This window comes from Macaca fascicularis, chromosome 1, assembly GCF_037993035.2.
Source record: "Macaca fascicularis isolate 582-1 chromosome 1, T2T-MFA8v1.1".
In the NCBI taxonomy this organism is placed as follows: Eukaryota; Metazoa; Chordata; class Mammalia; order Primates; family Cercopithecidae; genus Macaca; species Macaca fascicularis.
In genome coordinates, this window is record NC_088375.1 from 20,949,983 (window position 1) to 21,094,161 (window position 144,179).

At 38.0% G+C, this 144,179-nt stretch overlaps 1 protein-coding gene and 1 pseudogene across 1 annotated transcript; one reads left to right on the forward strand and one right to left on the reverse strand.

The window, feature by feature from the left end:
- Window positions 1-36,744: 36,744 nt before the first annotated feature.
- Window positions 36,745-92,521, reverse strand: RGS5 (regulator of G protein signaling 5). Its single transcript, XM_045391935.3, has 5 exons — window positions 92,397-92,521; window positions 57,242-57,352; window positions 50,884-50,945; window positions 43,375-43,541; window positions 36,745-38,359 (listed from the first exon to the last, which is right to left on the reverse strand). The coding sequence occupies exons 1-5, from the start codon at window positions 92,438-92,440 to the stop codon at window positions 38,198-38,200; spliced, it is 546 nt and encodes a 181-aa protein (XP_045247870.2). The 5' UTR covers window positions 92,441-92,521; the 3' UTR covers window positions 36,745-38,197.
- Window positions 92,522-127,048: 34,527 nt separating this feature from the next.
- LOC102127924 (CCA tRNA nucleotidyltransferase 1, mitochondrial pseudogene) lies at window positions 127,049-129,168 on the forward strand (annotated as a pseudogene).
- Window positions 129,169-144,179: the final 15,011 nt, after the last annotated feature.

The window sequence follows — 144,179 nt, forward strand, 5'->3', positions numbered from 1 at the left end:
AGAGCCAGAACATTGTTGATAATAATAAAGCTCATATTTATATAAATCTTTTTTCTGGAAGGTTAGTGGATCAGATCATATTATCCAATCATTTTTTTGAAAAAGAGGAAACAGATTCAGAAATTACACTATTAGTCTGACTTGTATAGTATAATTCTATACTGGAACAGTGAATTTAAGCATTTGGGAAGTGTTACTTTGCACCTAACATTTTCACTTACTTTTAATTGTTAGTTTTGTAGTTACACTCTCTTTATTTTAAAACTACATTATTCTTAACAACACATTTTATCAATTTATGGATATTAGGCAGGGCTTAAGCGGGCAAGGAGAGTCCTGGTAATAATCAGGTTTGTGGTCTATATTTAAGAGAAAAGATGGTATAAGAGTGAAAAAAAGGTAGATATGGTCAGATCACTCAAATTTTTGAAAACGTAAATGATTCAAAAAAGATGAGAAGTTCTAAAACATGAGTGCCAACAAGGTGAAAGTTCAGTAGTGTAAGACACATGACAAAGTTTTCTAGGAAATAATAACTAAGTTCTAAAAGAGTGCATACAGTGGCATTTATTTTAGGGAATTCAACATAATTTTAGCAAGCTTAACCCCTGCCTAACACCTAGAAATCAGTAAGATACTATTACAAAACAGTGGCTATATTTTCTATCTCCACATCTGGCTTGCTGCCATTCATAGCCTAGTGTGAATGTTTTCATAGCTTCAACCTCTACAAAATGCTAAACAGAGAAGATTAAATTTTTCTCTCCAAAATAGTTATAATCCCCACTAATGTAATTAATGGATTATGAAATTTTTGTAGAGAACCAACCTGCCATTTGAGCCAAGAATTACAAAAGCAGAGAAGAAATTAGCGGAGAAGTGTCATTCAGCCAGAAGCAACAGAGTTAGTAATTTCTCACTTGGCCTTGATAGCAATCCCACTGCGGAGAAAAAAAATGCTACCCTCAAGTTAAGAAAGAACTTGTGATTAAAGTCAGCAGAATCTTTAAATAATAAGATGAACTGAGATTAATTTAAGCCCTTATTATGTAGCTAGAAAGGTAATAAGCACTTTGGCAAGTATGTATCTTGTTTAATTATTGCTGTTTTAATGATGTTATTATTATCTCCACCTTACAAAAATTAAAATTGAGGCTCAGAAAGACTAAATAACTTGACTGAGGTCCCAGGCAAGAGGGCAAGCATGGACACAGTCAGATTTATGACCTATGCTTGAACAGAGAAGATAATATGGAATCCAAAAGAAAAGTTGGTATGATTTGCTGTCCCAGACATTTTTTAAATAGAAAAATGACTCAAAAGAGAGGGGATACGGACAGGCGCAGTAGCTCATGTCTGTAATCCCAGCACTTTAGGAGGCCAAGGTGAGCGGATCAACTGAGGTCCAGAGTTTGAGACCAGCCTGGCCAACATAGTGAAACCCCCTCTCTACTAAAAATACAAAACTTAGCCGGGCATGGTGACAGGTGCCTGTAATCCCAGCTACTCAGGAGGCTGAGGCAGGAGAATCATTTGAACCCGGGAGGAAGGTTGCAGTGAGCAGAGATTGTGCAATTGCACTCCAGCCTGGGTGACAAGAGCCTAACTCCATCTCAATAACAACAACAACAACAACAACAAACAGAGAAGGGAAGCAAATGAAAGCTATCAGTATAGAAGTTGAATAATATAAGCACGTTACAGGGTTCTCCAGGAAAGAATAGCTGAATGCTAAAAAGTCCCATGGTAAATTTAACATGAATTAGGAGATGAACCTCCACTTCATAGGTTCAAAGAAGACCGGTCAATAATCTGAGTTAGTTCTTTTTCTTAAAAAAGGTCAACTTTTATTTAGACTTGGGGATCAACGTGCAGGTTTGGTACGTGGGTATGCTGTGTGACCCCCGTTCCTCTCTCCCCCAACTAGTAGTCCTCAATGTCCATTGTTCTCAACTTTATGCCCACGTATACTCAATGTTTAGCTCCCACTTACAAGTGAGAACATGCGATATTTGGTTTTCTGTTTCTGTGTTAATTTGCTTAGGGTAATGGCCTCCACCTGTATGTTGCTACAAAGAACATAATTTTATACTTTTTATGGTTGTGTAGTAGTCTGTGGTGTATGTGTACCACATTTTCTTCATCCAATTCACCACAGACAGGCACCTAGGTTGATTCCATCTGAGTCAGGTCAATTCGAAAAAGGTGACTCATAATGATAGAATTCACCTGAGACTTACACTCTTCATAAATAGCATGCCAACTAATGTATGAAAATGCTCATTGGAACAAGGTATTTATGTTCACTGGATTGGAGCATTATCCTCCCATAGACAAGGAAAAAAAATCAAAATATCATGAAACTCAGCAGCTCAAATCATCTCCACTAATCTCTTTAGTTATCTCCATCTCCATCTCCACTTTTTTATGTGTGCTAATGGGCTTACAGTTTACAGTCAGTTCTGCCTCATGATTCATTCTTTCGCTGGTTACCTACTTAGAATTCCTGTAGCTCTTTCTTTCTCCCTGATCAAGCTATCCAGAATAGGAAACAATCTCTTGTTCTTAGATTCCCCTCTACCATCATACACACACAGAACAAGGCTAAAGGGCAAAGATTCGCGTATAAGACTTTACAGAAGGTATTGGGAGGCTGACAGGGTTTTCAATATAAGAAAACATAAAACTTGTAATTCTAAGTTAGGTAACCATGTTCTTAAAAGTACTTTGGCCACTCTACCAAGATGCCCAATAATATTTTCTCCTCTACTCACCTCTCTTCCCTGATTTCCCCAGTATCCAGATTTTAGTTCTTTGTTTCGTTGATGCTATTTTTTATGAATTTTAAATTATACACAAGTGACACATTGTATTAGTTTGTGTTTATGCTGCTGACAAAGACATACCCGAGACTAGGAAGAAAAATAGGTTTAATTGGACTTACAGTTCCACACGGCCGGGGAGGCCTCAGAATCATAGTGGGAGGTGAAAGGCACTTGTTACATGGCAGCAGCAAGAGAAAATGAGGAAGAAGGAAAAGTGGAGACTCCTGATAAACCCATCAGATCTCGTGAGACTTATTCACTATTATGAGAATAGCACAGGGAAGAACAGCTCCCATGATTCGATTACCTCCCCCTTGGTCCCTCCCACAACATGTGGGAATTCTGGGAGATACAATTTAAGTTGAGATTTGGGTGGGGACAGAGCCAAACCGTATAATTCCACCCCTTACCCTCCAAATCTCATGTCCTCACATTTTAAAACCAATCATGCCTTCCCAACAGTCACCCAAAATCTTAATTCATTTCAGCATTAACCCAAAAGCCCACAGTCCAAAGTCTCAGCTGAGACAAGGCCAGTCCCTTCCACCTATGAGCTTGTAATATCAAAAGCAAGCTAGCTACTTCCTAGATACAATAGGGATACAGGTATTGGGTAACTACAGCCATTCCAAATGGGAGAAATTGGCCAAAACAAAGGGGTTACAGGGCCCATGCAAGTCCAAAATCTAGCAGGACAATCAAATTTTAAAGCTACAAAATGATTTTCTTTGACTCCAGGTCTCACATCCAGGTCACACTTATGCAAGAGGTGGATGCCCATGGTCTTGGACAGCACTGCCGCTGTGTCTTTGCAGGATACAGCCTCCCTCCTGACTGCTTTCATGGGCTGGTGTTGAGTGTCTGTAGCTTTTTCAGGTGCATAGTGCAAGCTGTTGGTGGATCTCTCATTCTAGGGTCTGGAGGACGGTGGCCCTCTTCTCACGGCTCCACTAGGCAGTGCCCCAGTAGGGACTCTGTATGGGGGTTCTGACTCCACATTTCCCTTCTGCACTGGACTAACAGAGGTTCTCCATGAGGGCCCCGCCCCTGCAGCAAACTTCTGCCTAGGTATCCAGGTGTTTCCATACATCTTCTGAAATCTAGGCGGAGGTTCCCAAACCTCAATTCTTGACTTCTGTGTGCCTGCAGGCTCAACAACACATGGAAGATGCCAAGGTTTGGGGCTTCCACCCTCTGAGACCACAGCTCAAACTCTATGTTGGCCCCTTTCAGCCACGGCTGGAGCAGCTGGGATACAGGACACCAAGTCCCTAGGCTGCACACAGCATGGGCACCCTGGACCTGGTCCACAAAACCACTTTTTCCTCCTGGGCCTCCAGGTCTGTGATGGGAGGGGCTGCCATGAAGGTCACTGATATGGCCTAGAGACATTTTCCCCCATGGTCTTGGGGATTAACATTAGGCTCCTTGCTGCTTATGCAAATTTCTGCAGCCAGCTTGAATTTCTTATCAAAAAATGGGTTTTTCTTTTCTACTGCATCATCAGGCTCCAAATTTTCTGAACTTTCATGCTGTTTCCGTTTCAAAAATGGAAGCTTTTAACAGCATCCAAGTCACCTTTTGAATGCTTTGCTCCTTAGAAATTTCTTCTGCCAGAAGAATCATCTTCCTCAAGTTCAAAGTTCCACAAATCTCTAGGGCAGGGGCAAAATGCCACCAGTCTTATCTAAAACATAACATGAGTCATCTTTGCTCCATTTTCCAAAACTTCCTCATCTCCATCTGAGACCACCTCAGCCTGGACCTTATTGTCCATATTGCTATTAGGCTTTTGGTCAAAGTCATTCAACAAGTCTCTAGGAAGTTTCAAACTTTTCCACATTTTCCTGTCTTCTTCTGAACCCTCCAAACTGTTCCAACCTTTGCCTGTTCTAAAATTACTTCCACATTTTTGAGTATCTTTTCAGCAATGCCCCACTCTCCTATTACCAATTTACTGTATTAGTCCATTTTCATGATATGGACAAAGGCATACATGAGACTGGGTAGAAAAAGTTCACATGGCTGGGGAGACCTCAGAATCATGGCAGGAGGCAAAAGGCACTTCTTACATAGCAGCAGCAAGAGAAAATGAGAAAGAAGCAAAAGTGGAAACCCTTGATAAACCCATCAGATCTTGTGAGACTTACAATCATGAGAATAGCACAGGAAAGACCGGCCCCCATGATTAAATTACCTCCCCCCTGGTCCCTCCCGCAACACGTGGGAATTCTGGGAGATACGGTTCAAGGTGAGATTTGAATAGGGAAACAGACAAACCATATCACACATTAATACATCCACCTTCAAAAACAGCACAGAACATTGACAATAAAGATACTTCCCAACCTCAGCCGGGAGTGGTGGCTCAAGCCTGTAATCCCAGCACTTTGGGAGGCCGAGACGGGCGGATCACGAGGTCAGGAGATCGAGATCATCCTGGCTAACACGGTGAAACCCCGTCTCTACTAAAAAATACAAAAAAACTAGCCGGGTGAGGTGGCGGGTGCCTGTAGTCCCAACTACTCGGGAGGCTGAAGCAGGAGAATGGCCTAAACCCGGGAGACGGAGCTTGCAGTGAGCTGAGATCCGGCCACTGCACTCCACCCTGGGCGACAGCGCGAGACTCTGTCTCGAAAAAAAAAAAAAAAAAAAAAAAAAAAGATACTTCCCAACCTCAAATAATTTGCTCTTTATTTCTGGAGCAGAGAACTTTATTTCTTTGGTTTTCTTGTTGTTGTTGTTGTTGTTTTTGAGAACCAATACTTATAAGATCTCACCTACCAATTCAACCTCATCAACTTATTTTCCAAACAATAATAGTTTCTTCCTGAAGAGATACTCTATTTCCAGCTCTAGGAATAGTTTTTAAAGCTTGTGATAATCAGATTTCATAGTAAGCATGGAATCAAAACATGAGAAGGTTATTTATATTTTCAAGCGTTTATGGGGTTTTGTCTCTGATACACACAAATAGACAATGACATGACAGAGCTCTTCTCACTTGGCCATTGATTATGGGTGCTGCTTATATCTGCCTGGATCATTCTTCTTATTCTAATCTTCCGCTGCATGAATTTTATGCTTTCAAATGAGTTCAAGTCTTCATGTTCAAGGGAATTCTATTTCAGAGTACTAAAAACACCAGAACGATAGCCAATAATTTTGGAAAATTTGATGGAATGAAAATGGTACTCAAATGGAATATTCTTAAAGAAACTAATGAAGAAAAAAGAGGTTTTAGCTGTACTAGAGACTAATCAGTTCAATACAACTTCTAAAAAATTTTAAGAAGTTGATTATGCAGATGGCTTGGTAAGACATTTTAGTGAAAGAAGTAGTTATTACTGGAAAAAAGCATTGATTCATAGGAAACAAGTATTGCAAATGGGTCTCATTCTTCTTTTTTGAGTAGATTTACTGGCATATCAGAGAATGTCAAAGCAATATATTTAGATTCCAGCAGAATTTTAATATATATTTTAAAATACTATTGGATACCAGATTGAAAAATATGGAAAAAGCCAACAGTTTAGTTAAGGGAATGTGTAGTTAATCAAATGGGAAATATACATGCATATGTGTGTGTGTATGCATGCACATGTGTGTATATAATATTGTGTAAAGAAAAATAAACAGAGTAAGAAAATAGAAAGTGGCAATGTAATATTTTAGGTAGGTGTTAGTAGAAGATCAGAGAAAGGGACATTTGAACGAAAGCTTTAATTGACCTAAGAATGTGAGCCTTGTGTATATCTGGCAGAAAAAATCCAAATACTTTATTATTTTATTTTATTTTATTTTATTTATTTATTTTTTTTTTAGATGTAGTGTTGCTCTGTCACCCAGACTGGAATGCAGTAGACCAGTCTTGGCTCACTACAACCTCTGCCTTTTGGGTTCAAGTGATTCTCTCACCTCAGCCTCCTGAGTAGCTGGGATTACAGGCACCCACCACCACTCCTTGCTAATTTGTTTGTATTTTTATTAGAGACAGGGGTTCACCATGTTGGCCAGGCTGGGCTTGAACTCCTGACCTCAAGTGATCCGCCTGCCTCCCAAAGTGATGGAACTACAGGTGTGCACCACTAAACCCAGCCCCCCAAATCCAAACATTTTAAATAAAATAATAGCAAGCACAACGTCCTAGAGAAAAGAATGTGTTGAATGTTTGAAGAACGTTGAGGTGGATAATAAAAAATGACTAGGGCAAGAGTGGTAGAGAAGGCGTTTGGAAGATGAGCATTAGATCATATAAGATCATGGTAAACATTTTAGATTTTATCCTGAGTCTTATGGGAAACCATCATATGGTTCTTAACTGATTTAGGTTTTTAAAAAAATCACGTTGGCTGCAGTGTGAAGAATCGAATATAGTGAATTAAGAAAGCGAAGGCAAGAATGGAAGCAAAGAGACAGTTAAGAGGCTATTTCAGGAGCCCAGAAGAACATATTGATAGCTTGGACACAAGACGATAACTGTGGAGGTGGTGAAAAGTGGTCACATCCTGTATATATTTTTGAAGGTGACACAATAAAATTTGTAGAAGGAATGGGCAATTGGTTTAAAGAAAAGAGGAGTAAAGGATGAGTTTAAGGTTTGGTTTAACAAATGGATGACTAGTGGTATCATTCATTGAAACAGGAAACTTTGGAGAAGGGACAGAGGAGGGTGAGTTTGAGAACAAAATGTCTGACTCTAATTTTGGCTATATTTATTTTAAGATGCCAATTTTCTCTGTGATGAAGATAACATCTCAAATCAGAAGAAAAAAGTTGATTATTAAATAAGTGGTTCGAGGACAAATGGATAGCCATATGGCAAAAAATAAAGTCTGTCTTGGACTTTACACTGGAATAAGTTCCAAATGAATCAGTTTTAATGGTAAATGAAACTATAAGATTGTGAGGAAAAAAAAAATTGGAAAATTAGATAATCTTAATTTAGACAAAGTCTTCCTATGACGCAATGTTATTTTTAAACCCTCAACACTGTCAAAATCTCTGCTTTAGCAAATGCAAGATGCATTCTGCTTGGTTTCATAGCCTCCATACCAGGCATGTGCAGCTTAGGAATCTATCACTGACATAGGAGGAACTGAATTCAGAATTTTGGCTAATTTCTCTACCATTTCTTCCCTCTCAATGATATTGGCTCCTCAGTCCTGGCTGCTCCCAATGTTTGTCCCTCAGCCCACTGATACCACTGCAAACTGTAGGGTTCTACTACTCTCTTTTCAGAATTTACACTCCATGCCAAGAGTCAACAAATTCTCTGGGGGAAAAAAGCAATAGATAAATGTAGGACTTATCTCAGTACATTTTTCTTCACTCTAGGATCTTATCATTCAATTACTGACTGTTTTGGGTGCATTTTGATGACCTCATATGGCTATTTTTTATTTCTTCCACATATTATAGTTGTTCTCATTAGGAGGGTTTGCATGACACAAGTTACTCCTCTGTCATGGACGACTGTTCCTTCTCTTAGTAATTAATTGATCACACAAACAATACATCAGTAAGAATTTAGATGACTTAAAAGGTACAATTTATACATTTGAGCATTTATAAGCTTAACATGAAAACCAACAACTGGAGAATGTACATTCTTTTGAAGTTATCTTGAAAAATCTTCAAAAATTTACCATGTGCTGAGATATAAAATGAACCCCAACAAATTTCAATGAATTATTTTCATAAATAATACCTATAATTAAACAATATAGGTAGGTTATGAATCAAAACCAAGAATGACTGGAAAAATACATTTGAAGATTTAGAAACATACTTGTAAATAATTAAAGGCAAAATTATAATAGAAAACAAAATTTTCTTAGAATTAAATAATTATGAAAACACTATGTATCAAAACTTGTATAACAGAGTTAAAGCAGTACTTAGATTTATTATATAGCATGCAGTAAACATCAAGACAGTCTAAAAAATAATGAGCTAAACATCCAACTTCAGACATTAAAATAAGGAGAGCCAGATAGACCACAAAAATAAAGAAGGGAGTCATAAAGACATAAGCAGAAACTAACCAAATAAAGAAAAATTACATAAAAAAGATTTGTAAAGCCAAAATTTTTTTAAAAAGAAGCCAATAAAATAAACCAAACTTTCAGATAATTATCAGAAGAATTCAGAATCAAATAATATTTAGAAAAAGTTGTGTGCATGTGTGTGTGATAACTATGGATCCTAGAGATTAAAAACAATGAAGGATATTTTAAATTAGCATGTAATATGTAAAAACATATACAAATAAGTTTTTAAAAAAATGTTAAACACAAAAGAGACTAACTTGTGAAAAATTAAGAACCCAAGGAATCCAATAACCACTAACAAAACTGAATCAGTCTCAAATGGCTTTTACTGATAAATTCTACCAAATATTCAAGGAACAGGTAACCTCCATTACATATAATTTCTTCTGGAAAACAGAAAAAGAAAGAATTTTTCTCAACATATTTAACAAGGTTATCATAATTTTGATACCAGTATCAAAATTAAAGGCAGATCTCACTCACGCAAATGGAAACAAAAATTTAAAAATACATATTTACACAATACACTTCACAAGAAAATAGAGGAATACATTATGACTTAAATTTATTCTAGAAATTTGAAGTGATTTAACACTAAAATCAGCATGTTTTAACCACATTACGCAATGAAAGGGGGGAAGTATATAAGTGTCTGTTACGCATAGAAACATATTTGATTAAGAATTCTCTTCCATTAAAAGGAACAAGATCATGTCCTTTGCAGGGACATGGATGGAGCTGGAAGCTATTATCCTCAGCAAACTAAACACCAGGGAGAGAAACAGCAGGGAGAGAAAACCAAACACCACAAGTTCTCACTTAAAAGTGGGAGCTGAACAATGAGAACACATGGACATAGGGAGGGGAACAACACACACTGGGGCCTGTTGGAGGGTGGGGTTGAGGGAGGGAGAGCATTAGGGAAAACAGTTAATGCCATGTTGGGCTTAATGCCTAGCTGATGGGTTGATAGGGGCAACAAAGCACCGTGGCACACGTTTACCTATGTAACAAACCTGCACACCCTGCATATGTACCCTGGAACTTAAAATAAAAATAAAAATTAAAAATAAACCAGTATCTTAATCACATTAAAAAAGAATAATTCTCTTCGTTTATAGTGAAATCTGGCAAATTAAAAACTGAAAAGCATTTTCTTTATCTGATAAGTGACATTTACGTAAAAACTACAGTGAATGTTATATCTAAATATGAACTGTTAAAAACTATTGTCTTAAATCAGAAAAGGGCACTTCTTAAATTCAACATTGTACTAAAAATCCTAGCCATCACAATAAAATTAGAAAAATAAGATATTTTCTAATTTTGGAATTGGAAAGAACAAAATCTACAATTTTTTTAGTTGATATAATTATCTGTACAGAGAAACTCAAAAGAACATACAAATTGTTAAACTAATAAAAATATATCAATACCAAAACTCAATGGATTTTCTGTATGCTATACACAAATAGTTAAAATGCAACAAAATATTAGTTTTCTAGAATTACCGTAGCAAATTATCACAAACTGTGTGGCTTAACACAATAGAAATTTATTTTCTCACAGTTCTGGAGGCTAGATGTCTGAAACCAGGGTGTTGGCAGAGCCATGCTTCTTCTTAAACTTTAGGAAAGGATCTCTCTTGATTTTTTTGGCTTCTGGTAGCCCTAGGCATTTCTTGTCTTGTGGCAGCTTAACTCTAATTTCTGTGCTTCACATAGCTGTTTTCTCTTTGTATGTCTCTCTCCCCTCCTTATAAGGACACCATTTACATCGGATTAGGTTGTACTCTAATTGAGTGTAACTTCATTTTAACGTGATTGTATGTGCAGATAATCTATTTCCTAGTAAGATCACATTCACTGATACTGAGGTTTAAGACTTTAACATATGTTTTGGAGGGGTGCATTTCAACCCATAACAAATGCACATGGACTTTATGAAGACAATTGTAATGATCTGTTGAAATATAATAAGGAAGATATTCCAAAGTGGAGAGATATGTCATATTCATGGATAAAAACTTGCATTATCAAAATAATGGAATTCAATCTCAAGTCAGTGATTCAATACAATTTCAATAAATCAATGGTTTTGTTTGGTGTTTTCTTAGTGAAACTTGATAAACTGTTCCCAAAGTCTGTATGAAAAAGTGAAACAAAAAATAATCTATGCATTTCTTAGGAGAAAACTGAGGCTCAGAACTTGCTCTGCTAGTATCGATTTTAATTATCTTATTTCCTCAAATCTAAGGTGGCATAAATTGTGAGATATATTACTATTTATGTACCATTAAGAAAGAAAAACACTATCACTATGAGATGAAGCATGATAGACTTGATGATAGGCTGCATAATGCATGAATGAGTCACACTAGCCTTTCAATGCTTTGGAATTTCTTTTATCTATTTGAGATTAGACCATTTCTCCTGTCTTTTGATTAATTACTTTGTGATAGAAAAATTGTTGCATGTATCTTAATAAATAAAAATAAAATAGTGTCATCTACTTATGATTATCTTAATTTATTAGGTTCTATTAAGCATTTGATATTGTCTTTAAAAATATAAAACTATGGTTATTTCTCCAACAAGAATTTTTTTTTGCAACTTTATGCCCAACTGCTATGTTTGGGAGATGTTATGAATACAAAATGAATCCTCCTTTCAATGAGAAATCATAGCGCAAATTTTTTAAAGAAATTCAAGTAGAAATTGCAGACATCACATATATAAGTCATAATGCATATAACTTAATGTGACTACAGTATGATCATGTATAATTAAATTTGCAGTTGCTTAGGAAAAAAAAAATCTACATTATGACTGCCCTCTGGCCAAGTGATATTCCATCATCAGATGGGCTAAATGTAAACTAAACATGCATCTTATAATTTATTAAATGTAGTATAAAACTCAAACAATTAAGATAATATGGTACTAGCACAGGAGAGAAATATAGACAAAAGGAGTACTGAAACAGACCTACTCACATACCAAAAGTATGATAAATAACAGATTAGGTAATTAATCTCAGTGGAAAAAAAGACTAATCAATAAATTGTGCTGGGGTAATCAAGTGTCAAAATGAGGATGGGAACGGAAACCAGTCATAACATTTACAAAATCCATTCTTGACATACCTCAAATATTTAAATGTGAAAGCAATACTTAAACATAATTAAGAGAAAACAATAGAAAATATGAATTTTAGATAGGAAAGATATTAAAAACAAAAAGTACAGGGCTATTAAGGAATAGATGGGCATATTAAACAATATCTTTTTTAAAAAAATTCTATTTATCAAAAGGCAAACTCTAGGCCAGGCACGATAGCTCATGCCTGTAATCCCAGCCCTTTGAAGGCTGAGGCAGGCAGGTTGCTTGAGCTCAGGAGTTTGAGACCCACCTGGGCATAATGGCAAAACCCTATCTCTTCAAAAAATACAAAAATTAGCTGAGTGTGGTGGCATGTACCTATGGTCCCAGCTACTGGAGAGGCTGAGGTAGGATTGCTTGAGCTTGGGATGTTGCAGTGAGCCATGATTGCACCAATACACACCAGCATGGGTGACAGAGTGTGACACTGTCTCAAAAAGAAATAAAAAGGCAAGGGTTGAAAAACTACCTTTCAAGTACTCTGCTCAGTACCTGAGTGACAGGATCAATTGTATCCCAAACCTCAGCATCACACAATATGCCCAGGTAACTGAACCTAAAATGAAAGATGAAAAAAAATTAAAATGATATTTCAAAACGATAAAAAAGAAAATTTATTCTCTCCCCTTAGGACACTGAAATAATCTTTTCTATTATATTCTAAAAGTTGCATTGCTTTGCCAATTACTGTATGTTTTTGAATGCCAGAAATGATATCCATCTATGGATGGATTAAATGATAACAGACAAATATTCCCATTTATTTGTCTTCAACATAAGGCATTTGGTATTTATGAAAAAGACCTACTGTTTTGTTTAGTGTTTGAAAACAATTTTTTTTTCTTTTTCTTTTTTTTTTAGATGGAGTCTTGCTCTGTCACCCAGGCTGGAGTGCAATGGCATTATCTCAGCTCACTGCAACCTCCGCCTCCCAGGTTCAACCGATTCTTCTGCCTCAGCCTCTCAAGTAGATGGGACTACAGGTGTGTGCCACAACGCCCGGCTAATTTTTGTATTTTCTTTTTAGTAGAGACAAGGTTTCACCATATTGGTCAGGCTGGTCTCAAACTCCTGACCTCGTGATCCGCCCACCTCAGCCTCCCAAAGTGCTGGGATTACAGGCGTGAGCCACCACGCCTGGCCTTTCTCTGTATATTTTAACTGCTTAGAAACAAAACATTTGAATCTCTTAAAAAATAAACATTATATTGTATCCCATAAATTGTTTGTCAATTAAAATTAAAATTGAAAAAAGTTTATGATAATAAACACTACTTCATGTTTATTTTATGATGAAGTTTTAAAAAATAAAAAAGCAGTTCTATAATTATAAGAAAGCGACAAAAAAGAAAGGCACAAAAGACATGACTAGGCATCCCACAGGAGAAACAAGAATAGTGTATAGATAAATGAAAGCGTATTTTTAAAATGCTCAAACTCAATAATAATCAGGGAATGTAAATTTAAACCATAATAAAATAGCATTTTTTACCCTAAAGGCTGGCAAGAATTAATAACTCACCTACATGCCCAACCAGGCTGTAGGCAGCTCACCCACACACTGTCTCCCACTCTATCCACGGTCTTCACATGCCTCAGGCAAAATATATATAATTCCATTTATGTAAATTTCAACAACAGACAAAATTAAACAATATTTTGTTTAAGGATACATGAACATAAAATAAGGATATATGAACATAACTTAAAAAGAAAACCAAAGTGTAATTAACAAAATCTAGGATAACAGTTGGAGAGGGTAATACATCATTTAAGATTAGCATATAGGGAACTATGCAGAGATACATTATTTGTGTATTATTCTTTAAATGGTGCCTATAGTTTGTATTTTCTATTCCTAAATATGTTTCTAAAAGCCACAAGCAAATTCAAAGACAAAAGATGAATGAAAGAAAAGTTTGGATCATATTACAATGGATGAATTTTCCTCATCTATAAAGAGTTTATATGAATCAATAAGAAAATTACCAACAATCTAATGGAATGAATATGAAAAGTTCACAGAAACGAATATACTGTACATGCATTAATTAAACATAGGAAAAGATGTCCAACTTCACTCAAAATAAGAAAAGTGCTAATTACAATTTCTGAAAGATATAATATTTTTACTTATCAGATTGATAAGATAAAACAGTTTAATACAACATTATAGGCAATGTTAGCAAGGGTGTGGGAAAACAAGATATTTCATACATTGCTAATGGGAATATAAATTTTTGAAATCCATATGAAGGACAATTTGTCAGAAATCGATCACAATTAGAGTTGCTTCTCTCCTTTGACTTAGAAATTCCACTTTTGGAATCTATCCTAGAGATACACCTGCATAGGTGAGAAATAGCATGTGTATAAAGTTATTCATTGTGGTATTGTTTGTAATAGCAAAAGATGGAGACAATCTAAGTGCTAATCAGTAAACAATTGATTAAGCAAATTAAGATACAGCTATATAATAAAATATGCAGTAAAAAAGAGATAGATGAGAAGGATCTATGTTTACATGCTGTAATGTCCAAGATGATATATAGTTATGGACAAAAATGTACAAACTAGCAAGCTATCATTTGTATAATGAGGAGGGGAAGATGTATGTATTTGCTTATACATGAATAATCTATCTCTGAAAGACTGAAAGGCTGGTGGATAGAAAGAAGACAAAATTTTTCAACTTAAAGCAATGTAAATCTAGTTATTTGTTCAACAAATGCATGATACAAGGTAAAATGTTCAGGTCCATAGATACTTACATTTTTAAAGTATTTTAAAGCTTGAGATCCTTATTCTATTACATAAGTGAAGGTTGGAGATAACATATTTTGGTGTTATCTATGTATGGATTATATTTAAAGCTGTATGACTGTATGTAATTCAGTAAGGAAGAGGAGGAAGAAGTCCAAAAACTGAGCCCTCGAGTGCTTCTTCATTTGAAAGTCAGAAAGATCAAAGTAAGGACACTAAGAAGTGGACAGTAGAAAACAAAGAAGGTAATACAGCCTAAATCAAGTTAACAAAGTGATTGACTGTCAGATGCTGCTGACTTTGAATAAGGCAGTATCTATGGGTTCACTGTTAGATTTGGCAATGTGGGAGTTAGGGGGTGATGCTGACAAGAATGATTTTAGTGGAATTATTAAGATGAAAGCTTGACCAGAACAGTTTCAAGAGAGAATAAAAATAAGTTTGTGGAGACTGAAAACCCTTTCAATATAGTAGATCATACCTAAAGGAGGATAATTGTTTTACTTTTTCGAGTTGCTGTTTTGAAAAAAGGGAGATATGGCATCATGTTTGAATGCTGGTGGAAATGATCCAGACAGAAGGTAAAAATTGATAGTGCAGGAGAACTGGGGTACAATTTGTAGAAGCAAAGTGACATTTGACTGCCCCCCACCCCAGCCTAATGTTTTTCTTAGGACAAACTAGGCAAAATTAAAAGAAATAGGATTCAAAATTGGGGAACTATCAATACTTCTACACTTAGCCCTATAATTCCCATCTGGAGAATTAGGCCATGGATACCACTTATTCCTATTTTCTGTGGATGACCAGAGCACAAAAACGTGCTGCAAAAAAAAAAAAAAAAGAAGTTTAAAGCTGGATGGAAAATGATCTAAAAATAAAATTGTATATTGTATGGAGACCAGTTGAGCCTGGAGGAATGAGAACTAGGGAGAAAATGAAAAAGTAACCTTCAAATAGATGTCATGTGAAAGAATGAGTGCATCGACTTTCTAAACATGTTTTTAAAAGGAAAAGTAGGATAAAAAAATCACAGTAGGTATATTTTGGTTAGTTATGTTTAAAAAGAGTATCCATGTGTTTTGTACATGTATGAATGTTTAACAATTAAAGCTTTCAGCATTTACAGAATTATAAATATGTTATAACTAGATATGTGAAAACAAAGTTTAAATATTTTTCCCATTTGTATTTGGTCATTTGTTCTCTTACTGCTGTTTTTCAGTGTTCTTTATGTATTCTGGATGCACTCCTCTATCAGATATATAATTTGAAAATATTTTCTCCCAGTGAATTGTCATTTTATTCTCTTATGTTCTTTTTTATGATCTTGTTCATTCCTAATTATCCCTTTCCAATTTCGGTTTTCTCTCTGTTTTTCTTGTTCAGTTTCATTAGCCTTTATGAATAACAAACTTTTAACATTCTTGATTCATTTGATTTTACTTTTAAATTCTACCTAGTTATTTTTTATTCTAATTTTCACCTTACTTACTCCAACTACTATCTTTAAGTTTATATTTTTTTTCTATTGCTTTCTTTTTCAGATATCTGCTTATACCATTGTTATATTTAGATACTATTTCGCTCTAGTATAAGCATCTTAAGCTGTAAATTATTCTTTAAACGTAGACTTGGCTGCATCTCACAAATTTTATGTCATAGTTTTGTAATTATTCAGCTAAAATATTCTCCAATTTTCTCTAGTTTTATTTGACTCATGGATTATTTAGAGGTATATTGCTCAGTTTCCTAAAATCTGAGAATTTTTTAGTTATCATTACTTAATTCTGATAACTGCATGATTTTAATATCTTGAAAAGTTTTGAGGCTTGATGCATCTGCCAGTTTATGGTCATTTGTGCTAAATAATCCATGTCCACTTGGAAAAAAATACACTTCATTTTAGTGGCATATGGTTTATATAGGATAACTAAGTCGAGTTTATTCAATACATATTTATGGCAAATAAGCATATGTAAAGATGTGGAAACTGCAAATAAAGACAACAACGAGGTACTATTACATACTTATCAGAATGGCTTACATTAAAAAGCAAGAAACCAAAATTACAATATCAAATGCTCTTAAGGATGTGGAGAACAGGAACTCATATTTACTGCTGGTGAGAAATACAAAATGGCACAGTAATTTTGGAAAACAGTTTGTTTCTTATAAAGTTAAACATACACTTACATATGACCCAAGAATCCATTAACTGTGTATTTACCCAAGTGAATTGAGAACTTATAATCATACAAAAATCTATATATGAGTATTATAGCAATTTTTTTCATAATAGTCAAAATTGGAACCAACTAAGATGATTTTTAATAGGTAAATAGATAAAGAATCTGTGTAGCAATGCATACAGTGAGATACTATAAACTATACAAATAAATGAACTATAGATTCATGTAACATGGATAAATTGTAAATTCATTTGCAGAGGGAAAGGAGCAAGATCCAAAAGACTACATATTGGATGATTCTATGTGCTTGATATTCAGGAAAAGGCAAAATTATACAGATGGAAAACAGATCAATGGTTGTCAGATGTTGGAAGAGGGTGGACAGAGTTTATTGCAAAGAAGCCCCATAAGAGAAATGTTCGGGTGATAGAACTGTTCTGTATAGTACTGTGATGATAGACACACAAGTCTATGCATTTGTCAAAGGTTATGGAATAATGCAACTCAAAAAATGAACTTTATTGTATGCAAGTTTAAGAAAACTTCAACCAGAAGTTTTTAAATAATAATAACGGAGGCTTCCTATTTACACCATTCTGGAATAGCAGGTATCAGATTTACCTCCCTGTCTTAAGCAAGTATAAAACTGGAGAAAATGTATAAAGCAACTAGTTGCAGACATTGGACACAGACAGTGGTTCTATGATCATGGAGAGAATGGAAACGTACAAACTGAGCTCTTCTTTCACCCCAGCTTTCTGCTGAAGAACATTTTCTTTTTTTTTTCTTTTTCTTTTTTTTTTTTTTTTTGAGGCGGACTCTCCCTCTGTCGCCCAGGCTGGAGGGCAGTGGCGCCATCTCGGCTCACTGCAAGCTCCGCTTCCCGGGTTCACACCATTCTCCTGCCTCAGCATCACGAGTAGCTGGGACTACAGGCGCCGGCCACCGTGCCCGGCTAATTTTTTGTATTTTTAGTAGAGACGGGGTTTCACCGAGGTCTCGATCTCCTGACCTCGTGATCCGCCCGCCTCGGCCTCCCAAAGTGCTGGAATTACAGGCGTGAGCCACCGCGCCCGGCCCTGAAGAACATTTTCTAAACTACAGTTGAGGAAACTGAAATCAAAATAGAATGCAATGGTTTTTCCAAGTAGAAGAAAAAAACTGAGTTCGAAACTTCTACAGAGGCTGTAAATTACAGATTGTAGTACTCAAGAGTAAGAATTGCCAAAAAAAGAGTTCCAGAAATCTGAAAATTAGTCTCATTGAGTCTCCAGTCAAATTTAAAACTGAGCATGCACAAGGGGATACTACACAAGACTGAGAGGAAAACCACTGGCGGGGCTGTGAGCCAAACAGATATTGTGGAGTTCACACAGTTCTAGGGTTATTAGAGTTTTGAACACTTAAACAATCCTGGTATAACATGTGGGATATATAGCTGAAACTGCAGAAGGGCCACAATGCTGAGAACAGCTCAGAAGTAAGGGGTATTATTTGCCTGATCCTAACAAAGCCTAAAGCAAGCCTCCACACACACAAAAATGCCAATCTGCCAACAAATTATCTGCTTACCAGTAAAATCTCAACACTGTCTAAAAGAAGACAACATCAATCAGACTCTCAAAAATGGGGCACTCGTAATGCCAGGCAAATACGACAGGAAAATAGCTATAAATTAATGACAAAAAGAAAGAAAAGACAATTGATGCACAAAGCTAAGATTGACTACTGGCTTCTTATAAGAAGTAATTCAAATTACAAGACAATCCAAAACAACAACAAACAAGAAGTAAAACAAAACAAAAAAAGCATTTTCTAATGTATAATTCTCTTTCCAAAGAAAATATACACCAAAAAAGAAGACAAAATGAGACGTTTTAAGACCAAAGTGGCAGACGTATTACTAGCAAATATACACTACAAGAAATGCTAATGGCAGTTATTTAGGCAACTCATACCTAAATAAAGGAATAAAGAATGCTGAAAGTGATAAATATGTGGGCAACTATAAAAGTGAAAGCAGGAAAAAATATAAAATGTAAACTTTATTGAACAGCAGAGAAATCAATGAAACCAAAAGCTGGTTCTTAAGATGTTTTCTTAAGCAATAAACATCTCACTAGACAAATCAAGAAAAAGAGAAAGAAAACACAAATTATTAATCAGAAATAAAAGAGGAAATATCTTATATAGCATATAATACCTATGTCAGCAAAATCAATAGCTTAGATGAAGGAGGAAAAGCCCTTAAAAATGGAAACTTAATAAAACTGGCATAAGATGAAATAGAAAACTCAAATAGCCCATATCTGTCAAGAAATCTTCAGGCCCAGGTGACTTCAATATTATGTTCTATCAAACATTTAGAGAAGAAATAATACTAATTTTGTAAAAATGTTTTCAGAAAATAAAAAAAAAAGGTCTATCAGCAAGATGGAAGAATAGGAGGCTCCCTGCTCAAATTCCCCCACAGCAATAATTTAGCAGGCCATGAACAAAGTGCCACTGTTGGAACATTGAGATCAGGTTAGAAAGTTGCAAAACCCTTGTGGACCCCAAGACCAAGGACAGTAATTCTGAGAAAGCAGATCTACTCCCAGGTAACAGATTGTGATCCCAGGTACAGACCCAGAAATACCCCTGTCCCTCTATGGACTCAGCTATAGTTCTGTTTGGTTTTGCTCCTGTCACCAGTAGCATCTGACTAGGTACTCAGGGGAAGTCATGCCCACCTATACTATGTATAGCAGGCCTGCCAACCTCAGTCTTAGTGACAGATCCTGAAGCAGCCTGTGACCAGGCTCTGGCCCCTCTCAGTTGCAGTTTTGGGGCATTTTTGCCTTCCCAGGAACTTGACAGAAGGCACACCCATTTGTACCCCCAGAGTCCGACCTGTAGACCTTTGTTCCAGCTGTGGACTCTGAGGCAGCCCTGCGACTTGGTTCGAGTTCCTTTTAGCCACAATCCTACTTTCCAAGAACCTGCACAGTGACCTGCAAGGAGGCACCAAGGATAGATAACAAAGAAAGGGTAGTATTTTCAATAAATGATGTCAGAAAAACTGGATATCCATAGGTAATAGAATAAAATTGGCCTTTACCTTATACCATAAACAAAACTTTACTTGCAATGAATTAAAGATTTAAATATAAGAACTTAAATTGTAAAACTCCTAAAAGAAAACTAAGAAAAAAGCTCCAGGACTTTGGTCTTGACAATGACTTATTGGACGTGACACCAAAAGCACAGGCAACAAAAGCAAAAATAAACAAATGAGACCACATCAAACTAAAAAGTTCCTGCACAGCAAAGGACTCAGTCAACAAAATTAAAAGGCAAAATTAAAATGGAAAAATATATGTTATTATTTTACAGATAATGCACTAGATAAAAGGAATCAATCTTAATTTGGAAGGGTATTGTCAGAATATCTCCATTAATCAGTGACCCTTCAGTTGAGCCTTTAAAGAATGGCTCATCTGGGAGAGGATGGAGAAAGTTCATGCAGGTAAGGAGAATGCATTGCATGAAGAATGAGGAGAGTAAGAGTGATTGTGTGCAGTGCAGCACCTGTTTAACTCATTCAAGTAGGAGGTAAATGGTAGTGACAATGTGGTATGGATATACAATCAAATTCGTCTACTGTGCTGCACTATACAGGGAGTGCCATTTGGGGCCCCCTCCTTGAGGATTCCACAATCATGAGCTCTAGCATGTCACTTATCACATTATGTTGGAACTGTTTATACATATATCTTTCCAAATAAATTCCAAACTCCTTGGAAATCAGGGATTGGATTTACTTCATATTTGTATTCCTAACTTGCATAGGACTTGGCACATGGTTGGCATTCAATAAAGGCATGTATATTAAACAACTGTGATATAATTCTATACTTGAGTTCAGAACAAAGTCTTAAGGTGCTGAAAAGCAGGAAGTTACTGGCTTTGCTGAGTGTTAGCAAAGGTTTCCTAAGCAGTAATATCCACAATGATCAGATCAAAATCTTTTTGTTTATCCTACTAGACTGCAACTTTCTAAAATAAAACATTTTAGGCATAATGTGACTTATTACATTGATGCCTCAGGATCTAGAAAATTCAGCTGCTTGTCTCTTGAAGCTTAGGAATGCATGTTTCTACAGCTGCTGACTTGTTAACATTATTAGGGTCGTATGAACTTGGTCTCTCTGGGTTGAGTTACAGCTGGGCTGGAAGAAATATATTTTCAAAACTCAAAATTAGAACACATAGTCTGACATGTGTATTTCTGGAAAAAAACAGAGTAAGATATTTAAAATGGCAACTGTCTTGGAAAATCTCTGTAACCTCCAGTTGCTATTAGCATAGCCTGTTACTTGCTTGTGCCTAAGAATGTGTGAATCCCTTCGATTCCTATAGGATATAGTCTGCGGTTGATAAGAGTGAAATTGGAGCTGGATAGGATTCAGTGGAATGTGAATAAATGAGGAAGATCAACAAAAAGTGGATAGGAAGGGAAAAAAGAACAGGTACTCTGCTCATAAAAATTACATGTTTCTGAAATAAGTAAAGGAGAAAATATAGGGCTTCTTCAGTGTAAAATAACCTGTTTGAAGATCAAAAAAAGGAGTAATAAAATTAAGAGAGGAAAGAATGGAAAACAATAAACTCAGTGTTGATAGCTCCCATGTATCCAGTTTGGCTGTTTTCTAGCTGCATGAACATGGAATTATCACTGACTCTCTCTGAGGTTTAGTTCCTGATATAGGTCTTGATGTTTGTCTCCTCCAACTCTCATGTTGAAATTTAATCATTGATATTGGGGATAAGACCTGGTGGGAGGTGTTTGGGTCAGGGGAAAGACATCTCATGAATGGCATGTTGCCCTCCTTAGGGTAATGAGTGAGTTCTCATTCTATTAGTTCATGTGAGAGCAGGTTGTTTAAAGAGCCTGGCATCTCCTCCCTTCTCTCTCTCTTTCTCCTGATTTTGCCGTGTTATGTGTCTGCTCCTGCTTCATCTTCTGCCATGATTGAAAGCTTCCTGAGGCTCTCATCAGAAACTGAGCAGATGTTGGTGCCATGCTGTGTAGCCTGCAGAACTGTGAGCCAATTAAACCTCTTTCCCTTATAAATTACCCAATCTCAGGTATTTACAGTAGTGCAAAAAGCAGACTAATACAGAAAATTGGTACTGAGAAGTGGGGCATTGCTATAAAGATACCTAAAAATGTGGAAGCAGCTGTGGAACTGGGTAACAGGCAGAAATTGGAAGAGTTTGGAGGGCTCAGAAGAAGACGGAAAAACCAAGGAAAGTTTGGGATTTCTTAGAGACTTTTTCAATGATTGTGACCAAAATGCTGATAGAAGTATGGACAGTGAAGTACGGACAGGCTGAGGAGGTCTCAGATAGCAATGAAGAAGTTATTGGTAACCAGAGCAAAGGTCTCCCTTGTTATGCCCTAGCAAAGAACTTAACTGAATTCTGTCCACATCTTAGGGATTTGTGGAAGTTCAAACTTAAGAGTGATGACCTAGGATATCTGGCAAAAGAAATTTATAAGTAGTAAATCATTCAAGAAGTGACCTGGCTGCTTCTAACAGCCTACAATCATATATGGGAGTGAGGAAGTAACTTAAAGTTAAGATTTATATTTAAAGTGAAGCCGACCATAAAACTTTGGAAAATTTGAAGCCTGATCACATGGAAGAGAAAGAAAAAGCATTTTCAGGAGGAAAATAAAAGTTGGTTTCAAAGCACCCACTTGCTAGAAAGATTAGCATGACTAAAAGAGAGCCGTTTCTAATATCCAAGACAATGGAAAAAAGGCCTTGAAGCCAATTTAGAAGTCTACAGGAAATGCCCTCCCATCACAGGCCTAGAAGCCTTGGAGAAAAGAATGGTTTTGCCAGCCAGGCATAGGGGGCCACTTCACTGCTCAGCTACAGGATGCTGTTCCCTCATCCTGGCTGCTCCAGCTCCCACTGTGGGTCAAAGGGGCACTGATACAGCTTGGGCTGCAGCTTTACAGATTGAAAGCCACCATAAGCCTTGGCATCTTTCGCATGGTGTTATATCTGCTGGTTTGCAGAATGCCAAGAGTGAAGGAGGCTTAGCAGCTTCCATCTAAATTTCAGAGTCTGTATCAGAAACCCTGCCACAGAAGCAGAGTCCCCATGGAGAGACTCTACTAGGACAGCACTAAGAGGACCTGTGGGGTAGTCCCTAAATAGAGTTCCCACAAGAACACTCCCTATTTGAGCTGTGGGAAGTGGGCAACAACGCTTCAGAATGATAGAGCCATCAGCATCTTGCATCTGGAATCTACAAAAGCCTTAGACATTCAATTACAACCTGAGAGAGCAGCTATGGGGCCTGCACCCTGCAAAACTAAAGGGGCAGAGCTACCCAAGTGTTTGGGTGCCCACTTCTTGCACCAATGTGCCCTGGATGTGGACATAGAGTCAAAGGAAATGATTTTGGAGCTTAAAGATTTAATGACTACCCTGCAGAGTTCCAGACTTGTATGGGGCCTACTACACCTTCTTTTGGTGAATTTCTCTCTTTTGGAAGAGAATGTATATTCAATGCCTGTACCACCATTGTATCTTGGAAGTAAATAACTTGGATTTTATTTTGCAGGTTCATATGTGGAAGGAGCTTGAGCTTGCCTTGAGTTTCAGATGAGACTTTGGACTTGATGTTGGCCTGAATTAAGACTTTAGGGGACTGTTGGGAAGATATTACTATATTTTGCAATGGGAGGCAGATGTGAGATTTGGAGGGCCAAGGGCAGGATGATATGGTTTGGATGTCTGTCTTCTCCAAACCTCATGATGAAATGTAATCCGTAGTGTGGAAGGTGAGGTGTGGTGAGTGGTGTTTGGGTCAGGGAATACTTCATGAATGGTGTGCTGCCCTCCTCATGGTAATGAATGAGTTCTTGTTCCATTAGTTCACACGATAGCTGGTTGTTTAAAGAGCGTAGCACTTCCTCCCTTCTCCTCTTCTTGCTCCTGATCTTGCCATGTTATGTGCCTGCTCATACTTCAACTTCAGCCATGGTTGGAAGCTTCCTGAGGCTCTCACCAGAAACTGAGCAGATGTTGGTGCCATGCTTGTACAGCCTGCAGAACCATGAGCCAATTAAAGCTCTTTTCTTTATAAATTACTCAGTCTCAGGTATTAATTTACAGTAATGCAAAAATGGACTAATACAGTTTCTCATAAGAAAAATGGAGTAAAAATTCTAGTCTCATAAAATCACATGTGCAAGATATCTGGCATAGTATCCAACAAGAATATAAGCAAATTAAATTTGAAGTAAGAAGGAATTTCTACCATAGAAATTAAAAATAAGTAGTAGAAAGGACTCAAGTAGTAAAAAGAGGAAGTTCAGAAAAAGATGGGAAAGATTAAGCCCAAGAATAAATGATATAAACATATCAAAAACATAGAATTGTGGATCATCAGAGACAGAGTAGCTACAAAGACTCTGAAGGAAGAGAAACTGGACTTTGGAAGCCAATGTAATAAAAAATGTAGAAATGATTTGGAAATGTAAAGGAAACATCCAGATGTATGAAGTCATTAAATACTAAAGCGAGACAACCATGAACAAAATGAGCCAATATTAGGCTTCCATAAGTGGACATTAAAGCATAACCTCAAATGTTAGTAAAAAGTTCCAGACTTTGGGGAAACAAGAGTGACAGATGGTCCAGCTGGCTGTAATCTGAGATCAAACACCTTTTTTAAACAAAGAAAGCTAGGCAAAGGCTTTGTATGCAAGCCTGAATGGCAGACTAAAGGACAGTCCTTCACTTATGTGCTACTATATCTTTCTCTTTTTTCTTGACCACTTAGATAAACTTTGAACCTGTTAGTGTTAATCTCTAATGAGAAGGATTTATTATTGTTATTACTATTATTATTGTTTTTAGAGCTGGGGTTTTGCTCTGTCACCCACACTGGAATGAGGTGGTACAATAATAGCTTACTGCAGCCTTGAACATCTGGGCTCAAGTAGTCCTCCTGCCTCAGCCTCTTGAACAGCTAGGACTACAGGCACACACCACCACACCCAGTTAATTTTTATTTTTTATAGAGATAGGGTCTTGCTATGTTTCCCAGGCTGGTTTCAAACTCCTGGCCTCAAGCATCCCTCCCACCTCAGCCTCCCAGAATGCTGGGATTACAGGAATGAGAAACTGTGCCCAGCGAGAATAACTCTAAAAGATTATATATATGTATATGTGTGTGTGTGTGTATATATATCATATATAAAATATATATTATCTAATATATGCATATTAGAGAAATGCAAATCAAAACCACAATGAGATACTGTATGTATAGTATGCATACACACACATTTATACCACAGATCTCCAATACAGAGCACACAGATGTCATCCAAGATTTTTTGTGTCTCTATTCCCAGCCCTGAAAAGATGCTATAATGCTGAGTTTGTTAGCAGCATGCTACAGAACCTGGTATAAGGAAGGAACTCCAGAGCTGGAGGTGGAGACCCATGCTCTAGGCTCAGCTCTGCCAGTACTATCCATGTGACTTTGCCAAGTCCCTTAAATTTTCTGAGCTCCAGACTTCTTACATGTGAGATGAACACTTGAATCCTACCTACTTTAACCACATCACAGTGTTGTGATGACGATCAAGTGAAATACCATAGGGAAAAGTTACACAAATAGTAGTTATTATTAGGTCATCGAGTAGACTGTGGCACTGAGGAGGCCAAAGCATCTGCAGTAGATGTCCGGTAGACCAGCTAACTGTCCATAATTATGTGTCAACTGGCTAAGTTATGTTCTAGGCTTTCAGAGCACAAGAACACCAGGAATAAGGCATGGTTCTATGTCTTTTTCTAGCTCACACGTAGGAAATGGCGGAGGGAAGGGGGTGGTGGCATGGAAATAAGGACATATTACTGCTATCTCTCCTGGTGATACCTGCTGCTTACTTTCTCTGATCATGTCCTAATGATTTACACCAGGAAGATAAAAAAGGAAGCAAATTGGCCTGGACGAGGATCTGAGAAAATAGCCTTATTCTATAGGTTATAAAACCTTTTTATCTGTTGTATCTCATTTATTCCTCATCACCTCACTGTGTTATAGAAATCTAGGTAGTTTCATTTTTGCAAGAAAAAAAAGAGGTTCGGGAGTTAAGTTACTTGTGCTGCCCAAGATCACATAGAGAAAGAATCTACCCTACAACTAAAATTTTGTGACTCTGAGCCACATAATACTAATCCAACTAGAGGGAGATGATGGTGGTAATTAGAAAAGCCATTCTTTCATCCTTAAAGCCTCATATTACCTATACGCCATTTAAAAAAAATTTTTTTTTAGTTTTATTTTAAGATCTGGGGTACATGTGCAGGTTGTGCAGGTTTGTTACATAGGTAAACGTGTCCCATGATGGTTTGCTGAACCTATTAACCCATCACCTAGGTATCAAGCCCAGCATGCATTCGTTATTTTTCCTAATGAACTCCCTTCCCCCAACCCCAACCCCTGACAGGCCCCCAGTGTGTTGTTCCCCTCCCTGTGTCCATGTGTTCTCATTGTTCAGCTCCCATTTATAAGTGAGAACACCCAGAGTTTGGTTTTCTGTTCCTGCCTTGGTTTGCTGAGGATAATGGCTTCCAGCTCTATCCATGTCCCCGCAAAGGATATGATCTCATTCCTTTTTAAGGCTGCATATTCCACGGTGTATATGTACCTCATTTTCTTTATCCAGTCTATTATTAGTGGGCATTTGGGTTGATTCTATGTCTTTGCTATTGTGAATAGCACTGCAATGAACATATATGTGCAAGCATCTTTGTAATAGAATGATTTATATTCCTTTGGGTGCATACCTAGTAATGGGATTGCTAGGTCAAAAGGTATTTCTGGTTCTAGATCTTTAAGGAATCACCACACCATCTTCCACAATGGTTGAACTAATTTACATTCCCACCAACAGCATAAAAGCATTCCTATTTCTCCATAACGTCACCAGCATCTGTTGTTTCTTGACTTTTTAATAATCATCATTCTGACTAGCATGAGATGGTATTTCATTGTGGTTTTGATTTGTATTTATCTAATGATCAGTGATGTTGAGCTTTTTTTCATGTGTTTGTTGGCTGCACAAATGTCTTCTTTTGAGAAGTATCTGTTCATGTCATTTGCCTACTTTTTAATGGGGTTGATTGTTTTTCTTCTTGTCAATATGTTTAAGTTCCTTATAGAATCTGGATATTAGAACTTTGTCAGATGGATAGATTGCAAAATTCTTCTCCCACTCTGTAGGTTGCCTGTTTGCTCTGATGAGAGTTTGTTTTGCTGTGCAGAAACTCTTTAGTTTAATTAGACCCCATTTGTCAATTTTTGCTTTTGTTACAATTGCTTTTGGTGATTTTGTTATTGCAATCTTTGTCCATGCCTATGTCTTGAATTATATTGCCTAGATTTTCTTCTAAGGTTTTTATAGTTTGGGGTTTTACATTTAAGTGTTTAATTCATCTTGAGTTAATTTTTGTATAAGGCATAAGGAAGGGGTCCACTTTCAATTTTCTGCGTATGGTTACCCAGTTCTCCCAGCACCATTTATTAAATAGGGAATCCTTTCCCCAATGCTTGTTCTTGTCAGGTTTGAAGATCAGATGATTGTAAATCTGTGGTCTTATTTCTGAGTTCTCTATTCTGTTCCATTGGTCTGTGTGTCTGTTTTTGTACCAGTACCATGCTGTTTTGGTTACTGTAGCCTTGTAGTATAATTTGAAGTTGCATAGCATATACACCATTTTCTGATGTCTGTACCTACAGTTCAAAGAGTCACTGATTTAGTTTTTACTAAAATATGCCATCTATATCTTTGAAATCTCTTTTAAGTCTGTTGCCTATCTTGAGGAAGTAGGTTCTGAGTAAATTCATTCATTTGGATTTCAATTGCCTTTATCTTCACAAGCAAACACTTCACAAGCCTACAGGCTGCTAATTAATAAAACACAAGGCCCTTCACACAAGCTAAAAATACATGTTATTTTGTTTCCTCTACCTATATTTAGTCATTCTAGAAAGATTGGACTGAGAAAATGTGGCAAAATGAGAGACACAATTCCTAAATATCATTAAACCTTTTTAGAGAAATAAAGTGCAGTTTCAAAGGAGTAAGATGATCCCCCTATAACTGCTCACCCCCTTAAGTGAAACAGAATGATATTAAAATGGAAAGTCACAATAGCTACCTGCTATAAAGTAATAATAAATAGCTCATTTATTTTCTCTATTTTTTTAATGGTTAGCAAATTGGCTGGGGATGTGCAGGGATAAAGAATCCAATAGGTATCTAATCTACTTATCCAGAAAAGGAGCAAAGCCACAGAGTCAAGGAAATTTGATACACAGCTACTTTGAAGGAGACAGAGTAGGTAACTATCTGCCTGGAGTGGTTTGGGGTTATCAATGGTCCCAACAGCTTCCTGTGTGTCTTGGTACCAGCCTTCCCTCCTCTCTGACTTGGTATTCATCACATTGGATAACATTGGGATGTGGGAGGGATGTTGTTTCCTGAGGGCAGTTAAAAGACATAGTAATTTTAATTTCTTTTCTTGGCTTATCTTCCTAGGAACTTAGGAGGAGATGGGTTACTGAAAGTTTACACGTCCAGATTTTTTTTTTCAGAAGTTAAAATACTAGACATTGACTCTTTCAATACACACTTCAAAGAGAATTCTCTAACCATCTCAAACATTTATCTTATCTAATTCATAGAGACATATCTTTAGTGAAAGTATGCCAAACTAGAGGAATATCACCCATTTTGGCTAGTTGGGGTCTGATGGTGTGAAGGAAGTCTTCCTGGGGAAAATGACATCTGTGTGCTAAGTCTTAAAAAATATGTAGGTGTTGGCTAGGTGAAATAGAGGGAATATAGTGAATAGTACTGGCCTGTGTATAGCCTACAGCGTGAGAAAGCTTGGTGCATGTGGAGAGCTGCAAGAAGTTGCTGACAACTGGCTGGTTTAGAGAACTTTATCTCTCAGGCTGAGGATTCAAGACACCATTCTCCACAGCAATGGTAATCAAAATTTTAGAATTATAACAACATTTTAAGACTAAGAGTGGTTTTTGAGGGCATCCATATATGATTGGCTATAATATCATTATCTGTTCACTTAAAATATTCAAAATGCAAGCTGACAGAAATTCAGAAGTTTCTAAAGTGAATTTGTATTTTACTATCAACAATTGAACCTGAGTGAGTTTAAAATAATATATGGGCTGGGCATGGTGGCTCACGCCTGTAATCCCAGCACTTTGGGAGGCCAAGGTGAGAGGATCACCTGAGATCAGGAGTTCAAGACCAGCTTAGCCAACATGATGAAACCCATCTCTACTAAAAATACAAAAATTAGTCAGATGTGGTGGTGCATGCCCATAGTTCCAGCTACTTGGGAGACTGAGGCAGGAGAATCACTTGAACCCGGGAGGCAGAGGTTGCTGTGAGCCAAGATTGCACCACTGTACTACACCCTGGGTGACACAGTGAGACTCTGTCTTAATAATAATAACAACAATAATAATAACATATAGATACGTGAGGTGTTATTCAATCAATGGATAGTGAAGAGTACCCACAGGGATTTATAGACTAGACAAGTCTTTCTCTGTCCTCGGTGTCTGAAGACTACAGGAGGCTGTAAAGCATGGAAAACTATTGAAAGGTTTGAAACAGAAGAATAATATAATCAGATAAATGCTCTAACTTATTTCCTCCCTTGTCACAAAAAGCAGTTAAAGATTATATATAAAATTAGATTTTATATATATAATTATATATTATATATAAAATTATATATATAAGATTATATATAAAATTAGATATATAAAATTAATGTTACCTTTTTATAAGGATTTTCATTTAAGGGAGAATTCTTAAGTGATGGACAATGCTTAACAAAATGGAATAAATTGCAGATGACAGTTTGCAATGGGTAGTTGGGAAATTTAGTATGAGAACTCTGTCAGTTCGTCGAATCTCAGTAAAGAATAAAGCAAATACATGATCGTTGCTAGAGTAATATTTAGGATAAAAGACTTATGTGTGCATAAATCTTTATTTATTACCTGGTGGTGTCAGAGAATGGGGATGTATATAATGTATATGAATTACCAATTTTCATAAAGTAACACTACGATAGACAGACCTCTCTCTTCCTCAATCAAACCAGTCTTCTCAATCAGAACACGCTTTGTTTCTGGGCTGTCTTCAGAAAGATTTTAAGAAGCAAGCAATATGTGTCATCCTGTTGGAATTATTTACATTAAAGAATGAATGGCTGTTAACTTCCTAATAGAACATTTTACACTTAAAGGAGTAGTTTGCTAACCCAAAAGGATAGTTAGTTGGGAAAATTATTACAGAGATACAGGAGAGGAGTCTATTTTGAGAAGCAGAGTGTTTTGGGGTCAACTCTATCCTATCATTTCTCTAGTGTCTTATAGTTCTTTGATATCAACTTTAAGAATGTCCATTATTATGGTTATAGATATGTAAATGTGACATAAAATGAATTTTATTCCAAAGAAAAAAAACCACCCACAGAAGGAATCAGATCATATTGTAAATATTATGGCATTATACAGATGTGTAACTCTGGACAAACGTTTCACTTCTATGGGCCTCAATTTCCTCATATATAAAATGGAGATTGGACTGGGTACGGTGCCATTGTAGGAGGGCAGAGTGGTTTTTCATGTGTGATGACCATTTCCTGACTGATCACTATTAGTAATTTGGCTAATATGACTGTTCAGGCGAGTAGGTTCCTCCTTTGTTCCCTGGACTCTAAGTGTCTGTGCCTGCCAAGCTGCTGGCATCTAAGCTGAAAAGAATCTGCACAGAGAGGAGGAGTGAACTTTCATCCTGGGCAAATGAGAGCATTTGTAATGTCTATTCCAACTCTGACATTTTCTGTATCTGGACTGGACTTTTTCTTTTCTTTTCTTTCCTTTTTTTTTTTTTTTTTGAGATGGAGTCTCGCTCGCTCTGTTGCCCAGGCTGGAGTGCAGTGGTGCGAAGTCAGCTCACTGCAACCTCCGACTCCCTGGTTCAAGCAATTCTCCTGCCTCAGCCTCCCAAGTAGCTGGGATTACAGGCACGCACCACCACTCCCAGCTAATTTCTGTATTGTTAGTAGAGATGGGATTTCACTATGTTGGCCAGGATGGTCTCAATCTCCTGACCTCATGATCTGCCCGCCTCGGCCTCCCAAAGTGCTGGGATTACAGGCGTGATCCACTGCACCCAGCCTAGACTTTTTCTTTATCACCTTCCTTGCTCATTGTTAGTTGAATTGCTTGAGAAACTCGAATAGTATAGAAGTTAAGGCTTTTGTTTAGTGAAATTAAAATAGTCAAAATAAATGTTCAGTTAAAAGAAATAAGGGAACATTAATCTTCATTCATACTTCTTCATGAAAGCGTCTAGGCTCCAATTTTTGTTTAAGTGTCTCTTCTGTTTTCCAAGAATTCTGCTTGGAAGCAAAGAGGCTTAGGGCATTTAGCAGCAAAATCTGAGGCAGGCATCTATTTCTCACTTGTCACAGACAGTTCCATCTAGGGGCAGTCACAAGGCATCACTTTTTCAAAGCATAACTGACCTTCAAAACTGCCTATGGGCATACCCACCCCTGTACCCCTGTCATCAACAGCATTTTTCTATGGTGAAAGTGACTTGAAAATGTGACCTCATTAACAGAGACCAGGCTAACCTGGCCATGAAGACTGGCTGCCAAAGATCGAACAAAAAGGTTTGCTTTTAAATAAAATTTTCATGGATATCTTTTATTGCTTTAACAAGTTAAACTGTTAAAAGAGGGCAAGATTTGACCAAAAAGTGGAAAGGCATGGAAAGTGTTCTAGGAACTTGCTAGATGAGACTAATTCAACAGCAGAATGCAGTGGAGGCATTGGGAAGCCATCTGAAAAGGTAATGAACTTGGTAAGTGGTTTATGGGCAAAATAATTTTCAAGGTACTACTGATTTAGAAAATGTAAAACTGGTACAATATGCTTTAGAAATCTGATAACTTGGAGAGCTTGGCCTACCTGACTTTGACAGATGGTAGAATGGTTTCCTGCTTGGAGAGTGGTTAATTTAGCCTCTTTTGCTCAAGTTAGAGCCAATAACCCTAATGTCGTGAGGGATTATAAGGGGTTACTTTTGTTTATCAGACCAAACGGGCATCTGAGAGACAGTCAAACTGATCTCTAATCTCTGTTCTGTTCTGCTACTGATTTGCAGAGTGACCTCGAGAATGTCACTTCTCTGTAGGGGAAACAAAGAGGTGTTGATGATCTTTGCTCTAATAATAGTTATTGGTGAAAACTCTTGGAAACTCATTCAAGATAATTAAAATAAAGAGAGAGTAGCTGGTATTGAAATGATTCAGGGGCATTATATCTATATTAAATACAGCTAGGCCTCATGGGACCTGGGAATAAAAATTAAGAAACTTACCAGAGACCAAGACAGACACTCTCTTTAATCTCTCTTTGTCTGTCTGTCTGTCTCTCTCTCTTTCCATGGTTTCTCCTTGTAAATCTTCTTCTAATGCTTCTTTCTGAATATAAACTTTCCCCTTTTACCCAGTCCCAATCCCACTAGTTGTATGATCCCCTTTTACCCAGTCTCAGTCCCACATTATCTTAACTACCTGAGCACCAAATCTATGGTCATAGAATTAAGCTGCTTACAGTGGCATCTGGATTTCAAATCTTTCAGATCTTTCACCAGGGGAGGAAGAGAAAGGAACTACTATACTCACTGAATATTGCAGGATCCAAGTGATATAATATGTTCAGCCAGTTTCTAACAGTGATGGCAGCTGAGTCAATAAATTATTGTCACCTAAATCCAAGGGAAAGTAGTCAACAGAGTTTATGAAAATGGGGCACTTTGTATTTCCCTGAGTTTTGCATGTCAGGCTGTATTACAGTTATCCTTTATTAGTAAGCATCTTCCTAATTCATCAAGAGCTCACCTGGTGTAAGAAGCATGGTGAAAGCACAAGTCTATCTTAAGGAATAATGTTTCATATAGAAAATACTTGGGAGTCAAGAAGGACTCACATGAGGCTGTTATATAGATATATATTTAATATAATATGTGTGATTGTGGTTACAGATACATATTTGGTGCTTTATTTATCCAGAAGCATGAGTCACATAGTACATAAAGTATTGAATACAAAATTCTAAAGATAAACACAATTGTTCTTGAATTTAAAATGTATGGGATAAATGCTTACAAATGGATTTATAAACCTTTCACTTCTACTTCATTCTCCTGGCTGTGTCTTCTGAAGATGAGTTGCTAGGTGCAACATTAAGAAGATAGCTCCTTCAAATCCTGACACTATATGACACAGAAAGAACTTTTGGCAAATATTTATTCAGCTTACTTGTCTCCAGTGGCAAATTTCTCAGCATTTCTCTTTGTTTTGTCTATGCCTTAGCCTGTACGTTTTTCTAGAAAGGAAGTTAAATGCTTTTAATGTATTAATTATTACATAATTGAAGTTAGACCCAAATATGTTAAATATTTCCTCTTGCAAAGGGAGAAGAGGAATGGAGAAACAGGGGTAAGGTGGGGAGGAAAAAATACCTCAGGTGGGAGAACAAGTAACTTGCAAGAGGCTTATTAAACTGTATGTAAATGTTGAAGAGGCTGATTTGTAGTTTCTCTACTAGAAAAATAATAAGATCTATTATTAAACCGTGAGTTGAGAATAATATTCCAAATGTTTGTTGTTGTCGTTGTTGTTGTTGCCTATTACTCTCTGCTGTAAGTTTCCATTCAAAGCCAAGAGTGTTTTCTCAATTGGAAGAGTTGATCTTTTTAGATTCGGGATGGGTAAGTGATGCTGGGAAAGCCTTTCTTTAAATATTAATTGCTCTTGTTTGCCTTAGAATCTATTTGGTGAAAAGTGTGTTTAACATAACAGTAGCTGCTAAATTGTTAACTAAAGAGCCTTGTGCAAAGCAAGTGTTCAATACATCCTTGTCTGATAGAATGAAGAGACTATAAACCAGAGAGGTTTAATAGCAATTGAGCCAGGATAAACCAAGATGCACCAAACTTCATGTCCAAAACCTACATAGAGTTGCCTAGTCCTTGCATTTGGATGCTTGGATGTTGGAAATTGCATTTTCCATTCTCTGCTTTCTGGCACATGCAGCCAAATATGGACAGGAGACCCTCAATATTTATTCACTTTTCTGGTCAAGGCTTTCTAGGATGTTAAAATCAAATTTTACATCTAGCTGCACTGCAAGTCAGGAAGTACTTTCCTGCAAATATGGAAGATGACAAAAGCCAGTTTCAACCAAGATGAGCTGCTCTTAAATATTTCCTAGCAAAGGGATTAATTTCATAGGTCTGGGCACTTACTTTTTAACCACTTCCCTTCTCCCTTTCCTTTTCTTTTCATGACCATTCCCTCCTAAACTTGCTAAATTCCCAGGAAAAAGGAGAAATGACCCGCTAGGGGGAACAGTTTCAATAATGAAATCATTTCTCTGAAATATAACTGGCTTTTTCAATGATTCTCAAATTTGTTATTGGATAGGCAGTTTGGTAAACCTAGAAGGGAATGCTTATTAGTTTATCTATTTATTTGTTAATGGCCCAGTTTTTATTGAAATGTTTGCATGTCTGTTACTCTTTAGAAAATAATTAACAGCTCCATCCTATTCAAATGGCTTGTGTACAGAGCACACATCAACCAAATAAAATCCATGGCTTTGTAAAGGATAAAAATAAAAATAATTTCTTTCACCAAGTTCTCCTTGGCACTGAATTCTACTTAAAGCATAATTCATACAGTAGGGAATTGGAGTACATGGGGTATGGAGAGTAGGGCACAAAATGTTTCCATACATTTGACTTTATTGATTTGAAAGCAAAGTCACTGAAATGCCTCAGTTAGTTCTGCATTTTAAAAGGTGTATACCTGGAAGAAACAAAAAAAAAAAATGTGTACGTGTGTGCGTGTGTGTGTGTGTGTGTGTGTGTGTGTGTGGCGGGGAAGATGGAAGGTTATTCACATGCTTGAAGGCTATTCACACTGCTTTAACAAATAAACATGGAACATACCTCCTAATTAACTGTAGAGTTAATAGTCTGTCTCTTTGTCCTGATGTAATTTAGATCTTAATCTAACCCCAACTCTAAACTATATCAAACCCAGGCAGAAAAACTGAAGTTACAGGCAATCACCTGGGCTAATCTTAGTTTTTTTCTCAACAGTGAGAACCATATTCTCCTATTTCCATTGACCACAATTTGGTTCCACCACCTTTCTACATCCTCAATGCACTCCCAACTGTAGTTACATTTTCACAGGGGAGGAAAACTCCAGCACAACAGTGTTCTTGCATCAAGCTTCATGCTTTCCCAGACATTTATTTACTCAAGGGAACGTGGAGAGGAAGAGGAGGAGGGAATGGAGTGATAAGTAGATGTTACACATGTTTTTCCTGGAAAGATCACCCCACTTTTTCTAATTTCCCAGAATTTAAAAAATGTATTTTATCTCTATTACCATGGAAATTACTAGTAACGGGATTTTTTTTTTCTCTTTTCTAAGTTTCCAAAAACTTTCAAAAGTGTTCAAAGAAATTTTCTAGAACAATTTTAATATGTTGGATTTCTCATTTGGGGCTGGAATGTTTGTATGCTTTTTAATTTTATTACTTCATATATTAGAAGAGTTTCTAATATGTGTATGAATACAATTTTAAATGTAAGATTATATAGATGTAGATACAGATAGATAGATATATGTAGATATATAGATATAATGTCACAATATCACTATAAGGCATTCCTTCTTCCATTCTTTCTATATCTCCACAGAACTGCTCTCATGGTGCCCTTTCCTGCCCTCTACCTCCCACATTCAGCTTATTAAAAGGTAAAAGCCCTTCTTATTTTCCACTGAAAAGTCTACCCACTTTCCTAGGGTGTCCAGTCAATTTGTGAGTACAGTCCATTGGAGTCTTCATAACATCAGCCCTCTAGGTGAGATCTGTAATAGCTAGTTAATTATCTGGGAATTTTCAAACATTTGGATATTTCAAATAATGTGAATAAAATACTTGAATTTTAAATAATTGTTTCTTCAAATGTTTTCACATTAATGAAAAAATAATGCACCAAGATTTTGGATTTCTAGCTGTATGAGAGAGTAAAGGGTTGGCACTTTATTAACTTGGGGGCAATGTAGACAGATGTTGAAGCTGGTACTGGAAGTGCACTCTGGAAATTTTTGTCTGAGTTTCTCATCAATCCTACAGAATTGCATGCAATGAGAACGTCATGACTGCAGTGTTGATCTGGCCTAGCTCTGGACTGCTTGATGAAGGAGTGTCTCTAAAGTGAGCAATACTGGCAAATATGAATGAATTCATACCACTAGCAATTGTTGGCAGAACACCCAGCCACTCTACCCATTTTCAGAATGTGAAATGGCAAGTATTCAGCAGGGCAAATTATCCTTGAAGTCACAAAAATAGGGAAAATCCAACAAGCACAGTCAGTGTTTACCTGAAGAATACAGTCTCATAGTTGCTTCACTTTCAACATTCTTAGGAAATAACCAAATAAATGAGCTACAAATATGGGAAACTAAGAGTGTGTGAATGAAAAAGAGCAACAGAAGGAGGAAATACAAGACTAGACAATGTAGTCTTCTACTTAACATTTCAGAATTTTATTAATCCTTTAAAAATCACCCTCTTTCTTTTGAGTTAATATCCTCATCTCGACTACCATCATACATGGTTTAGTTTGATTCTGTTACTAAATTCTGTGAATCATTATTTAAGCAAATCTACTAAATATTAGAAAAAATTCTAGCAAGACTTATAATCATGAAATACAGAATTAAAAGTTTAAACCTACCAAAACTCCTATGGCCTATCATTTAGCTGTGAATGAGGCATGTCAGGAGTATAAATCTGCACTTTTGACTGTAAGTAAAATTTACTAATGCAGGAAGCAAAACAGTGAGGGAATACTGGGGTTGCTAAAAGGTTACTTTTTTTTTTTTTTTTTTTTTGCAAAATGCAGTGTACCTTAAAAGTGTCTCACTTAGAAGGCCTCTACCTGTAGTCACATTTATTTTTCTAAAGACAATTTTGTGTTTTGAAGATAAATGTCATTAGTTTATGATAATAGCATGATAGGACAATTAGCCATTTTAGACTTGACCATATTTTCTCTTGTTAGTGTATAGCCGTCTTGATATTTAGGTGGGAGACTGCTCCAATGGAGCAACAGTTTCATTTTATATGATTGGATTTAGAAATTCATGAATTTTAAACACATAAGAATTTTAAATAATTTGAAAATGGAAACATTTGACCTATAGTCTAGGAGCATAAATGCATTTATAAAATACTTCATTGTTCACCTTAGGTCATTGATTTAAAACAGAATTTGGTAACTATGGGCAGGCGGAGGGGGCCAGTGAGGAAGGTATAAAAGAGAAATCTATATGAATTGTGCTCAGATTGATTTTGTATAAACACAGTATATTCATGGTTGTATCTCTTATTAATAATACCCAGCTAACATGAAGGTGGTGCCAGGGAAGGATCAATATTTTAAATAACGTATTTGCTTAAAATACCATACAGTGGCTGCTTCATAAAAATCTTATAATCTTTTATTAACCAAGTTCAGAAATAATTAGAGGGGTGATCTCCCTGGATCAGAACTGAAACAAGTGAGATCAATTAAGCTCCTTTGAAATAGGTCTGTCCACACTTATATTCTGTTTTAGACCAATTTAGGTGGAAATCTATTACCTAAACCCACATTCACTGATATCATATTCTTGTCTTATATTTCTTTGCCTTAGGCAGGATTTGTCTGTGATTCTGACTGGGTCTGACTACAAACTGAAGATATCTTAATTAATAACAGGGCAGGAAGAATTGAGTAGGGAAACAAGGCCTTTGGACGGTAGATAAGTATCCAAATCTATGTGGGCAAAAAGAGTAAGCAACGTCCCCTGGGATTTTTCCATGTGGGTATCATTGAGCAAAGCTGCTGTGGGAAGATATGTAGATTAATGGGAAATGCAGGGTTATTATGGAGGAAATAACTCACAGGATGATTTCATAGCCTGGCTAGATTACTACTTGATTAACTCCTGATAAAACTCAGAGCGCACAAAGCGAGGCAGAGAATCCTTTTCCATCAGGGCATGGATTCTTTTCTGGGCCATGTCAAAGCTGCTCAGGGAAGGTTCCACCAGGTTCTTCATTGTGATGTCCTTAGTGAAGTGGTCAATATTCACCTGTGGGCCAGGAAACAGGGTCACTACATAAGCCTAGGTTATAGAATTTGACGAGGCATGAAGAAGGAGGTAGAATTTCTTGTCAATAAAACATAAGAGGGGAGGAAAGTCATTAAAAAGTGAGACATGTCACTTCTCACTTCATAGGCAATGGGTTAAGACAGCTGATGTTCCAACAGATGCATCCAACCGGTGTTAGACACCCACCAGGTGTCAGACCTCCCATAGAAGCTAACACACACATTACTTATTTAATCCTTGACAACAATCCTGAGAATGATTCTTCTCTTTTATAGAAAAAAATACGTGTATGCAGAAGGTTAAGAGGCTTCCCCAAGATCACAGAACTGATATGTGTATTTGAATCTAGAGAATCAGAATTTGAATCCAGGTATCCTGGTGCCTTTTTTTTTTTTTTCTTTTCTTTTCTTTTTTTTTCAGATAGAGTCTAGCTCTGTCACTCAGGCTGGAGTGCAGTGGTGCCATCTTGGCTAACTGCAACCCCTGCCTTCCGGGTTCAACTGATTTTCCTGCCAGAGCCTCCCGAGTAGCTGGGATTACAGGCATGTGCCACCACACTGGGTTAATTTTTGTATTTTTGGTAGAGACGGGGTTTGCCATGTTGGCCAGGCTGGTCTCGAACTTCTGACCTCAGGTGATCTGCCTGCCTCGGCCTCCCAGAGTGCTGGGATTACAGGTGTGAGCCACCGCATCCGGCCCTGGTGCCTAATTTTAAAATTCTAACACAATATTGGGTTTCACATCTAATGGAGGAATTGAACAGAGAGAAGTAAATTCTCACTGGGGATCCAGGACCTTTTTCATGGCTCCAGAAGAACAAGAAAACTTGTTCTTTCCAAAAACAAACCAGGAAACAGTCATTCTGACAGAATAATAATGAAAACAGCTAAGAGCAATTAACATTTATTGAGTGCTCGGTCTGTGCCAGGCACTTTGCAAGGATGAACTCATTTAATCTTATAACTCTATGAGGTATAATAGATGCTGTCATCTACGTTTTACAGTTGAGGAAACAGATGCACAGAAATGTTACATGATTTACTCAAGGTTCATCAATGGTAGAGAGAAGATTCAGAAACCCAGTGATGTGGCTCTAGTAGACTCCAGCACTGGGATGCGCTGTGGCTTACATGTCCTGAGTGCAGGGCCTGTACATTGCAACCATACTAGGGTCTATGTGAATGGTTCCCCTGGAGTTGTGCAAGGTACAGCCTGTTTGAACTTGGCTAACTATGAGTTTAAAGGAATCTTTATACTCCAAGTTGTAAGATTTAATGATTCTTAAGGATTTTGAGTGTAAAAGAGACAGAAATAGAATCCAAATCAGCCTATGGTTGTGAATTGAAATGTTGATAAAGGTTTTGGGTCTCTCCTGGGCTGTTAGAGGTTCTTGGTACTGAATAGAGTTCTTTGGGCTCAGAGAATTATGAAGCAGCTATTAGTTAGAGTTGGAGACAAAATACATGATTCCCTGAGGAGCCAGGTCAGAACAGACAGCAGGAATGAACTGTGCTTCGAAGTCCAGGATGAAGGGCGTTGAGCTACAGTAAGATTTTCCAGAGGTGAAAGGGGTCAGTGTACTTTATGTAGGCCTGGTGGAAGACCAGACTGTCAGAATTGGGATCAGCGTCAGAGCCAATGAAGTCCAATGTCTGCCTTTAAATGTGAAGAGCTCAAAGAGCTCAGATTACATGCCCACAAACAGCTAGTGCGAATTAGAGGTGAGACTGTAACATAGATTTCTCTGTTCTCAGTCTATTTTCTTCCCACCACACTGAAAGCAATGCTTCTTCCTTCTCTTATATTAAATATATATCTGCATTGAGCTGAGTAAACAGGCTTATTCCAAATGATTGAGGTTCTAAAAATTATAAAAGTAGCTCCTAATCTTATTTTTTAAAGGAGTGATGCATTTTAAAACCTCTAGGACATAGTATCCACCGGCAAATAGCAGCTATTTCTCTTATTATTTTTATGTGCTTAAGCCTTCTTTAATGAGTCATTCTGATACATATTTATCTATTTAGTTATCCAGAAAAAATATTATTTCATTAATTTGAAATATAGTCAAATGATAATTTGCAATGTATAAATTATCTACTTATTGACCTCCACATGGCCATTTCTCTTGTTTAAATTTAGTTCCAATTCTTACCATTGTATCTCTCAGTCAGTGTCTTGTATTAAAGAGTTGAGGTGAGTATTCAGAGGAACAAAACTCAGATTACTATTTGCCTGGGTAATTAATCTAGGTCTTATATAGGTCAATTTCACCAAAATTAAATAGTAAATATTTACATCAAAATACAAAATTCGGAGAATTTTTTAAGTAATAAAGGCTATGATTTAACATACTTCAGGTGCACGTACATATATACAAGATGTTTACAGTTAGAAGAACTGAGGATTAGAGAGCTATAGCTAGAGACTTGCCCAAAGTCCCACATCTAAGAATGTCTGAAGTTGGATATTTTCATGCTTTCCTCTCAAAAATATTTCTTGAATGCTTTTCATGTGCTAGGAGTAGGATTCACATTCTCTCTAATGCCCAGCTCAGGATCATTATTCTACATAATCCTGGGATGCCTGTATTTGGGGTCTAATGTATCCTATTGTAACCTTGCATAAGCATAGATCATTTAGAATGAAGGGCGAGGCTATTTTAATTATAGTCTTGCCACTAGTCACCACAATTTATTTGTAACTCAGCGAGCCATGGTATTATTTATTTTAAAATTATATTTTAGATTAATGTCTCATATTTTCATAATAACCAATAATGTCTTCCCAGAGCTCAGAGTAACTAACAGTTATCTGAGTGGGGTTTCTACCATTTGTAGGTATTTCGGCAAATCCTAGAATTCTGTGAAGAGGAAGTCAAGTGATAGGAAGGTAAGTTGGAGAATCCTTTGAAATGGGGAAATGCATGTCCAATTTAATATTAAATTAATCTTCTTGTCAGTATATACAGAGAAATAACATGCTGACAGAAGAAAGGATGGCCCAGCACAAATGATAACAGAAGTAGGGTAGAGCTAACATATGTGCTTAGGGTGGAGGTTGAGGAGAAGAAGGGGTGATCTGGAGAGAATTTCAAGATCAATATCCACATCAAAGCTAAATCTAGCTTCTTTCTAGGACCTTTTCATTTTTGTGGCTTTGACCCACAGTACTCTACATTCGCATACTCCTAACCTCCAACCCTGTGTCACGGAGGAGGCACATCTACTAGTACCAAGGTACATAATTTGTCCATCCACTCAAACACATTTAGGGTAACTCATAACTAAAGAAATACATATCTAATGGTGGAACTCCAGGAATCTAGAGCGTCTGCGGTAGAAAAGGGATATTTGGGAGTTTTTTTCTCTCAAACATCTTAAGTAGATTGCTGCCTACTCACAAGGCTTGCCCAGATCACCTCTGTGCTTGACTCCAAACCTTGATGAAACATTCAATTTCCTGACTGGATTAAAAGAAACAAGTGAAATTAGAGCAACCTGACCAAACTCTGATGAACAGGGCTTGCTGTGGCCATCCTGAATTCCACAATAGGCTTTCAATGTGGTTTTATAAATAACAAAGAAAAAAGCAGATCAACTTCCCCAAAGTTTCTTTGAAATCAACAGAAATCTGGGCTTTAGTAGTCTGTCAGTGGTATATTGGCTTTCAACATCTCTAGCACCGCTTTCTTGTTATATTTTGATTTTCATGAGTAAATGTACCATTGTCCCAACTACAGTGTAAATGACAAAGTCCAAGTGGGAAAATAAAGGATAAAGAAGAGTAGAGAGGGCAAAAAAGAGAGGTGTTTAAAGGAAAGAATAGGAATGGGAAAAGAAAAAGGAACAAAGAAAAGTTGTAGAAATACTCATTAGGCATTAATGAGTTCAGACACTGAGATACTGGTTGATATAGTTTGGCTGTGTCCCCACCCAAATCTCACCTTAAATCGTAATAATTCCCACATGTCAAGGGCAGGACAAGGTTGCAATAATTGAATCATGGGGGTAGTTTCCCTTACACTGTTCTCGTGATAGTGAGTGAGTTCTCACGAGAGCTGATGGTTTTATAAGGGGCTTTCCCCTTCACTCCACTCTTATCCTCTCTCCTGCCACCCTGTTAAGTGGTGCCTTCTATCTTGATTGTAAGCTTCCTGAGACCTCCCCAGCCATGCAGAACTGTGAGTCAATTAAACCTCTTTCCTTTATAACTTACCAAGTCTTAGGTATTTCTTCACAGCAGTGTGAGAAAGGAATAATACACTGGATGAATATCACGGAATGCTTGGGACCAGAAATGTTTCAGATCTTGAATTTTTTTGAGATTTTGAAATATTTGCATATACATAATGAGATAAGATATCTTAATATGAGACCCAAGTCTAAACACAAAGTTCATTTATGTGTCATATATACCTATAAATATAACGTGAAGATAATTTTATGTGATATTTTTAATAATTTTGTTCATGAAAAAAGTTCTGGCTGTATTTTGACTGAGACCTATCACATGAGGTCAGTGGAATTTTCCACTTGTGACATCATGGTGCTGAAAAAGTTTCAAACTTTGAGGCATTTTGGATTTTGAATTTTCAGATCAGAGACGTTCAACCTGTATAAATTTTTATACCCACTATTTAATTTAATCCTGACAACATCTCCATAAAGTAGTCTCCATTATTCTTATTTTCACAAAGGAAGAAATGAGACTCAACAACTCATGCAAGATTTCACATTGGTATGATCCCCACTGGAGGTTACATGCTAGTGAGGTGAGACCCATAAAACTGGAAAGCGGTCTGAACAGGATTCATGTTCATATATACTTGACCATATTGCTCTGTCTTTGTACTCAGTGGGTGCTTAATAAGGTGGCTGACTCACAAATAGGACTAGCCTTTGGCTCCCAACGGGTGGTCTGTGTCTCAGATGTAAATCCTTCCTGAGAGCTAATGAGCTGCCCTTAACTGACCCACCTACCCACAGACCAACCTCTTTAGGAGCCTCCGTTTGAATGAATTCTTCATATATTTGCTTTGCCTTCTCAGCCATCTTGGCAGGGGACTTGATCTTCTTGTAATCCTCACAGGCAATCCAGAACTCAAGGTTTTCCTCACTGAATTCAGACTTCAGGAAACTTTTGAAACTGGCAAGTCCATCTAGAAAGAAAAAAAAGTCAGTTGGAGAAATGTATTAATTTACTTAACAAATGGCATACCCTTCTATATAGCCTAGTCTTACTTAACGTTGTTCTGTCATTTACATAAGAATCTTACAAATGTTAACTCATTTAATTTTCCTTAAAAACCTAAGAGGCAGGTGCTATCAATATCCCATTCCCTAAATGAGGTCAGAAAGATCAAATGACTTTCCCATAAATAACCAGCTGCTAAGTGGCAGAGCCAGAATTCAAACCCAGGGAAGTCTGACTCAAGAGTTCGTGCATTTTTCCATTATTCTAAGCTACTTCTCAAGAGGTGCATAATTCAGCTTCTTGGAAAAGAAACTGTCCAGTAATGACTGCCTGCTTTCTACTGCACTTGGACTGGGAGAAAAATACAAGGCCAACACAAATGTTATATCCGCGAGAGAAAGGGAAAGGGCTTACCAATACTATTCTATGAACAAAGTTTTAGCTCATTCATGTCTAGCTTCCTTTACTCCTTCATTCGAATGCAGAAGGAATGAGACAGAGATGGAAGACAGACAGCAGAGAATACCGAGCTCAAGCCCTGCTCATCATGCAGAGCCATATGGAACTCTAGAACTAGATAGAGAGATTTACCATATTGTCTTTCCAAACAGTCAAATGCAATGTCTATTTAAGTGACAAATGTTTACCTATTTACGTATCAAGGAACACTGTTAACACTAATGCCATTCTGGATACTTAACAAACTACCAAGGAGAAAATAATACATTTAAAACTTGGCTGGTCTATATAAGTAATGTTAATGTTAAGTATCACTATGAACTACTTACAATTCTTTATTTTCTCTTGTACAGATGATTTTTGTTTAACTATTATGTACCAAGCACTATGATAAGTCACAATGATAAGTAAAATAGACATGGTTCCTGTCCTAATGGAGATTATAGATTCTGGAAAAAGTAGAAAGAAAATGAAGAAACAGAAGAAACATTTACACAATGAAAGGAAAACTGTATGAAAGGTAGCAACCGAGTCAAAGGAGAGTCCTGACTTTATTTTAGGCTAAGGGAAAGCAAGGAAGTAACATTCAATTTGAGACCCAAAGGATGAGTGGGAAAGGGCCAGATGAAGTTACCCCATGTAGTGTACTTACCATGTCCATCAATTATACATCAGGTTTTTTTAACATGTTGAACTTAATATGATTATAGCTATTATGATTCTGTTTCCGGTGTACAATTGCTCATGTAGGATAAACTTTAGTTTATAATTTTAAAACTATATCTATATATAATATATAGATATAGTCCATATAGATATAGCCTATTATATATAGATATAGTTTTTAGTTGTAAACTAAAACTATAAGACTAAAATTATAAAATTATAAAACTATGTATATGTAAGGATTCTTGGGCCTGATCCAATATTTCCTTCTCCTTAATGCTGAATATATATATGTATTATTCAGCATATATTACACACACACACACACACACAAAATATATATATATATATTTATATATATATGTGTATATATATATATATACACACACACACCAAAATTCTAAACAATGTATAGGGAGAGAATTCATGTTTATTTAATATCTAAGAAAAGTAAAGATTTCAAATGAGAGAAAATACTCTAATTTTCCAGAGGCTGTGTCAAAATCACAGACCTACCCTCAGTAACACGTTTCGAATGTCGCTTTGCCCCCCCGGGCAGAAGGCAGGATTATTGTCACCAGTACTTTAAAGTCTAGTTTTCTCTAATTTGCCCCCACCTGGAGACACTTCTGCAATACATTAGTTGTGCTTAGGGATGATATTTACATTCTGAATTCATTTCCTTTGGCCTAATTTCCATTTATTCTTTTTCCCTATTCTTTTTATAGGCTCTAAATTTGTATTTATTAGTCATTGCCAATACATTGATTTCACACAAGCATAAAATGTATGCAATGATAAAAACAAAGACACTTTATATAGTTTTCCATTTTCAATTTACCTCCTGTATAATTTTACTGTTCTCATACCCTTCACAGTACCCTGAAACCATACCCAATTTTAAAGAAAAGAAATGGCTAGGATGATCATTAACTTGTATTAGGGTCACCATCAATTTCAGGATCCAAACAAGATACTTTGCAATTTGATCCCTTCTTCCTGTACTTACCTTAAATACATTTTCAATCGATTAACAATACAAATATATCTAGGAGCAATGGTAGGTATAAAAAACAATTTTCAACACTTGTGAAAAGAAAGGAAAAGAAAAAGAAAAAACCATAATTTTTTTCTAGAAACTTGGCCTTAAGAATTACTTTAAAACCATTTGATAACCTGTTAACTGGATAAAATCAGGTGTATTTTCTCTCTCTTCTAATATTTCCTACTATATTTCCAGCACTATTTGTCTTAACTTAGTGACACGAGAGTTAATGTAAGTGCTAAAAGAAAAATATAAGACTTGTTTCTCTCTCTGTCATGGTAAAATGTCCATTGTTTCTTAAACAAAAGGTGTCAGATAGTCTCTGTTAAAATGAAAACATTCTCAGGCACGTTTTAGCTTCCAGGAAATGAAGTCTTACGAGCTCCCACACAATAAGGTCTAAGACGGTGTAGGCAAAAATAATTCCACAGACTAACTCTGTGACAAATTTATTCTCATTAGCCCCATATCCCCACAACTTCTCTCTGAATCACCCATTCTGCATCTTTGGAAAGCGTAGAGACAAAATCTCAGTCCTCCCAAACATTCTTATTTGTGACCCGGGGATGTATGTCGGGATTCCGCAGAAATGTTCACATTTACTGTCTTTCCAGGGAATAAGCTTGCAAAATAACTTTCCTGTGCAGCAAGTCCATTTCCTGGATACTAATTTCATAACTTTCATTAAATTCCACAATATTCCTTTAACCTTTTTGTTCATGTATGACTCATAAAATAGCTTTACATTGCATTGGTCTGTAAGATGTGTAAAGCTATTCCTTCTCTAAATCTGTGCCCTTGGCTTTTGGGCACTCTCTAGAGGGTCCCTCTAAAGCCACCCCTGAGACACCTTCTCCTCTTTAGCCTCTGGTTGTCTGTCAGTTCCTTCCTCAGCCATTCTCTGTGTTTAGTTCCTATCACCCCTGCGGACATCCTATTGGGTCAAAGTCAAACACAATCCAGGCCAAATGTCTCTATTCTGCAAAGAACACCCATTTCTTCTTTGCCCTACCACCATTCCTCTACCCACTCCAGTGAAGCCTCAGCACACCTCCCCGACAGATCACCACATTCTTCCCTGCTAGGCTTGCACGGAACCTCTCAACCCACCTCTCCAGGCATCCACTATCTAGAAAGCCAATGAAACCCACATGATTATCTGGTCTTAGGGAAACGCTCTGGGTTGTAATCTACATTACAATTCCAGAGTTTGCCCTAATGAATGATGTCACTTTTGACATCCATGTAAACTAGCAGCCAGCCCTACCTAAGGACAAGATGAAAATACCTATAAAATCCCTTTGAAAATTAAAGGAGCATTAGACAAATCCAAGTCAGTTTGCTACAAAGGAAAAAAAAATTAAAAACTGATTAATGCAAATCTCTTCAACCAGGGGGAATAAAAATGAAGTCATTGATAGTTGATAAGCACCATTTCTAACTTATTGGTTCAAAATTATATTATTGCAATAACTTGAGCAAGTCATCAAATCTCTCTGAGACTCTGTTGCATCATCTGTGAAATAGAGATACTAATGCAACCTATCTGATGGGGTTGTGCTAAGAAATAAATGATTCATATAAAGTTCTTACATGGTACCCGACATAATTATCATTATGTAGCTCAATACATGTTGGCGTTCATTATCGTTATTCATTACAAATTTAAAATTAATATTTTAATTAATTAAAAGCCCAACTCCAATGTTGCCTCATCTGTGAGGTAGTCTTTACCTACTACCATTGACTTGCTCTTGAGGATTTTTATCATTATGAGAGAAGCAGTCACTTTCTGTTCTTTTGTTGGGATTGTTTGCTTCTATATCTTTTCCATGAGGCTGTTCATTCTTCGAGTTCAAGGTTTGAGTTTCACCTGTTTGCTCCTCTTTTGCATCCCACCTCCCAGTCTAAATCTGCACAACTAACATTTAATAGAGGTTCCCACAGAAATAAGACACATTCAGGGAAGCATTTCCTTCCAAGTGACAGAGTCAAACAACACTAACTTTAAAAAAAGTAATTTATGGATTTTGCTGTTATTATAGCATTTTATTTCATGGGCAAGTTGCCTAATCCCCCTTAATCTCAATTTCATTTTCTGTTGTGATGGCACTCAAATCCTAAAATTATTGCAATCATTAAATTAGCTAACATATGCAAAGTGCTTAGAACAGTGCTTGGCACATGATGAATAATAAGTGTTAGCTATTGCTTTTATTATTATAATAATTATTTTCAAGGAAATTATGGTTGCCCATGAGGAAGATAATGACAAAAATGAGCCAGAAATGAGAAGGAAGAAAACCAAAGAGAAAGAAGCAAAAGGGTAGTGCAAAGATAGAAACAAAAAGATGTGTCTGGATCCAGGCTCCTTCAATCCCCATGGACAAATAAATCGCAAGGGTGTCTCAGGGAGAGCTCTGACCTTCTGGAACTCCTCGGGAAGGGAGATTCACATAAAAACTTTGCTGCTTTTGGCTTGTTTCATTCTTCTCTGCTCTTAAAAATGGTTATGTGGGGAACTATTAAATGTCACTGTCTTATTTAAACTCCCATGTGCAATCTATTTTTGTGTTTGAAGAACAACACACTGTTTATACACCCCACGTGCCTACAAAATGAAAACAGATGGTGCCACCTAAAGAATTGAAGGCAAAACATGTAGGAAGTTGATGTACTTTCAGAACATACTCACATATACTGGATGACTAAAATTTACTTTAAAAATGAAGGAAGGTGAGAAGAATCTTGTTAGAAGAGATTGAGTAGCAACTTAACTGTCTTATAATTTTTAGAAGCTTGGTACCAATTAACTTCATTTTCACTCAGTAAAAATTAAGAAAGATGTGAAAATAAGGAATTCTTGGTGAACTACTTAACATACCAACTGTGAAAGTCAATATCGTACATTAACATCACAATGCCAAATTTCCCTTATAAATTGACAAAGATGCTACTACTCCTCAAGGTTAAATGGTTTAAATTTATCAAATCAAACATGCAAAAACAGATTGTGAAGTGGTTTGTCTTTATTTGTTTTTATAGCAACAGGGTCTCTCTCTGTGGCCCAGGCTGGAGTGCAGTGGTATGATCCTGGGCTCAAGCCATCTTCCTGTCTCACACCAGGCTAATTTTCTTTTCTTTTCATTTCTTTTCTTTTCTTCTCTTCTTTTCTTTTCCTTTCTTTTCTTTTTGAGATGGGGTCTTTTTATGTTGCCCAAACTGGTCTCAAACTCCTGGCTTCAAGCAATCCTCCTGCTGCAGTCTTCCAAAGTGCTAGGATTACAGGTATGAGCCACTGCACTTGGCCCCAATTGTGCAGTTTTCAATACATATATGTCCCAAATGTATCTTTCTTCATTACCTGTTTTGCATCAGCCACAGCTAATGTTGGGTAATTTCTGATTATAGACTACTAGTTTTTGTGGATTCAAATAAGAACTTCCCAGAAGAACTGATTTGTCTGCTAACTCTCAGGTTTATTGACAATAGCAATAAATACCTGTGCTCAGAGTACTAGTATTCATAATTTATCAATAGGTCAACTGTCAATCTGCTATTGGCCAAGAAACCACTGGGACAAGATAATAAGTCCATTAATAAACATAAATATTATTCTACTAGTTGACCTTGTGGGATTTTTAGGTCCAAGAAGCAAAATGAATTAGTTCATTCACTTATTCACTACATAAATATTCACCAAACCTCTTACGTGTGTCAGGGCAGGGTACTTTGTTTAGCATAAGAAAAAAAGAGAGAGAATCAGAAATGAATAAGCTAGAGAAAGTTCCAAATTAGAGACTGTGGTGTTCTGTCTCCAGAAATAAAAGATTAATTGTATTGCAGGTAAGCAGAAAAGCTTATGACACCAAAAGCAAGACATAAGGAATGTTCATATACAATTCAACATATATTCTTTGTCATCTATTCTGTGCCCACTAATCATAATGGTCTTGTGAAAAATATTTTGTAAATCCTTATTTTTGCAAAGCATGTAACAAAGTTCTATATTCCATTCTTGTTATAAAGATGGAGAAATATAGGTGGGGTATTTTAAATTGACTCATACTTTTAGAGTGAATTATTCAACAAATATTTGTTTTCCCTATACTATATACTTCCTGTTGTGAAACTATCTACATGAAAAAGACTAACTCTTGCCCGTTGGTGAGTTTATAACCTATCATAGAAGGGAGCCAGCTATGAACAGAACACAAGGCAACAAGTATTAAGTGGCATAAAAGATGTGCAGACAAATGACTTTGGAAGTTCAGAGGGTGCATAAATTGTTCTGGATGGTCAAGGAACACTAGGCATTTCTTATTTGAATTATCTATTATAGGAGAGGGAGAATTTGAAGAGAGAGAGATATGAGTAAAAGATATTCCAGTCAAGGGGACTATATGGAGAAATCCTGTATGGAACAGAGAACTGTTCAATTTGCCTACAAACCAGCCATATAGTCGTGGTGATCTTGAACATCAGAAATTTGAACTTGGTACTGTAAGTCATGGGAATCAGTAAGGATTTTGGATTGGGGAAAGGCACCTAGTTCTTATTGATGCACTGGTATTAGCTTGGAAAAGAGTCTGCACTGATCATCACCTTTGTCATTTCTTGAATGAAGATGTAAGAAGCATGGTGCCAGAAGAGGAAACTGAGGCTGGGGGAGATAACAACCCATGTCAGGTCACAAGAGCAGTTGACTGTATAATAGTTTGAACTAGGATGACTTGAACTCATGACTTGTTAGCGATCTTTACACTGTTATATATGATCTTTATTAATTTATTATGAAGCTAAGTCAGAAAACGTAGTTTCTCTATTTTACTGATGAGAATGTTGAGGAGGTCAAGCCATGTGTTCCGGCTCACGCAAGTAAGCAGGACAGATGGGAACACAATTGCAATCATGAGTCTTCAGAACACCTTATGTTCACATTCCCCCATAGTGCCACAGACCCTCCTTTTCTTGTGAACTGGATAATCACATACCCGCAGCCCCCTTCCCTTATTGATACCACCTTCAAAAATTGAAGAAGTGTCAAAATTGGGGAAGAATAACACAGGTAACACAAAAGTGTTTTTTGTTTCTGTCCCAAACTTGACCTTTATTTAAAAAAAAAAAGGAAACTTACAGTTGTTCTGCAGGAGTTTGTCCAGGGAATCACGCCACTGCAGGGCCTCGTCCAGCGAGGGTCTACATCAATTATAAGGAGAGAAAAGGGGTATGGCATAAGTAGGCATTGAAGCACATGTACCAGCAATAACTACTTCCTGTTTCTCTCAGATGGAAATGACATGACTGCTGGTCTATCCTCAGGATAAGGAAGTTTGAGTTATTTTCTCTCTAACAATTGGGTTTGATGAGCTGGGTTTGCTTTCATACATCTTTATTGCATATCTTCATCTTCTTTGAACATTTTGGTTAGGTCTTTCCCTTTTTAAAAGTAGAGTTTGTTTGACATTAAGTTGTGTCTTGATATTCTTTTTTAAAATATTCTCTCTTTTTTTTTTGTTTTCTTTCTATTTTGATTCATTCCTATTTTCTCCTTCTGGTTTTCTTGAATTGATATTCTTATATATCCCATGAAAGTTGTTACAATTGTGGTCTTTTTTCCAAATATAACTTCATGAAATCTAGTTGTCCCATTACAGAGATTGAACTCCTGTTTTCTGCCTCACCAATACTGCATGTTAACCAACTAACTGAATCAGCAGGGGGCATTGGGGTTCCATATCCACATCCCAAAGCCGTCTAATTAAGGCTAGTGGAAGATATGAGTGTATAATACTTTCCTTATGTTGGGATTGTGATCATAGCAAATTTATATGTTAAAAAACGTAGGTGCATTTTTCCTACCCACTTAGAACAGGATCAGACTTTTTAAAAAAGATTTACTCTGTCTAATTAAAAAAAAGTGGTTAATATATCCTGAATTGGAATGTTACACACAAATGTTCGAGATGCTGACTCAAAAGGAGAAGGTTATAGCCAACATATAATTTCTCCTTAGGCTGTTTCTATTTTAACATTTATGTATGCAGAAACCCTGCAGCTATTTCATCTCAACCACCAATTTTTCTCTCACAGCAGGATGTGTCAAGTGGAGCTGGTATTGTCTGGGAAAAATGGCTGACTGCACACTCTTCGGCTCACCCGGCTCGAACTCTTGCATTATGATGTGAATTCTTCATTGTCAAAGCAAAACAGACTGACAAAGCATTTACTAGAATAGTAAGGCCAATTCAGGTGTTTTTCCTAAACTGGAATTTCCTTAGCTCTTAATTTGTTTATCAATTGGCCAGGCAATCAAAAAAAATTTCTACTTCTAGTTTTTATACAATGATATTTCGGGGCGGGTTAGTTATTCAGATTAGTAGCTTTGGTTGATATGACAGTTGCTTGTTCTACTTTTCATTTTGCTGTCCCAGATGCAGAATCAGCCTCACTTTATTTATGTAAGGAATCCAAGACGGCAGTAGGTTTGGGCTAAAGTATTATGAATAATCCCTTTACTTCTCTATTCCTCACTGCAGAACATGCATAGGTTTTGAGTCCTGATTATATGATTTTTCATAAAATTTTATGTGTTCACTCTTTGCAAGTTAAACTTGCCAAATTGAGGGTAACAAACCTGGTGAAATAATCTTGGGTGGTTTCTGTTTTCCTGGCTAGAAACACAGGCATCATAGATGGAAAACATACTAATGCCTCAGAAATTTATTTCTGACACATGAGCTACCCATCCCTCTTCCCATTTCCTCTGGCTAGTATAAAGGATCACACGAAGAAAAAAATGGCAGGAACGGGGTGATTATAAGTATGTCTCTATAGCATTCTGGTTCATTTTATTTCTAACCAGAAAAGGACCTGTCTACTAGAGGTCAATAACTCATCTTGGCTCTTTTATATTACTGCAGGTGGAGAACTGTTTTATGTGCATATTATTTCATACCTACATGTTTAGCACAAGGTCTTACACATCTTATATTCTTCACTATAGTAGGTTCAATGTTTTGCACATAATAGACACCCACCAAGTCCCTATTCATTGTTCACAGAAGCGGCAGGATATTAAATTATTAGACGAAAGAAAGTAGCTCAGAGCAAGAGGAAGGCTGGTTTACTCACAGGATCTCCTGATTTTATAAATATTCTCATTAAATAAAATCACTTTCCTGCCCCACTTTTCCTCTGGTTAGTATAGAGGAGCAAAGGAAGAAGAAATGACATGAGCAGGTGCACCAAACTTAAGCATGTTATCCAATCTGATTTGTCCCAAATGGTCTTGTTGGAACCAGGCTAATGGTCAATAACAGCAGCACATCACAGCCAAGATTAAATTCCTGAAAAGGAAATGTGCAGAGCCTGCTTAGGGGTGAAATTGGTTCAAATTGATTTAAGGGCACAGTCAAGTAGGACACATCCCCCACAGCATGAAGCCCAGTGTTTTGATTACCAGCCTAGGAGTTAACAGAGGTTCATCCTGTCCTTATTCTCAGAATTTGCGAGTCCTCATTAGGTCTGACTTCATTGGAAACAAGATAGATGCAGATCTAAATGGCCAATAAATGTCCTGGTTTGCAAGGTCATAGCTGACCACAGAGGATGGGTATGGAGTTTCTGTGTGTGGGAGTGTGGGGGAGAGAGAGGAAGCTATTTCAAATGAAACTCAAAATAAACATTTATAGAGATGATTAACCACATGTTTTATAATGCCTAGTGTAAATGCCACCTGGCCCAGGAAGTGGCCATCTCTGCTGGAAGCACTGTCTCTCTTTATGCTCTACTCTTACTGCTTTTACTCACTGAATCTCTCACATGGCAATGATGCACTCACTGCGAAAGGGTATAGGTTGTCATGCACAGAGAACTTTTCCCATTCCACCCTATCCCATGGTGTATCAATCCACCTTGCAATAAATGTGTGTCAGACTAATAAGTAAATGAATGACGGTTTTGTCCTGAGTTAGCCTGGTTTATGAAAGCCACAAATAACCCCAAACTCAGATTTTAATGACCAGTCCCATGAACCATTATTACTGCTATTGGCAATGCTGGCACTTACTAGCTATAACCTCAAGTGCCTGTGGTGGGTTTTTTGTTTGTTTTTGGTTTTTGTTTTGTTTTGATTTTTAATCTGTGCAGTGCCTGGCACATACTTAAATGTCTTAAAAATGTTCTTACACATTGATGCTCTTAACAAGGAAAAGAAAATTCAAGTTATTTACTGTGAATTAGATGTCCCCTCTCCCTTCCTGCCTGACAGTGAAGGCTGCTCATGACCAGGCTCAAGTTTATGAGCATTTATTGAGCCCTTACCTGATACCCAGTGGTGACCTGGCCACCATGGTTGGGCATACAGACTTAAGAACAAGTAAAACATGTCACTTTTTGACATCCATATGCAGACCTAAAATTGTGCATAGATCCTTAGTCTTCACAACCAGGCTCACTCTAACCAGGTGAGCGTATGCAGGACAACTTTCTGTAACTGTTTGCCACTAGCACAGGCTAGGTACTGTTTATGTGTGGAGGTCATTCTTTAGTATAAAATGATCACTACAACAATAAACCAGAAAAAGGGGTTAAAAATTGCTGACATAGGCAGGGGAAAGGGGGACATTTATAATATAAAATAAACTACATGAATATCTATATCAGCTCCTAACATTTTACAATTGATGATATTGTAAGCCATGATAACAGTTATCACAAACTAAACCTATGTGGTTGATTAATGTTCTCTATTGTTTCTTGGGAGGACCTACAGCAGAGCCTTAAAGAATGCTCACATCCAGAGGGTGAGCAACAGTGGGAGCACTTAGAGAAAGAGAAGGCAGGAGGGGAATGCAGGACTAGAAGTCAAAGAAGAGAGTTTTAAGAGTAGGTCAACTGGGCCGGGCGCGGTGGCTCACGCCTGTAATCCCAGCACTTTGTGAGGCTGAGGCGGGTGGATCACCTGAGGTTGGGAGTTCGAGACCAGCCTGACCAACATGGAGAAACCCGTCTCTGGTAAAAAGTACAAAATTAGCCGGGTGTGGTGGCGCATGTCTGTAATCCCAGCTACTCGGAAGGCTGAGGCAGGAGAATCGCTTGAACCCAGGAGGCAGAGGTTGCAGTGAGCCGAGATCGCGCCATTGCACTCCAGCCTGGGTGAAACAGTGAACTCCGTCTCAAAAAAAAAAAAAAAAAAAGAGTAGGTCAACTGGTGAGCCATCAAATGCTGCAGACAAGTCACAGATGGGGCCTTAGTTCGGGTGAGGTAGTAAGGTCAAAGCTGGATAATAAGGAGATACAGAAAAGACTGAAAGCCATGAGTACAGACTTCTCTTTCTACAGTTAGCCAATAAAAGTAAGAGAAAGGTAGAGAAGCAGAAAGAGAGAAAGGCGGGGAGAGAATTTTTCAGCATGGGACGTGGGTACCTGTTTGCTCCTAGGGAAAAAGGGTCCACAGAGCAAAAGGGCAACTAAAACTGCAAAAAGGGGAACGGAGCTGTCTTTAGGGGCTAGGAATATAAGCACTTATTTCTGTTTTTCTCAATGGTCCATTTTTTTTAAAAAAATGAGAACTCAAAACTACATGTTAAAAAATAGAAAATGTTTTTTAAAAAACAGATTATACTGATGTCAGTAACCCAAAGAATATGAGAGGGGTTAAAAATACCTCCAATCAAGAGAAGAATTATTTTCCCCTCTGAAAGAAGAACGTGAGTTAAAAATACAGAGAAATTTTAAAGTGAGAGAAGAGACAGAGAGATGGAGCTGATGCGGAACACAGTATTTCCTGTCAGATAAATGGCATAGAAAGTTGCCAAACATGAGGAGGTGGGATGGGGTTTATGGATTCAGAAAAGAGTGGGAAACTTTTTTACTGGTCACTGTTGAAAATGCAATGGACACAGAATTATTCTCTAGGGAGATGAAGGAATTTTCCAAAACAATTTAGGCTTCTGGAGGAAGAAAGAGGATGGAAGACAAGAGAAGTAAATAATCCAATAAATGGTCAGCCCCAGGGTTTCTTCCAAAACAGCTTCTCTCTGAATCCCTTTTAACCCCAACAGTTTAAGGGTCTACGTGAATGTTAAAGTAGAGATTTAAAGCAGGAAACGTAGTACTCTATTTTTTTAAAGTTAATTCCAACAGATCAATAAATTGTCACGTTGTTTACTTCAAAATAGATGTTTTGATCTGTTGCTGCTATGAAATGTGGTTCTTATTCTCCACTACTGCTCGGTGCCTGCTGCTCCACACTGAATTACCTTCTCCTTTTCAAATGCAGAAAACTCAATTATGCCTCATTTCCTGTTTAGAATCACTTTGAAGTAATAAAAAAAAAATGGAAAAAGATTAAAAAAAGAAAAAGAATAACTCATCTCTTTATCTCCCAATCAATCCAGCTACATTAAGTTGAGGTCATTTGGACAAAGGATAGGCTGGCCAATTTACACAAATATTCCATTTAAAAAGAGAAATGGAGGTTAAAGAGACTAATATATTTTTACCACACTTCTGTGATATCCTCAAAGCTCTAAGATAGCAGAGTGAAGGAATTTGAATGCCTTGGCCTTTTCTTCTTCCCATTTTCCTTTCTTGATTTTCCTGGGTATCTCTGTTTTAATGGGAAGATGGAGTGTATCTGTCTAGGTAGCGACAGCCTCTGCAGCTAGCAGGGATGATAACGAACAATGGGAATGCTGGGAGTCATGTTCCTGAGTGAAAACAGGGCCAACGCACACCGTAAGACCTGGATTCACTGCCATAACATCATGACTCTTTAGAAGTAATAGCTCCCTAGGATGCCTGAATTGACAGGAGGAATATGTAGGGAGAGGAGAATGGGGATGAGGGAGGACTGCAGAAATCCAATCAAGAATATGAATTTATGAATTGGGAAAAATACCTGGTGTACATTAAATAGAAATAGCTAGTCAAGTGTTCATTCTTCACGTAAGTAACAGACTTTGTTCCTCTGTTAGACCTTGAGGGGCACCATCTTGGAGAAGAAATGATAAGGCTGAAATTGTCTGCCTTGTCCTTATATCTTCCTGAGGGAAATGTTCTCACATCCTCCTGCTGAGGAAGCAGCTTTAGATGGTTCATCAGCAGGTAAGCATCCAGGGCTCATAATTAACTGGATCAGGAGTGGTTACCAAGGCAGTAAATGAGCAGGTATTTTTACCACACTGCAGTAGTGGCTGGTATCATTTTATAAGTATGGTCTGTCTGTTTTATAAGTATGTCTGTCTCTCAAAAATAAGGCAGAGTCTTATCTTTTATTTTTTAAGTATTCTGCCTGTGTTCAATAAGATGCTCCAGACATGAGATAGTTAAAAAAAAAGAGCTTATTTGCAAACCAATGCTCTGAGGGCTCTTATGATCCTTAATGAGTAATTGAAGGGGGGTAATTCTACAGATGAGGAATGGTGCTAAACACTTGAAAAATAGCCATCCTCTGGAGGAAATGAGTGGAATCCATATTCATGACTCACTTATGGGTCTTGGCTGGTTTCTCCGGCTTCTCATTGTAGGGAATGACAATGTCACCAACTGAGTCTGGCTTCTGGAGGAGAATTCCCAACTTGATCTTAATCTCCTTGGCCCTGAAAGAAGAGACACAGGGGAAATGAGGACACCACATGTGCATACAGATTTTAAAAAAAGATTTCTTCCTGTGTCAGAGAAACAAAAATGAACAAAATCCCATTTCACTTGTGTTTTTCTTGTGGCAGAAAGAATACTAATGCAGAAATTAGAATATGTAAGTTCTAATAAATAGCATTTACCAAGCTCTTAGTATGTCCTTCATTAATTTGCACTACATTTTAATCCTCATTATTGCTTTATATGTGTTCTCTCATTTTATATCTGCAGATACTATAGTATTATTTCCATTTTGTAGATGAGGTCACCGAATGAAAGGAGTTTAAATAACTTAAGATAACCAGCCAGTATTTGGTGGAGACAGATGTGAGCCCAAGCTGTCTGATGCTAGAGTTCCCAGGTAGAACTCCTCATGCATTGCCTGCTAGTCTTCTGAGGGCTCTGGTCCTCACTATTATTAGATATATGACATTTGGAAAAAATCATCACTTTTTACTGCCAGACTTCAGTTCCCTCATCTGTAAAATAATGAAGTTATTCATCATTTTAGATGTTTTTTGAGCCATTTCCAGCTATAAGATTAAATAATTCTACTTGATTATTTATTTCTCCATAAAATTTTTGTTTCCAACTCCTTATCCATTGTTCCCTATGGCTGTCTATCTTATGTGCAGTGAACCTTGATAAATGAGTTCTAATTGCCAAACGACAAACTACAGCAGAATTTACTACTTCTTTGTATCTTCAGTATTTTAGTGAGTAGATATGGTCAGAATTCTGGGTACTCCTCCATCACAGGATGCAACTATTTTCATGCTCAGCTTTAAAACTAACCTAATCTATCCATCACTTTATCATAATTCTAAACTGGAAAAGCACCAGGCAAATCTTAAATATTAATCCATAGGACAAGCTGTTGAATATTGGGAGACCCAAAAAGCTACCCTTTCCCGGTCACCTTAGCACTTGCTTACCCATGCTTTTAAGAGATGGTTCATCATATTGCATTATGGTCATTGACTTACATTTCTATTTCTCAACTTGGATATGAGAACTTTTTGATGGTAGGAATTTAGTCTTAAATACCTTTTAACCCCTGTGCCTAGCACAATGCTTGGCAACATAGTAGACATTTAAAAATATTTGCCAAAGTGAACTAAAACATCTTGATTTTGTTCCTTACAAATCTGCTAACATTTACCTCTCAGTCAATGCTAATCATAACCAAAGTCTTAAAAAGATGTGGTGAAGTTCACATGGTGGCCAAATAGGATTTTACTATTGTATACATACTTTCCTCATTTGTTCACAGGGATTGTTCACTTACTGATTTACTCATTGGTCATGTTTACTGTGTCGGGCAGTATGCAGTAAATATACAAACACCATTAGGTTTGCTCCTTGCTTTCAAGGTACTTTTAGCCTGGAGAGGTCTTAGATGTGGAAACAGTCACAAACAGGTGCTTAAAGACAGACTGTCCAGAAAGCAGCAGGGCTCTGGCAGAGGAGCACAAGTGTCCACAAGGGCAAATCAGGGGGAACTTCTCAGAGGAGGCAAAGGAGGCAAAAGAGGAGGCAGTGATGAGGCAATTTAAGTAAATGCCTAAGATTCGCAGTTATGGATATTAGGAAGAAAAATGTAAGGAGACCTACTTTGGTAACTTATAAAAACCCCACAAATACCTAATTATCATAACATATTTTCCTTTAGGCTAGTAAATATGGTTTTGAAAACTATGTTTTAGGAGTAGTCATCTCTACAGCGTCATTTCCTTTTCATTTCATTCTGCTTTCATTCTTTCCCTAAGACCCTCTCACTGACTAAAGCCAACTCAGGTCCCACAGTACCTCAGATCAAGCTCAGCATGACATCAGGGTAAAAATTGGGACTGTTCTGCAGAGGGAGCTTATATAACACTGTGAATTAGATTAAGTGTCGCTTTAATTCCAGGCGTCGCAAATTACTTAAATTATCTAATGTTTAGTTCTTTTGCCTAGAAATTGGGACTGATAAAATAGTATATCCTAAGACTTGTTGAGATGATTAAATATATGAATGCATATGAGTCACTTAGCACAGCATTTGGCATAGAATACGGCTTCTTCAAAGTTAGTTCTAACTACACAATCATTTTTCCAACCCACCACCCATGTTCCCTAGCTTCGAACATTACATTGAAACATACAAAAAATTCCCTGCAAGTTACTAAGGAGTTACTACACCCACAACCTTCTATATTCTACCTCTGGGGACAAGAATTGCCAATTTTATATTTATCTGAAAAATGAAGAAAACATTAAGTGGGGAGGAGAAATGCATGCAATATTTTTGGCTGCCCTCTGCTGGCTAACGTGCAGTATTACAGTCAGAGATACAAGGTGCACTAGGACACAATATTCCACCCAGTCCGTGAAAAACTTCAGCCATAATCACGTCCTCCTGGCTCCATAGGTCCCTCCCTTCCTGTACATCTGTGGAATGCATGCTGCAACTCTTTGCAGTTTCAGCCTTGACCCAATAGTCCACTCACCAATATTTAGATGACAATGATGTAATGAAAGTCTCTCATGTTTAGGTTTCTGTTCGGTTGGTCCTTTTGGTTTTAACTTTATCCCCCCTCTCAACTTTATTTACATTTTTTTTCTATCTCTTGCTCCATTTGAACTTTTTGCTTTTGTAAAAGGCAGAAACATATTTGTGTTTGATTTCCTGATGCAAGAATAATAATTGGAGATTAAGGGATAATTAGAACAAAGAAATTGAAAGTATGTAAAAGAGTTATTAGTTAATTCATTGATTCCTTACTGATTTACTCATTGGTCATGTTTACTGTGTCTGGCAGTATGCAGTAAATATACAAACATCATTAGGTTTGCTCCTTGCTTTCAAGGTGCTTTTAACCTGGAGAGGTCTTACATGTGGAAACAATCACAAACAGGTACTTAAGGACAGACTGTCCAGAAAGCAGCAGAGCTCTGATGGAGGAGCACCAGTGTCCACAAGGGCAAATCAGGGGAACTTCTCAGAGGAGGCAAAGGTGGAACTAGAGAATGAGTAGCAGTCAGTCAGTTGGGCTAGAAAAGAATGACCTTTCCAGACAGAAGGGTGGGTGCGTGTTATTTGAAGGGATGTAAAAGTAGTCTGTACTGCAAAAGGGTGAAACGTGAGAGAGCAGAAAGCCAATTAAATGAACTTACTCTGTCTCCCTTCTAGATAAAGGGATGGATGTTGGCGGGACCTCTATACAGGACCTAGCTTGCAGTAAAGTTGGTATGAAAACAAACAAGAGATAAAACTATAGAAAGGTGCCTTTCAAAGACTCTGTATGTAAAGAAGTGGCATCCTATCATATGAACTCAATGTATCTCACATTTTCTTTTACTATTTCAGGATGCACCTTCTGTGAAAACACCATTTATAAATGGTAGTTACATGCTCAAGACATGCCACAAAATCCTTTTAAAACCAGGATGAATCAGAGCCCTACTACTATTTTATCTATATCACTGCTTAAATAGAGTATTTCTGTGGAATGATCTAGAAATCAACTATCATTTACAACATTGCCTAGAGAAAATCATATTCCATTTCCTCAGAGCAGACAAACATACCAGAACATCAGGTTACTCTTTTCCTCATATTTGCCCTGGAGATGTAAGGGAGAAAAGATATTCAGTGCTTTGGAAAACACTTCTTTCTACAGCTTCAATTTCTGGCTTGGTATAGGCTCAAGTATAGAGCATTACAAAGTTAAGAGTATTTAAGTTGTGAAGTCCATTAAATTTAATTAAGAGTTCGTTATTCAGGGAATGAATAGTATTATTGCATTTCTGCTCATACAACAGTAAAGTTTAAAGGCCGAGGAGTTAACAAATGCTGAAGTTCAAACCACTTTAAACATTGCACTCTTTTCACAAGACTAAATAATGTTAGATTTGTTTCTCTTCTCAAGAATTCCTGGAATATTATTTCATTCCCCTTTCCCTTTCCTCCCTACCATAGCCTCACAAACATATGAAAATGAAACAAACCAAATGAAAAATTCAAACAAAACAATAGCGCCAGCCTACCAAACTATTTTCCCTTTATAGATAAACTTGAATGTATCTGACATTAACTTAACATCAAAAACAACACTATCCAGAGAAGATAATTTTCTAACTTGTTTACAATTTCATGCTCGGTCTCAGGCTCTCTTTGACTGCACCCTAGACATTTTTTCCTGGCCACATTACGTTAATGCTAGTTAACAAGAAGCTATTTTTATCTCCTCTCATCTCTCCTCCTCCTGTTATTCCGTTGTTTTACAAAGAAAAACTTGTTTTGAAATAAAATCAATTGAAAATGCTTGAGTAAAAGTTTAATTAAAGGCTCAGAGGAAGATAATTCTTTGTCTAGATGACTCACACTAGTGATTTCAAACTGAAAATTATTTGAATAATTGTGGGGCTGTGCAATTTTAAATCTGCTCCCTGTGTGGGTATGCTGCCTGGCTGGGAAGTCATAATTCAAAAGGCCACGGACCACCTCAGTCCTTCCTGCTAGTGCGTGAATTTAGTGGGTTATCACCTTAAGATGCATAAGTGTGGAAAACAGGCACAAGCAATCACTAAAAACAGAAACATAGTTAAATTTTGAGAAATATATTCCACCAGAATGTGTGAAGAACCAATTATATATAAAGTCTTATACTAGGTGTTTCAAGGGTTACCGAGTTGTTTCTCACTTCAGAGCCACTTGGAACAATTGAATATAAAACACATACATGTAAACTGTATAGCAGATATTTTTCCAGTCATTGATGAAGGTAGGTGGAGTATAAAAACAAAAGAACACAGGCCGGGCACAGTCACTCATGCCTGTAATCCCAGCACTTTGGGAGGCTGAGGAGGTTGGATCATGAGGTCAGGCATTCAAGACCAGCCTGGCCAAGACAGTGAAACCCCATCTCTACCGAAAATACAAAAAAAGTAGCCAAGTGTGGTGGCAGGTGCCTGTAATCCCAGCTACTTGGGAAGCTGAGGCAGAGAATTGCTTGAACCCAGGAGGCGGAGGTTGCAGTAAGCCAAGATCGTGCCACTGCACTCCAGCCTGGACAACAGAGTGAGACTCTGTCTCTAAATGAATAAATAAAAGAACATAGACTCTAACCTCAAGGAGCCCTAACTTCCCAATGTGCAATGGGAGACACTATATACCTAAAAACTGCTCCTAATATATTCTCAGAGCCCTCTGAATTTTTCATTCATGGCATTTTTTGATTTGCATTTATATCTCCATATGTATATGTATATGCGAATATTGTCTATCGTTCCCATTAAAGTGTCAGGTCCCCAAGAGCAGAGTGAACATCTGTTTAGTTCACAATTACAGCTTCAGCACTTAGCACAGAGCCTGGCATTTAATAGCATTCAATAAAGATTTGCCATGTAAATTGATGATTGAGCAAATGAATGAATGAACTGAATTGCTAGGTTATAGTAAAGCTGCATTTTGGGGTGGAGTAGGTGAAATATTGGAGTGCAGCTTAGAATGAGTCACTGAGGACTAAGATGTCTCTAATTTGCTAACTGGACAGAGGTAACACCATTAAGTGACTATAAGCACTATAAAGTAAGTGAATTCAATTTCTGTCCTTGAAAGAGATTGAGAATGGTCAAATGGGGCATTTAGTTCCTCATATTATATAGGACATATGCTAATGAGAAGAGGCAGGGAGGATAATTGCAATCACTAGCAATCTGAAAAGAATCAATTATGAGACCATAATTTTTCAGGATATAAAAGAAACAGAAGTAGCCCTGGGGCATAGGTTATTCCTGTGGTTGAAAGACTTTTAGCAATCACAAACAGGTTTCGCTGTAGACGCCAGACATATGTCAGGAAAGAGAAGGAAGAAGAGATGGAGGAAAGTTGAGAAGCATAAGGCAAGATTTTTACAACACATTTCCAAAAGAGGTGTCCTAACGGGATAATCCCGTTTAAATTCAGTGCAATTAAATCCGCGTCTCAGATGCCCCCTGCTGGCCGTGGGAAGGCGTGAGCTTTAGCAAAGAACTAAGCAGAGAGCAGATCGGTTGCAGGCTGCTTCCTTCTGAAGAAACACAACGAAGCTTCTTTCCACGGACTAAAAAGAACATGTCTGGAACAGATACCCAGGAAAGATAAACACAAGCTTCTAAAACACTCACTAGTCGTCGATGTCTACAGCCGAGAGTAAGGCATTTGCCGGATTGGAGACCAGAGGAGAGGAGCTCCTCTGAGTTCCCTGCAGCTGAGAACTAATCTCAGAGGCAGAAACCAGCAGAAACTGACAGAGTTTGAAAGGGGCCCAGAGGGTCCCTGCGCGGGCCCGTCAAGAGGGATGCATTTTGTTGAAAGCTGGAAAAGCCTTCTCCCTGGCTGCTCATTTAAAACTTTAGATCAGTGGAGTTTGCTCCTCGTAGGTGGCTCCGAGACAGGGTAATGGATGATCTTGAAAACCCTTAGGGGAAGTATAAGAGTATGATAGTGGAAAGTCAGCTCAGTTCTGGGACTGAAATCTTCAACTTCCCAGGAACCTCAGCATGGCCCCTAAAATCAAGATGGACTCTTAACTGCAGGGAAAGGCAGTGCCGGGTGATTGCGGTGGAAAGAATCTATCGTTTTGGCATCTACCATCTACCCTTTTTCTGAATTAACCTACTTCAATTTGAACTACAGAAAATTCACTCATTGTTTGTGCTTTAACAGCATATGAAAGAGTTTAGTAATGCAGTGTGATATCATGTTAAAACATATTTATTTTCTTACTTGATTTATATAATTAATATATAATACATGATGGAAAATGACTCTATGGTTAGTTAATATGAAATACTCCTCAGGTGCTCCAAATGATAAAAAGGTGAAGAAAAATGCTAACGAATGTATAGTAGTAGTAGTATTAATTTGTTATGATATGACTTCAGAAATGACAGCTCTGTTTCTAAACACAAGTGAGTCATTCCCTAGCAGTGTTTTAGGCTTTCGCTCATACTAGTAATTACATAATAAGCCCCTTCAAACTATAAGATGGCTGAAAAGATGAAACTGACAATGTCATTTGTGTCAAATATATTCACAGAAAAAACGTTTATCTATTATACCCTTTCAACTCTTGATATGTTCGAACGTTTCCCTTCAGCAGATTGTCTTAATAACAACTCTTTTCATTTTTGTGTTCAAGCTGTTACCTCAACTGCCCCAGGTTAACTCATTGTCAGTAAGGGACCATCACAAGTAACCTGCAGTAACAGACTAGGAAGTCTCCCAGGGTTCTTGTTTAAATAAGCTGACTTAATTTCTTAGGACCATGGTGGACACGGAAAAGCCTGTGCAGGCCGGGTGCGGTGGCTCACGCCTGTAATCCCAAAACTTTGGGAGGGCAAGGCAGGTGGATCACCTGAGGTCGGGAGTTCGAGACCAGCCTGACCAATATGGTGAAACTCTGTCTCTACTAAAAATACAAAATTAGCCATGTGTGGTGGTGCATGCCTGCAATCCCAGCTACTCAGGAGTCCGAGGCAGGAGAATCCCTTGAACCCAGGAGACGGAGGTTGCAGTGAGCCGAGATCATGCCATTGCACCCCAGTCTGGGCAAGAAGAGCGAAACTCCATCTCAAAAAAAAAAAAAAAGAAAGAAAGAAAGAAAAGAAAAGAAAAAGAAAACCCGGTGCAGCCTCTCCTTTTGTTCATTTATTTATTCAACAAATTTAAAGTATGTTTACTGAACGCCTACCACATGCTGTACACTGTGTTCTGATATTTTCAATGAAATAAAAAAAGATAAGGTCCTCTCATTGACTTTATGTTTAAATTGGGCAAGACAGATACAAAACAAGAAATGAAAAACAATGAAATAAGACATTTTAGCTGGTTGTAATCACTACAGTATGACATTATGTACGTCATAGTTAATTCAGCTACTTGCCCTAATCAAGCATTCACATCTCAATGGTGGTCAGCAAGCTCTTTAGAAAGACCATGCTCCAAAGGCGGCTGCTGTAGCTGCCTCAGCTATCCCTATCGAGATCGACATCAGATGCTCTGCCAACTAGCAGAACGCGTGCTAGAAGTGAGTGTTTACACGTAGGCTTCTTCATTAGATAATGGGCTCTCTCCAGTCACAATAATAATATTCAAGTCATTGGGACTGGTGACACTATTGTGGAAACCCTCACCTATTCCATAGAAAGGTTTTAAAAATGTAATTTGCTTTTAACCCTTAGAGATGGCACCTGTGGCTTGATTCCCACATAGTCCTCTATCCAGACATTGATGCTAAGATTTCTTGTTGCCTGATACCAACTAAAGAATCCCAGCTTAGAATATTATTGTATCTGAGCAAACCTTTCATACAAGGTGTAGTCAGGGCAGAAATAACTAGGACTTTATTGAGATTATAGAATAAGTCACACAAACATTTTACATGAGCTTATTAATAAGTATTTGTCCAAAAAGTATGGCACAGTTGGATTTCGTTATACGTAGGGTGGTCTTGCTTTCATAAACCTGGCCCTACTCGTTGGGCATCCTCTTGCTCAGTCACCTGGGGGAGAAACAGACTTTATCTCCCCAGATCCCTGATATATCCAAGTGTGGAGGACCACATGAGGTCACCAGACTTTCATTTAATCATACAGTTCCTGAATCCAGGTGCAAGGACTCCACCCATGATCACGCAGTCACCCCTCTCAATGGCAAACAGGCAGAAAACAAGCGATCTGTAGCAACTCTTAAAGATAATAATAATAGCTTAAATACATATTAATGTATCAGGTGTTAATTCATGTGTTTCTCCACATGTAATTTTTCCTCTTTAAAGACTGTAGCCAGGCATTTCATGCTTTCTTGCCCCTGAGGGAGTTGTGTTGTGACGTCAAAGGCAAATGATAATTGACAAGAGTATCCCATTTTCGTATTTGTTTTCCAGAACCCCCAAATCACTGAGATACGCCAGCTTGTTTCCAGAGAGAAAGACTGAAAGACTACTGTATTTGATGAGTGGTAAAGAAAGAAACAGAAAGCCTGAGCGTGGTGGCTCATGCCTGTAATCCCAGCACTTTAGAAGGCCGAGGCAGGTGAATCACCTGAGGTCAGGAATTCAAGACCAGCCTGGACAACATGGTGAAACCCCACGTCTCTTTTAAAAATACAAAAAAAAAAAAAAAAAAAAGCCAGGCGTGATGGTACATGCCTGTAGTCCCAGCTACTGGGGAAGCTGAGGCACAGGAATAGCTTGAACTCAGGAGGCGGAGGTTGCAGTGAACTGAGATGGTGCCACTGCACTTGGGCCTAGAAAACAAAAGGGAGACTCTTGTCTCAAAAAAATTTTTAAAAAACCTAAAAATTTAAAAATAAGTAAATAAATAAGTAAAAGAAGTAGAAAAATAGGGAAAAGAGAGAGAATCCCTGAGAAAATGTCAGAGGACAGGGATTTAGGGTTCAGTAACTAATCAAATCCTCATCTTCTCTAGCCACATACACCTTTTCAGGAGTCCATGGAGGTGGTAGGCACACAGAAGGGGACAACTATGTGGTACCCCTAATGAGACTTGATCCTAAGCACCAAGATTCCTACCCTTAGCCAAGATGATACCTAAACCCACACAAGGAGCTCTAGCTTCAAGAGATTATGAAGCTTCAAACAAGAAACTGATGAATAATGATGCATTTACAAATTTTCAAAACCCAGCCACCTATAAGTGTGAAAGGCCCCTACCCCAACACACGTACATACACACACACGAAGATTGCTTAAACTTAAACAGGAAGTGTTCAGGAGAATTTACCATAAAATGATGATGAAACCATGGAAATTGTGAACAATAAATGTGGTGAAGTTTCCACTACAGAAGAAAAGTCATCAAGAAAAGACTAGCAACCAGTTGTTTTGGATAACTAAGTCATATGACCACCTGGATCTGTCCAAGCAATATCATAAGATACTTTCCAGATCCCCATTCCATTACTACAGTCACAAGTGACATGTTGAATTGCGTTAAATCTTTCCCACACTTGGCAGAGAAAGTGTCCAACTCCCAACCATAGCAAAAATCCTGCCTCAGATTATATAACTGGAAGTTTGTAAAGCAAATACTATACATGTTAAAAAGACTGTTCCTAGAGAGAAAGTCAAGTGAAATATTGAACTCTTAGAAAATCCATTTAATACCAAAACTAAACTCTGTTTTCTTAAAGCAAGAGACAGAATAACATAGTGGTAAAGGGCATGGATATTGGAGCCAAACTGCCCAGATTCATCTTACTACATGTGTGACTTTTGGCAAGTTTTAAAACCTTACCTTGCCTTAGTTTTCTCATCTGTAAAATGAAGATAATAATGGTATCTATATCATAAAGTTCTTGTGATTAAGTGAGTTACTATATATGAAACACTAATATTAGTGCCTAGCACATGTACTACGGCACTCCATAAGGGGCAAGGTTTATTATTATTATTACTTACAGAAAGTCCTGTGCCAACAAAGGAAAATATCCAGCTTATTATCAGAAAAAAAATGACAGCTGTCAACATAGAACGTAACATAGAGCATAACAATTGGAAATAGAGGAAAAAAACCACAACAGTACAACAGCAAAAGATTTGCCCTTGACTAAACCCTATTATCAACTCAGTCAGTACTTTTCTGGGTGATCTTGAATATGTTATTTGAGCTCTCTTGTTTTCTGTCAAAAAAGAAAAGGAAAAGAAAGAGAAAGGGAGGAAGGAAATCAGTTTAGTGAGAAAACCTCTAATAGCTCCTCCAGCTATAAAAAATTAAGATTTCAAGAGTATCACATTTAATATATTTACTATATAAATGAGAACAATCAAGGACCTGAGGTGTTCAATGCCTTGTGAATGGCACCATGTATTCCTTTTTACTCAACCCTTCTTCCCAATATCCCATTTTATGTAACTATAATATTCTCCTTACTCTCACAATTTATAAACTCTCCAATCTACATTATTTAGACTGTCTTCTTTATTGTCAATAGCTAATCTCTCACAAGTGTTTTTCTGTCTTCCCAGAAAATCCTTTTATTTTTACTTTTTGAGACGGTCTCACTCTGTCGCCCAGGCTGGAGTGCGGTGGCATGATCTTGGCTCACTGCAGCCTCCACCTCCTGGGCTCAACCAATTCTTCCAACTTTTGTATGAATATTTTTTGTAGAGATGGCATTTCACCATGTTTCCCAGTCTGGTCTCAAACGCCTGAACTCAGATGATCCACCCACCTCCGCCTCCTAAAGTGCTGGGATTACAGGCGTGAACCACTGCACCCAGCCAAGGAAATCCTGTTAAATGTGTCCTTGCTTCTTCATACCTACATTTACCACCTTTCTCCAGGTCTGAATTACTGTAACATCCCACCTGCCCATTTCCTTCTTCCTACTGCAGTGCCTTCAGCACTCCCTATCAGACCAGCCTTGCAGAGACAATTTCCTCCTCACCTCTAATGGTTCTCTGTATTAACCACAGTAGTTCTCAACTTCAGTGTGCACCCAAATCACTTGGAGGTCTGGTTAAAACACAGACACTGGGCTTCACCCCAAAGTTTCTTTTTTCCCATCTTTTTTGGGTGTATAAATGTATGAGTTTTAACACATGGATTATTGCTACAGTTAGGATACCGAACAGTTCTGTTACCCCCAGAAATTCCCTCATGCTGCCCCTTTATAACAAAGCCCTTACCCTGTCCTTATCCCTAGCAACCACTGATCTGTTCTCCGTCCTTACAGTTTTGTTTTTTCTCATATACATAAGATCATATGGTATGCAACCTTTGCCTCTGGCTTTTCTTCATTCAGGAGGTCTGAGGTGGGGCTGGAGGATTCACATCTCTGGTTCAGGACCACACTTTGAGAACCGCTGATCTACCATATCTACTTCAAACATCACTTTCTTCCTTCTAATATCCTCCATTGCTAACCTTATTTCCCATTATTCTCCACAACCACGTGTACACCTACTCCTGTTGGCCTCCTCAGTATCTCCCAAGCACACCATCTTTTTCTCCCTCCACCTCTATGCCAGTTTAATACTCCAGGACCAGAACAAGTCTCACTCTTTTCTTGAAACCTCTGTAACTACTCCATCCCAGACTGTTTTATCACTTTTCTATTATAAAATCACAAAACAGAGGCAAATTTAAGGGACCTCAGAGAGCTTTAAATTTGCACCTCCCCATTTTAAAAGTGGAAAAACTGAGATTTACAGAAATTAAAAGACTTTTCCAAGTTCTCATGGCCAATAAGTTACAGAGCAAAGAACAGAACGCATTTCTTCTTCTAAAGTTATGGATAGCACGTTTTCAAGCAATGACTCTAGCTTTTTGTAATGTATACCTAAGAGTCCCATATTATGTACTTCCAGTGAGATAGCAAGCTCCATGAGGATGGGCGCCATGTCTTACTTCCTTGGTCTCCCCAAAGCATCTTAAAAATAACTAAGTATTGTAAAGTTGCTTTAATTCTCAGGATGACATAGATGATAAGACCACAGGTCCACACTGCTTGGGTTTATATTCCAGCTCTTACTTACCAACAGAGTGACACTGGGCAAATTACTAAAATTCCAACCCTTCATTTTTCTATGTAAAAATGGTGATAATAGAATTTCTAACTCATAGATATGTTGTGATGTTAAAGTATGCATTAAGAGGTTTAACATGGAACTTGGTGTATAGTATTATCAATACTCAATAAATGTTACCTATTTTTATTATTGTCACTATCATATTTCTCCTATCCCTATCATCGTATCTCGCATATATGTGTTGATTAATATATGTTAATTGAATTGATGAATGGATAGGCTAGCCTAGGACAGGATGGGATAGGATAGGCTCAACAAAGGTCTATTTGACTAATATTCAAGGTAAACTCCTTTCAGAAGATCTCCACCTCATAATGCAACCAATTCTGATAGCAAAGAGAAGATACACTGCTGGCCTCTTCATTGGGAACTCCTGTGGAGTGACAAAGAAAGCCAGTGTGGAGACCTCCACTGCTGCCTAGTTCAGCTCAATTACATTGTAATATCACCCCCCTGGTGCTGTAATTTTACTTTAGTTTTAAAAAGAGTATTGTTTTTCCCAAGCACTGGCCATTCCCTACTCAAGGATTCCCGTGGAAATTGAGATATTTCCCATGCTTTTCTGGGCTGTCTCTGACATGCTCATCCCTCAGAGTAGGCTACTGGGGGTAAGGAAGGAGACAGTGGAGGGACAAGACCAATAGGACAGAAACAGTTTATTTCCCTTTGACCTTAAATTCCCCCATCTTATTCCAAATGTTGTTGGCAGGATGGCCGGACTTCTGGCAATTCATTTTGGAAGCCAGATAATGAATAGTGGGAAAATTGTCCTCAAGTCAAGGAAGACAGGCATTTATGGTTTATTTTGGTTTCCAAAGGTGGAGGGGTCAGAAGGGATTCCCACGAGAGCTCCTCTGAACACTGCAGTCATCCAAGGCCTTGGAGTGTCTCCATGTCCTTCTGCTTTGGATTATACAGAGGGGCTTTATAGACTGAAAGTTTCTTATTGTACATGGCTCTATTTTAAACTCATTTTATATATCATGAAAATGTAAATGAAAGTGGTAGTAAAAGGTATTGGAGAAGGAGGGAGGGAAAGAAGAGAAAGGTAAAGTTAATTGAGATCTTAATAAACATTAACATGTATTACATCACTTAATAAAACTACAGTTCCCAGAACTTTAATGTGTCCTCTCACAATACATTTACATAAAAGATACAAATTCATTACTGCAAACAACAATACTTAGTCAACATTTATCTTTGCCAGCTTTTTAAAAGAGTTTGCTGAGGAAAATAATAACATAACAATGAGGAATAAGAGGACTGTTTCTGAAACATAGAATTAGATCTCAAACCATTTCTTCTTTCTCCCCCCAAAATTTAACAGCCACTTATTATTCCCAAGATTTCTATTTTCAGGAACAATCTGTTTACTGATTCATGCATTCAATTCATTTCTGTATTCATTTACTTGTCAGATTTTAACAAAGCAACCACCAAATTTGTCAGGCACTGTACTAGATGCTATGGGGTTGTTTTACAAAATTAATAAGCAATTATTCCTGACCTCAAATTGCTTTCATTTTACAAAGGAGACATGTATAGATGCTTTTATTGAGATGCAGCTGTGATATGGTAGAGCCCTTGGTTTTTGAATTAACACACCTGAAGTTAAGCTCAGGGTTATGGAGTGTATTTTCTGTCCTTGGGCCAGACATTTAACTTATTTGCTGGTAAAATAATAATGTTGATAATACCTACCTTGGAGGACTATGCTAAGAATTAAATTAGATAATATCAAATACACAGACAAGTTGACTGAGGAAAATTGAGTAAAAGTGATATAAAATACAAGAATAATTGAAAAGTTCTTTAAGAGTTTATAGAATGAAGGGATAGTTTCTCTCTGAGGGAGATCTTGCTGGGACCTTGCATGTCAGAGAAGGAAATGGTATTGGTTTGCATCCCAAAGCAGGCACCCTCTTCCTGTCTTTCTCCCATCTCTCCAGTGATTCCTTCCAATGTTTAATATGGAAGTTCACATTTCCCTAATAAGTTTTCTGAAACTTTCAAATAAGTTTTCGGGTTCCATGCAAACCACATTCCCGGAAACTTCTCCTCAGCATTCTTAGAATATTCCTTCCTTTTCATCCCGATGAGCCATGCAGTCTGCCCCGTTGTTCTTGCACATTGAGGACTAAAGAATAGAAACTCCCCTAAATTGTGTAGTTACTGGAACAGGAGTCACTAAGTTAGAGATCTGGGCTTAATGGAGCAACAAAGTCTAGGAACCAAGCAAAAGGTCACCCTGTTGCCACAAGACAACAGGGTGTCTTTGGGCTGAGTACACTTTTCTAGACTGTAGACATGAATCATTTTAAACAGATAGAAATGTAATTTTATGTACTTCAAATGCAAGTCACAGGTGACAGGAGATCATCAGTTATAAAACATATCACCAAGGGGGAAAAAAAGAGCCCTGAGAACTTGGAGAAGCCACAGAGAGTGCTAGGAACCTTTACTGACCACCCCATCCCTCCAAAAAAATAGGGGAAGAACAATGTCTGTTAAATGAAAAAGTATCTAGGTCACAGAAGAAGGGTTAGCAAGGCATAGAAACAGAAATAAAAGGAGAAAGGGGAACAAGTCAGATGGTCAAAGTTACATCCCCACATCGCCCTCCGTGGTGGCAGAAGGGACTTCTCAGAAGTGATAAAGTTAAGGATCTTGAAGTGGGAATTTATCCTGGATTATCTAAGTTGTCCCAAAGTAATTACAAGAATCCTTGTAAGAAGAAGGCAGCAGGGTCAAGTCTGAAGGCAATGTGACAATGAAAGCAGAAAGAAAGATTTAAAAATGCTATACTGCTGGCTGTAACATGAGTCAAGGAATGCAAGTGGCTTCTAGATGTTAGAAAAGGCAAATAAATCAATTTTCCCCAGAACCTCCAGGAAGAATGCAGCCCTAGGGATCCATTCTCGATTTCTGACTTTCAGAACTGTATGAGAATGAATTCATGTTGCTTTAAGTGACTAAGCTTGTGACAACTGTTATAGCAGCAAATATGAAACTACTACACCTCATTTAGCTTTTGTTTTTTAAACTTAGTTAACTATAGAAAATAGACTTAAAACCAGTCAGACTGTTCTCTGATCCTCATTCTACCATTCTGTTTTCAGTTAATAGATAATCCTAATTCTTTTAACTTCTTTTGAATTATCTGTTTCCCAGCCTTATCTAATCTTCCTCTCCTGAACCAGCTATTTGTTCCAATATTGCTCCTTCTCTACTAAACCCAAAAGCTCAAACCAGACAAGACAGTGTCCTATAGTCTTTATACACACACACACACACACACGCACGCACGCACACACACACACGCACGCACGCACACACACACGCAGAGGGGTGTGGGTGGGCTTCATTTTTATGGCCATGTTACCTATGAATTATTCCCTGGAGTCTTGCATATTGGAGTCATAGCTGTTTTTGAAATCAAATTAATAACTAACAACTATAAAATTGTCCAGGAAGATCAGGGCTTTTGACTTGAAATCATCTAAAAATTCCTACAAGACAAGGTGAGAGTTCAGAAGAATGAACCCATCACCGGCTACAAATACCTTCCCTTTCACATAATCATATTCCGTCAAGCGTCCAGTTATCCTCTCAACCCCCCAGGCTCAACTTGGTTATCTGTGATCCTCCCTTCTCTCCTTCCTCCTGTCATCCAGTTGTCTCATTTACTTTCTTATGTTCCTTGCAAGGGGCCCTTTCATGGGAGTCCCATTCTTACACCTCTGTAGGGAACTGAAGATAACTCCTGATGCTTTCCAGTCCCCTGTTCTAGATCCATTCTGAGGTTGGGCTGCAAGGCTGTCGCAACCTGAAGATAACTAAGGAAAAGCAAACATTAAGAGAAACCACACATTTCTCAGTTAACTGCATGGTTCACTCAACACATGCAATGCATAAACTTATTTAGTGCTCACAATAATCCTGTGAGGGAGGTATTACTGTGACCTCATAGAGAACTTAGATGATTTGCTCAAATTCACCAAGTAAAGGATAGAGGTATAATTCAACCTGAGGTCTCACGTCAGCATATGGGCTTTTAATTATTATCATGCAATATCACCTCTCTCGTGTTGCTCAGGTATTCTAACTGGCAGTTATATGCATCTGGCAAATAGAAATAGAGAAAAAAAAAAGTCTTTTTTTTTTTTTTTTTTTCTGAGACAGAGTCTCGCTCTGTCACCCAGGCTGGAGTGCAGTAGCGTGCAACCTCTACCTCCACAGGTAGGTATCCTGCCTCAGTTATCCTGCCTCAGCCTCCTGAGTAGCTGGGATTACAGGTGCCTACCACCACACCTGGCTGATTTTTGTATTTTCAGTAGAGGCGGGGTTTCACCATGTTGGTCAGGCTGGTCTCGGACTCCTTGCCTCATGATCTGCCCACCTCGGCCTCCCAAAGTGCTGGGATTACAGGCGTGAGCCACCGTGCCCAGCCCCATTTCTTTTTAAAGATTGCAGTGTAGTAACCAAAACTTTGTGAAAGATGTGCTAACGGAAGAATAAATATCTTAAAAGAAAGACAGACAAAATTATGAATATATGACCAAAATTCCTAAATAAAAGTTTATCTGATAAAATAAAATGAAGATTAAATGTAAATCTAGAGGCCTTGCATAAGCTCAAACTCACAACTATGTGACCTTGGACAAGTCCCCAAAACAGTTTGGACTTGTTTCCTCATCTAGACAAGAAGAAATTGGGCTGGGCGTGGTGGCTCCCGCCTGTAATCCCAGCACTTTGGGAGGCCGAGGTGGGCGGATCACGAGGTCAGAAGATCGAGACTATCCTGGCTAACAGGGTAAAACCCCGTTTCTCCTAAAAATGCAAAAAAAAAAATTAGGCGGGCATGGTGGCGGGCACCTGTAGTCCCAGCTACTCGGGAGGTTGAGGCAGGAGAATGGCATGAACCCAGGAGGCGGAGCTTGCAGTGAGACGAGATTGCGCCACTGGACTCCAGCCTGGGCGACAGATGGAGACTCCGTCTCAGAAGAAAAAAAAAAAAAAAAGGCCGGGCGCGGTGGCTCAAGCCTGTAATCCCAGCACTTTGGGAGGCCGAGACGGGCGGATCACGAGGTCAGGAGATCGAGACCATCCTGGCTAACACGGTGAAACCCCGTCTCTATTAAGAAATACAAAAAAAAAAAACTAGCCGGGCGAGGTGGCGGGCGCCTGTAGTCCCAGCTACTCGGGAGGCTGAGGCCGGAGAATGGCGTGAACCCGGGAGGCGGAGCTTGCAGTGAGCTGAGATCCGGCCACTGCACTCCAGCCTGGGTGACAGAGCGAGACTCCGTCTCAAAAAAAAAAAAAAAAAAAAAAAGGAAGGAATTGGTTTGTTACCCTGAATCAATTCTCAGTCTGTGATTCTAAACTGGTCATATTAGAGAAAGGGGAAAAAATTCACATCCCATATAAGGAGCAGAATCTATCAATTCCATTCAATAGACTTTTATTACATGCCTCTGTGTGATCAAAATTGTGCTAGGCACTCATTCCTAGTCTGTCATAATTGTCAACTGTCTTTGGTATTCTTTTCTTTTTCATGCTCTTGAGCCAGAATCCATTTAATAAAATCTTTTCCATAAGTAGCTAATGGCAGTTACGTATCCCTTTCCCTCAGCTGCACTCCAGCCATCTGCACTCACATTTCAGCATAATTACAAACATCAGGGCCCCATCTGGACCAGGAAGGGAGATAAAAACTGAGCTATACTTAGTGGATCCAGAAGATAACAGATTAGAGGGAAATTTTTAAAAATAAAATAAAAGTTATTTTAACTCTTAGATTAGCATTTGAGAAAACCTTATTTGCATTTTTCTCAATCTTGCCAGCTAAATGAGAACGGCTATGGCCCCCTAGTCACCTATATTGGTTTTTTGTCCAAGGTTCCCGGTTCATAATTCCCATAGCCCTTGTTACAGTCTTTTGTGATAATGGGTGTGTTAGGCCTTAGGAAACAGAATCTCTTTCCAGCCTTCCTTTCACCTACCACAGGCAGGACTCTAGTCTTCTCCCACCTTTGTGACTGTGGGTCTTAAGACACTCCCCTGAGAGGTCCCGCCTCATACCCTGGCATAAGAAACACTTCTTATAAAAGCCCAAGAGAAGTGGGTTCAGGGAGCTTCCGGATAGCTGGACACCTGGAGGTTCCCAGAGGGTGGCACACCAGGGAGGGCATGGGAACTCCGCGCCCCTCCCCCATGCCTCACCCTAGTGTCTCTTCTTCTGTATCCCTTCCAATATCCTTTATAATAAACCAGTAAACGTTAAGTGTTTCCCTGAGTTCTGTGAGCCACTCCAGCAAATTAGTCGAACCCAAAGAGGGGTCCTGAGAACCTTAACTTGAAGTCAGTTTGTCAGAAGTTCCAGAGGTGCAAACTTACCACTGGTAGGGGGAGCGGTCTTGTGGGACTGAGCCCTCAACCTGGGATTTGACACTATCTCTGCGTAGATAGTGCTGGAATTGAACTGGAGGACACTCAGCTGGTGTCCAGTGCTTGATGTGTGGGAGTTTTGCCAGAAGTCGCAGGAGTCGTCTTGATGATTGTTGTGGTGGTGTGAGAGCAGACGGAAAACACAGCTTGAGGAGAGTTTTTCTGACATAGTATGAAACTGCAGCTGCACTGCACTCAGTTGCTAAAAGCCAGAGTTATCAATGGAGTTTAGAAATGGTGGTAGATCTGACTCCTGAGGAGCTGGTTCATTGGATATGTAAGGAAATACAAACTAAGAAGAGGTATGCTAAGCATACAATCCCCTGGTCATTGTTATCTTTAATAACTAAATTCAAAGTGCTGGGTTAGATCTCAGTGTTGGACCAAGTTTAGGCATGAGTTTGTCTGTGCTTTAGCCACTATCCTGAAAGGCACCCACAAAAGGAAAAATTATGCAGAACAACAGAACTACCTGTGAGCCCTCTGGTAACCCAAAAGATAGTCAACAGGGAGAGGGCACAACCCAGGAACTACTGAAACCAGGGAATATAGTGTGAAGGAGTTCCTTCATTTTGTAGATTGGTATCATCAGCTTCCTGAAGAACCTTTACTAAAATGGATTTGGGGTCGATTCTGGACCCACAGCTCATGATGAGATAATCACAAAAGGTAAAACAGGATCCAGAGACACAGGAGGTTATTCCTGAGGGAAGAGGCAACCTGGTGAACTAGAGAAAAGCTACTGTGGCTGGGCGTGGTGGCTCACGCCTGTAATCCCAGCACTTTGGGAGGCCGAGCTGGGCAGATCATGAGGTCAAGAGATCAAGACCATCCTGGCCAATGAGGTGAAACCCTGTCTCTATTAAAAATTCAAAAATTAGCTGGGCATGGTGACACACGCCCATAGTCTCAGTTAGTTGGGAGGCTGAGGCAGGAGAATCACTTAAACCCGGGAGGCAGAGGTTGCAGTGAGCCGAGATCACACAACTGCACACCAGCCTGGCAACAGAGCAAGACTCCGTGTCAAACAAAAAAGAAAAAAGCTACTGTAAGGTTGTAAGGTCTGTCTGTCCCAAGAAAATGAACTGTTCCTTTCCCCACATAAATGACATCTAGAACAGCCCAGATGAAGCAGCTGCTCTGCTTAGAGTGAGAGCCATGTGGGACTGTCTGGTGATAATCAGGTTATTCACTCACTGAATATGCCTGGGTTCCCAGGACATGGTAAATGCTGTGGGTAAGAAAGCACCATTTGCATGGGCACTCCATATAATCTTACTGTGGCAAAAGTAAACGACAATCTAGGAAGATTTATTGAATTTGCTATCTTGGCTTCCCCTCATGGGTTGTACATATACTAATAAAAATGATATGAGTAGTTAACAAGAGGACGGCAAAGGGCAGAAGGAAGAGTCAAGGAACTCATCCCAACTCTTCCCAACAAGGTAAAAATGTTTAAAATATTAAGACATTAGGTGATTAAATGGAGCAAAACAAACAGAAAAATAAAGAGATGTAAAATGGGACTCATGCAAGCATGATAAAATCTTTAGATGGTTATTAAGAAGTGCAATGAATACAGCAAACATTGATGGGGTTAAAACAAGGGTCTTAATACAACACTGTCAAAGTTTGTGATCAAAGCGATCTCTGGTGATTAAAGAGCCCTAACCAAGTCCTTCCATCTACCCCAGTTAGGAGAAGTTTAAAAAGCCAGAAGACTAAGATTACAAGGAGAAATATGACCTCCAATTGCTTGGAGCAAAAGTGAGACCACTCAATTGAGATAAAGATTGACAAAGGGGTCAGGGTCTCCAGGCTCGACCCCCTTGTGGGAACCCAAAGCCTTTTGCTATGAGTGGGTAAATGGTCAGAGAGTGGAGAAGAAAGTTTCCAGAGCTCCTAGAAACAGGAGTCTTATGCACCGTGGTACCAAAACCCACTGGTAATGTCCTCACTTAGGCTACAATGAAATTGAGAGAACAGAAAAATTTGAGATTTGATAGAATTGAAATTTGATAGAATTATGAGAATATTTGAATGTGATAGAATTAGGAAAGTTGGAATGTTTAAGCAGGCTCTGTGTGAAGTGGTTATATTATGGGGATCAACATTGTATCTGACTGGAGAGTATTTCCCCGACCTAGTATTGTAACACAGAAGACATGTAAATCTGCTTTCCAAACAATGCTAATTGAACATGCTAAATTAGAACCAATAAGATTGCTCAAGCCCAAGCAATATAGAGTAGAGGCTGAATGCACAGAGACTTTGTTTGAAAGCCCTATACAGAGCATAGACTAAGGCTTATAGCAAAAGCCTTTGAGTGCCTCCCCATGACAACTACGAGGACTTTGGACTACAGAATTTCCATTTGAGGGTCAATTATTAGCTTGCTATTGGACATTAATTGAAACTGCCTCTATAACTGAAGGGCATAAAATAATCTTGAAACCTGAAATACCCATGGTGTCTTGGTGATATCAGAGAAACACTCTAACGGGGATGGAAATGCCTGGAAAAGTTCCATAGTAAAATGAACAGGATCTTACACAGGATCATACTACCTGGAGAATGCAAGGAGAAGATACCAGCAGGGAGCCCCTTTTACCCTAGGACTGACTGTGGAACTGTGTGAGGAGCTGCCAAACTCTATCATCATTTAGACAATACCCTATAAACAGTGCTCGACTCACTAACAGAGTTATTTGGTTTGTGGACAGTAGTTCCAAGGTGTATGGACAGCATCCTGTTGGAAAACTGTCACTCCTATCAAAGAAGATAAAAATAGGTGAGCCCAGTGGGCTGAATTGCATGTTGTTTTCCTAGCAATGATGGAATAATTTAACAATGATTAAAGCCTCTGTGTTTCAGTTTTTACTGACTCATGGGCAGTGGCCAATTGCCTGGCCATATGGTCAGTGGAAGCCTAGCCCATTAAAGGGATGCCCACATGGGGCACAGCTCTATGGAAACTACTATGGGAATTCAAGGGGTTCATTAAAGTACAACATGCTGATGGCCATCAGAAGTCCCTTTCAGGTTTGAAAGGTGATTGGATCAATACATATATATATCCCTGTGTGCTCTCCTGTGGTGGCCACCTGGGTCCATGAAATGAGTGGATATGGGAGTACTACAGCAAGGCAGAGATGGACTAAATCTGGACATACTCTTCTTGCACACTCTGAAAAACAAAATGCCAGTAAGAACTGTCCAGTTTGTCAGCAAAAGAGACAGAGACTGCCGATGGCTGTGGCAGATTCCCTGGTGGTAAGGGCATGGACATAGCTGGCAAGTGAGACTGATGCCAGTAGCCTTGGAGGGCTACAAATGGGTCTTGACAGGAATAGCCTCTGACCCTAGAGAGCGTTTCACTTATGAAGTGTCAGATGCAAATGCTCAAAATGCTATTTAAAAAAAAAAAAAGAAGATAGTGCAGCAATTTGGGTAGCCAGCCATCATTTATTCAGACCAACGAACACACTGTATAGCCTGTAATGTCCAACAATGAGCAGATAGATATCCTCCTCAGAGTAACAGTTTAATGGAGAAGTGAAACAAGTAACTGAAACATTGGTTGTCTAAAATGGGAGCAGTGAAGGCATGAAGGGCTGGCTTACTACCTTCATGAGTGCGTTTCTTATTATGCCATAGTCTAACCCCGGTCTCTGGCCATAAACTCCTGGCACAAAGTTGCTAAAACTCTTCTAATTTCCTGACTGATAAGGGTGCTAGGAGCGTCTTTTGTTCTAATACTTGGTTTTTGACCTTGGTTCTTTACACAGAGCTCCTAAATCCCTTGGAAATTCCTGGGTAAGAGGACTGTGTTTTGCTCTAATGAGGCAACTCTTGGTGGCCTCCTGGATAAGGGTTGGTCACTAGAAAAAACAAACCATGATTAGAAGCTTGGAGCTTTCAACAAAGCTTCCTCTGGGGAGAAAAGAGGGGCTGGAGATTGAGTTAATAATCAATTATACTAAGTAATGAAGCCCCCATAAAAATCTCTAAAATGCAGGGTTCAGAGAGCTTCTGGGTTGGTGAACAAGAATGCATCAAGGGGCTGGGAGGGTGCTGTACCCGAAGAAGTCACAGAGGCTCTGTGCCCCTTCCCATATACCTTGCTCTGTGTACCTCCTCATCTGGTTGTTCAACTGTATCCTTTGCAATTGTATCTTTTGCAATAGCCCTTATGATAAATCAGTAAAAGTAAAAATGTTTTCCTGTGTCTTATGAGACATTATATAAATTATTGAAGCTAAAGAAGGGATTACAGGAAACCCCAATTTATAGCTGAACTTGCAACTGGCATCTGAAGTAGGGGCCAGTCTTGTGGGGCTGAGCCCTTAACCTGTGGGATATGACGTTAACTCCAAGTAGATAGCGTCAGAGTTGAATTGAATTGTAGAACACACGGTGCCTACAAAAAGCTGGAGAATTTCTTGGTGGGGAAAATCCACACATTGGGTGTCAGAAGTGAAGTGTTGTGTGAGGAGAGAAAAAAAGTTTGTTTTTCCCACTTACTGTAAAATCCAAACTATGAAGATAGAAAATACCTATTTGCCTAAGGTGGAAAAACTTCCCATCAATCTACATTCATCTTTGTGAAAGAAAAAATGTTTCTTCCTACCAGGCCCAGCTACACTTTCAGTTTGTGTGCACAAATCTCTGATTTCAACAAAAAATGCATCTTTTATCCAAGTCATAAACAATATTGAGGGTACATGTGTGTAAGTGTGTGTGCATGCACATGCATGTGTGTGTTCAAATGACATCTTGTTTTGCACTTCGGTGATTCAGAAGCAAGATTTAAGACTCTGGAAGCTTGTCATCCAGAAAGCATCAGACCACCAGATCCTCTGGGAAAGTCTTCAGTGTGACCTGCATTGTTGACCTTGTCCCAAGTACACAGGTTATGTGGTCTCACACTCCCATTCACTGGATATCTCTCATAAACTATCACTTAAAATAACTTGCCAAAATACAGGAAGCTATTTTTTAATGGAACATCTTGATTCTTTCTAAACTTCCTGAATCCCATAGACAAGTGCCTCATCAAGAAACAGATGTTCGGCACAAGAAAATATCAAGAAGTGGAAGCTTGACCAAAACAGCTCCACACACTTTGCTAATAATAACAAACACTTGCGAAGGAGAGCCCTTCACATTTTTACAAGTACTTTATTTTGTGTTGCTTTTCTTCTTCTGACTCTAATATGATAGTTCCAATGTCTTTCTAGAATGTAGAGTTTTAAGTCTCTAAATGATCTGTTCAGATGGGCTAGGTGCTGTTTTGAGCAGTGCCTGGGGAAACAGGAAGGAAAACATGGAGAATATAGAATAAAGGTCTTAGCCTCACTTACTATTCATGAAACCAACATGATCATCAAGTATCTACTGTCCAAAGTATTCAAAAGCTGCTTGGCCAATTCCTTTAAACATTGAAATATTTTCTTTTTGAAGGAGAAAAAAAAAATCAGGTTGTTATTTTACCTAGGCATGGCAATTGAATGGAACGCCTTGCAAATAAATACTCTGGACTTTTCAGGAGCTCTACAGTCAGGGTAAATAAGCCTAAAAACACACATGGATTAGCTGTGTTGATAATGCATGCATCCTATAATTAGGTTGACCACACCTACAGATTTTCCAGGAAAGACCCAATTTCTAATGCCTAGTCTGGAGGCAAACTATATGTGCCTAACCTGGTTGGAATTTGCAGTTGCTGAGCATATACACGCCTGACATGGATTTATGCAGTCAGCAGTCTTCACAGCACTTCCAAGAATTGTCAGTACTCCATGATCTACCCAGATGGCAGATGAAAATTGGTTAATTATGTAAAGGCCTAGAAACCCTGACATACCCTTCTCATCCCATCCTCTAAGATGAAAACTTTTCCACTGTTAAGGCAAATGACAAGTTTACCTCTAAGCAGCATTCAGAAGGGCAGGAGTGGGCCACCATTTCCCACTGGAGAAAATGTAGTGTTGTATAAATGTAGTCAGTGGTGTCACACCCCCGAAGTCAGATGCGTCTGTGTTTACTTTTTTATCTTGCCCTCAATGACCTTACACACTTGAAGAAGAAAAAATGAAGTTACTGTAAATGAAGTGCAAGCATCATACACTGTTAGATTCAGATTCTAATTCATCCTCAAATTGTACAAGAAACTTTTTCTTCATAGAATTCACCAAAATAAAACAGAATCACTTTCCACTGCATATTAATATATACTTTTCACAAATTGGGAGTATATTCTGAACTTATCACAAGTCTTTTAAAGACATATGGGGTTCTTAATTGAGTCCATTGAGATTTTTAAAAATTATGGGAAGAAAATTGCACATATTTAATTGATTGCTTTTTTTTTGTTTTGTTTTGAGAGAAGTCTCACTCTTACCCCCAAGTTTGAGTGCAATGGCTCAATCTCAGCTCATTGCAATCTCTGCCTCCCGGGTTCAAATTATTCTCCTGCCTCTGCCTCACAAGTAGGGGGTATTAAGTCGCCTGCCAACACGCCCGGATAATTTTTGTATATTTTAGTAGAGACAGGGTTTCACTATATTGGCCAGGCGGCTCTCGAACTCCTGACCTCAGGTGATCCGCCTGCCTCGGCCTCCCAAAGTGCTGAGATTACAGGCATGAGCGACTGTGCCCGGCCGATTGCTTCTTTTAAGCTACATTTGGAAGTTTGTTTCCCAGGCCTTCCTATATGACTTAGATGAGATACGAATTTAGAATAAAAATGGATTATTTTCTCAAAATTCATGGTGTCCCAATTCAGAATAAGTAGGTGTTGGAGCTAGAAGGAGTATAAAGGACCATATAATTGATCACGTCTTATTACAAATGTAATAGTGATACTTGGAGAGGGGAACTGGCACATGACTTATCCTCCACCGGGTAGTAGAAGCCAGTGTTACAGCTCAGATGCCTGTATTCCCCATCTAGTACCTTTCCCACATGTTATATAGCCCCTTAGGCTTGTGTCTAAAAAGACTGTGTTTTACGAATAAATTGCAAAGAAAGAACAATGAGATCACTTGGACTCGGGAAGGGGGACATCACACACCGGGGCCTATCATGGGGAGGGGGGAGGGGGGAGGGATTGCATTGGGAGTTATACCTGATGTAAATGACGAGTTGTTGGGTGCTGATGAGTTGATGGGTGCAGCACAGCAACATGGCACAAGTATACATATGTAACAAACCTGCACGTTATGCACATGTACCCTAGAACTTAAAGTATAATAATAATAAAAATAAATAAATAAATAAATTTAAAAAAAAAAAGAATAAACAGGAAGGCTATTGACCAAGAGAGATATAAGATTAAGAAGTCTCAATGTGTGAACATTTTGGGGTCATAATACAAAAAATCCAATTGAGAAAAGAGCATTGAAAATATTTTGATTCTTACTGGATATTCAGTGAATTATAGAATTATTGTTAATTTTTAAGTATGATCATGGTTTTTAATGAGTCTTTATTGTTTTGTAAAGAGTTGATATGTTTTGTAAGAAGAAATATATGTTGATAATTAAAAAGACAAAAAACAGGCTAGGCGCGGTGGCTCACGCCTGTGATCCCAGCACTTTGGGAGGCCAAGGTGGGCGGATCACGAGGTCAGAATATCCAGACCATCCTGGCTAACACGGTGAAACCTCGTCTCTACTAAAAATACAAAAAAATTAGCTGGGCGTGGTGGCGGGCGCCTGTAGTCCCAGCTACTGGGGAGGCTGAGGCAGGAGAATGGCGTGAACCCGGGAGGTGAAGTTTGCAGTGAGCCGAGATCCGGCCACTGCACTCCAGCCTGGGCGACAGAGTGAGACTCCATTAAAAAAAAAAAAAAAAAAAGTCAAAAAACAGTAGATGTTGGCACTACTGTAGATGTTGTGATGTAGATGTTGGATGTGGTAAAAAGGGAACACTTTTACACTGCTGGTGGGAATATAAATTAGTACAACCTCTATGGAAAACAGTATGGGGAGTCCTTAAAGAACTAAAAGTAGAAGGCTGGGCGCGGTGCCTCAAGCCTGTAATCCCAGCACTTTGGGAGGCCGAGACGGGCGGATCACGAGGTCAGGAGATCAAGACCATCCTGGCTAACACGGTGAAACCCCGTCTCTACTAAAAAATACAAAAAACTAGCCGGGTGAGGCGGCGGGCACCTGTAGTCCCAGCTACTCGGGAGGCTGAGGCAGGAGAATGGCGTGAACCCGGGAGGCGGAGCTTGCAGTGAGCGAAGATCCGGCCACTGCACTCCAGCCTGGGCGACAGAGCGAGACTCCGTCTCAAAAAAAAAAAAAAAAAAAAAAAAGAACTAAAAGTAGAACTACCATTTGATCCAGCAATCCCAATCCAGTGTCCGCCCAAAGGAAAAGAAGTCATTATATGAAGACATATGCACATGCATGTTTACAGCAACACAATTTGCAGTTGCAAAGATATAGAACTAACCTACATGCCCATCAACCAGCAAGTGGATAAAGAAAATGTGCTATACATACACCATGTTGTATATTAGAATGGAATAATGTCTTTTGCAGCAATTTGGGTGGAGCTGGAGGCTATCATTCTAAGTGAAGTAACTCAGGAATGGAAAACCAGATATTGTATATTCTCACTTATAAGTGGGAGCTAAGCTATTAGGACGCAAAGGAATAAGAGTGATATAATGGACTGTGGGGAATCAAGGGGTAAGGGTGAAAGGGGATGAGGGATAAAAGACTGCCTATAGGCTACAGTATGCAGTGCTTGGGTGAAGGGTGCACTGCAATCTCAGAAATCACCACTAAAGAACTTATTCATGTAACCAAACACCAACTGTACCCCAAAAACTACTGAAACAAAAGTAACAATAATAATTTTAAGACTATATATGTTGAAAAAATACGGGTAAAGTATTTTTAAAATACTGTACTATTTTATAAATTTATCTTTATTATTTTTAAAAAGATGAGGTTATGATGAGGAAGGATAAAAAGAAGTAAGTTTTATCAAAGGCTTTGGCACATAATTGACTGACTTAATTATGTTTTCTTCACTGCCTACAAAGGGGAAAAGAAAGATAAAAGGAAAATAATTATTTAACAGGGGTCCTTCTACTAAAAACTAGTCACCTTACATATAATATTTCATTTATTTCTTTTAGCACAAGATAAATATCCTCATTCACAAATGAGAAAATGAAGTTCAGAGAGGTTTGGTGACTTCCCAAAGTTCACACAGTAAGGAAGAAATAGAAGTGAAGTTATGACCACTGTTCTTTCTACCCCACACATTACAGTTCAAGGGCTGGTCTTGAGGCCGGGGTGAAACTGTGAGCTCACATCCTTCCTTACTCTGCACATGTTCTTTCCTGTTCCTGAATCCTGTAATCGTAAGAGTAACTTTCTCCAATGTTTAGAAACAATCATGCTTTCACGGTCTTTATCCTCTGGGTGACTCAGCCTTCAAAGTAGTGCAGATACAATGTTATCTGAGAACTGATTAGAACTTTAAAGGAGGAAAGAGATAGGAAACTGTTATCTTCTGGCCTCCAGCCATATTCTGGTTCCTGTTACTAATTATTGATCCTGACTGAATTAATTAAAATTTAGCCCCTTTGCTCTCTGGTCAGCAGTACAGACAAAAACCATTAACACTGGCTCCGGAGACATAAATAAACTCTCACCCTAGATATCATCTATCCCATAATATTGTGTAGTCCTTGCTAGAGAAGAAGAAACAAATTAGATAACCTTTCAGGGATGTTTCAAAATGTAAGATTCTGGGATCTAAAAGTGTTATGAATTGATATGTGGTGATTCAGCATAACCCAGACTAAATGAAAGAAAGAATAGAAAGGGGCAACTAGCTGGAATACAGAATGTAATTCACTAAAGAAGCTTCCACAGTAACTGCATGAGGAACAGCCCAGGCAGTACAATTTCCTAGAGCTCACCTAAGGGATACCATCATTACAGCTAAAAGAAGACTCACCTCTTTAACAAGGCTTTCCTCCTTATAGACATGCAGACAGTCTCCTTCACTTTTCTTTTTCTCCTAATCCCCACTCCCCTTCTCCCATAGCAGACACCTGTCTGTATCTAGCAACACACACTCTTTTTCCCATTATGGCCTAAAATGTCACTACTGATACTGTTCTTGGTCTCCCCAATACCCCAGGAAAGCAGAGAAAACACCAAGCTGTCCTGGAAGTGCTCCTGTCTCTATTTGCTGTAAATTCATTCACGCATTCCTTCAACAAAATGTTTATTTGGTGCCCACCATGCCAAATAAAGTCTATCTTTTTAGTAATTGAATCATTCAGGCAAAGGGGATGACCATCTTACCCCTGAATAAATCTCTTCCATCCTCAGAGTTGGGAACAGATGAGCACTGGGGAAGTTCCCAGAGAACCATATGCAGGGCGTGCTGCCCAGGAGGTTAACTGTGGTTAGAAACTCAGTGGTTTCCCTCCTTGCTGGCCTCTGAGAGATAATATAGGTTGTACATAGACGTCATAACATCAGCCAGTTTGGCTACACCCTCCCATCTCTGGGTCTCTGCACATACAGGCCTGTCCCCTTGTCCTACATGGCCTTCCTTCTCTCTCCTCTTCCTGTCTAGACCTGGTTAACTCCTCTGTCCTCTTAGACTTTGTTCAAGCATCATCCTTGAACCTTATAAATTCTTCCCTGCCCACCAAAAGCTCTAGGGGCCCCGCCTACTACCCCAACTTCTGTGCTTCTTAGCACTTTATGGATATATTCCTTCATAGTGGATTGCAACACTGAGCATTAATTTTTTTCTTATTTATTTCCCTAACTGGGCTTCAATTTCCATGGGAGCAGGGCATGGGTCTTTCATCCATATGCCTAAGGCAAGTATACAGGTTTGAAAGGCAATCTAGAGAAATCATTGATATTGTTTCATCAGTAGGAATCAAAATAAATGGGTTTCTTAGTGATCTCCCTCCACATTTTATGAAATAGTTCATTCACTTTCTTAACATTCTAAAGTTTCACTGCAATGTTTTCAAGACGTCTCTAGAATATCAGCTACAGTAAGCTTGAAATTCATACTTATTCTCAGCAAGCATGATCCTAAACCCAACCAAAGGCTCTGCTAGGACCTCTCTCAGGCTTCTTTGATGGTCCTCAATTCACTCCAATTGAGCTATCAGTTGTTCAAATTAATTGCCAGTCTTTAATTCAGTTGGTGCTTGCCTTTTCTCTACAATTAGCCCAAGGATGTGCTCATGCCTTTGGAAAAGGCTGTATTTATTAATCCTGAAAACCCAGAAACCTTGACTCACTCTAGTGCTTTTAAAGGTTGAATAGCCTCAGAAGATTAGTTCATTAGTAGTCCTGCTTATTAGCTGCCTTTCTATTCTAAATTGTCCACACTTGACCCACATAAATCAGAGAACATGGGGGAAAATGATTGTTTTGTAAAATAAAAATACATTTTAAAACCAAAATTTTTTAAAACGAAAAATTTAAAATAAATTTAAAAATAATAAATGTTTGAAAACTACCTTTCCCATTTACTTCCTATTGCTTCTGAAATTCCTCGCATTGACACACCCTTGAGATGGCCAAAAGCCCCTGTGTGAACTGTGGATTAAGCACATTATACCCTTAGCAACCTTTTTAGTCTGAAACAGAAAGCAGATCTGTGCCAGTCACCCAGAGTAGCAAAGGGCTTGTAGCTCTTTAAAATATGAATAACTGCACTGGTTCCTTTATATGATGATGATATTTAGATTTTTGAGACCTATTGTTCATTAAAATTTTAAGTAGGCCTCACATACTTTTATATATTTAAAGAGACAAAAAACTTTTGGGCAATGAATAACTATAAGCACACAGTTTTAAGCCTAACATTCAAAGCTGTAATCATAACATAAAGCAACCAGTTCAATTATTAGTATTTTCAGTTTTTTAAATAACCCTCTTTTTTCAGAGACGGGGTCTCACTCCATCACCCAGGCTGGAGTGCAATGGTGGCAATCACAGCTCACTATAGCCTCAGACTCCTCGGCTCAAGCAATTCTCTCACCTCAGCTCCTGAATAGCTGGCACTACAGGTGCTATCCACTGTGCCTGGCTAATATTTGTGGTGTTTTTGTTGTTGTGGTTGTCTGTCTTTTTGCTTTTTGTTTTTTTAGAGACAGGGTCTCCCTGTGTTGCCCAGGCCGGCCTTAAACTCCTGGCCTCAAGTGATCCTCCCACCTTGGCCTCCCAAAGTGCTGGGATTACAGGCAGGAGTAATGTGCCTGGCCAATAGTAACACTTTTTGTTTCATAATACATTCATCTTTTCCCAAAGAGGACTATTTACTTTAAAATGTAAACTTGTTTAGAGAAATTCAACAGACTCTGAAAATAAAATAAAATTTCAAAAGAAGCCTAAAATTCAAACTTGAAAATCATGGGCAAAAATAAGATCTTCAATTGATGCAACTCTTTTCTTTTTCATTGACAGTATAAGATTCTCACCCATGTAGTACAGGTTTCAATATGCCGAGGGCAGAAAATGTGTGCTTATGGTTATTCATTGCCCAAATGTTTGGATTATTTGCCTCTTCAAACATATAAAAGTATGTGAGGCCTACTTAAAATTTCAATAAGCAATAGTCTTAAAATCTAAATAAATAAAGAATAGTTTATTCAAATATATCAAAGTTGACTTTGGCTGAAAGTTTCCCTAAACATGCAGAAAGGAATATTTTTTAGGATTAGATTTCTCCTTACATGTCATGAAAAAGTGAGTCTTTGTTAATTGTTGAAATGTTCTTACCTTATGTGGCAGATTTTGGATATCCTCACCCATTATATATATTCCACCTTTTAATCTTATGGAAAAAAACTTCTCTTTTTGTTGTTAAAAAAAAGTTTATTTTGTATTCTTTGCTGATAAAGAGTTGCTGTCAAAAACAATTCCCTTTACAAGAAGCAAATTATTCTCATAATTGCTTTCTTACAAATCAGCATTAGAATCACTGAGCAGGTTGCTTCTGCCATGGCCCAGTGGTTTCAGCACAGGGCTGGGTCCTTGATTATTTTTCATTATTTGATTCTTCATTCCTCCCAAACTTTATTTTTATTTTACATTAATTAATTGATTGATTTTTAGAGATAGGCTCTTGCTCTGTTACCCAGGTTGGGGTACAGTGGTGCAGTATGACTCACTGCAGCCTCAAACTTCTGTCCTCAAGGGATCCTCCTGCCTTAGCCTCCCAAAGTGTGGGGATTATAGGCATGAGCCACCATACCCCACCTGGTCTCAAACTTTTATAGAAACATAGGAAAATTTTCCTTTAATCACATCTCTTAGTAGTCATTGAGACTAAGCGTACCTCACTTCGTTTACATTATGTTAGAACTGGAAAACATATTAGAGAACAATGAATCCAACTTTTACCTATTAAATTAGCAAATTGAGTCCTGGGAAAGTGAAATAACTTGCTCAGGGACACAAATTCAGATAACGACAAAACTGAGTCTGCACCTTACTCCTTAACTAGTACTGTTTCCACTATGATAAATAATGATATGCTATTCAGATTTTTGTAAACTGAATTTCGTTTCTAATGCCATATAGAAGTTAGAACTGAACTCTTCAGCAGAGCTTTTCATTTAAAACAGATTTTTCATAATGCGTGTTTTTTGCCCTAATTTATTTTTTATGAATTTTAAAATATTTTTGCCTAAGCATTGAAGCATATCCATGTTCCTTTTGTGGCTTGGAGAGAAGAAATGCAAAGGCAGGAGCCTGTGTGGGGGAGGAAGGTGGGAGTCAGAGAATAGAGCCATGGAAGGCAGATTTGGAAGCATTTATTCAAGTATCATCTTCCCCTTAGAATAGACAGTGTTAAACCCTTTCCATGGGTACATGCTAACAGCTTCACAGCTCCACAATTCCATTTCTCCAAAACATTCTTCTCAGGCAGCATTGTAATTAGAAATTACAATGACCCTGTCTACATTCAGAACAGATTATGAAATAACATGTAACAGCGCACAATAATTGCAGTATTCTACCACATTCCAATAAATAAAAGACTCAGTGAATCTATGAGGAAAAAAGCTCACTCCTTTACCACTCACCACTCTTTAATATTCTACATGAACATTAGTTATATCCTGGTGCATAAGAATTTACTGTGCATTAAAAGATAAAGTGATCCAATATTAATATTGCTAGTGAATCAGATATAACATAGTAATAGGAATCATTGAAAGAAATGTACCATCCATATATCCCAGTGAATATTATGTATATTTATGAGAACACATAAAGCAAAATAATGAACATGGCAAATTTCAACAGAAATGTTATTGATTTCTCACCAAATGCCAAGCAATGTGTCATAGAATCACAAAATGCTTGGCAAACTGATGTTACAATCATTCTAAAGTCAATTGTTTGCCAATTAATAAGGTAAGATTTATTCACTACATAAGAGTACACAATTTCAAACAATAAGTAGGCACAGAAGGCACAGAAAATGCTCCCTATTTCTTAGGCTTTCTATATAGTAAGTAAGAGGAAAGAACAGGCTAATAGCAATAAATAGTATCCACCCTTAAAACCTATCCTCTTCCCCGGGATTGGTACAATGGACAATATTGATCCCCTAGTTACAATCTAACTACTACAACTTAACAGCTACAAGTTTCTTTTATGTAAATTTAAAAACAATAATAACATTCTATGCTTTTATTTAATTATCAATATGTAAGTATGCACAAGGTCATTAGGTAAACTATATTTCTTACTATCAATCATAATTTAAATAAAGTTTTAAAGTCATTAATTCAAAGAGTAAGTCTCCCTGGAGGTTTCATATTCAGTTACTAGATAGTATTGTTGGGAGAAAAAATTATATGCTACAATGTTATGTCCTTAAAAATTATTTTTAGGTTATTTCTAGAGTGGAAGTCATAAAAAAGAAGACCTGAACTTGTACGAGACAGAAGTCATAGATGGCCCAGTAAACAATAAAATCTTCTGAGACAAATATTGCTAATGGCTTTAGGGATGAACATCTGTGCAAGGATCTTCTTTATTTACTTTAAATAACAAGGGATCAAACCCAATTTAACCAAATACATTCTTAATAAAAAGAGAAGCATCCCTACTTGGTTAAGTTTTCTAACAAGTAAGATATTTGTTCTTCTATTTGCTTAGCCTAGATATCTAGGATTCTCCAGAATATTGTCCAGCCTAGGGGAAACCAGGGTGCCTCTAAGATTTTGATGCATTTATCTGAAAAAGAATGCTAGCTAATAAATAACCCCTGTGTCCCAAGGGCTTTTTCTCTGTCTAGCCATCTAGCTACTTCTATCTAATGAGGTCAGAGAACAAAGAACAATGGGAAATTTCCTCTTCCTCACTGCAAACTTGCCTCCCTCTCTCAGTCCCTGTACATTAATAAAAACTAACATTTATACAGTCCTACTAGGTGCCAGACATGGTTCTGAGTGCTTCATATACAATTAATTCATTCAATCCTCATAACCAGCCTGTGAGGTAGAGAACGCTTAGTATCTCCATTTTACAGATAAGGAAACTGAGCTATATCAAGGTTAAATAAATTGCCCCAAGCCACACAAATAGTAAGTAGTAGAGCCAGGATTCTAATCTAGACAGTTTGATGTTGGAATCTATATCCTTAACCATACAGTTTTTACTCTAAATAAGCACTTATAGAATAGGCGTCTCCTTGAAGGAAATGATGTTCTGGATATTAAATGATGTATGAAATACTCTACATTGTATTAATCTCCTAGCTTGGATCTTCCAAAGTCTCTATATTGTTTACAGAGAAGAGATAATACCCAGTCTACAGTCAAGCACCTGTTTCACCTCAGCTCAGCCACAAACTACAATACCTCTATTACCTCTGGACAGCCTCCCTTGAGTAAAGATTCTCCAAATCTGCATCTCTTAAACCAAAATAACTTGGTTCTCACCTTTCCAGGCATGAGTGGGGCAAAGCTGCAAGTCCTTTGCACATTTTGGCAGGTGGCTTAGCTCCTCCGCTTTAAGTACAACTTCTTAACAGCAGAGCCAGTCTTTGAAAACTTCAAAACTGTCCGGGACGCCTTTCCTTCTGAGGTATATATAGAAGCTCTTTCCCAGCCCTCTGTTGCTCTTCCAGCCAATCCAGAGCCTTAGAGGAAACTGCAGGCTGGAGAGCAGCAGCAGTGGGGCCTGAGGTGGAGGAGGGAATCCTTTCTCTGCTGCAGGCACTGCTGTGGCATAAGGCTTTCATCTGCTCGTATCACAACACACTCTTGCTGACCGGCCAGGGCGGGGTTAGGCCCTAAACTGTGCACAGGTCATTGGTCGTTTGAACTCCTAATCTCAGGCCAATCACAGGGAAGATGTGAGCTTCCTGTGAAGCAAAGTGCCTTGGACCACTTCAGATCGGTCAAAGTCATAGATTCTGAGGACTGTAAGGGCTCCTGGAGATCGTTTAGCCCAACTTGTTTCACAGTGAAGGAAATTGAAATCTAGGGAATTCAAGGAATGTGTACGTGAGTACTTACCATGTGCCAGGCACTCAGCTGGATCCTAGGAATTCAGAGAAGAAAGAGAAAGCTCCCTGCCCTCAAGACCCCAAAACACATTATAAGTGAGTGATGGAGGCCAGGCTGGGATGTTGTGAGCCTTCAGGGAGCACCAGGCAAGGTTTTCTGGAGCTGAGAGACAAGATCACTGTTTATATAAATCAAAACAAATATGAATAATTACTATACATTCTTTATGAATCCATATGTCTGTGAAGTTACTAGAAAAGTGACCTGAGAGACCAAACACCAAAATCTTAATAGGGATTGAGTATAATGATATTATCCCTGAACTCTGTTAATTCTGTCAGTGGTCTTCTGATTATTCTTTGCTTGGATGACTAATGCTTTGTAATTCTTTGGACCTCCCCACCCTAGCCATCCTTGCCTAGGCTTGTCTTCCCTTCCCCTTCAAACTTTTCCAACCTCCTATCACTCAAGGAATATTTACTTGAATATTTACCAATATTTACCTGAATTGTGTCTCATCCTGTCGGGGCCCAAGGTGCTCATAAGTTAATCTGTAAATGTAAATATCTGAGGTAGGCATGAGTCCAAGCTAAAAACAAGTGGCACTGCATAATCCATAAGAACAGCTCTGAATTTGCAATTAAAGATTATTCTCATAATTTTCTCTGTTATCTGAAATTAGTTGTTTTAAATGACTCCCTCTTTACCCTTTTTGCAATGGTTGATCAACGGCTGTTACTGGCTTGTAAAGTCAATGCAGTGTATTATGACCTGATGCTTTTAATGAAACAAATCGAATAGACAAATATCCAAGTGCATTGGATGTAGAAGGTTAGTATTGTTTTCTGAAATTTTGACTTTATCAAGACGTATTTGTGCACAGGGTCATCAGGTAAACTGTATTTCTTACTATGGATCATAATCAAAAAAGTTTGAAAGTTGTAACTCTAAACCACACACACACACACACACAAACACACACACACACACACACACATATGTTTTTGAGACACAGTCTAGCTCTGTTACCCAGACCAGAGACTGGAGTGCAGTGGCATGATCATAGCTCACTGCATCATCAAACACTTGGGCACAAGCGATCCTCCCACCTTAGCCTCCTAAGTAGCTGGGACTAAAGGCTCATGCTACCATACCTAGTTAGTTTTAAAATTTTTTGTATAGACAGGGTCTAGCTTTGTTGTCCAGGCTGGTCTGGAGCTTTTTGTTTCGAGCAATGCTCCTGCCTCCGCCTTCCAAACACTAAGCACAATGTCAGGCACATAGACATCTGTAAATACTGAATGAGTTAAACAAACTGTCCAAGTTCTGCCATCTACCGACTGAGTAAACATCGGCAAATCAATTATTTAACATTTTTGAGAGATAGGGACACTGTTGTTGACCATTAAATCTAATAATGGGAATATAAAACCAGTAGAAGAGACTCCTTGGGACAAGAGTCTAAATCACTATTTGATACCAAGGGACCTTGCGGAGATAACAATATGGAAAAGAAAAACCCCAAGTTTAATGTAGAGCAATGGAGGGTCATGTCTTGGCGAGGGCTAAAAATCAAAGCGTGTTTCTGATTGTCGCAAAGGAGATCACGTGATGGACTATTCAAGCATAAAAGTTATCTCGATTTACTAAAACATGGAGTAGAACCCAAAATGTAAAATTCTATAGAAATAATATTAAATCCAACACTTACTTGTTTTTAAAACTTTGTAAGGATGGGATAGCCAGAGAGTATGTAAAAGCGTGTGCTCTAGAAGCAGAAAGTAAAATAGTGATTGCTAGAGGTTAGAAATGGGGCAAATGGAGGAGTTGCTATTCGATCAAGTTTCAATAGGTATAAAGTTTCAGTTATGCAAAATGAAAAATTTCTAGGAATCTGCTGTACAACAGTGTGCCCATAGTTAGCAAAAATGTACTGTACACTTAAAAATCTGTGAAGAGAATAGTTTGTATTGTTTTTTTAACCACAGTAAAAAAAAAAAAAGAGAGTATTCTATGTAAAATAAATTTGAAGTCTTTGAAAAAATAAATTGAACTATTTTGAAATCTCCTTTCCCTCCTGAGAATCCTTCAGAAATGACAGTAAATACATGAAAAAGGTATAAATCTGTAATAGCGAAGAAAAAGAGAAACAAGCCATCGTGTTCTGAGTGATTTCAACCACTTCTTCATGGAATGTGAAAAGAGGTGATTAGGACTGGTACCTAATGAAACAGGGAAAGGAATTCAGGGGGTGCTTCAAAGAGATACCCATCTGCCCTGGAGGATGCCACAGGGGTTCGGGCTCCAAAGCGCTCGATATTACAGTTCTACAGAAGGCAGGAGTTAGCTGTACAAGTGGAAGCAGTGAGAGACACTGAACATTTTCATCAGATGAAAGAGTCTCCTGCCCATACAACTGCTCTGATTCAGCTCTAATTTATTTCCTTAAATCGTGTGTAAGTGTCTTTATTTTAACTATTATTAGCAATATATTTATTGAGATGCATTTTATCACTTCCAATTTGGGGACCTCTGGGACTACGTCATCCATTGTGAACAAGCGTCTCCTCACTAATCTCCCTACTCTCAGTAAGAGTCTCGCCCTAAAGCCAGCTGGGAGCACATGGAGTAAACAGAGGCAAGGTCTTCACCTTCATGTTGCTTGATTTCTCTTTCTTTCTGATAAATATTTTAAACCGCATGCAAGCTCAATTTATAATTCTACCACTCAGAAATATATACTGTCAATAGGTTGTGATATTGCTTCCATGCCTTTTTTTATTTAAAGAAATAAAGAGGCAATGGATAAAACTAAAGTCCCTGGACTTTTTATTAAATATAGTCCTACTGAACCTGCTGGCACCTTGATCTTGAACTTCCCAGCTTCCAGAACTGTGAGAAATAAATGTCCACTGTTTATAAAGTATCCAGTCTCAGGTATTTTGTTATAACAGCACAAACTAAGACAATATGGGTTCATTAAAAGTATATAGTTTATTTTGCCTTTTTATTTTTTTAATGAAAGAAAGAGGACTCTCATGTCCATTATTTTCCCCCTTTCATCACACTCAGGACCTGTTAAGATTTTCGTGTATGGTCTTCCAGATCATTTTTTAATGTCCTCATATACATATGTACTATGATCTGAATGCTTCCCCCAAAACTCATGTGTTGAAACTTAATAATCATCAATGTGATAATATTCAGAGGTGGGGCCTTTAGGAGGTGATTAAGCCATGAGGTCAGAGCTCTCATGGATGAGATTAGAGCCTTTATAAAAGGGCTTGAGGGAGGGGGTTCATTTTCTTCTGATTTTCTGCCATGTTAGGAGACAGCAACAAGGCACCATCTTGGAGAAGCAGAGAGCAGCTCTCATCAGACACTGAACCTGCTGGCATCTTGATCTTGAACTTCCCAGCTTGCAAAACGGCAATAAATAAATTTCTTTATTTATAAAGCACCCAGTCTCAGGTATTTTGTTATAGCCGCACAAACTAAGACAATATGGATTCATAAAAAGTATATAGTAATTATTGGTATGTATTTTGATTTATATAAATATAATCTGCATCTTTTATTATTTAAAATTATGAATTTTTGTTTTTGTTTTTAGATTATAATGACAATTACATTATTGAATAATTTCTATGTATTAATCACCTTTTAAAACACTTCGTATATTTCCACAATCACAACAAAAGCACGAGGTAAGTGGTATAATTTTTGCTATTTCAAAGAGAAAACACCTGATCATATAAATGGATGAAATTGTTTAGGATTAAAAACCATCAGTATTAACATGGGAAGTATAAAGTCTATACCTCTAGTTTATGCTTTTTAATTGCTGGAAAGAATTCTGTCATATGAATCTAAGAATCATTAGAATCAAAGAATCTAAATATAATTGCATTTCTTTATAGACCCATTGTTAAATAGGTCATTTCTAATTGCTTCTGGCAAAACTACTTAAATTAATATTCCTATATATGTCTCCTGGTGCATTTATCTATAATGTAGTTCATAAAATGAAACTGCTGAGAGGTGTAACATGCAAAATTATCACGCAATCAGACCAATTTAGACTCCTAACAGAAATGTATGAGAGCCTCATTTTCCCCAATATACAACACTTGCCAAGCTTTAATTTTTTCCAGTGACAAGCAAAAAATACCAAGTATTTTTCATTTGTACATTTCTAATTACTAGGGAATTTGAGCTTCCATTCACATACATATTGGCCATTTTAATTTTTCTTCCATTAGTTGTATATTCCCATGCTTTAAACAATTTAATTATCTGACTTTTTAATATTGGTGTGCAAGAATTCTGTATAAAAATAATGAAACTAAATATGGAAGAAAGGAGAAAAGAAAAGTAGAAATAGATCATTGATTGTTGTAGAAGCTGTTAAAGAATACCAATAAAATTGGATAAACCAGATAACAGGCTAAATAAGAAAACAGGAGATGAAAGGCACTAAGAAAAGTATATATACAAAGGTAACCGTTAGAACAGAAATATAAATCCTCCTAAATATCAAAAAATAAAAAAAGAAAGATTAAAAGACAAAGAATAAATAGTTCATAGAGAATGAAATATAGAAAATATCATAAAAGACACACAATTATACAATATTGTGTGATAGAATTTTAGAGGAAACATTTATCAGTAAATGTAAATGTTCATAAATTTTCCATTAAAAGAAAAGTTTTAGTTAGGCTTACAAATAAAACCCAGCCTGGGTAACAAAGTGAGACCCCATCTCTACAAAAGTAATTTTTAAGAAAGGTAGCCAGGCATGGTGGTGGATGCCTGTAGTGCCAGCTACTCAGTAGGCTGAGGCAGGAGGATTACTTGAGCCCAGGAGTTCAAGGCTGCAGTGAGCCATGATAGTGTACACTCCAACCTTGGGTAACAGAGCAAGACTCCATCTCCATTTAAAGAAAAAAAGTAAGAAGTAAGACCTAACTATGTTCTGCATACAAAGGACATACCTAAAACAAAGTTATTTAGAAAGATTAAACATAAAGAAATGGACAAGGGTATAACTGACATAAACAACAAGAAAGCAAGAGAAGTAAACCTGACAGAAGATAAATCCAAGCCAAAATGTACTGAACATAACAAAGGCAAATACTTTTTAAGGCTTAAAAGCCACAACTTAAAATGGAAATATTAAATATAAATATTTTTGCACAAAATAACACAGCGACTACCTTTCTGGTACATAGAAACACACTAATAATCAGAGACTGGCCTGCCTTATTCTTAGTACAAGAAAGAGAACAAAAAATAAGTATTATGGTCAAACACACACACACACACACACACACACACACACACACACGTAGTTCTTATGGATATATATCAAACTCCACACCCTGCTAATAGAGAATCTAACTTCTTCTCAAATACCTGTGAAATATTCACAGAAAATTAGGGTATAATAATTCAAAAAGAAAATTAGTAAGTCCAATTAAGTAGAAATATTACAAACAATGTTCTGTGATTGCAATGAAATAAAATTAGCTGTGATTAACAAAACTTAAAAGCCCCTTCCTCCTGGAAATTCAAAAACTTTCTATTAAATAACTGAGTGAAAAGAAGAAATACAAATTGAAATTACAGAATATCTTTATCTTACGCTAAATTTCCATGTGTACTTAAGTCTATTCCTGGACTATTCTTTTCCACCAGTATATTTGTCCTTTCATATACCAGTAGAATACTGTTTTAATTATGCAAGATTGGTAGTGTGTTTACTGTCTAGGCATTCATGTATGTTCATTCTTTTCAAGTTGAACCTTAGTATCAAGTCATTTTACTCCCTAAAAAACGCTTGTTGAAATTTTTATTAGGACTGTGTTAAATTTATAAATGAATTTAGGGAGAGCTGACATCTTTATAACATTGAGTGAGCCTATCCAAAGACAGGAATATCTTACCATTTGTTTGAGTCTACTTGTGTATCTGCCAAGAGTGTTTTATAATTTTCCTTTTGTTGGTTTTATATGTTTCTTGCTAAGTTTATCCCTAAGTATTTAATCTTCTTTGCTTCTATTATAATTGGAATTTTCTCTACCATTATGTCATCTAATTAATTTCTTATTAATTGTGTGTATTAATCGTGTGTGTGTGTATATATATAGATATATCTATCTAACAATATATATATATTTTGAGACAGAGTCTCACTCTGTTGCCCAGACTGAAGTGCAGTGGCATGATCTTGGCTCACTGCAACCTTCGCCTCCCAGGTTCAAGCAATTCTTCTGCTTCAGCCTCCCAAGTAGCTGGGACTACAGGCACATGGCACCATGCTTGGCTAACTTTTGTGTTTTTAGTAGAGACGGAGTTTCACCATATTGGCCAGGCTGGTCTCAAACTCCTGACCTCATGATCTGCCTGCCTCAGCCTCCCAAAGTGCTGGGATTACAGGTGTGAGCCACTGTGCCTAGCCTATTAATTGTATATTATGATACCTCACTGAATTATATTATTGTTCAAGGTAGTTTTATTGTCAATTCTCTATGGTATTTGAGGCCTGCTGTCATGCCTTCTGCAAAAAGGGATGGTTTTCTTTTTCTTTACCGAATTGTATGACTCTAATTGATTTTCTTTGATTATGTTATCTAATATCTATAGTACAATATTGAGAAGGGCATGTTTTTGCCTTATTCCTGATATTAGTGAACATTTTCTAGTGTTTCCTTGTTAAGTATGATATTTATTTTAAAATTACAACTGTAATTTTCTTTTTCTTTTCTTTCTTTTGTTTTGGTATGTCTTTATTTTATTTATTTATTTAGAGACATGGTCTGGCTCTATCAGCCAGGCTGTAGTGCAGTGGTGCAATCTCAGTTCACTACAACCTTTACCTGTCAGGCTCAAGTCATCCTCCCACCTCAACTTCCCAAGTTGCTGGGACTACAGGTATGCATCGCCATGCCCAACTAATTTTCTTTATTTTGTTGTTGTTGTATTTTTTGGGGTACCGATAGGGTTTCACCATGTTGCCCATGCTGGTCTCGAGCTCCTGGGCTCAGGCAATCCACGTGCCTCGTCCTGTCAAAGTGCTGGGCTTACAGGCATGAGCCACCCACCACACCAGGCTGTATGTCTTCATTCTTAGTAAAGAATTATCAATTATTTCTGAATTAAACATTTTAATGACTATACATTTTATTTCTAAGATTTCTATTTGGCTCTTTTGAATAACTGTTCTTGTTCTAGTTTTATGAATATAATGGCCTGGCTTAGTTGCCTTGAATTTTTAAAAAACACTTTTAAAGGATTCCAGTGACTTTTTAGGAGGCAGTATAATATAGTGGTTAAGAGTACGGACTGAAGAAAGAGAAAAAGTGTCCAATTCAAACTATAGTTCTATCACTTTCTAACTGTGACACTGGGCAAATTACTTAACATTTGAGCACCTCAGTATTTTCTATAAAGTGAAATTAAAGGAGACAATGCCTAAAAGCGTTTATAACAGTGCCTTACACACAATGAGCACTCAATGAAGATTTGCTATTGAAATTACCATCGTGCTATTTAAAATTTTTTCCATGACACTGAATTTACTCATGGCTGTTAATTTCTGTCTAGGGTTTTATCTTTTGTGGAACTACCTCCTGTAAGAGTTTTCTCCCAAGATAGACTACATGAAGGTCAGGTCTCTACATTGGCTATGCCTGACTCTACTGTGTACACTGGCTTTTTAAACCTGGTCGTATGTTGGTGTCTTGGTTGGAATCTGGAGAATGGAGTAGGGGAATGAATAGCTTAAATCTGGATTATGCATATGGAAGACCCAAGCTAGGAGCATTTAGGAATCCTAAATTAAGCCAGGAGTAAACAGGGGTGAGATGGGTACGGTTTGATTCAGGTTTATCTAAGCTAGTTGACTGAAAAAGTATCTTGAAGATTATGATGTCGGAGAAGTTGTGGGTGCAGAACTCCATTTGTAAGAAATTTGCTAGTGAATGGGAGTTGAGGTAGTTAAAGCAATGAGCAAAGATTTCTTTTTTCAGGAGGTTAAGGGTGATTGGAAGGAGAGAAATGATGTTAACTAAAGGAGCCATAAGGTTAATTATTTTTAATAGGAGAATGAGATGTGAGCAGAGTGAATGGAGTGGGAAGGCTGAGGTTTGGAAATGTGTAGGTCCATTCTGAGACAAAGTGAAAAGAAAATTAATAAAATGATTATTCTAAGAAAACTTATTAAGGGAACAAAAGGTGAGGGGGCTGGGGTTTTTTTTGGTAACTCCTTAGTTGAGGAGGTGGTGAAGGTATAGAAGCTTTAGAAGGATTCTCACTGGCTGTCTTTGCTTGGTTCATGAAAGAATTGTGACTGGAAAACTCATATTTTGTTACATTATTAAATGTTTTGATAGAATTTTCTCTGGGGGGTGGCCTCACTGTATCTAAACCCCACTCAACTATAGAATAAGATAATTCTAATGGAAATTCCAGGAATCTCTCACCACATACGATATATGAGAAGTAGGATGGAGTTGGGTTCAGGCTCCATGCTTTTTGCCTCTGGATAATATTTATAAACAAGGAGTCCTACTCTGTCTCTAAAAAGAACAGTCAACATAGTTTTATGAGAGCTGCTTTTCTGGTATAATTACTCTAATGTTGTATTTATCCTCAAGGTCAGTAGTGGCCATTAAAAAAGCTGTCCCTTTCCCTGGAGAACAGCATCCTCCCCCGACAAATAATTTCTGTTGGAAGAACATTCTGTAAGTCCATGTTCTCACTACAAATATTATCCAGTGTAGCACTGAAGGACGTTTTAAAAACAAAGTCCTTTTGGATCTCTCTGAGCCAAAATGTCTTAGACTTAATTCCTTTTCCACAAAATAAGAAACATCTTTTGGATTGAGGATTAGTCTTGCAATTCCTAATCTCCTTCTTCACAGATGTTTTTATTTAGTTTTGGTCCCCGTGTCTGAATGAGGGATTTGAATAGATGGCCTCTAAGTTCCCTTCCATTTCTAACATGCTGACTCTTTGAGTCTGGGTGATTACAGCTATTGTGTCTTATTTCCTTGGTATACACTAAGCTTCTTGAGGATAAATAGGGAACATGTTTTATTTGTCTTTGGGTCCCCCAAAACATGTAGGCTGGAGAGCCTGTATAAGTAAATCTCTGTTACTGAAAAAAAATGTAAGTTAATTAAATAAATAGGAATACCCACAAATATCATAGCATAGCCTAGAAATATTTTCTTAATGAGAAGTAGAAAAGAAAGGCTCTTCCAGGTGGACAAAACACCTAAGTACATGGTTTGATTCTCAAAGCACCAAGGCAGAGGCACTGGCTCATCAGATAACCAAACTCTTCTGGCCGTGTGCTTTTGTGCAGAACCCAACCTCCATAACTGTGCTGGGCATGCCTGCCACTGACACACAGCATCTTAGCTCCAGTGAAGCCTGAGGAGCAGGCTTCCTCATAGCTCCCTCATGGTTCTGCATGTAAGTCAAGGGGACAGCTGTCCTGGGAGCCACTACACCACTAACCTAAGTATCTAGACCACAGCCACAAAATGATATACAACCTCCTCCAATATACTGTTAGGGATCAACACCACCCTATATTATGTCTCTGTTTACCTCAGACACCGGCAGAAGCCTCACCATTCCTCAACTATTAATCTCACAGTATTTTGTTCCAATTCCTTTTTCTCTTATATCCATATCACTGGTCCTCCTATATCTGTGTCTTTATGAATTAGCTTACTCTCCCTATCTTTTTCTTCTTCTCTTTTCATTTCTACCACTTCCTGGACTTCAATGAAATTGAACTGTACCTCAAATAAGAAAAAATAAATATAGTTTTCTTTACTTGTATCCTGTGGATCTCAGGATCAAAAAGTAATTTAGTCTTCCCTTTTGCTATACATGGTTATTTTCAGATTAACAAGCCTCCTTGGTTTCACAAAATTAATTTATCCATTAAAACTCACGTCCTGGATATAACACATGGCAGATACTATTAGTTGCTACGCATTCCTTGCTTTTCTCCAAAAGAAAGAAAACTGATTTTGAATGGAGCAAAAATATGCCCAGGTTTAAAGGAAAAATTAAAATTTAAATTGAAGCTAAGACTAGCTATGTCACATGGTTTTAGTTAATGTGTTGAAAACAGAAAATACTGGACAGAATTCGCAAGAACTCACTTGAAATGGGGGAAGAGTCAGCTGGCTCTCTCATTTTGTACCCCTCCTCTCTGTTCTTGCTGAGTGTAATGCTAACTTGATGATGGATCTTGATAACCATGAGGCAGCAGGTGTGGAGGCAAAAACCACAAGCTAAAGATGGTTTAAAGGAAGGATAAAAGGAGGCTATTGCCATAATGTGGCTACTGTTATCAGCCTGGAGAGCTTACATCCAGGCTTCTGGTTATGCAATGAAAACAAAACTCTTTCTTTATTTAATCCATGTTTGAAGCTAAATAAAACAAAACTGTCTTCTCCCTCCTGGCTTTTCCTCCTATGCTCCAAGAACTTCAACTGCAAGATCACAATCTTCCATTCATTGTGTCATCTGTATTCAGGGGAAAGCCCCCCTGAATCTCCCTTCAGTTGACATTTCCACCAGGGATTTAAAAACACTCATTTATAATTAGCTTTGCGTCAGTCACTCCACCAATGATTCACTCAGAATTTCATCATTACCAGAAACTTCTCCACCTGCAAGATCTCAAATCCAAACCTTCCGTTTTCTGACACCATCTCCTATTGTTTGAGATTAACTGATCAAGCAATCCCATTAAAATAATCTTTTGACCTCATCAGATAATCAATTGATTGAACTCTACTTTCTCATCAGTCTTCAAATCGCTCTTCTATTTATTTTCCTACTTTAGTCCCATGGTTGGGCTCCATGGGACTAAAGTATGATTACTCTTGCAAACACTCTCTTGACTCCCGATTTCTCCAATGTATTCTTATAGCAAAACCTAATTCTAATTTCACCAAGCAACTAAAAGTTCTTGAAGAGAATCATATAGGTTCTCACACAGGAGAGACAGATTTCATGTTAAATCTGTGATCAGTAACTTCAAATGGGTACTTGGCCCTCCCCAGAAATTCTACTAGTTTGCTCTACTAAGTTCAGTTTCCCACTTGCTGAAATGACTATCTCATACCTTCTCCTCAAGGCCTTGCACCGCATCCATACTTCACTTCAGGGTGAATCCTTCAGAAACAAACACCTTCACATTTCTATTACTGCATACATGTACCCTTGCTCCCAGATACAGGGCTTTGCTCCTTTCTATATAATCTCCCTCTATCTTCATCATCAGTTTTTCCCTTCCTTTTGGCTCATTCTCCATGATCACATAACCATGCTCCAGTCTCTCTTCAAGAACCTACCCTTAATCTCACCCCTACCACCAACCACAGCTCCCTATATCTCTCTCCTCCCCATTATGGCCAAAGGTCTTTTAAGAATTTTTCCATATCTAATCTCCATGCCTTCGCCTTCTATTTACTATTCATATTTCTTTTTCTTTAATTTTTGTGTTATTGTTGCTATTTGCTTTTTGGAATTGAGCTTTAAAAAGTGTTTGCTTTAGTGCAGTTGGTAATATAGCAAACATTCATGTACTCATGACCTAGAATCAAAAATTGCCAAATTTTGTCTGTTTTTTTTTCCCAGATTCTTCATTACTTTGTGGTTTTAAACAAAGAAATCATTACAGGTGAAGTTGAAATCTCCTTTGTTCTCTACCCTAGACACACTTTCTTCCATTATCAAGAAAACCATTATGATGCATTTAGTTTGCTTTCAAATAACCTTTTATAATTTACTACAAACACACACACATATATCCACAAACAATCTAAAGTTAGTTTTGCATATTTATTTTAAAATATACATAAAATGGAATGATTCTGAAGCTTTCTTTTTGCCTTAACCTTAGATTCTTGAGATCTACCCATGTTGGTTCATATTGATCTATGTCATTCATTGTAAATGCTGTATGTATTTCATCTCATATGGTCAAAATCATTTATTTGAAAGACTGCATAGTATAATGGTTGAAAGCAAGTATTCTGGAGCCATGCTGCTTGGGTTTACTCCAAACCCATGTTGCTAACTAGCTATGTGACCTTAGGCAAGTCATCCAAACTCTCTGATGTCAGTCACTTCATCTATAAAATATAGTTAATGGATGTAGCTACATTTTGGGATTAAATGATTTAACTCATCTAAAGTACCTAGAATCTTTCTGTCTCATAGTAAACATGCAACACTAGTGTGTCAGTGGGAAAACATATGGCACACTCGAATTAGGATAATTGGAAGAGGGTTTACTTATAAAGGAGCAAATTACAAAAGTGTAGTTAGAGAATAGGAGGAACACAAAGAATAGTACCTTTACCCATGACAGCAGCTGCGAGAGGGAGCTGTTAACATTTCTATGCCAGAATGAAAGCAAACATTAGAAAACAAATTAATCCTATAAATAAATTGAAATCTCTTCCCCAGTCTTCTTTCCCCCACTTTCCTAAGGGAATTATTAGGCATTTGGGTTATATCCAAACTACATTTAAAAGTTTTCAGGCCAGGCACAGTGGCTCACACCTGTAATCCCAGCACCGTGGAAGGTCGAGGTGGGAGGATCACTAGAGGCCAGAAGTTAGAGAACAGCCTGGTAAACATAGTGAGACCCCATGTCTATTCATTTAAGTAATAATAATTAATTAAAATAAAATACAAATTTTATACACACTCCTACATGCAGACACCTAAACCTTTTTAGAGAAAAAGGTTGCCAGAGCCAGGCAGAAGTCATGTAATGAAGGCCTCCCAAAGGCATGTTCAGTGGAGCACTGATTCTGTAGGATGTTAGTGGGTTTCTTGCCAAATAAGCTTATAAACAGTGTTTAAAAGAAAATTAAACATTTTTTTTTTCACCAGGACTTCTTAGAGTTTTACCTGTGCTAATGTGGGAGTCAGGAAGAAACCCATGAAGAGCGCTCCTTACCCATCACATCCCCTTGTCGAAGGTTGCCAAATGCACGGGAGGCAGGGAGGATTTGCTATCCTGAAGACTTGCAAAGTCAGGAGAGGGGGACATGAGGCACCATTTGAGCTTCAACTCTCTTGCAGCCTAGTGGGCCTAGTGAAACCTCTTGGCCTGGGAAATTTGAACCACGTGAAAAGTGACAGTGCAAAGACTCACAAAGCAGATGGGCTCCAGCCCTCACAGATTTCCCTTACTGTCTTGTGAAGGAAACAAATCAATAAGATCCATAAATAAACATTTTTTACTTTGTCTCCTTACAGATCAACTCTATGGTGTGTAATAACTAGGCAGATTGACTTCAGCTATAGATAGCACGGTGGAGAGTTATAACCTGTCAGCAAACTACTTTTAGGAGATTTTTTATAGGTCGTCATTTGCAATCACAAAAACTGTGCTGAATATAAGAACAGTTACTCTAATACTGAATTCACTGAAGATATTATCATGTAAGACTCAAATAAGTGTCAAGTATTTTGCAGATAACTTTGTAGGACCATTGTGAGCATGCTATGGGCTCCAGGGTTCTCAGCTTGTGATTGGCCCTGAGAAAGGGTAGATAAAGTTACTTTAAAGTCATTTTAGATGAAATTCAATTTGAAATAAATTTTGATTCACAGTGACCTTGCCAACTAAACTTCACAACCCCCAAGTATTCACGTTACAGTTGGCTTCATAAACTCCACTGGGTTTTTAATGTCCACTCAAAGTGTGGTCCTTAGCTAATGCAGAAACAGAAAACCAAATACCACATGTTCTCACATGTAAGTGGAGGATAAATGATGAGAATGCATGAACACAAAGAGGGGAACAACAGACACAGGGGCCTACTTGAGGGACGGGGTAGAAGGAGAGGATTAAAAAAAATAACTATTGAATACTAGGCTTAGTACCTGGTTGGTGAAATTATTTGTACAACATACCTCAATGACACAAGTTTACCTATATCACAAACCTGCACATGTATCCCTGAATCTAAAATAACAGTTAAAAAAATAAAAAGACTCAACTGTTCAGTTCACCTCCCCTATGGAACAGAACCAAAACAATCATGCCTTTACTCTGAGTTTTTTGCATGAAGGAACACTGTTGAAGAATGGTCCCTGAAAGACATCAGCACGGGCACTTTTCCTCCCATCAAAGAGAAGGAATTTGGGCCCTAAAACAGAGCACTATTGGCATCCTTCCACAAAATGACTATGCACATTCTTTCCTATAAATTATAACATTAAACAAAACCATTATTTAAGACTAATATTTGTACATACATTGATATGCCAATGAACACTGTGCATCTGTAAGATGAGAATACCCTGTGAAATGTTTCCTGAGGATATTTTTCACTGAGGTTTTGTTACTTTGTTTTGTCAGACACTTCTTTCCTGGGCTAGTGTTCCTTAGACTTTATTTTGGGAAATAATGCTGAGAGAAGAGCAGAGAACCTGCAACCTTGATGACATTGTTGAGCTACTGATTAAAGTATCCTGAACCTGACTTCTACCACTGCATGAAACTTCTGATATGTGGTTTATTAAATCTTCTTATTGGTTAACACTGTTTGAATTGGGACTTATGTTATTTGGAACATAAACTAACAAAGAGAAAATTGGTACACAGATTAGGGTACTGTGAGTAACAGATTGTAAATTGCAGAAGTGATTGGATGCAAGAGGTAAGATATGGAGCCATGAGGAACCCTCTATTTATAATGTTGATTTGTGTTGACGATTTATCATGCCTGGAATAGAGACAAGCTTGGGCTAAAAGTGACCTGTCTACAAAAAAAAAATGTGGGAAATATGGTTTTGCCATACTTAGTCCACCTGCAGCCAAGTGAACTAAGCATCTGACAATTTGGAGCTATGCAGGTTTGAAAAGCTAAGCGTGACCCATGAGTTCTTCATCAGGACTCCACGTGTGTTGGGTGCTTTGAGAGCCTGTTGATAAAACTGAAAGCATATGTGAACTTGAATGAGAGAAAAGTGATATCTTTCTTTTCATTAACCTCTAACTGAAATTTAGCATTTCCTATAATTATAAATGTGGAACCAACAAACCCACAGATGGATATTTGTAATTTGTCACCAACAGAATTCACAGATGTTTTCATGTCACATTATGGCTGTCACAAATATCTTAAAATATCATTTACATTTAAAACTATTTTTTAAATTTTAGTAGATCCACGGCTACATATTAATTTTGCATATCTTAAATATTAATTTACATGAATTATAGACACCTATATTATATCATGTGTTTTTAATAGTTTCACAACTATATTTCAATTTATTTTTTTTCTGTGCATTATGCATTTTATTTTATGCAAAATAAAATATGTAAAAATAAAAATAAAAAATATAGAAAATAGTAAAAAAAATTTATGTAAAAATATCATTCTGAGAAAGAGTCTATAGGCTTCACCTACATTCCCCAGGTGTTTGTGGCATAAAAAAGTTTAGGAATCTTTACCCAAGGTAAAATTAGTGAGAGAAACTATGGGAAAATAGGAGATTTAGGAATGGGATTATGGTAAAAGACAAACAGATTGCCTCAGGATATTCTCCAGCATTTCCTAAGAAGTGTTCTCTACCTGACAAAAGGACCAAATGTATCTATTGTGAAGATGTAATTGGGAAACAGCTGGGGATCAAGAAGCAGATTATGGTAGTGCTTCTACATCCAAACTATTGTCTATAATTGCGTGAGGACCAGAGGGATGGGCTGGAGTCAAAGCTTGTTGCTGGGAGACTGGAATTCTCAAACTCAATGACTCTTATCTGGAAAGAATTTATGGCTCTCAGTAAAGTAAATAGATCAGCAGCTCACTACATTTTTATTATATTTTATTTATTTGTCTTACTCTTTATTGAGGTGTAATATGCATACAGAAATGTATTACAAGTGTAGAGCTCTATGGATTTTCACAAATTTAACACACTCGTACAACCAGCACCCAGATTAAGAAACAGCACTAAGAGCACCCCAGAAGCCCTGCCTGTTCTCCCTCTTTGTCCTATTCCTGTAGTATGTTGACGGTAAAAAACACAGTTTAGTTTTGCTGGTCTTGGTTATTTTCATATAAATGGTATTGTATAGTATGTACTCTTTTGTATCAGGCCTCTTCATGAAGCTTGGGAAACGAATCCATACTTTTGCATCTTGTAGTTTTTTCATTTTCATTGTTATATAAGCAGAGATTTAAAAAAATGTGATCTGGGGACTCCTGAGATTCCTGCAACCTTTTCCAGTGTGTTCACAAGATCTAAACCATTTTTATAAAATGGTACTATATAATATGTCTCTTCATTCTCATTCTCTCATGAGTGTACAGTGGAGTTGTCCAGAGGCTACATGATATGTAGATGGTGTTCATGCATTCCTGTTTTCAAAATTTTCTCAGTTTTAATTTCCAATATGATAAATGCCATAGATGCAACAAAATATAAAATATATAAACAAAAGTTCCTTGGGTTCTGCAAAAATTTTTTAAAAACATGTCCTGAGACCAAAAAGCTTGAAAATCATTACTGTAATTTTGTGACTATACCACAATTTATTCTTCATTACATTGTTGATAAGCATTGGGTTTTTCTAATTTTTGGCTATTATGAATTCTGCTTCTATGAATGTGTCTTTTGGTGAACATATGGACTCCTTTCTGTTGGCTATATATACCTAGGATTGGTATTGCTGGGACATGGAGTATATATTTAGTTTCTAGTAGATACCACCAGTTTTTCAGAATGTCTGTACCAATTTACACTCCCATCAGCAATCTATAAAACTTTCACTTGTTCTACATTCTAATCAACACTAGATACTGTTTATACTTTTAGCTATTCTTTTGCTTGTTAAGTGGTATTATATCAGGGTTTTAATTTGCATTTCTCTGAAACAAGTGAATTGAGCACCTTTATATGTGCATATTAACCATTTAAATATTCTTTTGTAAATTGTTCTGTTATTCTATTTTTCTACTGGGTTGTGTACCTTTTTCTTACTGAGTTGTAGGAGTTCTTTTCCTTTTTAAATGTCTTTTTCTGCATCCATTAAAATAATCATATGTTTTTCTCTCAATATTGATATAACACTCATTCAATCCACAGACTCCATTCAAATTTCACTAAGTATCCAAACTTTCTATTTCAGAATCACGTGTGTGTTGCATTTAGTCATCATATTTTATGGATCTCCTTCAATCTGCAATAGCTCCTCTTTTCCTCTCTTTTACGTGTTTGACAGTTTCAAAAAGTCCAGCTCTTTAATTCTTTATGATGACTTTCAAACTTAGTCCATCCGATATTTCAACACCACCAATTCTATAACAAGCCACAAAATTGATGCTGTGCTCTTGTGGTAGTCTGAATGATGCCCTCCTCCCTCAAAGATGTCCATGTCCTAGTTCTAAGAACCTGTAAACATGTCACCTTATATGGTAAAAGGGATTTTGCAAAGGTGATTAAGTTAAGAATAAGAATCTTGAGACAGGGAAATTAACCTGGATTATCTCAGTGGGTCCAATGTCATCACAAGGTCTTTACAAGAGGAAGGCAGGAGGATCAGAATTAGTAGAAGCAGATCTGATGATGGAAGTAAAAGTTTGGAGTGGTGCAAGGAAGCGGTCATGGAAAGCAAGGAGCCTTTAGAAGCTGAAACAGTCCAGTAATCACTCTTCCCGATGTCTCTGAAAGGAACACGGCCCTGTTGTGACATTCACTTTAGACTTCTGAGAATAAATCTGTGCTTTTTCAGGCACTAAGTTTGTGGTAATTTGTTACAGCACTAGTAGGAAACTAATAGGTTCTTTTTAGTGAATTACATCAGGAGATGCTCTGTGTCAGCCCTTCCCACCATTTGTACATATGTATGCAAAATGATACCTTTTATGGCTATCAGCCAACTTCTTTCCTCAGTGTAATGCTGTAGGGAACAAGAAGACTATTAAGATCTCTGTAGAGACTGGGTACGGTGGCTCACACCTATAATCCCAACACTTTGAGAGGCCAAGGCGAGAGGATCACTTGATGTTAGGAGTTCGAGACCTGCTTGGCCAACGTGGTGAAACTCCACTCTACTACAATACAAAAATTAACTGGGAGTGGTGGTGTGTCCCTGTAGTCCTAGCTACTTGGGAGGCCAAGGTAGAAGAATGGCTTGAACCCAGGAGGCAGAGGCTGCAGTGAGCCAAGATCACACTAGCCTGGGCAACAGATCAAGACTATGTCTCATAAATAAATAAATAAATAAATAAATAAATAAATAAATAAAATCTCCATAGAGTGTATTATGGCCGAAGGCAGTCAAACTGATATAGCCTTGAGGCAAGATTGTGAAGTTTTACTCTTAGTCATACCAGATAAAAAGAATTTGCTTCTGATGTTTGTTGCAAATTAGTGTAGAGAAAAAATATTTGCCAGCTCACTTGCTGCATGCCACTTATCAGGGAGTTGTGCTGATTTATTTTAGTAAAGTTACTATATCTAGAAGAGCAGCTGCAATTGGAGTTGCTTCCTGATCAAGTTTATAATCTACAGCCATTCTCTAAGATCCTTTTGCAAATGCCAATCATGTGACTTAAATTAGAATAACAGAGCTGTCAACATCTCTACATCTTTTAAGATTTTTATGATGAGGTTAACCTCTACAGTTCTCTCAGAAACCCAGTATTTTTATGATTTACTAACATAGTAGAAAATAGAGATTCCATAGGTTTTCACTTGGCCCTTCCTATAATAATGATCTTTACTCAAATGGTCAGATATCCAATGTGGGGTATCTGCCAGTTGCCAATACATCTTTTTTTTCAGTTTTTTATTCAGGAAGCAGAGAAATAATGATGGACTTACTTGGCCAAAATTCAATATATTACCTCAGGGGTCCCCAACCCCCAGGCTGCCTGATCAGTACCAGTTTGTGACCTGTTAGGAACCGGGCCACAGAGCAGAAGATGAGTGGCTGATGAGTGAGCATTATCACCAAAGCTCCACCTCCTGTCAGATCAACAGCAGTGTTAGATTCTCATAGGATCATGAACCCTATTGTGAACTGTGCATGCGAGGAATCTAGGTTGCACACTCTTTATGATAATCTAATGCCTCATGATATGAGGAGGAACAGTTTCATCCCAAAACCACCAACCCCCCACCCCACTTACATGGAAAAATTGTCTTCCATGAAACCGGTCCCTAGTGCCAAAAAGATTGGGGACCATTGTATCACCCGACCTCCATAAGCCACTACCATGACTGGTGAACCAAAGTGGTGATTGGATCCTCAACAGGCAGTATTTAGTAATTCCTAAAAGATCTGGGTTCTCCTTTTCTCCATGTATAGCTATCTTATTAAATAGCCACAGGTCCCTTTACAGAAAGCTTAGAAGAATCTTTACGGTGTATACTTGTGACAGAGCAACAGAGAAGATTCTCAAGGAGACCTGACCTCTCAGCACTCAAAGGACTTGGACTGTGAACTGGCTTAGGTGTGGAGACTAGGTTAAAGACCCCTGTCTTTGTTGAGATGACCAAAGTCAGGTTTCCGACCAACAGAACTGGAATTTTTCCTATTATGTAAAGCAAAATTTTAGTGAGCTGCTTCTCTATTTATATTTTTATTTATTTATTTATTTATTTTTTGAGACGGCCTCACTCTGTCACCCAGGCTAGAGTGCAGTGGCATGATCTTGACTCACTGCAACTTCCGCCTCCCAGGTGCCTCAGCCTCCCAAGTAGCTGTGATTACAGATGTGCACTATACACACCAATATACTAATTTTTGTATTTTTAATAGAGACGGGGTTTTACCATGTTGGCCAGGCTGGTCTCAAACTCCTGACCTCAGGTGATCCTCCTGCCTCAGCCTCTCAAAGTGCTGGGAATACAGATGTGAGTCACTGCGCCCAGCCTCTATTGATTTCTTCAAGATTAACTGGCCACTACAAAGTCTTCTGAGTCAGAAGAATTCTGACCACCACTGTGTCCCTGTTGCCTATTACAATAAAAGTACCCACTTTGTCATATGTGATAAAGCATTGCCAGTTGACCACTTCTATCCCAGGACTCTTAACAATCTCAATGAAATCAGAGAGTCCATCTTAATGGTGGCATCTCCCACTGCAATCACAGGGTGATAGGGTACAGATATAGTTCAAGCTGTTAAGGATGCTGCTGCTCCTCCCACTAATGTATTAATGCCATGGGGAAGAAGAAATTGCTACCTGAACCCCATTAAGGGATGAAGTATAGGGGTTGGTGGGTGTGTAAGGCACAAATGATAAATCTTTTTCAGCATTCCTATATCTCCAAACCTTTGGCTTCCTTTCTCTTTAAGCTGGGAAAGATCTAATATCTCACCCTCATAAGACATAGCCCAAGTTTTAATCAATCCACCAAATACACTTTTATCACTACTTCCAGCTGTACTGTAGAGTATCTGGCAGGAGAACTCATCAATAAATTAGACACAACCCAAGGTTATATTCCATACTCCTTGATCTACACATTCTGCCAATTTGAATTACATAAATTAGCAAAACCTTGCAATTATCTTGGCGTATAAGCTATTTCCTCCCAGGTCAGACTTCACACTTGCCGCCATCCAAATTTGCTGAGATTGAAGTCTATTTATGGGTCTGGGAGCAACATAAGGTCATGGTGGTAAGACTTTTTGAATTTTATTTTGTTTTTAATGAATACATAATAATCTCACATATTTATATGGTATAGTGTAATGTTTTGGTACATGTATACGTTGTGTAATGATCAAATCATGGTAATTAGCATGTCCGTCACCTCAAACACTTGACATTTCCTTGTGGTGAAAACATTCAAAATCCTTTCTTTTAACTGTTTTGAAATATGCAATACATTATTGTGAAATACAGTCACCCTACTGTGCAATAGAACACCAGAACTTATCCCTCCTATCTAACTGTTAACCAACCTCTTTCCATGCCCTCCTCCTCCCTCCCCTCCCCAGCCTCCAGTAACCACTGGTTTCCTCTCTACTTCTATGAGATCAACTTATTAGATTCCACATGTATGAGACCATGTGGTATTTGTTTTTCTGTGTTTGGCTTATTTCACTTAACATAATGTCCTCTATGTTCATCCATGTTGTTGCAAATGACAGGAGTTCATCCTTTTAATTGCTGAATAGTATTCCATTGTGCATATATACCACATTTTTTGTATCCATTCATCTGTTGATGGACACTTACATTGGTTCCATATCTTGGCTGTTACAAATAGTGCTGTAATAAAGATGGGAGTGCAGATATCTCTTCGACATGCTGATTTCATTTCCTTTGGATATATACTCAATAGTGGAATTGCTGAGTCATATGGTAGTTCTATAAAAAGGAACCTCCATACTGTTGTTTGTAATGGCTGTACTAATTTACATTTCCACCAACAGTATATAAGAGTTCTCCTTTCTCCATATCCTCACCAGCATTTATTTTTTATTTTTGACAACAGTCATTCTAACTGAAGTGAGGTGATATTTCATTCTGCTTTTGATTTACATTTCCTTGATGATTAGTGATGTGGGACCCTTTTTCATATATTCTTTAGCCTTATGTGTCTTCTTTTGAGAAATATATATTCAGATATTTTGCCCATCAGATTTATTTTTTTGTTATTGAGTTTTTTGAGTTTCTTATATATTCTGGATACTAAGCCCTTATAAGATACATAGTTTGTAAATATTTTCTCCCATTCTATAGGTTGTCTCTTCACTCTGTTGATTGCTTTCTTTGCTGTGCAGAAGCTTTTTAGTTTGATGAAATCCCATTTGTCTATTCTTACTTTTGTTGCCTATGCTTTTGGGGTCTTGTTCAAAATATCCTTGCCTCGATCAAAATAATGAAGTGTTTCCCCTATGTTTTTTTCCTCTATGTTTCATAGTTTCCATTGGGGTGGGTTTTGAGGATAATGAGCATCTAATTAAGGTTATTAAAATTTATTCAAGCAAGAGAAGACTAGCTTCCTCAGATACAAAAGGGAAGACTGTTCCCACTATCAAGGAAGAGTCACAGTGAGTCAGGGTTCAATATGCTGAGATAGCTGAGTCCATCCAGATTTACCCATCCTCATGGATCCATTACTTTCCAATGGATCCATGGAGGCTCAAAGTTTCACATGAGAAACTTGGGGAGGCTATGACACTTCTGCAACCTATAAAATTAAATCTTGTGTTTGGTTTTTGAAAATATTGACCTTCTGGCTACAAAATTAGAGACTTTTTTAGGGCTCTCTCACCATGATTCAAGCTTAGTGTTTAAACATCTGAGTTTGTCATTCTCTTGAACTGCTTGAATACACCCACCCACACCCCCTACCCACCCCCCACGCACACATATCATAGTCCTTGCAGAACTTACTACTAAGTAACTGCCATAGAGTTAAGTGTATGAGATACTTGGTACCCTGAGGCACTTGCTGCACTAGACACACCAGTCCAATCAATCACAAATAATAATTTTACTATGATGACACTGAATTTCATAAATTACCAGCATCTCATTTCCCAAGGTCAGAATCTCAGCACTGAATTCAAGTCCAAGGAATTACCAAACCAATGCCAAAATTCCATCTTCAAAGGACTATGTCCTGAGACAATATTGATTCCAATTTCTGATTCAATTCAGTCAGAAGGTCAAAATCACAAGTAATTTTTTTTTTTTTTTTGGATATGGAGTTTTGCTCTGGTTGACCAGGATGGAGTGCAATGGCACAATCTTGGCTCACTGCAACCTCCGCCACCCGGGTTCAAACGATTCTCCTGTCTCAGCCTCCCGAGTAGCTGGGATTACAGGCGTGCGCCACTATGCCCAGCTAATTTTGTATTTTTGGTAGAGATGGGGTTTCTCCATGTTGGTCAGGCTGGTCTTGAACTCTCGACCTCAGGTGATCCGCCCGCCTTGGCCTCCCAAAGTGCTGGTATTACAGGCATGAGCCACCGTGCCTGGCCAGAGGTCAAAATCACAAGTAATTTTAACAGAAAAGATTCAATATGAAAAACTGTCAATTAGGTATAAAAATTGTTCACTGGGTACATTTAAAAGCAAAAAAGTAAACACAAAAGTATCACTAGGGTAGAAACTGCAGGAAGCAGCTACCACCTCTAGAGTTGGGGGAATAAGGTATCTGGTTGGAGTTAAACTTAAAAGTTTGAATGAGTGGCCCCTTGGACCTGTAGCCCACACCTTTGAGGAGGAAGCACAGCTCAACTGATGCTAGAGTCTCTAGTCTCCAAAAAGGAGCATGTTGGGATTGGGACTAAGACTTCTGAAAAACAAACCTGTTCCATAAATCTGTTGTGGTTTTTGAGATGCACCACCACCCTAATAAGGATGCTCAATATATTAACCAAAGAATGTTCCAGAACTCAAATTTGTTCATAAAGCAAATGCCAACTATGGGTACAAAGAAGAACTAACTAGAGAATTATCTTTTCTAATCAACAATAGAAGCATGATTACAAATAGGGCTAAGTTTTATGTGATGTGTGAGTCTTTGGAGATGATTGCTATTATATCCAGTGGGAAAAAAGTGTTTCAAGTAATTAGCATTTTATTTTTATCTATGCATAACTTCTTTACTCCATAAGTACCCTTAAAGACCAAAAGTTGTTTTGCATTTCTCGTCCACTTGAGTTTTTAAGGATTATCATTCTAAATGTTGGGCATTTTTAAAAGTGATATAACAAAGTAAGAGGAGTGATAGCCCTAAGTGACAATTAGAAAAAACTACTCTCACAACCTCCAATGCTTGATAGCATGGCCCAAGATATCACCATCTTTCCTTTGAGTTAATGATTTAGCCTCTTAAATGTTTACCATTCCTACACACTTGTCTTTTTTAGTCTATTCTTAACACACCCATCAGAGTGATCATGTTATGGGAAGAGCTAAGTCACTGTATGGTCACATCTTTGCTCAAAACTTCCTGATGGCTTTCCATCTTGCAGAATATAAGGTGTATTTGCTGTTCTCATGCTTCTGTGAAGAAATACACAAGAGTGAGTAATTTATAAAGAAAAGAGGTTTAATTGACTCACAGTTCCGCATGGTTGGGGAGGCATCAGGAAACTTATAGTCGTGGCACAAGGCACCTCTTCACAGGGTGGCAGGAGAGAATAAGTGCAAGGCAGGGAATACCAAATGCTTATACAACCATCAGATCTTGTGAGACTTATTCATTATCGTGAGAACAGCATGGGGGAAACCACCCCCATGATTCAATTACATCTAGCTGGTACCATTCTTAAAACATGGGGATTATTACAATTCAAGGTGAAACCTGGATGGGGACACATAGCCAAACCATATCATTCCACCCCCGCCCCTCCCAAATCTCATGTCTTCACATTTCAAAACACAATCATGCCCTTCCAACAGTCCCCCAAAATCTTAACTCATTCTAGCATTTACTCAAAAGTCCAAGTTCAAAGTCTCATCTGAGACAAGGCAAGTCCTTTCCACTTATGAGCCTGTAAAATCAAAAGCAAGTTAGTTTATTCCAAGATACAATGGGGGTAAAGGCACTGGGTAAATGTTCCCACTCCAAATGGGAGAAATAGGCTGAAACAAAGAGGCTACAGCCCCCATGTAAGTCCAAAATCCAATAGGGCAGTCATTAAAACTTAAAATTCCAAAATGATCTCCTTTGACTGCATGTCTCACATCCAGGTCACCATGATGCAAGAGGTGAGCTCCCACAACCTTGGGCAGCTCCACCCCTGTGGCCATGCAGGGCACAGCCCTATTCCAGGTTGCTTTCACAGGGGGCACTAGGTGCCTGTGGCTTTTCTAGGTGCACAGTGCAAGCTATTGGTGGATCTACCATTCAGGGGTCTGGGGTCTGGGGTCTGGAGGATGGTGGCTCTCTTCTCACAGCTCTAATAGGCAGTGCCCCCGTGGGGACTCTCTGCGGGGTCTGCAACCCTGCATTTCCCATCCTCACTGCCATAGCAGAGGTTCTCCATGATGGCTCTGTCTCTGCAGCAGACTTCTGTCTGTACATCCAGGCATTTCCACCCATGCTTTGAAATTTAGGTGGAGGTTCCCAAACCTCAGTTCTTGACTTCTGTGCATCCACAGGCCCAACATTACATGGAAGCTGCCAGGGCTTGGAGCTTTCACCCTCTGAAGCAATGGACTGAGCTGTACTCTGACCCCTTTTAGCTGTGGTGTGGTTAGAGTGGCTGGTATGCAGGGCACCAAGTCCCAAGGCTGCACACAGCAAGGGGGCCCTGGACCCAGCCCAGGACACGATTTTTCCCTCCTAGGGCTCTGGGCCTGTGATGGGAGGGGCTGCCGTGAAAATCTCTGGCATGCCCTGGAGACATTTTCCCCATTGTCTTGATGATTAACATTTGGCTCCTGTTTACTTATGTAAATTTCCGCAGCAGGCTTGAATTTCTCCTCAGATAATGGGTTTTTCTTTTCCATTGCATCGTCCGGCTGCAAATTTTCCAAACTTTCCTCCTCTGCTTCCTCTTCAATGCTTTGCCACTTTGAAATTTCTTCCACCAGCTACCCTAAATCATCTGTTTCAAGTTCAAAGTTCCACAGATCTCTAGGGCAAGGGCGAAATGCCATCAGTCTCTTTGCTAAAGCATAGCAAGAACCACCTTTGCCCCCATTCCCAAGAAGTTCCTCATCTCTATCTGAGACCACCTCAGCCTGGACCTTATTGTCCATATTACCATCAGTATTTTGGTCAAAATCATTCAACAAGTTTCTAGGAACTTTCAATTTTCCCACATCTTTCTGTCTTCTTCTGAGCCCTCGAAATTGTTCCAACCTCTGCCTGTTACCCAGTTCCAAAGTCGCTTCCAAATTTGTTAGTATTTTTACAGCAGCGCCCCATTCTATGGATACCAATTTACCGTATTAGTCCATTCTCACGCCACTATAAAAAAGTGCCCAAGACTGGGTAATATATAAAGGAAAGAGGTTTAATTGACACACAGTTCCATATCGCTGGGGAGGCCTCATGAAACTTACAATCATGGTGGAAGGCATCTCTTCACAGGGCGGCAGGAGAGAGAATGCCAGATTTTTATAGAACCACCAGATCTCTTCAGACTTACTCATTATCATGAGAACAGCATGGGAGAAACCTCCCCTGTGATCCAATTACCTCCACCTGGTCCTGCCCTTGACAAGTGGGGATTATTACAATTCAAGATGAGATGTGGATGGGGACACACAGCCAAACCATACCATCAGGCAAAGTTGGAGTAATAACATTCAAGGTCTCAAGACTGACATATGTTCCCTCCATCCCTAGGTCCAATGACTGCTACCTCTCTGACTCTGTCTTCTACTCCCCTTCCTCTCACTCTGTCCTCACCACACTAGTTTCTTTGCTGTAATTCAGGGCATTTGCCCTTGCAGTTCCATCTCCCTGGAATGCTCTCCTCAGACAGCTACATGGCTGTCTCTCTCACCTCCTTCAGACTTTTACTCAAATATTGTCTTTTCAATGAGACTTTTCCTATGGTTCTAATTAAAATTTCAACACATACACGATATTCTCCTTATGTCCTTCCTACTTTATTGTCTAATTCCTCCCACTAACATTTGGGTTCCTTAAGGGCAGAGCTTTCCATTCCTTTTATTCATTTCTAGATTCCCAGCATCTTCCAGATACCTGATTCATAGTAGGTCATTAACAAATATTCACCAAATTAATAGCTACATGAATGAATGATATAAATAAAATAAACCTGGACTTTATATCTAATTGTTGGCTGATTAGAAACAAGCCTCTCTTCATCTCTTTTTACTTGATTTATTCCTCTGTAAACTAAGGTCATAATACTCCATCAAACTCATGGCTTTCACCATTGATTGTGAATTCATGACATTTCTTAATCAAAAGCATTGAAAGAGGAGATGTTTATAATTAGAGAAAAAATTCAAAATTTTGATCTGGGAGTCAAAAGACCTGGGTTGAAGACATGGAAAAGAGATCTTTGCATTTCATATTAACATAACCATAATTTCCCTTTCTACCTCATAAGATTTTTGTGAACTTTGAAGGAGAGCAGGGAACATAGTAAGTATACAGTCAATATTTGTTTAAATCCTATTTTCTCCCCTATTAGCCAGGCCAAAAAGAGAAAAAATGTTATAGTGATAATGCTAACAACATCAAGAGGAGCTATTCTTACTTTGTCTCTGGGTGGTTACCTTAGTTGTAAGATACTAAGCTTTTGGTGGATGTAGTACACATAGGCTGATTTGTTTAACTCAGTTTCATCTTCATTGACTCTACCCACACCTTGGCCATACCTGACTATCAATGAAGGCTGTGTCAACTCATGCCTTTCTCGTACTACTTTTAAAAGCAGTCTAAAGTTCAGTATCTGATGACAATTCATTCAGTGATACTATTCTGCCACTAAATTACTTTTACCATTAATTAACTCTGTAAAGGCTAAAAGATTTACAATACTTGATCATTAACCTTCGGGAGCTCATAGCATATTGGATTTATATAAAAAGAAGTGCATAATACATTGACTAATTAGAATAGGGTCCTCTTAAGACAGTTAGCTGATTATTTGTAACAAGTTTCTATAAGCCACATAAGAGGCACAACAGGATATGTTAATCAGATGTCCTTTTAAAAAAATCCATAAAGACACATTACAAAAAATTCAATTCCATTTGTAGTCACTTTTCCCATTATTGATTATAAGATGGCAACAGTAGACTTTCAATGCACTTTGCACAAGTGATTGACATTTGTTTGTCTGGCAAAGTCAAGTCAGTCTCCATTCTCTGGCCAATACAGCAGAGTGGAGGTGGAGTGAGAGAAACTGCATAAATGTCAGAAGCTGTGGGAGACCAGAGGGACAGGCTAAAAGTACAAAGATAACATTTAGAGAAACTTTTCCCACATTTTTATCTTTTTAATATTAAATTACAATTAAAAAATGAAAAAAATTACCTCTTAGCAGACTCTGACAACTATAATAATCCTGTGCATTTGCACACATTTATGTACTTAGAGCTGCACAAAACCCATGAAATAACCAGAGCAGTTATTATTCCCATTTTACAGGCAAGAAAACAGAGGCATGGAAATGACAGTTGGCTGGTTAAATTTGTGTATTGGAAAAAGACAAGAGTTTGTGTTTATGTTAGGAGGGACTCGGAGAGCAGTATGTTTTGGGGGAGTAACCCAGGAGAACCTTAGCTTTTGTGATCCCCAGAAGTAATCTCCTAGGAAAAACACTTTGCCTGGAGAATTTAACAATAGTAAACTAAACAATGTTCCAGGAATAAACATTGGGTCTATTTTTAGTCCAGTGGTATGCACAAGGCTAGAGTAAGCCTGAAGGAATGTTTTGTGTGATGGAGAATAAACTGAACTTATTTGGTGCTGTTGCCTTTTGTCCAAGCCCTTGTCCTAGAGTCCCCAGGACCATTTATGCTTATTAGTCCTCCTTTATCTGGTGCCCTGGGAAGAAACAAGTGGTAAAAATTTAAAAAAAAAAAAAAAAAAAAAAAAAAGGCTAAATAGGACATGTTCTTATCTTCAGGGTTAAAATTGTTACTTCATTCAAAACAATTGGGAAATAGCAGGCCTTTCACCTTTCCTTGTTATCACTATATGTGCAGAAGTAAAGTACTCCCACTACTACAGTAGTTGCTAGAACCCAAATAATGTAGTTTCTGTATTTAAGAGTAAAATCGGAGAGGCTGATATGCAAAGAAAATAAACCAAAAAAACCCAGAAGTTATGAGACCTGGACTATAGAGACATTTTTTCCCTCTAATTGTATACCCTTGGGTGATTAATTTACTTTTATTAGTACTCCATTGCTTTGTTTTGTTTTCTTGTGAAATGTAAAGATGGCGGGGCTGGGGAAGGATGGGCACTGAACTAAGTGATTGCTTATACTTGATATAGCACTCTAATTCTTTGAGAGTTTTTTTGCTAGAAGGCTATGGGATGAAGATTGGTCAATTGTCCATTTAAAGTAGAAGCAATTTTCTGAATTGCTTATTTGTGATGAGCAGAGACACACAACCTTAGTGTCTCTTCATTCATCGTTCATAGTCAATGAGTTTCCTGTGCCTTCTGAAGCAAATAATGTATATCTGATACATTTCTGGCATTCCGTTCACCGCACTCTTAAAGATAAGTATAAACTTTTTGTAGGAGATGTAGTTATATACACAGTAAGTCTGGGTGAAATATTGGCTGTGGTTTGAAGTTCGCATATATATTAGTGTAGATTGCTTCTTCAGAGATTAGGAAATCTCTCAAGGAGGAAATGTCTCAAGGAGGAAAGGGAGTCAAGTAACAGGTAGAAATGAATGTTATTAAACAGAAGACACGCCCAGGTACAGAACCCTGTCTCTTCAATCTGTTAATATGATGTGCCTTCTATTTCATTAACTTATCAATCAATATAATAGTGTGTTACATACATTAAATATTGTAAGAATTCTGCAGCGGGAGATGTGCATGTGGGCTAGGGTCATCAGAACAGGTTTCAGAGAAGAGATAATTCTACAAGGAATTTGAAGATAAGCAGAAAATGCATAGACAGAGAAAATAAGAATGATTTTTCCAGTATGAAGGATAGTATAGACCAAAATTTTAAAAAAACAGAGTATCTCTTTTAAAACCATTGTATATTGATCAAACTTAGAAAATTTAACATCAAGAGAATAATATTATTTACCATTCAGCCTATGTTCAAATTTTATGTCTTCTGTATCATTTTTTTCCTCTTATTCAAGATCCAATCCAAAATCAATTTCATTATTGTCATGACTCTAATTCCTCAACCTTTATGATGCTGATATTTTTGGAGACCAAAGGTCAATTTTTAGGATTTCCTTTAATTTGGATTTTTAAAAAATATTTCTCCATGGTTAGATCTAATTATGAATCTTGAACAGGAGCACTACTTCAGTGATATTTTTTCTTCTCTGTGCATCATATCAGGAGGTACATGATTAATGACATTAACTTTGTGTCATTGTGTGTCTAGTCATTGATGACATTACTTTGACCACCTGATTAAAATGAGATCTATGGGGTTTTCCCATTTTTCTCTTTGTAATTAATGTGATCTGTAATAGGAGATGTTTTAAAATGATGTAAGCATCCTGTTCCTCATTAAACTTTCCCCAAATAGCTTTCCCATTCATTGAGCAGGCTATTCCTTTGCTTTAAAAATTTCCAGTGGGAGTAGGATTCTTTGGAAATTTCAATCTAAACAGACACATTATTTTAAAATAAATATTTAAATCAATAATCAGTGTCACATGCATCCATGTTAAGAGACCAACAAACAGGCTTTGTGTGAGCAATAAAACTTTTTAATCACCTGGGTGCAGGTGGGCTGAGTCCAAAAAGAGAGTCAGCAAAGGGTGGTGGGATTATCATTAGTTCTTATATATTTGGGATAGGCGGTGGAGTTAGGAGCAGTTTTTGCGGGCAGGGGGTGGATCTTACAAAGTACATTCTCAAGGGCGGGGAGAATATTACAAAGTACCTTCTTAAAGGCAGGGAAGGATATTACAAAGTACCTTCTCAAGGTTGGGGAGGGTGTATTGTACAAAGTACATTCACAAGGGCAGGAGAATATCACAACGTACATTATTGCAAGGGCAGGGACAGTATATTTTCACAAAGTCAATTGATCAGTTAGGGTGGGGCAGGAACAGATCACAATGGTGGAATGTCATCAGTTAAGGCAGGAACTGGCTATTTTCACTTCTTTTGTGGATCTTCAGTTGCTACAGGCCATCTGGATGTATACGTGCAGGTCACAGGGGATATGATGGCTTAGCTTGGGCTCAGAGGCCTGACAATCAGAACTTATTCATTTCCAGTCCCTGAACCTTTGTTTCTGATTCTTGACCTACTGCTGGCTAGGACTTCAAACACAATGCTGAATAGAAGAGATAAGATCACATATCCTTTCCTTGTTTTCAATTTTAGAGAGAATGCATTCTATTAGCTGTAGAATTTTTATAGATGTTCTTTACCAGAGAAAATTTCTTTCTATTTCTATTTTTCTTAGTACTTCTTAATCATCAGTGGGCACTGGATTTTCAAATTTTTACACATCTATTGAGATGATTATATTTTTTCCCCTGGAAAAATCTTCCATTCTTAGAATACAATCCACTTGGTACTGAAATATTTTCCATTTTATATATTGCCTGATTCAATTTTTCAATATTTTCTTAGGGATATTTGTACCTATAATTATGAGGAATAGTGAACTAAATGCTTTTTTTTCTTATAAGAAATGTACTTGTTTATTATTTACATCACAGTTTTGCTGATCTCATAAAACTAGACTTTAAGTGTTCCTTCCTCTTTTGTCTTGGGGAGTATTCATGGAATGGTTTTATTCCTCCATAAAGATAATAGAATTTGTTTGTAAAGCCATCGAACCAGTTTTCTTTGATGAAAGATTTTTTATAACGAAGTCAATCTCTGCTTTCGTTATCTATTATTGTGTAATAAAACACACAAAAACTTAGTGGCCTAAAACAATAACAATCTATGATCTTTTCACATTTCTATGAATTGGCTGGTTTTGTCTGGGCTGCCTTCACCCGGAGGGTTGGCTGAGCTGTGAGCCCCAAGATGCCCCCACTTCCAAGTCTGTCAGTTGGCTCTGGCTAATGGCTCAGGCTTTCTCTCTGTGTTTTCTTTCATCCTAGGAAACCTCAGGAAACTCTTCAAAAAGATTGGAGGTAGAAGATACAAGATATCACCGTGCCAGGCTTCAGAAACTGTACACCATCACTTCTGCCACATTTTGTTGATCGAAACGAGTCACAGAGACATCCCAGATTCAGGACAGGGGTACAAATTCTGCCTCCAAACAGGAGGAGGGGCATGCAGAATATGCGGAGTTGTTGCAACCATCTTTGAAAACAATCTACCACAGCCAATTCAGGCCAGAGTAATTCATATTCCCTCTACATTCTCATTCAATCAGAGCATCAGGCTCAAAATTCTTGATCTCATCATATAAATCTGGTCCAGATACTGATGAGGCACTTTGGATGTAGTTTCTCAAGCACATCTTTGATACCACTCCTCTTAATCTAGATACCTCTGAACAAAAATGACATCATCTCCTCCAATACCTACAATATGTAATGTTGAAAAAGTAGTAGGATATTGGCTACAAACACTCCCATTCAAAAGGTGAAGGACAAGAAACTCATGGAAGAACTGGTCTGTAGCCATTCTTACCTCCAGCCATGGACATGTTGCTCATTTCACCTTCCACAGTAGGGACTATTTCTCGATTAGGGCCCAGTTCTAATCCCTGAAAGTATTAATAGTTCCCTAACCCATGGTTCTTCTCATCTCTTGTTTTTCTCTATCTGGGTCTTTCTTGCTCCGGGTCTTGGTTCTACCCTCTGGAACATCTTTTTTCATAAGCAATGGCTGTGTTGGCAGCTGAGTAGCTCTCTCAGCAAACTTTCAGCCTGTGGAAAGTTAGAAGCCGAGAAGTCTCTTTGATTTTGTAGTATCTCTGATGTTTTTAGTTTAATGTAATGCATCTCTCTTAAAACTTTGTGGGGGTTCTATTATCTATCAGGTTATAGTTCATCTTACAAGACAAAATCCATTCCAACAATTCATTTTTCGGACAGGTTTCTCTCCACTTTAGACATCGTGTCAGGATAATGCCTTTAAAATTCTCAGGAGCTTTTTTGCCAAGCTAAGAGAGTCTAGCAAGCATAGCCATAAATCTTTTCAAGGATTTTAACAAAAGGTTTATAGTCTTGCCCTTGATTTGATCTAGATTCTGAGGCTATTTCTTACTTTGAGAATATTACATCAGTTAGAGAGATACGAGATGTGAAAAAGTTTCATCTTCCAATCCAGCATAATTGGGGCCCCTCATATTTCTTCTAAATTTTGTTTATAAATTGAATAGCTACTACTTTAAATTGCCTCTTTCTTCTCATACCGTATTCAGTCAAAAGCAAAAAGTACAACAAAATTTCCCAAAACACCTCATTGACACTTTCAACCTTCTGCTTGCATGACCCCTTCTCCTTGCCTCCTCACAGTTAATTATCCATACAAACGACAAAATAATCCTTATCAAGATCTACGGCAGTGGTCCACCATTACCTCAAGTGGTGTTTCTGAGCGAAGTAGAAAAAAAATTGTTTCTTCCTCAAAATATACTGTTATATCAAGGAAAACTGTAACAAATATACATACCTATGATGACTATAAATGTGAATGGCAGCCCCTAAAATTGCACAGAGCAAATTCTGCGTAACTAAACTACTGGCTTTGCCTTGTTCTGAACCTTCTGATGGCTTTCCTTCACAGTTAGAAAATTGTATAACCTATATGGATCTATAAAGAATATATAAATACCTCCTACATACCAGTAATATAATAGGCAAAACCCTTGAACAGACTCTCTACAAAGAATGATATAAAAATGGCCAATGGGCCAGGGGCAGTGGCTCATGCCTATAATCTTAGCACATTGGGATGCTCAGAGGGTGGCTCACGAGGTCAAGAGATCGAGACCATCCTGGACAACATGGTGAAACTCCGTCTCTACTAAAAATACAAAAACTAGCTGGGCGTGGTGTCACATGCCTGTAATCCCAGCTACTTGGGAGGCTGAGGCAGGAGAATCACTTGAAACCAGGAGGCGGAGGTGGCAGTGACCTGAGATCGCGCCACTGCACTTCAGCCTGGGCGGCAGATTGAGACCGTGTCAAAAAAAAAAAAAAAAAAAAAAAGGCACATTGAAACCACAATGAGATGGTTCTATGCACTTACAAAAAAGATTAAAATTTAAAATGACCGATGACACTAAATGTTGGGTAGGATGTGGAAGAACCAGAACTCTGGAACATTATTGAAGGGAATGAAACATGGGTGCGGCATCGGCGGGGTCCCTGTAAGGCTGCTGACGTTCTCTCCCGATGCTGAGACCCGTGTATCCTTGGCACAGGCCAGCGTTGAGCTGTAGTTGTAGTAGTCTGCCTTCCGAAGCAATGTCTATTTACAATGAAGTGGCAGTCTCCATAATTCCAGTCACTTTTCTCAGAAGGATTGAAGAGTTTGACAATTTAGTTGTGAAAGAGAATCATGAATTAAGAATAGCAGAGGGGGCAGGTGTGGTGGCTCACCCTGTAATCCTGGCACTTTGGGAGGCTGACATGATGGACAAATTGCTTGAGCTGAGGAGTTCAAGACCAGTCTGGGCAACATGGCAAGACCCTGTCTCTACAAAAATTAACCAGGCACGGTGGCACGCACCTGTAGTCCCAGCTACTCAGGAGGCTGAGGCAAGAGAATCACTTGAGCCCAGGAGGTGGAGGTTGCAGTGAGCTGAGATAGCAACCCTGTACTCCAGTCTGGGTGACAGAGACCCTATCTCAAAGAAGAAGAAAAAAGAAAAAAGAAAAAAGAAAAAAGAAAAAAGCAGGAGGGCAGGAACAGTGAGGGGTTTATTCAATGGACTAAAGCCTGGAAATGTAGACTTTGCCAACACTGCCACTCCTACTCAGATGAAGACGATGTTTCAGGCAGCCAGGATTTGGATGATAAACAACAAAGGAGAAGAGCGCAGAACAATTACTGCCAGGCTTCACAAAGAAAATGTTAAGATTACTACACTAGAGATTGATGTTGCCACTGATGGATGATATGCTGAAGTCGAAGTCACAACTGACCGGCAGAAAGATGCTGAACACAAGGCTGTCCCTGTAAATTCTGTTTTAAGATTTTAATGATACCTTATTTGATGACTTTAATGGTTATGATTTAAAAAATAAGAAAGTTAGATTTGTTGGACATGCCAAACAGAAATAAAAGAGGATTATCTTATACTTTTAAGATATTTCAGGTTTTATAAGAGTACTGGCTTTTTAAAAATACTTGTACGGATCATGACTGGCTGATAAATACTCTTACTAATTAAATCTTATAATTATTTACTTATATCCTTGAAAATAATAACAGGAACTGCAAATAACATTATTTGGAAAGGTTCAAACACCTTAGAGAATTCAGTGTCAAAATCATATTAATTGCCACACTCTGAACAGGATAAGTTAGAACAAAATCCAAATGTTTTCTTTTAACTAAACATGAAAATTGCAGCAATATTCAAGTTCAAATTTCCAAAATGCTCCAGGAGTTGCAGAAACTCTCACAGTGTTGATTGCTAAATTAAAATAAGAAACTCATGAGCTTCCACTTAGCACAGGTTGAACTTTCCTCTTAATATTCTTCCCAACTTAGCTAGACCTTCCTACACTTTTATGGGACAATTGTAGAGCAACCTGGTGACCACGGTCCTGAGACTTTGTAAACAATTGCAGAAAATGCAAAACGCTTGGCTGGAATATCAGGAATGACGATTTGGGTGGAACTGAAAAAAAATTTGTTGGTAACCATGTAAATCATTTGATTCCCCTTATCTGTGATCTTGATGTGGCTCCTTATGTAGGTTTACCTGCTAATTAAAGTTTAGAAGAGTTTAATAAGGTCAGTAAAAATGTTGAAAGTTTTTCACCAAAGTCAATGACTCTTTTTGCCTCATTATTGAAATGATAGGATGATGTTGCAAAAGTGGATTTGAGGTCGAAGACTGCACCAAAAGAGAAAAGCCTTGGATTTTTTATCGTTAAAAATATGAAAAATTTAGTTAAAGCAACGGATAGTTCAGAACCATTAAAACTCGATTAAGACTTCATTATAGGTTCTAGGGAACGTGATGCAACTACTTGTGATGCAACTACTTGTGTATGTGAGCTACTGAGGTACCAAGGAGAGCACTGTCTCTGAAAGGAAATGCAGCAGTGGTGAATCCCATTTCCTGCAAGTGTCACGACGTCAGGAAAGTGGGGATCTCTTCAGGGAAAGAAATTGGGGTTCTGTTACCACGGCTGGGAGAACAGTGGGAAAAAAACGGTTACCGGCCGGGCACGGTGGCTCATGCCTATAACCCTAGCACTTTGGGAGCCTGAGGTGGGTGGATCGCCTAAGCTCAGGAGTTCAAGACCAGCCTGGGCAACACGGTGAATCCCTATCCCTATTAATATCCCCCCCAAAAAAAAAAAATTAGCCGGGGGTGGCGGCCTGTGCCTATAATCCCAGCTACTTGGGAGGCTGAGGCAGGAGAATTGCTAGAACCTGGGAGGCAGAGGTTGCAGTGAGCTGAGATTGCGCCACTGCACTCCAGCCTGAGTGACAGAGCAAGAATCCATCTCTAAAAAAAAAAAAAAAAAAAGAAAAAGAAAAGTGGTTACCAAATGGAAAAAGATTGCCTTCTAAATGGCATAAAGAAGACATAAAACTAGTGGCTACTAAAAGTCAGAACATCTTAAATAAGGTTTTTTTTTCCTTCTCCCTCTTAGTGAGATTTTGGAAATGACAGTACAATAAAAGCCAGTTTAAAGGACCTCTTAAACATAAAGGTCTTATTTTATGAATTGTATTTCAGGAATTAAACTGAAGTTCACCTCCTCTTGATCTGATTTATATTACTGAAACAGTTTTGTTGAAATACTTCCAACTGAGAAAAGCATAATTGGCTTCTACTCTCTTAATCTATTTAGACTTTTTTTTAAATTTAGTTTTTGCATAAGGTGGCACTCAGATTGATCTGAAAAAGTGTTAACTGTCTTGAAGAAAAAATATTTATTAATTGCAATTGAGATAACTGAATTACTTTGTACAATGACTGTCTATGATGTGTTTGTTCTTATCTGAATTCCAAAATAAATAAATGAGTGCCTCAAAAGAACTTGAAAAAAGGTACAACTATTTTAGAAAACTGTTCAGCAGGTTTTTTTTTTTCATTAAAAGGAAAAAATACACTTGCCCTATGCCCCAGCAATTCCACTCTAAGTATTTACCCAAGAGAAATACAAAGATATGTCAACACAGTGAGTTATTAAAATAATATCTTTATTCCTAATAGTCAGAAATTAGAATACATTCAAATGAATATCAACAGAAAAATAGATAAATAATTGTGGAATGGTCATATATTGGAATATTAACTAATCAGCAGTTAAAAAAAGAATTGACTAATAGTGTACGCAAAAACATAAATAAATCTAAAAACATATTGAACAAACAGAGCCTTATCAAAAGAATGTATACTCTATGGTTTCATTCATATGAAGTTCTAGAATGGGTGGAACTAATTCGTGGTGGGAAAAAGAAAAACTAGACCATATGCATCAGGAGACAGGGTGGAGATTGACTGGAAGTGGAGATGAAGGAACTCTTAGGGATAATTGGAAAAAAAAAATTAGAGAGAGGGTTTCACTCTCTCACCCAGGCTGCAGTGTTGTGATCACAGCTCACTGTAGCCTCAAACTCTAGGGCTCAAGTGATCCTCCCACCTCAGTCTCTCAAGCAGCTGGGACCACAGATGCATTCCACTGCATCTGGCTAATTTTTAAATGTTTTGTCAAGACAGAGTCTTGCTATGCTGCCCAGGCTGATCTTGAACTTCTGGACTCAAGTGATCCTCTAGCCTCTGCCTTTGAAAGTGCTGAGGTTACAGGTGGTGAGCCACTGCACCAGGCCAAAATAGAAGTATTCTGTGCCTTGTTTGAGGTGATGGTTACATGAATGAATATACTTGTCAAAATGTATCTCAGCCAGGTGTAATGGCACATACCTATAGCCCCAGCTACTCAGCAGGCTGAGGCAGGAGGATCTACTGAGCCCAAGAGATCGAGGCAATAGTTCTCTACAATTATTCCTAGGAAAAGCCATTGCACTCTGGCCTGGGCAACAAAGTGAGATCCTATTCCTAAATTTTAAAAAAGCTATCTAATCCTAAAATCTATGCATTTCACTGTATGTAAATTTTACCTCAATTATAAAAGTATCTGTGCTTGGGTCTAACATGATCTTCTTCCTGGCTACCTCTCTGATCTTATGTTCAGTCACTCTACCCCTAGCTCACAGTGCCCCAGGCACTATGACTTTATTGGTTGTTCCTCAAACCCACCAACCACTCTCACCCAGTCTTTGTACTTGTTGTTCTCTTTGCCTGAAACACTCTTCCTAAGATCTCTTCATGGCTTGCTTCCTTGCCTCCTTTGGGTTTCTGCTCACTTGTCTTCAGGTAAGAGACCCCGACCACTCCCTCTGAAATTCTATCTGTTATCTGACTTATCCCCAAATGCTAGATGTCTTGACCCTACTTTACTTTTCTTCTATAATAACTGATATTGTATTATGTGTTCATTTGATTATTTTCTTCTCAGATTAGAATGTAAGTTTAATAATGGCAGATTTTTGTTGTTGTTCTTAACTGTATCCCCAGTTCTTAAAATGGTGCCTGGCACAGAGCAGGCCTTGTTAAATGAATGAATGAAGACCTCTGTGGCTTACTTGAAATATTATCTTCTGGTCTGAACATAGCTGGGAGATTCCCTTCCACTGCTCTAAACTCTTGTTAGGTATAGTTGCATTTTGTCTCTCTCTAGAAGGGCCTCCCCTGCCTGAAGAAACTGGGAGTAAAATATTTTCTTGTGATGAAACTATTTTTCCACCCCATGTTTCAGACTATGGTTATTCTGGTTTGCGGTTTCCTTCCAGGTAGGTATGGATCACACTTATGCAACCCACGGTCGTTTATTCTCACATTATCTGATTTCCAAACCAGCTTAACTCAGATCATTAAGTTGCTGATCCAATTCATTCTTTAAATTAAAATGACTGAAATGATCAGGCTGACCAGACTTTGGCATGGCCATTCCATTCTTAAATGTTTAGTTTAAGATAGAGAACAGTGACATACACAGATATTCATGCATAAAAATAATATATAAATATTTAAAATAGAAAAAGACACACTATTTTCACTGGTAATGAAGTTTTGGCCAGTGACTGTAAGTGATGGAGAGCTGTGGTTGACTTCCTGGGGATATAATCAGTCTTTGTTAGGAAAATGAATGGCTACATAAGTATAGTACTTGTATTAAGTATTCTATGCTCAAGATTGAACTAGATTAATTGTCCATAGAGTATTAATCTCAAGCACCTCAGGCTACTTCTTCACGTTTCACAGCTAGCACTGGAATAAAGGAAGTGAGGCATTGAATTAAACCTCTTCCTTGTATAGAAAGAGCTTTCTTAAAATAATAACTTTTTAAAAATTTTTGATTCATGTCTTATAGATGAGATATATAAAAGTTTTGACCTAAACATCTGAGTTAGTGGCTCCTTGAGGATAGAGAGATAATGGATCAAACATGGCATATTTTTAAATATGTCAGAAAAATATTTACATTTTGGCCATTTCATAGCATAGGTACATTCTTTGCACTGGTGGAATGAAGTAGTTATAAAAATAAATAACATTAGTGAATATTTGCTTCAAGTTAACCAACATTTTCTGAGCATGTGTTAAGCATTATGCAAGAAATTCTAAAAACAAAAAAACCAGGTGTTCTCGTGCTTGAAAGGAGCACAGGTGGAAGAGAGTTGTGAGATAAGATAGATGCATACACAAGTGAGTATTATGCTCTAAGGCAAACTTTAAAACACACCATAATCAAATGTAATATTTAATGAGAAAATAAGGCAGATTCTGTTCTTAAGTGTTTTCATCTGGGTCTTAAAAGATGTTTAAGACTGAGGACAAGTATTGAATGTCAGGCAGAAGGGACAGCATGAAAAAAAGATACACAGTCAGGAAACTGTGTGTATACTGGTGGGAATGATGGTAGCCTACTATAAGAAGAGCTTAGAATTGGAGGGAAGATGTAATGAAATATAGGATTAGAAAGTTCAGCAGGGGAGATGTTTACAGAGGGCTGAGGAGTTTAGGCTTTATTACATTTTCTATAGGGAACTTCTAAAGTTTTCTGAGGGCAGTAGTGACATCATCAGATCTATTTAAAATAAAGTTACTTCTGCAAAGCTGTATTGGTTGGACTGTAGGGAAGAGAGAATAAAAGGAGTCTCTATAGCTGCAGCTCACTGTGAGTGGTAATAGTTCTACTACATGTTTGCAAACATTCTATACTCAGAAGTGCAAAGATACATTTGTATAGGTGTCTTTATACATAGAAGGATGCATTTACTGCCCATCAATGATAGACTGGATAAAGAAAATGTGGTGCATATACACCATGGAATACTATGCAGCCATGAAAATGAATGAGTTCATGTCCTTCGCAGGGACATGGATGAAGCTGGAAACCATCATCCTTAGCAAACTAACACAGAAACAGAAAACCAAACACTGCATGTTCTCACTCATAAGCAGGAGATGAACAGTGAGAACACATGGACACAGGGAGGGGAACATCACACACTGGGACCTGTTCGGGGTTGGGAGTAAAGGGGAGGGAGAGTATTAGGACAAATACCTAATGCATGCAGGGCTTAAAACCTAGATGACAGGTTGATAGGTGCAGCAAACCACCATGGCACATGTATACCTTTGTAACAAGCCTGCACATTCAGCATATGTATCCCAGAACTTAAAGTAATATTTAAAAAAAAGAAGGAGGAGACATTTACACACATTCACACAACACACACACATATACATGTGTTGGTTTGAAAAAGACTCTGAATCTGAGAGATAGAATATTGTATTGGTTAAGGACACAGGCCTTAGAATCAAACAAAAGACTGGCTCCTTCACTGTGTAACTTTGCTTAAGATAATTAAACTCTAATATAAAATGGAGTTAAAATGTTTAGTTTTAAGTTTTGTTAAACACTAAATGTAATAACCTATGAAAAGGATTTAGTATAGTTCTGACCTACTGTATGCACACAATAGCTGAGAGCTAACATTACTACTATTGCCATTTTCACTATTGTTGTCAATTTGAGATGTACTTCAAGTCAATGAGTAATTTGGTAATAGCATTTACTGGAAACAGCTTGAGGTCTAGAGTCAAGAAGATAAAGCCCATCATCTCCAAAGCTATAATTTTGCCATTTTAACAAAAGAAGACCCAGAAACAGAACACAGAATCCTCTAAAGTCTGTTCCAAGTTTCTTTCCCAGAAATTACTTCAATGAGTAAACACTTTCCATCTCTCCTGAAGTTTCACTATATACTTACTAATGCATTATGCTACTCCTGCTCAGGAATGATCTCCAAAGCATTTAACACAGTAGTTTATCAAACATATTTTTCCCAACTGCTTGAGGTTTATCATACAGTAGCGTCTACAACTCATGAAGAAAACAAGCTACAAGGATTACAAGTGATTTTTTAAATTTTTTATCTTGACAGATGTTTAAAAACAACATTAGCAGAAACAATGACATTTGCAACAAATGAAAAATAAAGTAAATTAAGGGACTCAGAAAAGACAATGAGGGTAATTTGTTCACAATGGTTGTTGACTCACTGGGTGATTGGTGCCAAAAAGAGTAAACAACCAAATATAGTCACCGAAAACAGTAATAATCCACGAAAGAATGAAGACTTGTTCTGTGATGAATCACAGAAGTCAGTGTTACACAGAATCATTCAGAGGGTTTAATTAACCAGAAAGCCATCATTATAGAAGCTCATCTATAACAAGTCTAATGGCATGGACATTGAAGACAGCATTGTCCTGGGCTCCATTGTTGGGAAAGGCCTGGTTTCATCTAGAGTTCTACTTTTCAGATAACACCCACTTTTCATATGCCATAAGGGCTCATAGATCTTGGGTTTCCATTCTTCTCCCTGGCTTCCATATTATCTAGATAGATAGGAGGTACTGGAAAGAGAAGGTCTGAGAAATAAAATCTTAGGTTACATTATTGAATATAGTCTGCTGAGTAAATTTCCTCAAAACAACAATGAAAAAGATTTTTTCCCACTAAGAAATCCTGAAATACACCAGAATATTCATAGCTTTAAAATTCTTCCTTTTGTGTGTGTTGCAGGATAGGTAGTCTGTGGTCTTGCTCTTTTCATTTACTTCCACTTTTCCAGCTTAATCCTCTCCTATATCCCTCATGTACTGCACCATGAACTCTATTCAGCCACCTACCCATGGATATCTGAGCAAAGCTCACATACTTGTACCAGAACACTTGCCTGGAGTTCTCTTTTCCCCATGATAACTTGTTGAAAATATTTTCTTTTGAAGTTTCACAAAATTCCAAGAAACCTATCTATATTTTTTCTTTTTAAATATTGCTGTAAGATTTTGCTTCTAAAACTTTAGCATTGACATCATTTTGCTTTCATAAATATCTGATTCTCCAAGCATATTGTAAGATCTTAAAAATCAGGAATCAAGGCTTTTGTATTGCCTCATCATCCGAAATGCCTGGCATAGTGATTACTGTATCACAATTGAGAATGCAAAAGCAAATCCTAGTTTTACCACTTAGTACCTGTGTAAATTTAGATGTATTATTTTACCTCTTGGAATTTCTGATTATGCATCTGTAAAAATGGGTATAATAATACCAATTTCAAAGTTTTATGAGGATTACTCATGATAATACATAAAAAGCATCTAAAATGGCACTTGATCCATTGTGTGTGCTCAATAAATAGTAGCTTAAAAAATAAAGTAGCTTGAAAAATAACTCCACTTCGCTCTGTGGAGTTGAGGTATAATAATCTTCTTCAGATACATCACTCAGATTATGCCTTCAAGTTGGCCATCAGTTAAAAACAAGCAGCCATTTGTGAGAAAGGATACCCAAGCACAGGGCCAGGTGTGGTGCCTCACGCCTATAATCCCAGCACTTTGGGAGGCCAAGGAGGGCGGATCACGAGGTAAGGAGATCGAGACCATCCTGGCTAACACGATGAAACCCCATCTCTACTAAAAAATACAAAAAATTAGCTGGGCATGGTGGCGCGCACCTGTAGGCCCAGCTACTCAGGATGCTGAGGCAGGAGAATCGCTTGAACCCAGGAGGTGGAGGTTGCAGTGAGCCGAGATTGCGTGCTGCTGCACTCCAGCCTGGGCGACAGAGTCAAACTCTCAGAAAACAAACAAACAAACAAACAAACAAACAAACAAAAAAACCCCAAGCACTTTACTACAACTCTTATCACTGGGAAGAACAGTTCTTCTTACAGTGATATATTGTTACAAAACCCACTTGTGTCTGCGAGCAATCTATGATGAGTCTAGTTTTACCTGCTGATTCCTCTGGAATTTATTGCAATGATAAACTTTCCAAAAATTAGAAAGTCATTCCAATATACATAAAATAGTCATCTGCATGGAATCAACCTAGATTCTCATCCACAGTGGACCGGATAAAGAAAATGTGGTACATATACACTATGGAATACTACATAGCCATAAAAAGAATGAAATCATGTCCTTTGCAGCAACATGGATGCAGCTGGGGGCCATTACCCTAAGTGATTTAATGCAGGAACAGAAAGCCAAATACTGCATGTTCTCACTTATAAGTGAGAGCTAAACATTAAGTACACATAGACACAAAGAAGGGAATAATAGACACCAGGGCCTACTAGAGGGTGAACGGTGGGAGAAGGGTGAGGATTGAAAGCCTACGAGGATTGAAAGCCTACCTATTGAATACTACTATGCTCATTACCTAGGTGAGAAAATAATCTGTATACCAAACCCCAGCAACACATAATTTACCCATGTAACAAATCTGCACATGTCCCCCCTAAATCTAAAATAAAAGCTGGAAAGAAAATAATCATCTGAATAATTATAAGAAAAGAACTGATAAGAAAATGTGAGTTTTGTTCTAGTCAAATGAATTGTTGAGCTTTCAAGGTTTTTCTCAGCCCAGTGATGGTGCCATTCTTAAGCTGTATGTTTCTAAGCATATTATCTGTGACAGGGGTAACCTGCTAATTTAGATCAATTTAATATGCAATCAGTAACTATTAAGATTCACTATCAGGCAAACAAATCCAATTAAATTGCATTTACCTCTACTAAAAATATTTTTAAATCACCTATATATGCCACTTTAAATCACCTATATATGCCATATTCCAGTTATGGAAATTACATTGCAATTGAATTGGGTAAAAGTTGATATATATATATATATATGAATGACATATATGAATATATAGGTTTTATATATAACCTTTTTGATATATAATTTATATTACATATAACTTTTTGATAGTGATGTTCTGAATCTTTTCTTCTAGAAAAATGGGCACTCCCCACTCAGTGATCTTGTTACATCTTTTACAATGTTCTCTAATAGAACCATCAATATTTTATTGCTCCTAAAGGATGAGAAAGGACTCATGTTTATTCATATTTTTAATCCCACTCTTACAGCCTAGTACAATGTTGGCCCATGGTGGATGATCAATGAATGTTCTTTCAATCAATTAACTCATTTTCTTAGTTTTTCCTACTCCAACTTGCTCGGTAACTTTGAGCATATCATCAATCTCTATGGGCCTTGACTGTTTCTTCCATGGAAAAGAGACATTAGACACAAAGGGTATCTCATAAATACGTAGTTAGGACAGCTGGTGCTCAACTTTCCAGATCCCACTCTCTTCTCACCCTTATTACCTCCCTTAGTACAGAGAGTGACAGTGTTAGTAAAAGCAAAGATAAAACCACTTTCTTTATTAGATCTGGGTAAGGTCAGCAGGCCCAGGAAACATGCAGAGTCAGATCTGCCTAGGTTTTAATAGGGTTAGAGAGCATAACTGGATCTCATCCTCTGTTTTTTTTAATGGACTATTACCAGGCCCCGGGATCAAAGACTCCTGTTGTTTATCTTTGCTCTTTTACTTTAATAACTGCTGACACTCCATCAGGGTGTCCTGGAGGCCCAGAAGGAGTTTTGATTGTCATTCAAGATGAGATGATATAAAACTCACCAGGCTCTGTACATATCCTCTTATGAGCCTAAGGGGGTAGAAAATAGCATTACTCTTGTTTAAAATGAGCTATCCTTAATCCTTATTTTACAGATCAGGAATCTAAGGCTCAGAGAGACTAACCCATTTCCTTGTTCTGGGCACTGATTAAACAGAGAAGCAGAGTTTGCTCTAAATATCAAGAATACCCATTTCCCTGGAAAAATAAAAAATAAAAAATAAAAAACCACAGCTCAGTGAATGTGAACCTTGTATTTCCATCCCCACTGGTGCTTCTCTTGGGTGCTAATAACTCGTCTTCTCCTTAGCACCCTAACAGGTCTAGAAAGATAGACGGAAGAAAGAGTCAGTTTTATTGTTGGCTGTCAGTAAAACAAAATAGACAGCTTCTTGGTGAAGCTGGATTTGAGATTGTAACTGGGGTTGACTTGTGACCATCTTTATACCTCACCCTAAATGTGGACATCGGCACCAATGGGTGGGAACATTTGAGCCCAATTTACTCATCCAAAAGTCAAGGAGGAAGTTGAAGAATAGCCCACCTCAACCAAGTGGGAGAACAACTGCCCCTCTGCCTGCTTCATAATGGGAGGAAGAGGTGAGAAAGCCCTGTTCCCTCTTAAACCCAGGGCAGAAAACACAAAAAGGTACAAGAGAAATGTGCTCATATTGCCATTCAACTGAATAAACTTTCCTTAAGTGAAGTCACCCTATAGGGCATGAGGTGCTTAAATGTCAAATCAGCTATCTCTGCTCCCTGAGTTGGAATAAATATAGGTGAAGATGGAGAGACTGGAAGTATTCACTTCAATATTATCTTCTCTATGAGGAGTACAGTAGAAGTGTCTCCTTTATGGAAATGTAAGGAAGAAAGAATAAGTTCTTCCATATAGAAGCTTTTAAGTCTCCATCATCTTCCCACCTGCGCTATGGCAATAGTCTCTTAATTAGTGTGTTTGTTATCATTCTATTTATGTTTTTCACAAAATGAAAGATGATTAAACTGTGACTCCAACCTTCTGCCAAACCCTTAATATTTATTTGAGAAAATCACTCACTCTTTCCATGCTGCTGTTTCCTTTTTAATAAAATGAGGAATGTCAGGCACGGTGGCTCACCCCTGTAATCCCAGCATTTCGGGAGGCCAAGGCGGGTGGATCACCTGAGGTCAGGAGTTGGAGACCAGCGTGGCCAGCATGGCAAAATCCTGTCTCTACTAAAAATACAAAAGTTAGCCGGGCATTGTGGCAGTCGCCTGTAGTCCCAGCTACTTGGGAGGCTGATGCAGGAGAATCGCTTAAAGCCAGGAGGCAGAGGTTGCAGTGAGCTGAGATCACGCCACTGCACTCCAACCTGAGCGACAGAGCAAGGCTCCATCTCAAAATAAATAATAAAATAAAATAAAATGGGGAAGATGGTAATTGCCATGCAAGCTTTTGGTGATAGATGAGTTAACATCATAAAGCACTAATAATTGCTAGTTATGATTCTCATCTATTTATCTTTCTCTGCCTTCTCTCAGCTGCCCTGGCTCAGTACGTGGTATTCCTGTTGTTAGGTACATCACTGCCACAGTTCTTAGATTAATATGGGCTTGAGGCTGGAAGTACTCAGCTAATTCATTTAACTTAATACCACCTAATGAATCTGGGCTGACTCAGGACACAAGGCCCCAAAGATGATCATTGGGTTCTCCAGTTGGTCCCTGAGCTTTTCTTAAAACATAGCCTAGGCTTTGTTGGTACAGAGCTACTTACTGATTATCCAGAACTGAGCATTAGAGAGAGAGGAAGACTGGGGATACAAGTAGCAGATTTAATCTTTTGGAAGCAATCACTGCAATGATCATAACTGAGTGCAAAGAAAAAAGAGAGCCAAAGACAAATATGTAAAGAACATCTGTATTTAGGGCAGTGGCCTTTAACCATCAATATATCTTGAACCCACTTGTGAATATTGTCTCAGATGTTCCCACAGCAAAATTATGAGATGCGAAGGTGATGTGGTGATTATAGCATTATAATCGAGTCATTACAGCTTTGAGATTAAATGATTTGTCTACGAGCAGAACCCACATTCCCTAAATCTCTGCTAAAGAAAAGCTACTAAAGTCAGGTATGGTGGGAATGGAGAAAGTCTTACATTGGCTGATGCAAATCTTGATGTGAGCTTTCAAGATTTGGCCTTCGGAGAGGAAATGCCTTTTACTGCCTACCTCATTACTTTTTTAAGCTCTTGGCAGAAAAACTCCCAAAAAATAGAAAATATTATTAGTGTTAGAAAAGTGCCAGTTTCAGCTAAGCTCTGTTGAGTCAGTAATTCAACATAAGAGGATTGGTAGAGAGAGTAAGAATAAATAACTTCTAGGGTTGTCTGAGCAGCTGAATTTATGATCTATAAAACTCCATCCATAAAAGGGAAAAAATTTGAACATATAAAAATTATAAGCAAGTTCTGCACAGAGCTCAGTTACTGGCAAAAGAGTTTTTCCTAAATGTAGCATTTGGGTTTTGGGGGATTTTAGCAGACAAACATGTTTCAAATTTTATGGAACTTTACTAAATGGAAAGCGTTGTGCAAAGAACTGGATAGATACTGTTCCTGACCTTATGAAGCTTAGAATCTGGAAGAGGGAAAATTCAACCCTGAAGGTTATCTAGTAACACATTTTATAATTTTTCTTTTTTCCTCAAGTTACATTTATGTAAGACAATGCAAACCTATACGAGATGAACTCGATCCTCTATCATGCCTACTGAATGCCTTAGCTAATGTATTCCTTAAATTAACAATCTTTTTCTCTGTGAAGAATATTGGTTTCTCAGTGGAGGTGAAGTATATAAACAATCCCAAATAAAGACATAGATTTGCTCTGTCTTCAAGGAGTTTACAAACACATCAAAGAAGAGAGATATATTTGGATCTTTTAAAAAATTTTTCAAGTAATAAAGCCACAGTAAAGAAAATGTAAAGAGAAATATCACCCCAAATCTCACCACTCTAACACTCTCTGGCCATGTCTTTTAATATCTTATGCTGATCCCTCCTTTTCTTGTGGATTCTTAATGTATCAGAACCCACAGTTTGGTCCTTGGACTTCTCATCTTTTCTATCTTCACTTATCCCAAAGTGATCTCATCCAGTCTCATAGCTTTAAATGCTATCTGTATGCTGATGACTCCCAGATTTATAACTCCAACCTAGATATTGTGCTACTCCTATAGTTACACTGAGCTGTGCCCTTGGTCTTCAGCAACCACTATCTCTAGCTTTACAATTTTGTCGCTTTGAGAATGTTATATAAATGGAATCATACATACGATCATGTATAATCTTTCGAGATTGACTTATTTTCACTCAGCGTAATTCCTTTGAGATCCATCCATGTTGCTACATGTATCAATTGACGCATTTTCTGTGCTATGTATATACTGCCATTTATTTAAACATTCATTCATTGAGAAGCATTTGAGTTGTTTCCAATTCTTGGCTATTACAAATGAAGCTTCTACGAATATTCATATACATGTATTTTTGTGGATGTATGTTTTCATTTTTCTGAGATTAACACCCAGGAACATGATTGCTGGGTTGTATCTTAAATATATATTAGTTTACTAAGTAACTGCCAAATTATCTTCCTGAGTAGCTGTACCATTTTACAGTCCCATCAGCAATGTATGAAATATCTAGTTTCTCCACATCCTTCCCAACACTTGGTATTGCATGTCTCTCTGATTATAGCCATTCTAGTGGGCATGTTGAACATCATTAATAATTTTGCATTCATATATTCTTGATGAAATGTCTTTCCTGTCTTTTGCTCATTTTCCAAATTTTACTGTTGAATTTTGAGAGTTCTTTATATATTCTACATAAAAGTCTTTTGTTAGGTATTTGGTTTGCAAAGATTTTCTCCATCTGATCTTGTTCTTTCATCCTCTTTACAGGGTCTTTTGTGGAGCAAAAGTCTTTAAAAAATTAATTTAACTACATTTCGACATTTCTCAATTGATTTGACCAAGATTATCTCTTTTTTTGGTCCATAATTCACATCTTATAGATCACAAATGTTCTGCAAAACACATACCTGAAAATATTGTTCTAGGAAGTTCCTTTCACTCCCAACATCCAAGTGTTCTCAATTCTCTCAGAATTCTACTTTCTACTAAGGATCAGAAACTACTCTAAGAACCAAATTTATGGCAATGAATGCTATAAGAATGTACAATTCTTCCGACTTGCATATTGATGCTTTGCTTGGGGTTTTCTGGGGACAAATGTAAAACAAATAAGAAATGAATTTAAGGGTGGGAATTTTAGTCTTCATAGGAGCTGTTTGGAAAACACCATTATATTGCTAACACATGGCCACTAGACATTGGATTCTAGCCTTGGATTTACCATTAATTGTTTGTGTAACTTTGGATAGGCCACTCTATCCTGAGCCCGAATTTCATCATCTACAAAAATGAAGAATCTGGAGCACATTTGACATCCTATAATTCTAACTCATATCAGTACTCTATCCAGTTGCAGATGGGAATCTCATCTGTGATGAAAGTGTTGCATGATTCTGATTGGGAACACCAAACAATAAGTATGATTTGAGCACTGAGTGTGTTTAAATGATCCTGAAAATTTCACTAGGATGAACCAATGTTTTGCAACACCTTCCTAATAAAAACACAAGGTGTTTTCTGCTTTTTCTAGAATCAAAGTGTTGAAGCAGTCCTCCACTGCTCCAGGTTTCCTGTGTCAGAGTACTCTGAAATCTACATATCAGTTCTCTGATCATTTCTTTCTAATCTCAATCAAAACTGAAAATCTGTGATCATGATCAGGAATAAACTAAGACAGACAAGACCATTTTTATTCTTTTTTTTTTTTTTTTTGAGACAGAGTCTCACTCCATTGCCCAGGCTGAAGAGAAGTGGTATGATCTCAGCTCACTGCACCCTCCGCCTCCCAGGTTCAGGCAATTCTCTTGCCTCAGCTTCCCATGTAATTGGGATTACAGGTACATACCACCATGCCCGACTAATTTCTTTTTTTTTTTTTTTTTTTTTTTTTGTATTTTTAGTAGAGACCAGGTTTCACCATGTTGGCCAGCCTGGTCTTGAACCCCTGACCTCAGACAATCCACCCAGCTCGGCCTGCCAAAGTGCTGGGATTACAGACCTGAGCCATCATACCCGGCCAAGACCATTTTTCTTAAAGTTAAGTGGGGTTTGGAGGTAGGAAGGGAGGAGGAGTGAGAAAGAAGGAGGAAGAAGCTGATGAATAGACTTGTGATGATTTATTAATCAATTGGCAGATACACATTCATCCAGTAAGAAGAATATCATTAAAACTGGGTTATAATTAATTGCAACAGCACCCTTGCTTAAAAGGAACTTCACAAAGAAAAGTACATCTCCTAGGCAATTTGGAAATCAGTTTAAAAGATGCTTTTCTCCTAACCTGTCATCCTAAGACTAGGGAACAAGCAATCATTTATAGATACAGAGGGAAGAGAAGGATGAATGTAGTAGTCAGCCAAAGAATGCTGATATCCTGGGTGCTGGAGAGAGAGGCAGAAGTGTAAGTGCAAGAAAGAGGTAAGCGTGTCTGAGAACACAGTGGTGAGGGTGGGTAGGGAAGAGGATAGTCACAAAATCACAGATATTTAGAAAACCACTTGGTTAAGTGAATCGATAAAAGTTTAACAATCTCAGATTTGCAGAGGATTTGAAAGGTAATCTATTGTCAACCACCTTTCCCTTTTATCTGTGCTCAAATTTCTTTTTCATCATAATCATTCACTTTCCCATTTACTCAGCACGTATATTTTTTGAGGTTTTATTATGGGCTTAGTACTGTCATGGGTCTGGAGAACACCAAGGTGATTCAGATAGCATCCTTTTCATCAAGTAGTTGACATTCTAGTCCAGGCTAGTCTAGTTAGGACAACTAAAGAAGTAGTTATTAAAGAATAAGATGTGGTTTTTTGCAGATATGTACTAAGGGTGATTTAAAGCAAAAAGGAAGAATACTTATTTCTATCTGGGCAAGTGAAAAACCCACAGGAGGGGTACCTGGGGTTGGGGAGGGTGGGATCAGAAAAGGCTTCATAGTCAAAGAGGATTCTTTAAGTCTAGGGTCCTCTTTGGGTTCTTCATAGTCAAAGAGGATTTTAAGGGTCCCATTTGAGGATCTAACATCACCAGTTTTGTTCTCTCTGAGACACAAAGTTTGGATGTAGGGTGAGAAGTGAGGTGGATAGAGAAGCCCAGACTCCCAGCCCGCAAATTTTTCCCTCTTTCTATTTCCATGTTACTACTTTTTCAC

Excerpts from the sequence above, each read along its gene's own strand:
- RGS5 (XM_045391935.3), bottom strand. The coding sequence starts at position 92,440 with ATGTGCAAAGGACTTGCAGCTTTGCCCCACTCATGCCTGGAAAG. Across the intron at positions 50,946-57,241 it reads AAACCAGCCAAGACCCATAA|ACCCTCGCTGGACGAGGCCC; the intron begins GTGAGTCATGAA and ends TAATTGATGTAG. Across the intron at positions 38,360-43,374 it reads AAACGGAGGCTCCTAAAGAG|GTGAATATTGACCACTTCAC; the intron begins GTTGGTCTGTGG and ends CCTGGCCCACAG.